General features: G+C 44.7%; 2 protein-coding genes across 3 annotated transcripts; one reads left to right on the top strand and one right to left on the bottom strand.

The window, feature by feature from the left end:
• Positions 1–1,885: 1,885 nt before the first annotated feature.
• RPRD1B (regulation of nuclear pre-mRNA domain containing 1B) lies at positions 1,886–53,067 on the bottom strand. Of its 2 annotated transcripts, none has more exons than XM_058685570.1 (7): positions 52,536–53,067; positions 47,375–47,504; positions 39,889–40,022; positions 32,013–32,122; positions 30,094–30,220; positions 23,655–23,830; positions 1,886–4,577 (listed from the first exon to the last, which is right to left on the bottom strand). In XM_058685570.1, the coding sequence occupies exons 1-7, from the start codon at positions 52,684–52,686 to the stop codon at positions 4,428–4,430; spliced, it is 978 nt and encodes a 325-aa protein (XP_058541553.1). In that variant the 5' UTR covers positions 52,687–53,067; the 3' UTR covers positions 1,886–4,427. The 2 variants fall into 2 exon arrangements, with proteins under 2 accessions (XP_058541553.1, XP_058541552.1); XM_058685569.1 differs by having other exon boundaries at positions 32,013–32,125; positions 52,536–53,066.
• A 52-nt stretch (positions 53,068–53,119) lies between these two features.
• On the top strand, positions 53,120–98,002 carry TTI1 (TELO2 interacting protein 1). Its single transcript, XM_058685568.1, has 8 exons — positions 53,120–53,228; positions 69,652–71,991; positions 76,374–76,583; positions 79,540–79,688; positions 82,292–82,432; positions 84,391–84,595; positions 84,870–84,957; positions 97,270–98,002. The coding sequence occupies exons 2-8, from the start codon at positions 69,690–69,692 to the stop codon at positions 97,451–97,453; spliced, it is 3,279 nt and encodes a 1,092-aa protein (XP_058541551.1). The 5' UTR covers positions 53,120–53,228; positions 69,652–69,689; the 3' UTR covers positions 97,454–98,002.
• Positions 98,003–104,994: the final 6,992 nt, after the last annotated feature.

The raw sequence follows: 104,994 nt of genomic DNA, 5'->3' as shown, positions 1-104,994 counted from the left end.
AAAGCAGCTGAGGCGCCTAAAGGCTGAGGGACTTGCCCAAGGTCATCACAGTGAGGGGAGGTGAGAGGTAGGCCATCGCTTGCAGTAGCTGTCTCTTATTTGTGAAAAATACTGAATCCTGATCCATACTGCTAATTTTAGTGTTTATCCAACCAGTGGCAGAAATGAAATTTCAATGCCAAATAACTATTTCAGGGTCAAAAAAATGGAACCAACTGGGCTTTCAACACTACATAAAGCTATATGAATCCCAATCTACTGTACAGGAGAATAATGGGTTCTTAATTGAATCTGTGCCTTAAAGTGGAAGAATGATTTTTAAATGAAGAACCCCATGGAGGTGGTGAGGAGAAATGAGTTTAGCCAGATGAATGATTCTAGCAAAAAGTAAGACGGCAAACCAGGCTGGAAAATAGTTTTTTTTTTTTTTTTTTTTTTTTTTTTTTTTTAAGACCTTAACTATACAAAATGCAGATTATTTGTGCCCGGTGAACAGTGTTTACTCCCATCTTCTTGGTCTTGGCACTGTTTCTCGTGTTCTGTTCCTTACAGATTCCCGGGGTTTTGTATATGCTCCTCCTTTTTTTAGAGTAACTGTATACAACACAACGGTGGTATTATTATCCTATCTAACACATATTTCCGGGAACCTAGGATTTGCCATATTCAGCATTCTCAGACTTCGGTCCTGCCTTTTTCTCCTGCAGTAAAATCACCATAAGCTTTTAGGGCTGGCAGAGAACCTAGAGATAATTTAGTCCAATACCCCATTTCAGAGATAAGAAAACTGAGGCCCGGGGAGGGAAGTACCTGGCCCAGGAAGGTCACACAGAGAGTTAATGACTCTAATCACAAAAGTTAAGCATTTTGACAGATTCATGAACTCTTGGGCAGTCCCATCTTCAGCTTTGAGGACCTCACAGCCGTATTTTGTAGCCTGGGGTGCTAATTAAACCCGAGGAATTATGGACTTACTATTTATAGGTAGGAGTGAAGGCATTAACTAGGCCATGAAACCTGGGGACACAGAAGGAGATTCTGTTCTCCTGAGATTCACGTATCACATTCACCTTTTATATTTTAGGCCTGAACTCCAGCAATGCATACGTTCAACTCCCCTGATTCTGCACTCGGCCTCGAGCTGCATTTAATCTCGAAGGACCACAGGTACTGCGGCATTCTTGTGGCTTAAAACAGCCAACCCTGCTTTTTCTGACAAAGGTTGCCTTCACCCAGTGGAAAGGGTTCAGATCAGCCTTCCAAGCCCATCAGTTACTTCAAAAGGCTGTATTTCAAACTGTTTTTCCATTATTTCAAGTTCTCATTAACAGCACTCAGCCAATAGGCTTTCATTGCATTCACAAGTGAAAACAAAGGAGAAAGGAAACGCGCAGAAATGTTTTTAAAAGACATACCACTTGGATTGACAACGATCTCACATTTTGCTCTTTTAAACGGTTCAGAGTGGCTTTCACTGGATTGCCAAACTCAAATCTCTCTCCGGAGGCCTAGCAGTGTGAACAAAAGCGCTGAAATCAAAAACTTCCAAGTTTGAATCTGTCAGAGACTGTGGTAGTGGGGAAAGAGTCATTTAACCTCTCTCCATCCGTTCCCACTTCTGTACAACGAGAATAAAACTATGGAGGTCCCTCTCCGGGGCCCTGTGTGGATTGGCTAATTAAAGCTAATTAAGCCCCTGGAAAGAACCAGAACATACTATGTAAGTGCTGAGTATTTATGGGCCGCTAACAGTAACAAAACTCCTAAGGGACAAGATTCTGTGCAGACGGCAGAATCTCTATTGGTGATTACTAATTACCCACCACTTACAAAGGAAGCACCGGGTGTTCTGTAACGAGGCAGGGGAAAGAAACATCACACAGTGTCGTTCAACAACACCATCTTTATTCAAAAATATATATCTATGAGACATTTCAGAATATACTGCTGCCGCCAATGACAGCCTATACTTCTAAATAAAGTCCTAAATTAATATACAAATTTAAGCTTTAAAAATATTCTTTAAGAAAAACAAAACAAAACAAAACAAATTAGAATGAAGACGTTCTGAGGAATATGACCTAAAGGAGAGGTCCTTTGAGGCCTACGGATGCCCTAAAGAAAGAAAACACACAAAACAAAAGCCACCCACCCCACCCCAGCCCACCCCACCGGCCCACCTGGTACAGACAAGGAGAAAGGCTCGTTTAAATTAAACAAATGAAGTGAGCACACATGGGGAGGATACAGGGAGCATGAAGATTTAAAACACAAAAGCATTTCATTAAAAAACAAAACAAACCCCAAAACTAACTTCCTCACAGGAAGTCCACTAGTAACAGGTGTTAGGAGGCCAACACATTCATTTACATAATTGCTACAGTTTCATTTCTTGCTCTTGCTGTTAAGAATCACGCACCAATTGCTGGTCAAACTCAATCAGAGAAAATACAGCGATGGGTGAAATCCATCACGCTGTAACATTGTCATCCAGCTGATCAGAGCAAACATCTAGTCTGCCCTTTTGATTTGTGGCTAGTCAAATTTTGCTTCCTTGGTAAAAGCACAGAGAATGTCCCAGATGGGTCCGTTCCACATCAAGCTCGCACGGAGGACTGAAGCAGCACACCATGTGGGGAGGGGCGTATGCGCAGAAAACAGCAACGATTAGAAGCGATCTTGCAATTTTCCTGCAATTTTCCTTAGTAAAGTCACCTACTGCCCTCTGGCCTCTGGGAGGAAAACTTTATAGTTAGAGACTCATTAATTTAATAATGACAGGACCACAGGCAGTATCAGTAAGCAAACAACATCCAGTCTATATTCAAATCCAAAGAACAGCTTCAATGCGACTATGTTCTACACAGAGTCAAACTGAACACCTGCTAGGACTTTTTTTCACTGTTCTCACTTCATGGCAGACAGAAGAGCTTCTAAAAGGAAAGCCTGCACACTGTAAAAACACAGGCTATGTTTCAACATGTTTAACATGTAAAATTACAAGTAATTGGCTTTTTGGTAATCCTGAAAATAACAACGCAAAATAATGGAGATTCTGAAGCCCCCACCGCTGAATTCCTTTTTATAGCTTATGGATTTCAGCCTCCGGGCCCTGACTCCTGTCATACTACTGGGGCAAACTGTTTTCTGCCCTTTCCAATGTCGAAAAGAAGACTGCCAAATCAGAATGATTTACAGTTAGCAGGCCTAACCTTTACTAAAAGCAAGGTAAAAATCCTTTGTAACTACATTATATAGTCATGATATCAGCTGGCATGATAATGGAATTAAAACCCAAAATTAATATCCCTGACTTCCCCCCTTCCTCTGCCTGAGATGAGCTACTTGGTAACAGCCGATCAAGTACTCCTCCTCCTCCGGGCACAAGGATGTGTGCAGTGGCGTAAACTGACAGACAGACAGACATGCACAGAGCGTCATATCTGCAGGGGAGATACTCAAGTTCACTCGCCATACCGTAGACCTGAGCCCAGTGAAGCAATGCTAGTGTGAGCCCTACTCCCCAAAAGACAGGAGTCTAAAAGCAACACCCGTGCAGAGTCCACACTCTTGGTTTTGCCTTTAGCTTTTGGGGTCCACCAGTGCCATTCCTAACAACTGCCTTCACAAGATTAGGGCCAGAAGATCACGTCTTTAGGAACGTTTTCTACGACAGCAGGAACCCTGGGAAGGTGGTCCGTGGGAACCCGAAGCACATAACTTATTTTGAACTCACGTCTGTGATCCCCGTTAGTCTTCCTTCTGAACCGTATATCCCAGGTCAGCTTTGAATCTTATTGCTAGATTCCCTAGTCTGCTTATAAAACAAATGCACTGCACCTGTAACTATACATCACTACAAGCAGGGGAAAGGAAGGATCAGAGATTTGGCAAACTCTTCACGGCAAAGCTGCTTGACAGTCGTGCCTCCAACCTTTGGGGTGGACGGTAGCCAGGAAAGTCAATGACTCCAGAGTGAGTCCTTCAGTGGAGGCCTGCACTGAACTTGAACAAACCCAGCTCCGAAAAGAGAAGCGGCTCTCATGACACAATGCTGTCGGGAGGGACAAGATTCTTCTGAAAACTTCCAGAAGTACACATGATTTTCATAACTTCTTGGGTGTAAAGAGACAGCTAAGAATGGAGAACAAACAGGGGCATGAATACATGAAGTGGGAGACTTTGTATTCTTTCCAAATATGAATCTAATTGGACTCCACTCGCCACTGTTCTGAATTGTGCTCAACAGGAGAGGACGGAGAGGAGATTCAGAGTCAGTGGTTCTTTCTTGAGGCTGCGGGACTGGGATGAAGGAGGGACAGAACCAGGGGCCACAAGTTATTTCCATCATGGTTATTTCCAACCATGACTTGCCCTCTCTCTTCTTTCTGCTGGTAGAGATGGGAATTTGGGGCACGACACCTGTCCTAGTCAGTTGAAAACAGGTCACCAGCCGAGGGCAGGGGGGCCAAGCCTCCTGTGACGTTGGGCAGCAACGAGAGGTCTGGCAAGCTCTGAATATGGGACTTCAGTTCCTTGCGGACCTGGGTTACCCGAGCGAGCTTCTGTTTATATTCCTAAGGAGACAAAGAGAAGACAACGTGGTTCAGTCTGTGTGTGCTGATGATGGTCAGGCCTCAGGAGCCAAGACAGATACTCTCAGCTTCCTGCTCTAGTTCTCTTCACCAGACAGCCCCTCCCCACTTCAGCCAGGTTCGCAAAAGGAAGAATCCTTTACATAAAAAAGGAAAGCAGAGTTCAGTACTGGCAATAGTGAATTAAATCGTATTGAACGTAGCACTTGAGATTTAGAAGTAAAAGCATGCCATTTTGTGTTTGCATTGCCTTTTATTGGTGCTTTTCTATTTCAAACACCTTATAAAATAAAAGACAGATGCTCAGGCTTTACAGTTATTTTGAGGGTGCCACCTAGACATGCCTAGAAAAATCACTATAAAGCTCCACTTTGTATTAAACTGAGAGAGTCATCCAGATCTATCACCTATGACAAACAAGCACCACAGAAGCTCAGAACACCCACGTCCGTGCCCAGGGCTTCCTCATCCCACACCCAAGTAACCGCAGCAAATCCCCGATGAGTCCTTCCGGTTGTCTCCCCTAAACACGCCAGACTTCTCTTCCGAAAGCCCAGCTTTCATCCAGTCACCTCCTTGAGAGAGTGAAGCACGGCACTGTGCTAGCTCCATGGCTGCTCAGAGCTCAAGGTCTTTTAAAATTAGCGCCTGCCCAAAAGTATCTCCCACAACTTCTCAACAACCCCCACCCCCACCCCACAACGCACAGGCCACTGCCTGCACGGGCCATTTGTTCAGGAGTCTGCTCCAGCTTCGAGGCGTATCTTCCTTCTCCTGCTCCCAGTGAAATTCTGCCTCCACTTCCCTGCCTACCAACTGAGCTCTGCCTCTTTTACGAAAACGCTTTCTCTTCCAGTCCCCACCTCCAGCCGTTCTGGAGCCCTCCTGTGCACCGAGGTGCATCCGAGCTCCTAACAGGCTGCTCTGAGGTGCTCTTTTCATACATGTTAGGCTTCTATGTTCCTCTAAAATATGACTTCCCTAATGACAGGAACTTGGTGTACTATTTTCTTTCCTCCCAACAAAAAGCGCCTTTGGTGAGTCTGTATGGAATAACAACCCTGGGCCATTTGAGGTCTGTTTATGGCCCCTCGTGGGCCTCCTAGCCTCTAGCTAGCTGTGTACCCTCCTCAGTATTTCTGCGAAGACGGGAAGTTCCTGAGGATGGATCCCTGCTGACTAAAGCCTCTCCTGCAGGAATGCAAAAGAAAGCACTGGGCTCCGAGGCAAGGACCTGAGTTAGTTTTGGCTCTGACTCCAACCTGCTATGTGACTGTGGACATGGTCCCTCTCTTCCTTCGTCCTCACCTTCCTTATCCGAAAGTGAAGGAACTGGCCTATTCGTAAGATTGTTCTTCAAATTCTAGATTCTTTCCTACCAGATACCTTAGACACACTTAGAGAGGCAGAGAGTTTGAGGGCATACGCTCGAGGACTCTTGGGAAGAGTGGTAAGACAGGAGACAGGTTAAATGAAGAACAATTAGCTCGAGTTATAAAGACAAAGTCCAAGAAAAGAGTGGGAGAAGGGATGTGGAAACGTGGGCAGGGAGGCTCTGTGCCCACATTAGCGCGGGCAGTTGCAGCTTCTGCCCAGAAGAACTGCTCACACAAGCCATCGGATGAAGACACAGGGAAGAAAGTAAGCTTTCCTGGCATCCCATCTCTTTTCTTTGTAGACTTAACACAACTAAAATAATGACTTATGTAAATTGTTAAGAATGACTCTCCTATCACACTAGTGAGCTTCAGGAGGCTAAGACGGGACCCATCTGCTTTACCCGTTATCCACCATGACCAACAGTGCCCTGTGAACAGTAGGTGTCCAACAGCTGCCCAATAAATTAACAACACATAAAACATAACATTAGGTATAAGCATACCACATTAAGCTTTCATTCTTGAAACTGAAAACAAATTTCACAGATGAGGATCTAAATTGTCAAGGTTCCCCACCCTTCCCCCTCTGCAAACATTTTTTTTTCTTTGGTTTTATATACTTCAAGGGAAATTAATAGAGAAGACTAATTCTCTATTACTGAACATGGATCCATTTAATTAGCTTCTCCTGAATTCTATGTACAAAAAGGGTATAAGAGCTCCTGAATAGTTGCCCCTTGCTCCCTGCCCAGATCCTCTGACCAAAGTAGACAGGTGAAAGCCACCGTGCCTTGGAGCCATCGCTCCTGGCATGTACCGAGCACTTCAACTCAAGGAATTCCTTAAAAACAGTCTGAAGATCACTGAGTCTCTAGTGAGTGGAGCTAGATTCAGAATCCAAAGCTCTGCACTCTTGGGTGACCCTCAGACTAATTTAGCAAGTCCACGTGAGTTTAAAAGAAGAGGTGGTTGATCTCATTAGACATCACCTTAAGTTCAAATAATCCTCTCCCAGGCAATCTTTTAAAAAAAACCCCAAAATCCCATTTGTTCCTATTTGGGGGTAAGGCGGGGTGGGGGGGGGGGTGTTGGGGGGGGGAGAGGGTATCTCATCATGTTTAGGCTGTGATTACATTTTAAATACAATCAAATAAACTTCATTTTAATTAAAGGAAATATGTTTCCCCATTAAAGTCCTCTCTTCAGGCCACTCTGAAAGCTCATGGATCCTATACACACCTCCTCATGCCATTGGGTTACTCATTCCATAGGGATTTCTACTTTAAGAGCAGGTGCATGAGCCTAGGAGGAGGGCATCACTACAGAAAGGATGAAAGTGGGACTGTCACTGAAAAAGATGAAGTACAGAGTTTGCATTAGCACCCAAAACAATGAAATACTACTTAGGTATAAATCTATAAGATCCACATGAGGAAAATTATAAAACTCTGAAACAAAGAAGAGCTAAATAAATGGGGAGATATTCCATGTTCATGAATAGGAAGGCTCAATACTGTAAAGATGTCAGTTCTTCCCAACTTGATCTACAGATTCAATGCAGTCCCAATCAAAAGCACAGCAAGTTATTTTGTGAATATAGACAAAGTGATTCTAAAGTTTATACGGAGAGGCAAAAGACTTCAAATAACCAACACAATATTGAAAGAGAGCAAATTCAGACATTATTCAACCCTAAGACTTTCGATAAAGCCACAGTAATCAAGACAATGTGATACTGCCGAAAAAATAGACAAAACAGATCAATGCAACAGAACACAGTCCAGAAACAGACCCACATAAATAAGCCAACTGACCTTTGATAAAGGAGCAAAGGCAATACAATGGAGAAAAAATAGTACTTTCAGCAAAAAAGTTGAAACAACTGGACACCCACATGCAAAACAAACAAACAAACAAACAAACAAACAAACAAACAAATCCAGACACAGGTCTTACACCCTTTACAAAAATTAACTCAAATGAATCACAGACTAAATGGAAAACACAAACTATAAAATTCCTAGAAGATAGCAAAAGTAAACCTAGATGATCTTTGGGTTGGTGACGACTTTTAGGATACAATACCAAAGGGTATTATATACATACCTATATATATATAGTATATAATCTACCAAAGGTACAATACCATGAACGAACCCATAAGGTGGATTTCATTAAAATGAAAAATTATCTGCTCTGCAAAAGCCACTGTCAACAAAATGAAAAGACAAGATACAGGCTGGGAGAGAATGTTTGCAAAAGACAACATTTGTTATCAGAGAAATGCAAATTACAACCAGAGGCCTCCACACATCTATTAGAATGACCAAAATCCAGAACGCTGACACCACCAAAAGCTGACAGGCTGTGGCGCAAGGGGAACTCTCATACATTCTGGTGGGAATGCAAAATGGTACAACTATTTTGGAAGGCAATTTGGTGGTTTCTTACAAAGCTAAACATACTTTTACCATACATTCCAGCAATCATGCTCTTTGGTAGTCATCCAAAGGAGCTGAGAACTTAACGCCACACAAAAAGCTGCACACGAACGTTTATAGCAGCATTATTCATAATTGCCAAAACTTGGAAGCAACTAAGGGGTCCTTCAGGTAAATGGATAAATGAACTTTGCTTCAACCAGACAATTATGTAGCATTAAGAAGAAGGGAGATATCAAGTCATGAAAAGACATGGGAGAAATGGGGGCGCCTGGGTGGCTCAGTCGGTTAAGCGGCCGACTTCGGCTCAGATCATGATCTCGCGGTCTGTGAGTTCGAGCCCCGCGTCGGGCTCTGTGCTGACAGCTCAGAGCCTGGAGACTGTTTCAGATTCTGTGTCTCCCTCTCTCTGACCCTCCCCTGTTCATGCTCTGTCTCTCTCTGTCTCAAAAATAAATAAACGTTAAAAAAAAAAAAAATTAAAAAAAAAAAAAAAAGACATGGGAGAAACGTTAAACGTATACTACTAAGTGAAAGGAGTCAAGTTGAGAAGGCCACATACTGTATGAGCCCAACTATGACATTCTGAAAAAGGCAAAACTATGGAGACAGGGGTTGGGGGGATGAACAGAGCACAGAGGATTTTTAGGGTAGTGAAAACACCAGAATGCTGGACACACGTCGTCATACATCTGTCCAGACCTACAGAACATACAACACCAAAAGTGAGCCCTCAGGTATGGTATGGACACTGAGCAATGAGGATATGTCAGTGTAGGGTCATCACCGATAACAGATGCACCACACTGTTGGCAGTGAAGGGAAGGCATGCAGGGGGTATATAGCAAATCTCTGTACCTTCCTCTTATTTTGCTGTGACCCGAAGAAATAAGCCAAGCGGTTTAAATGCATTGGCAAGGGTGACAAAAGTATATACTCTGAATATCCAAATACAGGTAAAGATTGCTTCGAAAATTGTTAAAACACGCACCTGGCTTAGCTGGGACAGCTGAATGACCTAGCTTAATGCTTTGAGGAGAAATGAGCAGGTAAGAATTCATGGCAAACTCTGGGGTGCCTGAAGCCTGCTTCAGACTCTGTGTTTCCCTCTCTCTCTGCCCCTCCCCCACTTGTGCTCTCTCTCAAAAATAAACGTACATTAAAAAAAAATTAAAAAAAAAAAATTCATGGCAAGCTCTGATTAGGTCAAACTGAACAGTAATACTAATTTTATAGTCCCCTAAACAGATTCAGTAGTAACAGACTCTGACCTCCAACCCTTCCTTTTTTTTTTTTTTTTTTTTTTTTCAATAGATATAGTGATCTATAAATGTCACCATGGACAAATAAAAACTTGAGATCGGATCCAAACTGAACTATGCCCACAATACAACTCCGGCTTCTCACTTGCCTTCCAGTTCTCCGGCTCCTATGCTCCCTTGGTCGGGTGATGGCATTTCCTCACTAGCTGTCTCTCCACGGTTTTTCTCTTTGGTTCTGGACAGGTAGAGGAGACAGATTACAAAACCCCACGAATCTTTCTTCTCAATCTACCAGTCCACCTTCTAACAAAAGTTGGTCCACAAGCTCTCCTGCTGCAAGGTCCCGAACCGTGTCCTCAGCAACTCCAGCCCGCAGAAGAAATCCAGCTTGTGGCGTTATCACTAAAACCAACATCAATGCAATGACACCTGGTCAAAGTCTTCTGACCCATGTAAGTGTGCTGCATCCCGCCACCTCTTCAGTACACCAAGTACTACTCAGCTAAAGAAACGATGTGGCAAAAGGTGGTCCTATGCTCCTTGTTTCCAATACCTTCCACCTGTGTGCAACAGATGACTAAGCCTTTACTCTGGCAGTCACGCTGCCCTGCCTGGAACAGGAACACGTGAGATCGGGACCTGCACAATTTACACCCGCGGGGGGCACGGCCGCAGCGCTCCTGCTTTCGGCCTTCTGCTCCCCCACCCCCGCTTCTCTTGACCATAATTCACAGTAGCTCTTTTTCGTACTCTTGTCTTCAGACACCTGCCTTTCCCCCACTACCCATCTCAAGCAAGAGACAAGGCAAATCCAAATTGTCCTGCAGCAATTCCTCTCCTGCTCATGCATGACTCGTACTGGGGTCGTGGCGGAGGCGGGGGACTGAGCTGACCCATTCCGGCACATGCACTGACCGCAGCAGACCCTACTTCACCCATGAGAGGCTGCAGGGAGCCGGGAAAAAGGTGAGAGTTCTATCAGACTTGCTGCTGCTATCCTGTTTCAGGATCCTGGAGGAGGGGGTGCGGGGGGAGAGTGGGCACCTGTGATAAACTGCCTGGGTTTATTTGACTGCCAAGAAATGTTTAAAACGTAGAGGGTGAGGCCCAGTGTGCAGTTTGGAGATAATGCCTAGGATTTATGCTTCTGGCAAAGCTCTGGAATCTTGCCTCACAGGCTCTCTGAACTTGCAGCAGAAAATGCGTCCAACACCCTCTGGTTCCTGTGGATCCAGCTGACACCGTGTGAACACGGACCATCGTGGAGCACGAACACAACTGGCTGATTGGAGCAAGGCTTCCACATTCTTTGCCTTTTTTGGTGAGAGCAGGAGGCCAGACCTGACATGCTGCAGATGAGCTCTGAGATAAGAGGGTTAGAAACGATAGGGACTGACATTGTGGTGACCTTTCTACAAGAATTTCATCTTCAAAACAAACAAAATTATAAGCTTCTCCCCTGGCAAGTCCTATAAGAAATACTGATCAAAATGTAAACATTGTCCAATCTATTTTTTTCTGGCTAGGAAGTATATACATAAGAACAACTGTGTTAGAAAGAACACCACAGGCAGGGGCTCGATTTGATGAGACAAAATTTCCAGTATTGAGACCCATGTTTTTCTTTATCTTGCCCTGTTGTGCTACAGGACATATGGTATATAAAAATCACCCACTGCTCGGCTACTCGCAATTAAGAGTCATAAAGGGTTATTATGCACAAAGCAGTTTATGAAGGGCCCTGTTTTAAAGGTGACCTACCACACTGAATTTAAGTCAAAGGACTGCTTAGCTGCATGAAGGCTGGCAGCCAGACAGAAAGGGGAAGCTGACCCTCGCCCTAAAACCATTTAACACCCCTAATCGGCCGCCTCATCTTGCCACTAAAGCTCACAGGATCTACAGCCTCTACTTACACCACAATTAATTCACTTCTCTTTCATTTTTTAGAGAAAACATACAAATCTTTGGGCTGAAAATAAGAATGCCACTTTTGCCTTTTTTTCATGACTCTACATGAGAACAAAAAAAGCCATCGCTGATCTGCACCTCTCTGCCCCAGCCAGCTCCATGGTCCCATGTGACTCAGTGGCAGCTGCAACACTTCAAAATGATACATCTTAGGATGTCACAGCAGGGCTGGAGCTGCTGAGTAAGATGCTGGGGAAGACACAAGAAAAGGAGGAAGTTGTGGCTTTGGCTCCAGCGCCCAGGACGTCCCGGCCCCATACTAAACCAATAATAAAGGTAAACACAAAGTATTTCCCAGAAGGCAAAATGACAAAATGGCTGTAATTAGAGGACTGTTCTCAGAGCGAGTCAACCATCCATTGGAGGCGCTGGATGGGAAAGGGCTTCTCAGGCTTGGAATCGTACCATGAAGTCTTTTCGGGATTTTTGTTTCTCCCCAGCAGACCTTCTACACAAAAGGTTTAAGGCAGCTTCTACTGCTGCAGCAAAAACTCCCTTCTGACAGGGATTTGCAGAAACAAGAGAAGAATAAAAAGTGTCGACACATCCATAATTAAATTAATAAAAAAAATGAAACTAACAAAAAAATAAAGTCAATTTTAGGACTGGGCAAATTTTCAAAACTTGAAATTATAAACCTAAATATTTATAATTTAACAGATGTCCATAAAATGCTTTAAAAAGAGATTTATTTAAAAAATGCACCTGGGCCCTCCAAAAATGCTTTACATTTTTGCTAGGGGTCTCTCATTATACAAAACCAGGTAAATATATGGTACTAAAGTACAAGAAGAACTATTTACTATTTATAATAAATGTGGTTTTTTTTAAGTCAAATGTCAAAAATAGAAGTTTGATGCAAGTAACAAAAGCCCCCACAAACTGGCTTCCTTAACCATTTTCGTGGAAAAGCAGGTGACTGATGTGCAAACATCAGAAATGCGGACCCTGGGGCGCCTGGGTGGCTCAGTCCGTTAAGCGTCTGACTCTTGGTTTTAGCTCAGGTCAGGATCTCCTGGTTTGTGAGGTGGGGTCCCCCATCAGGCTCTGTGCTGACAGCGTGCAGCCTGCTTGGGATTCTTCTCCCTCTCTCCCTACCCCTCCCCTGCTCGCTCGCTCTCTCAAAAATAAATAAATAAACCTTAAAAAAATTTAAAAATTTTTAAAAAAGGAAATGCAGACCTTCGAATGGTTTCTCCTTCTGAGACAAATGCTGGTCCAGTCCAGCCTTCCCGGAGGGCAGCTGAGAAGCAAAGGGTAGAAAGGAAAAGGGCAGTCTCACCCGGAATAATCGTAGGCGGTTATTTGTTACGATTCTAAGTGCCAGAAGGTCTGCCTGGGGCAAGGCAGCCTGTAGGTTACTGCACTGCATCTGGATACAGTTTTCTCTACAAGAAATAAAAAGACCGACTCCTTTCCATAAGGAAAAAAAAAAAATACATTTCCTGGCTCCTCCAAAAGGCTGAGAGGATATATCACGTCTCCCACCAGAGGGAGGCTGCTGTGATAGGAAAGCAAATACGCAGTCAGAAACTCCAAGTTCAAATGCTACTGTACCATTCGCCTATGGTGCACCCTATGACTTCACCTCTCTGGGCTCAGCATCCTTACATTGAAGACGGGAATGGAAATAATGCCTACACTATGGGGAGGTAATAGATCTGAATAAGACCAGGCACTTGCTAAACTGTTCAAGGTGAATCAGCCGAGGAGGAAGAGAACTGCCACCACTCCCATGTTTATTATTTTATAAGCAGTCCTTAGAGTTCCTGATTTACATGTTAAGAAAAGGCATAGCAGAATTGAAAAAAAGAGAAGTATTAATGGGATACAAAGATCCTTCTTGCCATAAGCCATCTGAGTATGTCCTGAAAATTTACCACATTCACTACAGTTGGTTTGAGCAAATGAAAGAGCCTCTAACCTTCAAGACCATGGAAAAAAAGTCAGATTTTTATAACTAGGTAGTACCGCAGTCTAGTCCTGTCAATCTAAAGGTCGAGAGAGGAAAAATTGGTCTACCCAGTAAGCCTAGCTCTAGCTCTTATGGTAGTGTCGTGAATGTGAAAGGAGTCCGTCCCCCGCCCGCCCCCCCCCCCCCCCCCCGCCCCATCAAAGATCCAGTCTGTCCAGCCTAGAGACGAACTGAGCTACAACCATAGCTGCCGCCTTAGATCAGGACGCTGTGTCAAGCATTAGCATAGGGTTGGGGATGAAAGAGTGACAATGCAGACAGGGTTTTATGGTCTGGCCAGGGAAATGACCAAATCATCCATAAACAGAATGACAGACTATGTGGTGCTCTGAAGGAAAAAGATCGGGAGACAGGACAGCATATATGGGGTGGGGGAGAGGGGAGAAACCTGGTTTTCTGGGGTGGAGATGGGGGTGGGGTCTCAGGAGAATGCTGTTTGACGTGGAATATAAATGATGAACCGTAATCAACGAGGTAAGGGTAACCGGTGGGAAGAAAAGGGGACAGAGTGTTTTAGGCAAGGGGAATAGCACATGTAAAGCCGGAGACAAGAAAGGCCAGCACAGACAAAACGCAATGGAACATGACAAGAGACACGGCTGATGAGCTCAACAGGGGCAGGCCATGGGGTGGAGTGTGGGGCGTGCGGTGGGAACACACGAGAATTTGGGCTTATATTCCAGGAGCAAGGAGAAGCCATTAACATGCTCATACAGGGAAACAACCTGCCCAGGGCTACGTTTTGGAAAGTATCACAGGGCTGCCACGTGCAGAATGAATTCCAGGACACAAGAACAAATGCCGATGGGTCTGCGATGAGGCCACTATGGGGGAGCAGGTGAGAGGTGATGGCGGTCTGGGCTAAGGTGGCGGAAGTGGACACAGAGAGGAGGAGGAAGGGGACAGATTCAAGAAAAACTGAGGACAGAAAAATCACAATGGCTTGCTGACTACTCCGACGGGGCAGCCAGGCAACAGGAGGCGTCCGGCAGAGGGGTGGCACAGGGCCTGAGGGAGACCGGGACAAAAAGAGGCTGAAGGAACCCACTGGGAGGCGGGACAAACAGGGAGTAACACTGGATGAACTCCGGTGTCTGGTTTTGATGAATGGCAATGGCATTCTCCAAGACAGGGAGAGAGAAGGGAAGGAAAGGTTGGAAGAAGATGGTCTGTTCGGGCCACCTGGCGCTTGAGGTGTCTGTGGAAAGAAGATACATGGATCCGAAGCACAAGGAAGCATCTGGGCTCACGATCTAGATTGAAGCCATCAGCACACCGGCGGTAGCCGAAGCCTTTCTAAACGTGTCACGCAAGGACAGGACGAGAAAAAGGCTAAAGGGATACCAACATCTACGGGGCGGGGATGGAGTCAAGCTTCGTAAAGGACACACAAGTAAGTGTAGAACAGCAGGGGTGGTGTACAGAAACCAGAGAAGAAGAACGCATACAGGGTAATTAACAGCATCAAGCGCCGTAGAGAGGGCCAAAAAAAGAAAAGGAAACAAGAGACGGGGGGCCAAGTAGCTTTTGGCTTTTGAGACTGGACCAGTGGTGGCGGATTCTGAACACAGCCACTTCAGTTGACCGTAAGATGCGCACGCCACGCCGCAGTGGGCTCAGAAGTAGAGGCAGCGAGGGAAAACAGGCTAGTTACAAGGGGACGGTGGTAGTGGTGGCGGTGGAGGTGTGCGCTCGCGTGAATGTTTTGTCTCTGTCGTTGTTTTTAATATTAGAGAGGCGAAGCGTGCCACCTGCCGAGAAGGACACCTTCGGCGACTCTCCTGGAGACTTCTTCCACAGAAAGTAAAAGAAAGTGCCGCTGAAGGCCCCGTGTGATAAGGAAAGGCAGACGCTAACAACTTCAGGTTAGACAAGTGTTAGAACCCGTTTGCCCCAGGTGAGGGTAACGGGGCTATTGTATAAGTGGAAAAACCACACCGAAGAGAAAAGGCAAGGACCACTCACCTCAATGGAGAAAGCCAGAAAAAGCCTGGAATGGGGACTGCAGATCCTCATCAATGAATCGTAACTGAGGCAAATGATACCCGTAGGAATAACGCCTAGCAAGTCTACGCCTCACGGACTAGAAACACGGAGGGCAAAATAAAAGGACCCGGAAAAGTACCAAATACATCACACCAGACATTTTGAAGAAAGACTGGACTGAGTCCATTAATCACTATCCAAACCCCAAGAATGCTCAGAAGGCTGCTGGTAAATTTTTGTGGAGTTTAAAACTGCAAAGTTGCTCTGCTTGAAGTTCTCCAAGTACCTAATGACTGCATGAAGCAAGACAGTTGTCCATCCTTTTTCCTGAATATAGAAGAACCTGAATAAAGAAGAGAACAGATGAGGAGGCAAAGTCACAATGACAGCTGGCTTCACCACTTCACGTGAAGTGCACCACACCCCCGGGAGCTCACGGACTTGTTTGCAAAGGTTTCATTCGGACTCCTATTCCGACCACGAACATCTCTACTCTAATCATAGAAAAAGACTTTCTGGGGCGCCTGCGTGGCTCAGCCGGTTGAGCGTCCGACTTCGGCTCAGGTCATGATCTCACGGTTCGTGGGTTTGAGGCCCGCGTCGGGCTCTGTGCTGACAGCTCGGAGCCTGGAGCCTGCTTCGGATACTGTCTCCCTCTCTGTGCCCCTCCCCCGCTCACACTCTCTCTAAAAAAATAAATAAACATTAAAAAAAAACCCAGACTTTAGAAGAAGACTTTCTAATTTTCAAGCCCTATATTTTATAGAGATAAAAACGAAAGTCAGAGAAGGAACTTCCAAGATTACAAAGTATGATACAATCCAGTTTTACTTTCTAAAAAATGACAACCTGAAGTGGGTGAAGGCCCACCTTAACAGGAGAACATTCATAAACACCAAAACAGACCTCTGCTCAAAATGGCATGTATCCACCGGGTCAAACACTTAGACACTAGGGCTCAGATTTCTGTAATCTGAACCTGCTCTCGAAGTGATGGTCACTCAAGTCACTGTTATAAATAAGAAGTAGCTGCTATTTTCCCACAGCAGTTTCAAATGTAAACCCAAACTTAAAGCCCAGAAGAGAGCCCCATTTGTCTAATTAAACTATTCAATGCTCTCACAATCCTTAACTCGTATACCCATGGATACATGGATTTTGTATCTTCTATCTCTAAAGCACCAGACAGCCTAAGAGCATTGCAAAGAGCAAGAACCCCTGAGGCAGGCGTGCATGCTGGTGGCAAAGACCTTGAAATGCATATAGACTTCAACATACCCAGAGACAAGCTGGCATCTACACATTCACACAGCATTCATTTTTAGAAATTTACAGGAAGGAAATAATCCAAATACTGGCAGTTAGCTCAAGGTAAAACAAAACAAAAAAATATAAATACTCAATACAAATATCGTTGATTATCCAGCCATAAGTGTTCAAGCAGCCATTTCAAGTGTTTATATAAAGTTTGTGTTAATAAGGAAAGATGATCACATACCATTAAAATAAAGTAGGACAGAAAACTGTCTACATATTATGATCATTTTAATTTTAAAATTGGAGAAAAAAATAAAAGAAACACACCAAAATGAAAACATGTTATCTCAGGGGCTCCTGGGTGGCTCAGTTGGTTAAGTGTCCAACACTTGGTTTCGGCTCAGGTCATGATCTCACAGTTCATGGGATCGAGCCCTACATCAGGTTCCTTGCTGACAGCAGGGAGCCTGCTTGGGATTCTCTCTCTCTCTCTCTCTCTCTCTCTCTCTCTCACTCTCACTCTTACTCTCTGCCCCTCCCCAGCTCCTATTCTCTCTCAAAATAAATAAATAAACATTAAAAAAGTTATCTCTGGGTAACGAGATTATAATACTTTTTTAAATACTTATTTTCCACGTTTCCTGTGGCGTATGTCTTTTATTTAATCAGAAACAAAGAAATGAAGAAAGAACTGAGTATTCGCTGAATAAGAATGAACATTCTGGCAGGGAGGAAGTGACAAGGGGCCCAGATGCTGTTTTCACTTAACACGTATATATACTTTGTGAGTATGAGAAATCAGTGCTACACACACCAGCTAACACCCAGTGGAGCGGGTTTGGAAAACAGGAGGAATCACCAGAAGTTGGATTATAAATATGGAAACAATGCTATGGCTAAAAGAACTCTCGCTGGGAGAGCTATGAAATCATGTCACTTTTCCAATGTGAAGTCTCAAATGTTGGGGAACCATGCCTTTAGGTCACCAAGTATGTGAACTACATTATGATTGTAATGTGGTATTTCCCCCTGGGATGAAAAGAGATGAACAAATACCATTTCCACGTTGTGACATGGCAAGAACACACACTAATACCTGCACACACGCACACACACGCGCGCCCTCATGGATCAAAGCTCAAGCTGCACACCCAACCAGAGCGTAAGGGTCAGCAGCAACTCAAAAGAAGGGAAGGACTTCAAGGATACAGCCCCTAAATTCCAAATGACAGAAGCACGTAATTCAAGAAAAGTCCTCATCTACTGGAGGGAAACTTTGTGGGGGGAGGCTCCGATCTCAAAACAGGGGTGAAAAGGCAGTGGGTAAGCCATCCGCGGGGTCACTGGAGCTGTGTAAGCAGACTGACCTTTCGACAATGGCTGGAACAAGCCCATGGTGCTGACCACACTGCTAGACCAGGAGGAAAGAACTCTAGGCTAAGGAAGGGCACTGAGTGTAGAAGACTGTGGGCAGGCAGGGCCTCTAAGTTCCCAGGGGAACACAGTACAGGATCACTCGAGTAGGAGTCAGTTTAGGGTTCTGGTCCTCACCGACTTCCTCTGTGTCCCTGAACCGCTCACAGAGTCTGTTCTGTTTTCTCATCTAAAATGAGGATTAGATCGCCTGCTCCCATCTGCCCGTATTGGAATGGACAATGAGATACTGGCTTTAAACATCATGGGAAAAGGAAGAATTTACTCCAAAGCTGACAAAAATGGAGCTCTCTATCTCCACCTATCGCCTATCCCATTATTGAAATAACCATCTGCACCCTCGGGGAGGGGAACGATGCTGCCAAAAACAACAGACGGCCATCAGTTTGGTTTAGTACCTCCTCGGCTACAGCCAAAGAATTTCTCAAGTTGTTATAACCAAAGTGCAAACAGAAATACGAAGAGTCACAAGGCAATGTTAGACCTGGGGCCATTTCCCCCTTCCCAGCTGTACTGTCTGAAGTAGAAGGCTCTGCTCCTGAGTACTCGTTACAGCCAAGGGGGAGATGCCAAGCTGGGGAGATACAGCAGCACCCCCAAGTTCGATGAGCCAATCGCCCTCCCCCACACCGAGCACGCCCGGTCATAGCCAGGAGGGTACTCAGAACCTCAGCGGCAGAGTCCGCTCTCTCAAACCTTAGAAAGGTCTTCTCAGAGGCCACTCTGAAAATGCTTCATGCAACTATTTTAATCCCCCTACATAAGATGGCATTTTTCTAAAACAAGGTTCTTGGGGATTGCTGAAATGATTCAACTTTGGCTACTCTTTCGTGTAGGATGTCTTCCGGCTGTTCACCTGATGGAATCAAATCTAAAATAAACAAAACAACAAGAAAGAAAGGCAAACACAAACCTGATGGTAAGTTACCAGATGTCTGCCTCAGATTCTATTCCTGGTCTGTGGCAAACTCCCTTCTCTGGGCCTGAGTTTCTTCACCAATTCGGAAGTCAGATTCCATGATGTCTAAGGTTCCATCCAGCTCAAGAATAACGTTAACGACTTTGCCCAGACATCCGGGCCTCAACGTGCCACTTCATCTTGCGTGAAAAGTGAAGCTGGCTGCCATGGCTGTGCCTCGGTGGCTTTGCTGAGCACACACACGTCTGCAAACACACCTCGTAAAGGTGGGGGACACACGCCTACCGAAAGGCAGCACACACCACAGCCCCCTCCCGGGACCCCTGATACTTATGGCACCTAAACGGGGCCTCTGTAATGTCAAATCCACCAGTAAGAGGGACTCCAGGATGCTTTTTTAAATTCCGCAGCAGATTAAAGAAGATCTAGGTAAACAGAAAGAAATCTTGTGTTCACTGATTGGAAAACCTATGATTGTTAAAATGGCAACAGTTCCCAAAGCAATCTATAGATTCAGTGCAGTCCCTATGAAAATTCCAGCGACCTTTTTTTGCAGAAATGACAATACCACGATGTGAATGAAAATAACTGATGTGTTAAGGTAGTAAAACTGCACACGTGTCCGTCCACCTTTTTGATTTTTTCCCCAGTGCTTGTACAAATAGATCTGCAATCCCTCCCTCCACCACCGCCCCCACGTGCCCTGACCCCTCGGATGGAACATACCCACGCCACGCTTTATCCAAACTGACGAGACAGGAACTCCATCCAAACCATTCAGACCATGGCTTGTGAGCTTCTTACAGCCAACCGGGGCAATGGTCACCTCTGTCTACCAGAAACAAGCCTTCCTTTTGCTCTAAGAACTGAAGTTTGGAGGCTTTTCTGGTACCTTTGGCCTTTACCTTTGGAATTAACCTTCTCTGTCCCCTCCACATTTCTGAACTTCACCTCCAGGCTGCCATTTGTGCTCCTACCCACATGCCCTTTCCCATTTCTAGATTTTCTCGTGTCCGTGACAAAAGCATTGCAGACAGATTTGAAGCAGACCCTTCTAACTCTGCCTGTAGTTTAATGGAAAGGTGGTAGGCCAATGTCAACCCTAACATCCAGAAACAGAAGCTTAAAAAACAAAAAACCAAAAAGATGTAAAAAAAAAAAAAATCATCTCAAAATGGATCATGATTCTATCTAAAGTGAAAAAAGCACAACAAATGAGAAACCCATAGGAGTTTCTATCAAAAAGTCACCTTTCTTTACCACAAATTAAATCAGATTTGTCAAACCACTTTGCCCACAACCTAAAAAAAAAAAACAAACCCTCTTATTTCTAGAAAAAGAATACACTGACTGATGAGATTTCATGCACAGAACAAATATTCACTGAGGAACCATTATGTCGCCGGCACTGACAGAGCAGCGAGAGTGTGCAGTCCAGCAGACTTCAGAAGACCTGTTGAGGGCACTGCCGTGTTCAGAAACTGCCTGTGTGTTTCATAATTCTCTCCTATTTTAAGTAAGCTTCAGACCAAATTAGTGTTATAATTAACATGTTAATTTCTTCCGGGTCTATTTCAACTGAGACACAGTGAGCTGGGATGCTCCCCTTACTCTGTCTCACATTCTGACTCCCCGTCTGCTGTTTCTCCCCCAACAGAGTGTCAGCACGTCTTGCTCATCTCTGCACATCTCCTGACGGGTACGAGACTTTGCGGACTTTCTTCACGAAGAAGCAAGCAGCTCCTTAAAGAGTACAGAGCCTCGTTCCCATTGGAGGACTCTGACGCCTCCTTCCCACACGTTCTGTCTTTCACCTTTCTTCACACACAGGTCTGCTCCAGTCTGGCTGTTTCCCGTCTATAAACATATTTCTCTTCTTCGATTGCTATTTCCTTTTACAAAAAGGCTTCACTGCCTTACAGGAAGTTTGGATTTGCCCTTAAACCACAATCAGAGTTGCCAACTGTCTCCTTAATCTACATTACGTATAATCCCCTGGTTGGGTTTTATGTTCACCTATGCTGTTTAGGCCAGAATGACTTCCTGGAGGGCAGAAACACAATCTCTTTCTGTGAGCTGTGACTGTCCCCTCCTACATCCCAGGGTGTGAAGCATCCTTGGCTCTGAATCCTCCCATTCCCTATCCCAAAGTTTAGGAGCCATCCAGAAATCTAATGTTAAGATTCTTAAGTGAATGACAAAAAGGTATGCTTATTATGTGAAGGAAGATATGAATTTAAAAAATAAAAAAAGTAAAAAAACCTCATGTGTTAACAAATCAGAACTTTGGGAAGAAAAGAGACTTTCAAGCAAAACATTACATTTCCAGAGTTCTAAGAATTCCACGTTTCTAATTAAAAGGCAATGAAAGAATTAAAAAAATAAAAGCAGATTTCATTTACATTCTGATTTGGCAATCTTAAAGCAAGGACTGGCAGTGTTAAAAAAGGGAATGTTAAAAACGTAAGTATATATTTGATACACTGTCCTCATCAACAGGAGACTCTGAGGGTTTGGAATAATCCATGCTAGTAATGCACCTTTCAAGTGGCATATACTTTACAAGGATATGGTGGAATAAGACCAGTTTGTTATGGAATGTGAGAGAAAAATCACAGTTTCCAGAGAGCAGACTATTTGCATTTTTAGCAAACATGAATAAAGAACTACAGCCATCTCTCAACATCTTACACTGTATGTAGCCATTTGATTTTTCAAACAAGCAAATTTAGCTTCATTTTTACAGTGAATGGTTTTGCTCAAGTGGCTAAGAGACATGGTTTGAAAATAGAAAGAATCTTTGGTTCAGTGGTGGGACCCTCCTGTTCGGATTCTTAAGCAATGGAATCCCAATGCCCAGATGAGCAGAGAATTTGGGCTGGAAAGCTACGGAACAGACCCAAATCTCTGATCCATCTCTTTGCTTAATGGCCTGTTATGGCACCTCACAAAACACTGGTTCTACAGAAACCTGAATGATTCCCCCAAGAAACACGGGGAGCAAAGTGCAACTGTGAGGAAGGGAAACAAACAAAGAGTTAATCCACTCTACCAACCCAATCTCCTTCTCAAAGACTCTGTCCTCTATGGTAGCTTGCCGCGTTCCACCCAACAACAGCTGCTCATGATAATCAATGTCTGACAGATCAGAGAAAGCCCTTAATGTGTCGCCAAGGGGCAGTTCAACAGATGGCATGGTGACTTACAACCAGAATCATTAATTACACTCTCTTATTAGTCCCGGGGCACAGTGCTGAAAATGCTTCCTCAGTGAAAGATGAGCATTTCAGATAAATGACCGTCTGGTACTGCCTGTGAAACTCCCTTTAGGATTTCTGGTCAGTGTCGATTTCTAAATCTAAGCCATACTATTTTCACAGCCGTTTCCCATCTTCCACTTCTAGGGTGGCTTTATGAAGCCCCCCCACCCCCGACCCCAACCCGCACCACTACCCATCTCTGATCCCATAATCACCACAAGTAAGGATATGGTCAAAAGTGCCCATCACTCATCACCTGCCTCAAGTCAGCAACTGTGTGAAAAGGCAAACATAATAATCTCAGCCCCAGAAGTAGCTCCGTTTCCCCTCCCTCTGTGCCAGAGAACATGTTTCTTGAGTGCTGCGGTGGGGAGAGGGGACTATCCCCTCCTTCCCTTATCTATTCTGGTATTTTTCTTACAATATGTGACTGCTTCTCCAACTCAAAACTGTCCTCACCCCTGAAACCACTGGCAGCTTGGGGCAAGCGAAGGTTCCCAAATGTCCATACTGCTGGCTGCATTATGCAAGGGCTGATGTTAAACCACCATGTACTGAATTAAGAAGCCAAACAAATTCGTGGTGAGGAACCAGTTCTAGAGCCTTCCCCAAGGGCATTCACGCTAATGTGAACTCAGGGTAGGAATCAGTTCCTTCTCCACAGTTTGAGAACTGGACTCCATAAACATTACTGTGAAACTGTAGAACTGATTGAAGACAGAGCTTAGAGGCAGACTTCTTATTGGCCTTAACCGTGGATATAAGTCAGAAATAAATCTCAATATAATCTAGACGACAGAAAATTCAAAGCATTTTCCAAATACCACCAAATGAACATGCTTGGGTTTTATTAACCACCTATTCTTTTTGTACCTCAATCTAGGTATATATTTTTTTAATGTGAATTCAAACTAAAGCAATATTAAGATCCTAAATGCTTTAAGACTTCATTGTTTGTTTCCTGCATTCTGGTTCGTTCCTTCTTGGACACATAAAATCGTGACTTCATTTTCAACTCGGTTCAAATAATTACACAATTATCTGATGGATATTCTCATCTCATAAATTTTTAAAAGACAAAAAAATGTGTTAATTAAAGCATAATAAAAATCTCCTAATGTGGACTATAGGCAGGGAAACTTGGAAAGTCTGGGTCCGCCTTGCAACGTACTCACTTCTAGTTTTTTCTCCTTTTCTGACAAAACGTCTTTCTGGTTCTGGGTGTACTCCACCAACATCCGAGCCAGCTGGCGCCGGTCTTCCAGTTCTGCCGCCAGACGCCCGTTATATTCTGCTAGTAACAGACATGCTTCATCTACTGTTTTTGAGAGACGTTCGGCTGCCTCTTTGTCTACATACAAATGAGACCAAAAAATAGAGACAATATAGAAATCACACAGGCATGATTGCAAACATTTCTGGGGAAGGTTAACAGTTTCTCTCAATGTACAGAGTCCAAAAATAAGCCAGAACCTGTAGACAAACAACGGACTGACTGACAGAGAAACCCAAAGGCACTCACTCCTAATAAGATAGGACATTTCTGAATTACCTGAAGTGAGGGTAATCTTACAAAGGATTTCTAAATGCCTATTCCTGCAAAAGCTCTATAAATAAACCAAGCAGAAAGAGATATCTAAGCTCATACGTGAAATAATTTTTCCTTGCCTCTGAGAATTTCCAAAGTGCTTTCATTCATATTATTTTGTTAAGTATTCTTCGCACATTCTTTTGAAATAAAGAAGCAAGCACTCGTTTCTTGGGTGTGGAAACTATGACCAAATAAAAGCTACAGGACAGGTTTGACACCAGGCGGTCAGCAGAGGAGCTGGGACTCAAAACCACGGCTCTAAAATGGACCTACAGGACTCTACCCCTTACACCGTGTAAGCCTTAAACCCGGGGATGAGCTCTTGTCTTCCATTCAGCAAAATACAGGGTCTGATAACAGACATTCTTTCAAATTCTTTAACTGCGACCCATGCTAAGAAACACACTTTATGCAAACGCAGAAAAAAGAAGTGTTTCATAAAACAATACTTATCCTTACTATGTACAAAGTGTTCCATCTTCTTTTGTTTTTGGGTTTTTTTTTTTGGTCATTACCTACCAGACTGATGTACATCCCATTAACGAGTTGCAACTCATTATTCGTGAAAAAACCGGGAAGCATCAAAGAAAGGGTATTCTTGGGAAAGAAGGTGAACAAGACTCAACATTAGGAAATGAGAAGAAGAAACGAAAGGATGATCTGTATTAGGAAACAATAGATATAATTAATTTCATGCGGGTGTGGTGAAACTGCAACTTTAATATGTGCATATCATTTAAAAAAGGCCGTTAGGGGTCAAAAGAGCGGATCAATTCTTTGAACCAAGAACACTAGGGACACCAGCAGCTCTGTGGGACCAACTGGAAGGGGATTACAGGGATACTGGTATGCTGTTCCCTGTGAATACAGGTCATCAGAAGTGAGAGACCTCAGTATTCTGGGAGGCAATGGGATTTAAGGATTCCCAACAGAGTTTCTGTTTGGCACACAGTCTGTTTGACTTTTGGATGCCTTCTTAATATGAATGTCAGGAGGTGAACTGTTGAGAGATCCCAAATTCGGTCTGATGCCAAAGATGAGGAACTTCTACACTCCTCAGGAGCAGGGACACAAAAGGATGTTCTTGGTGAGGAAGAAAGAGTGAGCCGAAGAGAACACAAAGGAAAGAGACCATCTCAATCACAGAAAATTAAAGAAGATGGTGAAACTTATTCTTCAAGATCGGTGGTAAGGTCTGAGAACAAGCTGCCGGAGTGGTGAGGTTGATTTTACCTTTGTCTTCGCTTGACTGCATCTCTTTTCCCCCCAAATAGTTAATTCTTTAAAATGTTTTGAGCGCCCATGGCAAAAACGGCAAGGAAAACACTAATTTTAAGATTAAAAAAAGGGGGGGGGGCACCTGGGTGGCTCGGTCAGTTAAGCCTCTGACTTCAGCTCAGGTCATGATCTTGCCGTTCGTGAGTTCGAGCCCCACATTGGGCTCTGTGCTGAGAGCTCGGAGCCTGAAGCCTACTTCAGATTCTGTGTCTCCTCTCTGCCCCTCCCCCACTTGCGTGCGCACGCACCCTCCCTCTCTCAAAAATAAACATTAAAAAAAAAAAAGATTACAAAAAAAAAAAATCAATTCTCACCCTCCAAGTTGTACCAAGGGAGAGAATTCCTTCACACAAATAATTACAATCCAGAAAAATAACCTGTGATTTTAGGAGTCGCAGAAAAAATGCAGTCAAAGCACAGCAGATAGACGCTTACTCCAGAGAACCTACCAACTGCGCCTATCCTCACATGCTCTGCCCTCCCAGTTCTGCAGGCCAGTGGCTGTGTGCCTCTTTTGGCCGGCCCTCCACTTTGTGCACAGGCATCCTATTCCCTCTTGCTTACTCCAACATTCTGTTTCTGCAACTGTCCCTCATGCTTCCCCAGACCTCTCGATTTCTTTACTCTTCCTCCGCAAGCAGTGCCACGGACATACAGACATGCTGCTCTACCTTCTGGCCACGTGTTCCTTTCTAGCTACTGCCCCATCTCCCGGCTTCCCTTACAGAACTCTTCAGGACAGCTGACCATATTCCTGGGACCCACCACCCTTTCTCCTACCAACGTCACTAAACCCACTCCGATCAGACTGCTATGCCCCAAACCTTCCAATTAGCTTAACAAATGCGTGGCCTGCTATTATGTGCCCAACACCATTCTAGGCCCTCAGAGCAACAGGGAACAGGAAGGACAAAAACTCTCTGCTCCAAAGAGTTTACGTTCTCAGGTAAGAAGAGAAACAATATGCTACATTTTGCATGTTTATCAACTGAAGGTAAGAATGCCGGAGAAAGAAAAGGCAGAGGAGAAAGCATGGAGCATTCAGAGGGAGGAGTGTAATTTTAAATGTACTGGTCAGGGTAGGGTTCACTGCGGTGGTACGTAAAGCAAGGCCTGGAAAAAGTGAGAGAACAAGCCATGTGACTATGTGGGAAAGATCATTTCAAGCAGAGAAAACAGCAAGTACAAAGGCCCTAGAACTGGCAAGTGCCTGGCAAGGAGCCTTTGCTCTGAGCAGAGGGAGACGTGATACAACCTCCATTCTAATAGATCACTCTGGCTACTCTGGTTATATTGAGCACAGAGCGACGGCTGGGGCGAGAAACAAGGAGGACGCACGGACGCCAAAGAGGAGACTGCGGCGGTGACCCAAGTGAAGATGGCGGTGACTCACACAGGCGGCAGCGGTGGAAGTGGTAACAATGTCAGATACTGGTTTTGGTCCTGGTCAATAGGGTTGTGAGGGGCTCATTTACTGATATGGGCAAGACCATGAGAGAAGTGAATTCTGGTGAGAGGATGAGAAGTTTGGTTTCAGACAAGTCAAGTTTGAAATGCCTTTGGAGACACCTAGCTAGCAACACTAAGCAGAAGGCCAGATGTACGGGTCTCAAGTTCAAGTGAGAGGCCAACACTAGACATGTAAATTAGGGAATTATTAGCCTAAAAATGGTTATTTAAGGCCACCGAATTGGATTAAGAGGGACAGACAGTAAAACTAACTAGAGAAGAGGGCTAAGTACTCGACATGAAGAGGGAAAAGAGGCACAAAGAAACCCCCAACGGATACTGAAGAGCCACTGCTAGAGAGAGGCGAGGAAAGCGAGGATATGGAGCCCTACTTTCCTGCTGCTGCTGTAACAAATTGACCACAAACTCCCTGGCTTAAAATAACATAAATGTACTATCTTAGTATTTACTATTAAGGGCCTCTTCTTCCATCTTCAAAATGCATCTCTCCAAAGACTGTTCCAGGGTCCTATCTCCTTCTTTGACTCTTGCCCTCCTGCCTCCTCCTTAGAAGGAGCCTGTGATTAGATTGGGTCTACTTGAATAATCCAGATTATCTCCCCACTTCAAGATTCTTAACTTCATCACATCTGTAAAGTCCCTTCTGCCACGTAAGAGTACATTCACAGATTCTGGGGATTAGGACATGCACAACAGGGTGGAGTCAGGGGTATCATTATTCTGTCTACTGCACCAAATGAGAAGAAATGACCAACTGGGCCAAAGGTTACTAAGATCAAGTTACGGTGACCACAGATAAAGATTGGGTAAAAATTCACCACTGAATTTAGCAACATGGAAGTCATCAACAACACTGATAAAAGCAGTTTCAGTAAAGTGTAGTCAGCAGAGAATGGGAAGAGGGGAAATGGTGGCAGATGAGTAAAGGCAATCTATTTAAGACGTTTTACTATAAAGAACAGAGAAATGTAGGAATATCTGGGTCAAGGAAAAAAGTCTCTTCCACGTGGGAAAAAAAGTACATGATTTTATGCCATAAAGAATGATCCAGTAGACGGAGAAAATGGAGAACTGTTGGAGCTACATCCTTGAGTAGTGAGAAGGAACAGGGCTAACAAACAAGTAGGGGGCTGGTTTAGAAAACAGCATCATCACCCACCGAAGTAGGAAGAAAAGTCAGCCTATGTGTGTTATTTGTTTTTCCCAGCCACACTCAGCTGTTCAGGTCCAGGAAAGGAACAGAGGAAAAGCTGGATTTCAGAATGGTGGTTATCAGAGGCTGAGGGAAGGAGGAAATGAGTTATTAAATGAGTATAAAGTTTCAGTTTTGCAAGATGAAGAGAGTTCTGGAAATCGGCTGTGCAATAGTGTGAATGTACTTATCAACACTTCTGAAGTGTACCCTTGAAAACGGTTAAGGTGGTAAATTTTGTTAGGTGTGTTTTACTGCGATAAAAATCAAAATAGGGGAGCCTGGGTGGCTCAGTCGGTTAAGTGTCCGACTCTTGACTTCAGCTCAGGTCACGATCTCACGGTTTGTGGGATCGAGCCCTGCGCATCTAGCTCTGCACTGACAGCATGGAGCCCGCTTGGGATTCTCCCCTGCTCTCTCTCTCTCTCTCTCTCTCTCTCTCTCTCTCTCTCAAAATAAATGAACGTTAAAAAAAAAATCAAAACTAATTTTTTATTAATTTTAAAAAGCTATGAGACATGAGACCTTTAGGTCAGTGAAAACAGATAAATAAAATCACATACATTGCTAGCTTTATGTTAAATTGCTCCCAATTTTTACAGACTTTGATTCTGATAGTACGAATAAATGAGTTGATCCTTATAGTAACAATAAAAGTTGAATTTAACCAGGAGAAAAGCTGGGGTCTGCCAGAAGACCACAGGCAAGAGGACAAAGAAAAACAGGGATTGAGGGTGTATGTAAGGGAGTGATTACAAAGACTCCATGCTAAGTGAAGAAAATAAGGGCACAGAGAAGTGGAAGCTGGAAAAAGGCAGAAGGAGCAGTAGACTGTTCAATCTAGTAGAGGGTTCAACTGCTGGAGATGGGGAAGTGGAAGCGCGAGCCGAGACGCGGCTTGTGGCATTTAGACGGCCTCCATGTTGTGTCCTCCAACTAAGCACCCTCCTAGCCTCAAGGCCTCTCCTTGGACTATACTCTCTGCTTGGGTGGCACTTCCTCCCCTCAGAGAGCCTCACGGCTTGATTCCTAATCTTGGGGGTCCTCTGATCAAAGGTCATCTCGTCAAAAAGGCTTTCCCTGGCCCCCTTTAAAAATACAGGTGTGGCTCGGGAGATATTGCAGGTTTAGTTCCAGACCGCTGCAATAAAGCAAGTATCACAATAAAGTGAGTCAAGTGAATTTTTTGGTTTCCCAACGCATGCAAACGTTACATTTACACTACGCTGTTCCCCCCAAGTGTGCAACAGCATTATGTTAAAAAAATGCACACATCATAATCAAAAAATACTTGTTGCCAAAAAATGCTATCACCTGAACTTTCAGTGAGTCCTACTCACTGATCACAGATCATAACAAATATAATGAAAAAGTCTGACATATTGCAAGAATTACCAAAAGGGGACACGGAGACATGAAGTGAGCAAATGCCATGGGGAAAACGGCACCAATAGACTTCTTGAAGGCACCTAATCTCTCAAAGCCTCAATTTCCTCTGACGCAATGTGGGGATATTCAGTGACCTCAAAAGGTTATCACCAAGAGTAAAAAAAGTATCTGGCACAGAGCATACTCTATAAACATTAGTTCATGCTTCACTCCTTCCTTTCAATTCTCCATGCATAAAGCGTTACTTGTCCCTCCCTATTGAAACGGGGGTGATCATCGTGAGGGCAAAATGACATGACTGACAATACACACCCAGCATTCCTGGCACTAAAGGCACTACCATCCACGGGGTGTGTCAGTGTGTACAAATCACACAGCACTCAACCGTAATTTTTTTTAGTAAGAGGATCACGAGTTTAATACCTTCTCTCCTGGCCCCCACATCACACACACAATCTGCCCTGTGTTTTCAACAGACCTGACTTAGGAGTGCTGCGGGTAGTGGCAGGCCTGCATTTCTGCATAGTTCCTAGAATCACTATTAAAGCTTGGACTATTTCAACAGCTTTGCTGTTTTGCAAAACTCAAACCGCACAGACGTCTGTTATCTCCAAACATAAGCATGTCCTAGGGCTTGATGCCTCAGAGGTATGTCCCTCTTCCCTCACCTTTCACCCCAACTCTACCCTCTCACCTGTTATTTTTTCCAAGAGAGAAACATCTTGCACTTCTTGGGGCAAAGAAGCAATTTTCTGCCGGACAGTAGCATCCCCCGATGCAGCATTCTCCAGGTCCTGCAAAGCTTTGATTAGTTCCTCGGTCTGTACAATGAAAACACAAACAACGCTGTCCATTAAGATGTAGGAGACTTAAAGAAAATTAGCTAGAAATAAATGAGGTGGAGGCCAATTCTAAAAATAATCATTCCTGACATTTAAAAAAACATTGTTCTTAGTACCAGAGCCTATAACTGAGGTCAATGACATGGAGTCTAAGAGAATGTACAAAGTTAATTTTTCTAAGTCAATGACAGAACATAAAGAAATTCTACATAATTCTGAAAAAAACAAAAACAAAAAAACCGCCACAACTTTTTAAAAGAGCATGGTTTCGGCAACTGAAAAAAAATGGAGTCTGGTTCATACTGCTAGGTTTCAATGTTCATTTATTTATTTTTGAGACAGAGAGTGTGAGTGGGGGAGGGGCAGAGAGCGAGGGAGACAGAGAATCTGAAGCAGGCTCTGAGCTCAGGGCTCCAACTCACAAGTTGCAAGATTGTGACCTGAGCTGAAACTAAGAGTCAGAAGCTTAACCGGCCGGGCCACCCAGGCACCCCGTTACTGCTTAGTTTCAAATAATGTACGATTTCTAATACAGAACGGTCTTGGTCGCCAGTACAGAACAAAGGCATACACACCAGATGTTGAACAATTGTCCGATGACTGATTAAATGAAATGACACCGCCGACTTTGATTCTTCCTTGGATTTGCTTTACGAAATAAATGTCACAAAGATGACAGTTTCGATTTTGGCAGCCACTCCCAAAATTAAATGTGTCAAACTCATTAATTACAAACAAAGGGGAAAAAGACACAGAAAAGAGCAAACCAAGAATGCATACTCTGTGTATCAAAAAAGAGGTTTTTAAATCATCAGAAAACAACGAACACCAACAGGTTAGCCAGTCCATAAAGACCCAGGAGACAAACTGACAATGCAGACGGCAGTCAAGTTATCCTACAAGTTGATAATTCAGGCTGTCCTCCTGGAAGTTTTTAAATGGAAAGATATGTAACACTGTTTTCACTTAACCCACCATCTAAGTCAACATTTTAACATAACACAAATCAGACATGCTTCCTATTTACATGGGTCTTGGCCAGACCCATGTATAATAAAGTAAAGCTGTTTTAGGCAAAATGAGAGGCCATGTAACTCAGTCAAGAGCATAGTCTCTGAGGTCAGTCAGACCCAGATTCAAATTAAGACAATGGGCAAGTTATTTAATCTGTCTCTTTGAGCCTCACTTTCTTTGACAGTAAGTAAAGTAAGTAAGTAAGTAAGTAAGTAAATAAACAGCAAAAATTAAAACCACACAGAGTTCATGAGCTAATTTATATGGAGGGCTAAACAGCAGATATATAATTAAAAATTCAACGGCCTGTTTTAATATTTAAATAGGTTATATTGTAGCAAATTTGCTATTGCTGCACAGACTGTCCTAGAAACTAATGAGTTATTTACTTATTAAAAAAATAACCATGCTGTTGGAGAAAAGCCATGGCAGAGGACAGTCAAATGTCTTTGTAGCATTATCTACCCTTTCACAAAAATCTACTTTTTAAGAATACTGTCAATTCCTAGGAGTGAAAAAAAGCCAAGTCCAAATACTCTATAAGACATAAACCCATCCAGGCTCATGGCATGCGAAGACAAAGGCAAGCCTGCTATCTGCCAAGTTTCCCTGGGTGGATCTTGCACCCAGAGCCCCCGGAACTGCCCTCTGGTGATTTTGTACCATTGGTCCCTAGCGCCACCTTGTGGCCATAATCTTCAACTAGAAGTCATGCCACAAAGCCGCTCTGCCCCACTCTCTGGGAGTCCAGACATACCAAGAGGGGTCCTGCAGAAGGATCTTGGGGAGAGTAGCTTCCAGGGTAGTCGTCATCCTCCTCCTCTTGGATCTGCTGAAAAGTTCGCTTCAGGGATTTCTTCTCTTCTGCTGCTAGAGGAAAGAAATAGGGCACAAACTTGGGTCACGACAGCCCGTGTAGGTAAGAGTCAAATGCTATGCACAATGGGCCACATGCAAAAAAAGGGCAAAAGGGGGTGTACATTTCCAAAGATAGCTTAACGTTAACCTATACGCTAGTTATTTTAAATTGGTGGTAGTTCCCTACATTACTGAAGAGTCAAAAATGGTCTTAGGTCTGTCATCTCACATTGACTCACTGAAGAAAATACTACCGAAAACATGCGTCTAAAAACGAGACTTCCCCAACTAACACATTTCATTAAAAAGCTTGTTTCTTAAAAATAAAAGTTAACAAGAGAAGTGAAGTGGCAAGAAACCCATGAGACAATATAACAAAGCCAGCCAATATACGGGAGGGTTTGTAGAGAATATACTGCATATTAAATGGAACACTATATGCTTCCCAGGAGGACTTCAGAAAATAAAAACAGGCATTCCCCACTTTTCTAAAGCTTGCTTTTATGAAAGACCTACAGTAACAGCATCCGTTTTCACTAACCAAAACCAATTCAGAGAGGATATTTGCTTTCGCAAAGAAAGGCAAAAAGTGAATAGTGGTCAGCATTTGTTTTGAAGGGAGCATTGACAGAGGTGGTGTGCACCCCAAGCAGCCAGAGGGGCCCGCCAAGTTCATTCCAGAAACTACACTCAGAATTTCAACATAAAGCCACCAGAGCTTTGAGCTGTATCTGTGAGCATCTGTGCTTCATCTCGATTTATTCTGTGCATCTGTTAGCAAGATGTGGCCTAAGGTATCAGAAAAGCCTAAGAGAGGTTATTTTTGGAGTCTGGGAATGCTCAAAACTTTTTCCATATAAATTAACGGTAACTGCTTCTTCATTTTATTCCAACTTGGCTTAGGAAAGGTTTCATAGATACGGTCTACTTTCGACAGCAGGAGAAGCCTGTAGTAGAGAGAAACCAACCAATAAAATTATGTCAGAAACTCTAAACACCCACGCTATGATAAGCATGACCATTTCAAAACTCTTTCCTTTTGCATCAAATTGGACAATACAAAATAAATGCCAAACATCTGTGGGACACAAGTCTAAATGACACGTTCAGGCTTGGAAAGCAAAGAAACAATGGTACACCTAACGTGTGCCAGGCGCTGCAACAGCTTCTGTACATTTAGTCCTTCCGGCAACCCTAAGATGTAGTCTCTCCGTCTTGCAGGTGAGAAAATGGAGGCCCAGAGAGGTTAAATAACTCACGTAAAGGTACGTACGACTTTCAAAAATCTGTGCTCTTTCCACTGCAGTCAAATTCCTTAGCGGCACACAATCACTCTCTCATCTGTCAAATGACAGGTCGCCATGCACCTGCCTCAGAACTCTGTGAGTTATAAACAGAAGAACGTACACTTCTTGCCTAATCACTTTCTCCTGGAAAGAAGGATGTAGCTCCTGTTTCTACCTTACACATTAACTCACCAAACTACGCTTGATGTGAAAGCCAAGTCAGTATCACGGGTTCTATTTTTTGTTAATGCTTTGCTCCTCTGTTCTACTAAATATCTGCAACACAAGCAGGCCTCACTTTGCATGATTCTATTATGATGGATTTGCTACCACAGTTTAAACAACACCAGTCCCCCAACGACACGGTCCAAATTTCAGTTACTGTGGCATATTAACTCTGAGTAATTACATAAAGAAGAACTTCACTAACTTCAGTCCACAAATCACTGCATAAATAATACAAATGCATCATGATTGGTGACCACATCACTTCTTCCAAGGTCAGTGGCTGGTCACTGCACAGCTGTTCTTTCAGTTCACACACCACCAGCAAAGCGTTTAGCTGTGTTGTCCCCCAGTGATCAAATGCACATGGCATTTTATAAAAACGATTAGTCAAAACAGGGAACTGGCTGAAAATGACAAAGATGAAAGAGCAGCCCAGAAACTAAAACTAAAGCTCATGACGGAAGCGAGGGGAACGTCATGAGAACTGGAGAAGACGTAGCTGGCGGAGGGGACACTGGTGTTGCCACACCCTTCCAGAAACTCTAGGTCCGCAGCCAGAGTCACCTGGGGAAAGCCAGCCTGTCCACAGAAATGAAGAAAGCGGTTGTGACGAAAAGGATGACCGTGCCCCAGAGGAAGCCAACGCTAACAACACTTCACGCTTCGGGAACTCTCCAACTTATCTCACGACACGGCAGGCACAAAGGCTAAGCTGCCGGAAGCTGATCCAAACTTCTAGGACGCTTGGGGCGCCTGGGTGGCGCAGTCGGTTAAGCGTCCGACTTCAGCCAGGTCACGATCTCGCGGTCTGTGAGTTCGAGCCCCGCGTCAGGCTCTGGGCTGATGGCTCGGAGCCTGGAGCCTGTTTCCGATTCTGTGTCTCCCTCTCTCTCTGCCCCTCCCCCGTTCATGCTCTGTCTCTCTCTGTCCCAAAAATAAATAAAAAACGTTGAAAAAAAAATTTAAAAAAAAAAAAACAAACTTCTAGGACGCTTGCTCCGTACCACGGATGACACAGGGAGGCAAGCTCTGCACAAACCCCTCTTGTTAAGCTCATTACAAAGAAGTAAAACACTTTAATTCTCAATGTTTCTAACGTTTTATGTGACAGCATGCTAGGCAACCATGACTGTTACTATCTTTTCTGTTTCCCTAGAGATTTGTAATGAACAGTGAGTTTTCAATTCTCTGACAAAGAATTCTTAACAGTCATAGAACGATCATAATTTTTCCCATTAAGATCATTTTGCATGGTTTCAGCTCACGTGGTCATTTTTATAGTCCTGCACTATGCAAAATAAGGACAGCTATATTTGTAGAATAATCTAATGGTATATAATTTGCATATGAAGTATCTAACAGTACTAAGCACACACTAGCTGCTAATTAATTAACATGCAGCGTAGAGTATGACCCAAGTAGACACTTGGCCCCCACAGCATCAAAGAGGCCCCTGAGTCAGGAGTCACCAATAAAAAATAAGCACGTGAGCAAAACAATTTTTTAAATATTTTTTGGTTCACTTCCAAGCACCTAGAACAGTGCTCGATTAAATAACTGTTAAATACGCTAAGAACGGTAGAAAAATTACAAAACTTGAATCTTTCAGTTTTCAAACTTCCATACAGAAGTTATTATATATAAAAGCCACACACCGTTTAGTATCTCCGGACATTCAGAATCACTGAATTTGGGCACTGGAAAGCCTTAGATAGATCTATGTCTTTGCTTTCAACCCACCTCGTTTGGGCCCTGTAGCCAAAGTCACCTGCCTCCGAAACTGGAGTGCTTTCTACCACTTCATGCTGCCACTCGCTCACGGCATTACAAGACTGAAATCAAACTAATGAAAATCACAGGCCCATTTCTGTCCTTTGTCCTCCCGGTGGAAGAGGGTGTAATAAGAAAAAACCACGTCATCCTACTTCAGTTCTCTCCTCTTTCCACTTGGAGGACCTATTGGAAATGCATTATCATGACTTCCTCCCTAAGCCTCCTCCTTTCCTGAGCTACCTACCTACTCACACTATGAACACTTCCACTGGCCCCATCTTCCAAGTACATCACCTTGGAGACCACCAAGATCTCTCCCGAAGCTCTAACTTCCAGCAGAGTCTATGCTTCTGAGAGGTACCTTACAGATCTCTCCTGTCTGTTCCTTCCCATTGCCTCTTATCAGTAATGTGGCCTTCTCCATGCCTGGTCCAGACCACTGTCCCAACTGGTCTCCCTGCATCTGGTCACTCCTTTTTCAACTCAGACTATACTCTTATGAAATGAAATCACCCACTGCACCTCTCTCTCTGCTCAAAACCCTGTAATGGCCTCTAACGATGTGACAGTAATCAATGCCTACTAGTGGTAACCGCACGAACCATCATCTCCCTCTACGTCCACAGCACTTGGCCCTTGCTACTTTGGCCACTGGCAGGCACGGGCCTTATCTCTCTGATAGAAACATTAAGCATCTTATTTCTTTACATTCCTATAATACCTAGGAAAGTGTCAACAGACCCAAGCTGGAAACCTCTTGAAAGCAGAGGCGGCACAGAGCTTGGAAGATGTTAGTGCTGTGCCAAAAAGGACTATATTGCTTCCATTTACACTAACAGGACAGCCTGCTCTGGTAACTCTGCCCTGATTCATCTGTACAAAGTCAGCAGTTACGACGCCTGGGATTCTCAAGCCAGCCAGGCAGCTATTAAAAACAGCCTAGGAAATCTGTCAGTCAACAGCATACCCTCCCACTATCAATTCAGCTTCCGACCACAGTATTTACACTTCACTTTGGACTTATTCAACCACTCTGTTGCAGGCAGGGCAAACACTACGGATGGCTCCAATCTGCCTGTCCTCATATCGTATACCGTCTATTCTATTCTATTCTATTCTATTCTATTCTATTCTCCAACCTGTCCCTGTGTCTCTAGGGGCCTTGTACTTGGCTAACATTCAAGTAATCCTGGTTACCTAAGCATTTATAATGTGTCTCTTGGAGACCTGACTGTGATAGAATTTCACACACTATAGCAGACTATGAAATTAATTTTAAGGCAAAAAGCCTGAAAGCCCCCAAATCATTTTACGAAATGCAGTCATCTACCTGTAAAGCTAGGTCTTCCAGACAATCCACCTGAAATTTTCTGGGATTAAAAAACAAGCAGAAAAAACCCCAAACCCACAGATCTTATGTTACTTTTAGAATGAAAAAGAATCAGGAAATATTGTTTACAACAGCTCCCTCATTCTTTGTTCTCTCCCTGCAAAATAAAGGCAACTTTTAAAAGAAGCATATCAAACTTTACTCACAGAAAGATCCAAAGCAAAGGTCTGCTGCTGGAGGTACCATCCTGAAAGCACTCATCAGTACCGTCTAATCGAACTAAGTGCCCAGGTCCAGACCTGAACACCTGGGGACGCTGGGCCTGGAGCTCGTGCTCTTAACCACTATGCCTTCTCGTCTTGCACAAAATCTGGGGGACTGAAAATACTAAGCCTCTTCCTGTGTTTGCCACTGGCTCATACTGAGAAACTTAGAACATTACATATTAAAACCTCAATCAAATAAAAGTCATATCGCCACTTTGTTAATAACATCTCACCTCCGTTATCTCAAATAACCCTCACCACAACACTATGGGGTATTAATACTAACAGACACATGGTACAGTGAAGAACCCAAAGCTCAAGAAGTCAAATGCTATGCACAAGGTCACAGAGGTCGGAAGTAACAGAGCTGGGATCCATACTCTGGAAGTCTGGTTTCAAATCCTTGCTCTGAAGAGCTAAATTAACTATATTAAGGTCCAGGAAAGTTGGGTGACGTACTCATAATAAACTCATATCCTAATTTAAGTCTACTGAATCCATGTGTTTTAAGAAAACAGGCTTTGGGGCGCCTGGGTGGCGCAGTCGGTTAAGCGTCCGACTTCAGCCAGGTCACGATCTCGCGGTCCGTGAGTTCGAGCCCCACGTCAGGCTCTGGGCTGATGGCTCGGAGCCTGGAGCCTGTTTCCGATTCTGTGTCTCCCTCTCTCTCTGCCCCTCCCCCGTTCATGCTCTGTCTCTCTCTGTCCCAAAAATAAATAAAAAACGTTGAAAAAAAAAATTAAAAAAAAAAAGAAAACAGGCTTTAAAGTCGTATAGACCTAAACATGAATTTTCCACTTACCAATTTCTTTTCTAAATCCTTCTACAACCGTAGGATACTGTGTGATTCATGTGTGACTTAAGTAAATGAAATTCCACGTAGTCGAGCGACAGCTTGAGTATTCCCACGAACAGAGAGACAACTTTAGAACACCTGGGGAGACGGGTATATAAACCCAAGAAACTTCCAGTTCTAAAACAAAATTCCTAAGCTCTAAACTCTAGAATTGTCTCCAGACAAAGAAATATGAATCAAAGCTGAAAATATAAAAGGACAATTTGAATTCTGAAATAAACTTCTGGAGGACTTATCAATATTTTGAAAGGACTGAGGTAAAATATTTTGGTAACTCAGGTCCAAAGACAACACAAGACCTAACACATATGTTGGAACCTTTAGCTGTGTGCTTCCATGTTTATAGCACAGAGAAAGAGAAATTACCTTCAGATCACCACTGTCCTCCACACAGAGTACTGCTTCGACCGCTGTTAACGTCTAGATGCTCAAAGAAATCAGAGACCCAAAGGAGCTGTTTTCAAATGTACCACTACCATAAACTCGCCAATTCGCCTGGCTGCTCCCTGAGCGCAAACCTATTTCTCGCTCCTCTGCTCAGTCCTACAGCATCTAGCATAGACGTTTACTCAAAGCACACGTCTGGCAAACGCTTGTTGAATTGGAACTCAACTCTTAGTTTCCAACGTTGTCTCGCAGAGCTCTCCTCCTTGCCCAAAGGTGTTCTTAAAAACTCAGCACTGCTTACCAAGGAAATTTAAGAGTAAAGAATGCTGAGTAATTCCCCAACGCTGTGCAGAACACCTCCAAAAGACACGATACAAACACTACCAGAATCCAAAGTGGAAATACCCTACTTTTCAGAAGCTTCCACCAGAGTGACCTCAAAATTATTTTCCATCACCTTTAAGTAAAACGACGACGACCTGCAGTCTGAAAGCACTTACGTCATTCTCACAAAGCCTCTAACTTGGTAGTTTTACAGGAAAGTTGTTCTACCTTGAAATGCATAGAAACTCAGACCTGGGAGAGATCATAAAAGGTATACGATAAAGGGGGGCTGAATGAATGATATTGACACGTCAACTAACCACGGTTAAAGGCCACAGCAGAGGCATGTACAAAGTACCAGAGGAACATGGAGGGAATGGTTACATGTGCCCAGACAAGGTAGGGAAGATGTCAAAATGAGAATAGCATTCTTGAAGAATGAGTTCACCACACAGTGAAAGGGACAGAGGACATTTCAGGCAGAGGTAACACCAGACGCAAAGGAAGAGGTACCAAGAGAACATCCAGAAGGGAAATGGGTATGGCCAAAGACTATGGTGTGTGTGAGGCAATGGCAGCAGAATCTGGGAAAGTAAACTAATTTTAGACTATAAAGGGTCCTAAGTATTATGTTAGCCCTTAGACTTATTCGTCCAGGCGATGAGTTCATGTACAGTCAGCTCAGGTCTGTAGCCCAGAAACATGTCGTGCCATTTCAAAGTAAACCGCAACTAACCATAAACCCAAGAACCACATAATGTTTGATCTTACTCCTCTTTAACGTAAGCTCTTAAGAGTGTGTGAGGTTCACACACTTATGTGTACACACTTCTGGAGGGTATCCTGGGTTCAGTGAAGACCAAAGTCAACTGTAGGCTGCAAACTGGCAAACATCAAAAGTATGTTTCCAAACCACACCAATATCTAATGAAGCCAAGTTCTGAGAGGGCCAAGGGACATATCAGACCCTGTAGGGGTCAGTGGCAGGGCTAGGACAAAACCTCAGTCCGGGGAGTTTCCTAGTTCCCCACAACTAAACAGCATTGTTTTCCTTTCCCTTGTGCAAGGAAAAGTCTCTGCAAGGCAGGAGAGAGCCAAGGAGGATACACGGCAAAGTTAAGGGTGTGAGATGATGAATAGCATGAATACTAGAACCAGGCTTACACGCTGCAAGCACTACATAAATTCTCACCATCATTTATGAGCATCTCTCTGAAGAATCATACAATCGCTGGTGGTTCACAGCAACCCCCACTGCAGCTTTTCATATGTGATTCGAAAGTAGGCAAAGACCAAGAGCTGTAAACATGTGGTGATGTTTCTACCTTTGGGGGGAGGGCTCTTGGAGTCCTCCATAGACAGCTTCAGCTGCTGTATGAACTCGCCGCCATACACACTTCTTTCTTGCCAGATGTTCAGCAATCTTTCTAAAGGTTTTTTACAGCCTTCATCTGCCTCTCTGCCCAGAAAAGACGAAAAGATATATATAAGCTTAAGATGTTTTGCTTTTATTAGGACAGATCTACTTTAAAAACAACAAAAACTGACTAAATGATTGGCATATTTAAAAACAGAAGGACGAGTGAGATACATATCGTGATGAACAGATACCCAAAATTTGACCAGAACTACATTCTTCCTTGGTACACAGAAAAGACAGAGGGATTATGTTATAGAAGTAATCTGTGTCCTTGACCTCCTTTTAAAGATGGGGTAAATAGGGCAACAAGCCAATAGCGGGTTTTTACAGACAATTATCAAAAATTGATCATTTCAATTGTGACCACTTGCTTTTCAGGAAGATATTAATAGAAATGTAGTGCCAGACATTCTGCTGGAAAACAAACCTAAAGGGTCAAAACCTTAAAGGATAGAGAAAAAATGATTTAAAAAAATAAAACATTTACAATGGGGAATAAATTCGCCACCACTAATCAAAGCTAACACAGCAACACCTCTATATGTATAAATAGAATCATACACACGTATATGCCAAGACCGATCTCCACTTAAATGAACTACTGCATACTTATTTTAATTCTGGGTCAGGTCATAGTCCTCATTCACACAAAGGTGTCTAATGGATAATCTTAGAACACACTGAGAATATAGCCCTCTGTAATTTATGTCTGAAAGAAGCTGCACGGTTTTTTTTTCTGATGTATTACACTCTTGAAACAGTATTTTCAAAGAGATAACTGTAACTCACACCCTGCCTGCGAGATGACTGTAACTATGTAACTAGCACTCCGCGTGCAACAGCTGCTTACCAGAAAATGTCAGACAGCAAGTGGAAGAGAATGGGAAGACTTTCTGAAAGGAAAACAAATTCCTCACCATCCACAGTGTTACTATGAATTGTTCTGGTTGGTAACGCTGTCTGGATGTCAGTGATCTTACCCTGAGTGACTTTCAACAAGAAGGGATAAGCTGACATCTTAGTTTCTAAGCCAGTGTCTTTAACATGAACTTCAAGAAGAAATCATACCGAATTCAACAGAGATGGGAACTTCATCCACCCTCAGCCCCGACAGCACTCTTCTAAAACTTACGTTAACAGTCAACATAACGTGAGGGCTCAGCTTGATCTGGTCAGAATGCATTATTTATGAAATATTAGTGGCAAATTTCACTGAATCAGGGCCAAAGTACTATATCAGGGTTCTTACAAAATTGTTTTTGCTCAAACTTTTTTTTTTAGTCAGAGGTGAAGTGAAGGGGGAAAAAAAGGAAACAATTTTCAATGATAGTTTATAAAACTTAGAGATAAGACCTAATTAGCTGATATTTGTGACAAAAACACTTTTATTCCACCTTCTGGAATGAAGTGGAATACAAATGACTTCTCACTTCTTCCTCTGCTGTCCACCTGGTCCAAGCCACTATCATCTCTTGCCAGATGACTGGTCTCCCTGCTTCCACGCTTGTCCTCCTACAAGCTCACCTCAAGCTTTAAAACTTCTAGCTCTGGCCTCAGAGAAGATTATGTCAGTCTTTTGCTCAAAACTGCCAATGGTTTTTCCCTCAGAATAAAACCGAAAGTTCTTAAAAAGCCTACAAAGCCATTCTCAGCAGAGCTTATTATTTCTCTGACCTCACCTACTCTCTCTCTCTCCTTCGCTCGCCAACAGCTACCCTGGCATTCTTGTCGCCTCAGGGCTTTTGCACTTAAAGTTCACTTTGCCTGGAACCCCATTTCCCTACATGGTGGCATGGCTCAGGTATCCTTTCCTAATCTCCCTATTTAAAGTCATGCTCCCGGAGCACCTGGGTGGCTCAGTCGGTTAAGCGTCCAACTTGGGCTCAGGTCATGATCTTACAATTCGTGGGCTGGAGCCCAGGGTCAGGCTCTGTGCTGACAGCTCAGAGCCTGGAGGCTGCTTCGGATTCTGCGTCTCCCTCTCTCTCTGCCCCTCCCCCACTCATGCTCGGTTTCTCTCTCAAAAAATGAATAAACATAAAAAGTTAAAAATAATTATTCTCCCTACTCCATTAACTTAGCTTCTGATAAGCTACAGAGCTGACTTGTTTATATTCTGTCCATTTGGATGTAACTTCCACAGGGCCAAGCGATTTGTCTTCTCAGACCCCCACTGCTACCCACCCTAGAACAGGCACAATATCTGTCTATTTGTAATCTTTTTTTTTTGAAAATTTTTAGATAGATTTCAGTAGGCCATACAAATAGTTACCTTTCAGCAGCCATTTTCCCACAACAAAGCCACCGGGTCAGACACCAGCTAAACAACTCCTCTGGGCCTTCAATGAGGTTTAGGAAACACTGTGCTTGGAATACAAAGAACAAGGCCCAGGGCCTGACCCATTGGCCCCTTCCCTTTCCAGACCCCAACGTGGGCTTCGCATTCTAGCAGCACTCAACCATACGTATCTTCTATTCAGAACTTGCTCCCTCTTGCCCACATGCCTTTGCTCATGCCATCTCCTCGAAAGCAGAACAAGGTGAAGAGGGAGAAGTTGTGGGTAATATATAAGATGACTTAAGTATATAAGAAGTACATGGAGCAGAAGAATCTGGAGGGAGAGAGTGGAATTAGATTACGAGGGCCCCGAACGTCATATTAAGTATGTGGCCTTTATCCTGAAGGCAATGAGAAATCACTGATGAGGTCAAATGTATGGTTTAGAAAATAAAATAACTAGTATAACCAAATCACAACTAATCAGAACTTAATTAACTGGTTGATAATTTTAACACACAATCTGTTCTCTGCAAATTCTCTGTTCACTTAAAGAGAAACCTATCATGACAAATTCTTATCAAGGATTTAGTTAAGGAGCCAGGGGACCACAATGCAGACTAAATATTTGGGACTCCATTTAGACTAAGAATGACTCGCGGTCCAGCTTCGACCACGACACTATATGCAATGGAAACTGATACACAAACCTGTAATAACCAAGTCATTTTTAAAAGGCTTTTACCACTAAAGGCGAAAGCCAAAAGGGGGCTCTAGTTAAACTGGTGAATGTAATTAACCAGGATAGGCTAATCCCTGAAGCAATGTAGTAAATGAAGATTTTGCCCGCTAAGTTTCAAAGCTCCAGATACAACAGTCAAGAAATCTTTTTACTCATGAGGTTTTGCCGTAAGCAGCTCAAGTGAACTGGAAATCCCGTTAGCACTTGGAATGAGGTACAACTAAAGCAATAAAGTAGTTTTATATATCAGACAGAACTATCTTTCCAGGTTGCACTAACTCCATTCTAAACTGAGAAATCTTTAAGTGAAAAAGACACCAAAAAGTCCTTGCCATTAATCAATGAATAAGTGGAAAATGATTACTAAATACATATATAACTTATGTTAAACACAAATTAGTATGCATTTCAATTCCGATTATAAATCCAATCGCTGCAAAACTGATCTGAAAAGTGCAAACTGTGCATTATACACAGAATTGTTGCTTGAAATGTCAGCTGAGGCCTTGCCAAGTCAGCTTGGGGCCTTTTCTTCTTCTGGCACTTCCTTGGTATACTCACCATAATCTGTGTGTTCCCGTCTTGTGCCAGGCACAGTAGCACTGTAATAGGCCTACTAAAGGCAGGAATTCTTTCTAAATATCCTCAGCACTTCCAACAGAGCCTCATGTGAAACTGGAGCAGAAATGTTCCGCTGCCAATAGCTCAGAAAAGAATTAGCATAGCAAGCCTGAGACCGTTACCCTTAGAAAAGGCCTGCTCACCAGGCTGGCCCTTGGCTGTCACCTGGAAACTTGGGTTTCTGGAGCGTTCTTGCAATTTCCTAACTGATAATCAGGGTAGTTTACTGTGCCTAAACTGTTTGTGCAAACAATGTAATTTATGCTGAATACCTGCTTTCTTTCTGGGAGTCTGGAATTTTGGCAGAGAGTATCTGTGGCTAACGCCAATAAAAACCCTAGGCGCTGAGTCTCTAATGAGCTTCCCAGGTACACAACACTTGACACGTGTTGTGGCAATTCAAAGATGGAGGAATTCAGTATGTTTTGTGTGACCCTGCTGTGAGAGGACTCTTGGAAGCTTATACCTGGTTTGCCCTGGACTGTGTCCCATGCACCTTTTCCTTTGCTGATTTTGCTTTGTATACTTCCAATGTAATAAATCACAGCTGTAAGCAAGACTATACGCGGAGTGCTACGAGTCCTCCTAGCAAGTCTCCAATCCTGGAGTATCCGTGGCGATCCATGACACAACAGTAAATAAATATGTATATGGTGATAACCTCAAATGTATGTCTCCAGAAGTTAATTTCCTCCTCAGCTTCAGACTATTTCATCCATCTGCCTATCTGGCATCACTCCTTGGAATATCTACTAGCCATCTCAAACTTAACGTGGCCAAAACAAACCTTCTGACTTCCTCTACCATATCTTTGCCCCTCAAAAACCTAGAAATAATCGGATTTCTCTTTTCCTTTACTACCAGCTCCCACAAATCCTATCAGTTTTTACGGGGGGGGGGGGCAGTCAAATACATCCACAAAGTAAACACTGGATAAACTAGAAGCTATTACTATCTTCTCACTGCTTCTGAGTCCTGGCCATTGTCACCTCTAGCCTGTAGTAGAGCAATATCCTTCATCCTCACATCCCTGCCCCTCCCTTGGCCTTTATAACCCATTCTCCACACCAAACCAGAGAGACCTTTTAACAATGTGATGGAATACATCATTCTCCTGCTTAAGACTCCGTCACTGACATCCCGTCAGAACAAAATCCTCTCTCCCAAGGCTTACAAGACTTACGTGACGGGAACCTGCCTGCCCCTCTGATCTTATCTGGATGCCACTTTTCCCTTTCTCAGCGCAGTTGCTCTAACCACACTGGCCCTCTTAACACGCCAAGATTACTCCTACCTTAGGTTCTTTTCAGCAGCTGTTTGCTCCTACTTCATGGATGATTACCTCAAATCCCATTTCCTTAGAGAGCTCTTCCATGAACACACTAGAAGGGATCCCACTCCAGAATGTCATTCTATCTCATTATGTCCATATCATCACTCTCTGAAAGCATCTTGTTCATTTATTTGTCCTTGCCTGCCTTGTTCACTGCAGCTTCTCTAGTGTCTGCATCGGTACTTGGCACACAGAAGGCACTCCGATACATGTTGAATGAAAAACAAAGTGCACAGCTATCTCCAAACTGAGAAGACAATAAGAAGGCCTTGTGTGGAAAAAAGTTCAAAGTCTAGCTAATTAAACTACTATTCAAATTAAATCTAACCTAGGAGCTTGGTAGCTTCCTCTGACTTGAGAGGTTTGGTTTTGAGGGTTTTTTGGGGGGCAGGGGGTGCTGAGGGGGTGGAGTGAGGAAGTAGGAAATTACCATAAAGAGATTCTTTTAATCAATTTCGGTCGATATTAATGGGTCCCCTATCTTTGTTCATCAACTGGGCAACGAAAACCAGACCGAGTACTTCTTACTACAGGTAAGGCACGTCAGGATTGAAGTGGAGAAGCTGACTCTTCTGTTCCAAAAATGGTGGAAGGGGCTTGGAAACATGGGGACCCTGAACCTAATACCCAAGAAGGACATTATACTAGAAGAATGCAAAAAAAAAAAAAAAAAAAGAAAAAAAAAAAAAAAAAGGAAAAAGGAAAGGGAAAAGAAAAAAAAAAAAAAAAAAAGGACCAGGTTTACTTTCCGCATAATGCCACAGAATCTGCCAAGACATTTTTAAATAAAAAATGTTATGTTTACTATCCTTACAGGAAATTATTTTAGTCAATTTCCTATACCCTAATTAATTCATTCAACAAAGATTTACTGAATCCTCCCTGTACCAGGGCAGACCACAATGTTGCCCAACTCCGGGACACCAATCCCATCAAGGCTACATAAATGGTATTCCCTAAAACTATGCAACCTGGCAGCTCTGTGCCAGACCGTTTACCAGGTGCCCAGGATACAGCAAATAAAAAACAAATGGTCCCTCTTGTCACATAGTTTCTGATTTAACATATACCCACGAATGAACAAAGACTGGGGACCGGGCATCAGACTACGTACTTTCGAACAGACTGGTGTACTTCAGCCCCACAACAACTTCAGCGAGACAGGTGCTGTTGGCCCTTTCTAATCAGTTAGGAAACTTGGGCTCCAAAAGCTAAGTAATACATCCCAGGTCACTCAGACAGTGCTGGAGGTAGAGCTACAGCCTAAGAAACTGAACTACGTCTCCTCAAAACAAGAAAATGCCTGGCTCCTATCTCAGATAGCTTTTCTGGCAGTCTTTTCTAAGTTTACTCTGTTACAAGGATTCAGGATTGTTTCAAGATTGTAATGCATTCTGCTTCTTCAGTGCCCATGTTCATTAAAAGAAAGAGCCAGCCAAGGAGCTGGCAAACAAAAATCTTTTTCCCACCTCTAGAAAACTAGATGTCATTTGCTTCTTTTGGATTTCTCATTTTATTCCTTCAAACCTGTCAAATCTTTCGTGAAATGCTGGAGCCATTTACACATTTAAGGCCTTTCACTTACACTTTAGATCTACAACAATTTTGTTTAACCAGTCGGTCTCCTTTTTGGTCTTCCCAATTTCCTTTCGCAAAGATTTTTTTTTATACGTCTGCTAATATTCTAGTGAAAAACAGTTTTTCTTTGCTCCTCCTGGGCACCCAACTTGGGTCTACAGGAAGCAGTTTGTTTTTAAATAACTAAAAATGATTTATAAAAGTTCTAATCAAATGTATTTTCTGTGATATTAGCTACACGTGTGCTCTATGCTCTAGTCCTCTCGTTCACAAAAAAAAACAGAAGAGATTTAATATGATATAGCCAGAGCAAATATCTACTTTTCACACTAATAATTATCTCTATTGTTATAGTAATGACTACTATTTTTAGTAAACTAGACCTCTAGACATCTAGAAGAAGGAAAGAAGGGAGGAAAAATGAAGGCATAAGCAACTAATATCTTGCTATTAAGGTTGTGTTACTGGAAAGTTTCCACAAACTCTTTAGCTTTGTTTTCTGACCATAAACTAATGAGACAACTTAGTCAAACCAAGGAAAACACCATATTCAAGAAATGAGTTCAATAAATGAATATATTTAGGGTAAAAAATGTTCTACAAGTGCTAGACTCAATCTCTTCAATGCATCAACATGTTCACATGTCTGAAATAGTTCTTAAGGGTGCAACAAAACATAAAATTATAATTTGGCCTCTGCAACACTGTAAAGCACATCCCTGTAAAATATGAAGTTGTCAATTTACAAAGGTTATCCCAGAAAAGGAAAGAACAATAAAGAGGAAAGGGTAATGCATTTAAATACCAAACAAAACAAACAAAAAAACCAGACAACATACCTGGCAACATGAGAAAAAGCATCCACAAGGACAGATTCAAATTCTCTAGTGAATTCAGGTCCTTTCCTTTTACTGTTTTGGATGACATCATTCGCTAAGTACAAAAAAGTAAGCTTTCTATTTGATTTGGCTGGAAAAAAGGAAAAAAAAAGATAATTTAACTTTCGCCAAGGAAATGCTCAATCCACAATTCTTCTGCCCTAAAATACTCCCAAAGAAACTAAGATAAGCATTACCTACCTGAGATCAGGGCTCCTTTATGTTTGAAAAAACAACTTAAGTAACTTTTTGACATCTCTAACAAAACAGGTTTGAGAATACAATTTTGAAACAAAACAAGAATGGGCCATTTTCATTTCTGTGATATTTTAACAGGAATAATTGACAGTAAAAATAAAGATAATCCAAAGAAAATTCCTACAGGAGAAGCAGTCAACATTCTCAAGAAGACATATTAAAATCAAGGTTTTCATTTATTTTATTGCAAAGATAAGCATTTCTAATTCACTATTAATTATCAAATCCTGCAGAATGAAAGACTGAGCTAGGTGAACTAGGTTTCAGTTTTAAAGCAGATTCTTGTAATTTATGTTCCTATGGTGAGAATTTCTCTTTGGACGTTCCAATAACAATAATCAGCCAATGATACCAACTTTATAATCCAGAAAAATCTCTAGGTGCGCCAATGGATATTTACCTCAAATACAAATATATTATTAATGCTACGTTATTACTGAAAACTTAAAGATGTCTGAATTCTGGATACGCAAAATTATGGCTCCCACAAAAACTGTAATTCTTCTCTCTTATACATATTAAATGTAGTATTTTCTATTACTCTATATGGTATCATATATTAAACCATAAAAACCTCATGCACTGTGTCTGAGTTACAGTTGCTTGGGGGAACATTACTGAATTTCCTGGCTTCTATGCACATAACTTCTCAACCGTAAAGTTACATCACTATCATTCTTGGTCCCAGTTTTCTTTTAAAGGAAATAAATAAGAACACAATCAGACAGTCCAAAACACTACGTTTTCTCTCATGCTAAAATACCTGAAAAACTCAAACAAGCCTTATAGAACCTTCACACACCTAAATAGCTGGTCCTTACTCTACTTGTTCTCAGAAACCACCTGTTTCTTTTGAAATGCACACAGCATGCATAAATTCTGACACAGCAGGCATAAGATGTGACATTTTAAAATATAGCTACAGAAGAATAAACAAAGTTAAAAACAATCTTTAAAGTATGTATTCATAAAATTAAATATGGATATCCTGAGTTACATTAACCTTCTGGTACTAACCTAGTTTAACATGGCTAACTGATGATAATATGTAAACCTGGAAGTATCTTTAACTATTCTAATTATTACTCAAAAGCAGATGGAAAAGTGTCAACAGTTACAATATTCTACTCTCGCTACAAAGGTATCGTTATGGCAAAGGCTGTTCTTTTTTTTTAAAAAAGCAAACCTCGTTCTGGGATGTTGCAACAAGTAAAACCACCAAGTCTAATAATGCCACGAGTTAACAGATTCAACTTCAACAAAGCAAATTGGACTATGTGAAGCTTTACAAATGCCATGTATTTTATGTTTAAAAACTCAGAATCCATTGTATAAAATGTCAGTTTGGACAATTAAGACGTGATACATTTTTCAGTACTACAAACACGATAGCCAAGAGGCCAGAGAGCCGAAGTTTTTCACTATTTACATTGCCAATGAATTTTCATCATCCTCAAACTTTGCAATGAGGATTTATTTAGCATGAAACTTTATCCCTCCACATCCAGCTTCTTGAAGCCAACATAAGTACCACGTGTGTAAAGGTGCTATGACAAAGCCCAGAGCACCTGAACACACACACCCTCCACTCTAGTCCCAGGTGACAGACAACTCACTTGTTCAGATGTCTTTCCAATATGACAAAATAGATCCTTTCACAGCCTAACTATGCCCATTCCAAATGAGCAGAACAGTTATTAAGCAAAATTTATATGGTTAACTGACGAAAAAAATGTCACGTTTAGCTGGTTTTGACATCCAAAACAGGAAAAAAAGGCCTGTTTTTCTGCACTCAAGGCAACATACAAAAACATTACTAAAAAAATATTCGTCCAAGAGCATTTTACATATAACTTCTCCATAAAGGGAAGTTCTACCTAGAATGAAGCCCAAAGGGATAAATAAGAATTATTTCTATTATTTTATCAAAATTCCTATTATTTTATCAAATTCTTATTATTTTATCAAGAATAAAAGTAGTATTTAAGCAAAACACAAAGTAATTTCTTTAAATCCTGTAATACTTTGAAGGTGACTCACAGATAGTCTGTGAATACCTCAGGGAAAATGACTTGACCATCGATTGAACTGTCCACTTCTAAAGACTCAGGGTGGGCCAGAATCTAAGAGGCTAGACGTTTTCAACATAAGGGCACAAAATCTTTTTCCACTTCAGTGTGGGGGCATGCTCAATTCATGATCCTGATGCTTGGAGGAGCATCCCCTACCTTGGCACTATCCAATATGGCAGCCACTAGCCACAGATAGCTACTGAATACTTCAATTGTAACTAGCACAATTATTTAAAACGGTAGCTCCTGGGGCACCTGGGTGGCTCAGTCGGTTAAGCGTCTGACTTCAGCTGAGGTCATGATCTCATGGTTCACGGGTTCAAGTCCCCTGCTGGGCTCTGTGCTGACACCTCAGAGCCTGGAGCCTGCTTCAGATTCAGTGTCTCCCTCTCTCTCTGCCCCTCCTCCACTCACGCTCACTCGCTCTCTCTCCCCAAAAAATGAATAAACGTTTAAAAAAATTTTTCTTAATTAAAAAAAAACACAAAAAAACTCCAGTTCCTTAGTCACACATTTCAAGTGTTCAACAGCTACATGTGGCAAGTGACCACCTTGTTGGACAGCACGGATATAAAACATCCCACAGAAAGTTGTATGAGGTAGTGCTGTTTGGATCCTTTACTCAACCATGAAAATGATGTCAGAGACCACAACTGAACTCCTAACCTATTTTTAAACTGTAACAGGCACTATGGTAAATCCTACTAGCGTGGCAAAGAAACAAGAAGGCCTAGTTTCTCCCTCAAAACACAAATCTAGTGAAAAAGCCAGAACTAGTAAGAATGAAATAAATGCTAAATTAACGTGACAGGGGGTGGGATACAGTGACTAATTCTAATAAACAAAAGTGCTATGGGTTTGGTTGGAGTCAGATGATCACCTTCACTTATTAATGGGCACCAAGGCAGTGGGTATTTGAAAGCACGAATTTTGGCATCAGAGGGCTCTAGGCTTATGCCCCAGCTATAATCTCTCAGTATCTTTACCTTCTCATCTGTAAAATGGGAGATAATAATGCTAGCCTCCTTAAAACAGTAGGCTCCATGAGATTAGGATCATATAAAATTAGGGTGAAAGGAGCTTCATAAATGAATGCACTCTGTTACTTTCCATAAGTCAAATAGGATGAGGTGGGGAATCAAGAAGGCTTCACAAAAGTGACATCTGAGATGGACTTCGACCTCTCTGAGGTCCCTGTAGAGGTGATTCACATCTCGGATGTTGGAAATAGTATCTGAATGGCACAGTGGGGTACAAAAAGGAGGATCTGGGGGGCTCCAGGTTCTAGCCCCCAAATGCCCAGAGGGGACCCCATCTCAGTACAGCACGTGATATCTGGAGGGAGGGAGGGGAGTCTCTGCTACAGGGCTAGAACTGGGTCTCCGGAAAGAATTCTGGAATTTGGTGCCTGACAGCCTGATGTAGTCTAAGCCTCCCCAGTTCTGAGGCCTTGAAAATACTTAACCACGTAGGTGGGATCTCCACCTCAGAGACAGGAGAAGCACATGTAAAGCTACTTCCTATACTATGGAGGGCCTACGACACAGAGCCTGTCCACAATTGCTCTAAGGTTCATTGCCTCAGCTTTCTGCTATGCAATTGTCAGGGTAACAGCTGTAAAGGTGCCTATCCTTCCCCATCGAGCTGTACGCACTTGAAGGCAAAGACCCTGCCTCACGCGGAGTAATTAGCAGTCCCATTTCACCATTGCTTATGAAATGCCTACACTGTGCCTGACACCAAGCCAGATGTTCATCCGCACTATCCTGTTTACTGTTTACTCCTTGCCACAGCCAGTTGTTTGAGCCTCAGTTTTTCCTCATCTGCAAAGTTCCCACTCCAGAGAACTCTGAGAGAATTTAAAAAATGGCAATGTATGTGAAGGTACCAGTACTGCACCTGGCACATAATTAAAGGCACAGCAAATATCAGTCTTCATCATACCCACTTTATAGGTAAGGAAACTGAGGGTCAGAGAAGCTAAGCTACCGGGGTCAGTGAATGGCAAAATCAGGCTTAAATTCCAGGCAGTAGGCCTTTGGAGCCAACGTGTTATCAAGCACCCGGCTCAGTGCCTGGTACATAACAGGCTGGGCTCAATGAATGAATGTCAGATCCTGAGCAGGGTCCAGAATCAATGAAAGATGCATGAGAAGAGAGGCCTAAGAGATAAGGTCTAGGTAGTGTGGCCTCTTAACCGCTCTACAATGGGGGTAACTGTACCCACTTCACAGAGCGGGTCTGAGTGCGAGGATATTAGTAAAGTTCTCAGCATAGTGACTGGCACAGAATAAAGGCTCTGTAAGTGGCAGCTATCTTTGTCCTCGTTTTACAGATGAGACAACAGAAGCACAGGGAGATGAAGACACTAGCCCAATATCATGCAACCAATAAGGGGCTAAGCCAGGACTTGATCTAGGCAGTCTTACTCCAGAATCCTCTGGCTCCTACTCCAAATGCCCAGCAAAGCGCCTGGCACACAACAGCCTTGGGCCAGTACCTTCTACAAGGGTGTCGAGATAATAATAGTCACAAGTGGCAGGAGGAGCCGAAGGGGAAACGGGCCGGATGAACTGGGAGTCTGGGAACCTCAGACAAGTACCTTAAACCTTCCCGGGCCTCAGTTTCCTTCTCCGAGAAATGGGAATAACACTGTCTCCAACCTCAGAAGTGCAATCAGAGGCCGGGGCTTGGAAAGCAAGCCTCCACTAAGAAGCTAGAGGGGCCTCGGCAGTGAGCCGAGGAGAGGACAATCCAGGGGAGTCCCAAGGGGCTACAGAGGGGGTGTTTACCTTTGCGGAGCTCGCGGTGCCACACGGAGACGATGGGTCCCGCATGCTTGCGGTGGTGTATGAGCCACAGGGACAGGGTTTGCACGCTCTGTTGAGAGTTGCTCAGCTCCGAGAGCTTCTTCTCCAACGCCGACTCGGAGAAGGAGGACATGGTGGCGGCAGAGAGGCCCTGCAGGGAGCGGCCTGGGCCGCCCAGTGCGGCGGGAAGAGCAACGGCGCGAGGCCGGGGTCTCACCTGACGGCTTACGGGGCTCTTTACTGACTGACAGACGGCCAGAGGGGTAAGGAGGGGGGAGGGGATGGGTCTCCGCAGTAACAGCCACCCGCGCCGCCGCCACAAGATGGCCACCGACCTCTCACCCCGCCGTGAGAGCAGGGTCAAAGGGCAAGGGCCGGAGTAGCTGCGCACCGAGAGGTGTCGGGGCTACAGAAAAACGCCCTTTCAGTGGCGGCGGCCTCTCTGAAGTTCGCTTAGGGCACTTCGAAAGGAACAGACGAGGAGAGAGGCGCAGTTCTACGGCCTCCGGAAGGCGCTTTGACCGCTCGCAGCCGCACGCAGGCGCAGTGAATCTCACCGGAACCCTTTCTCCCGCTCCCGCAGAACCTTTCTGGCGCTGTACGGCGCGCTAGTTAGAACGTCACTTCCGGCGGGGCCGAGGAGGCGGGAGAGTGAGGGAAAGGCTGGAAGACGAGGTAAGGGAAGAGTGGCGGGAGCTAGAGGGAACTCAGCAACCGGGAGCCCTCGGAGGGGGATTCCGAGGGAGCACTCCTGCTGAGTGAGCAGGACCAGGTACGGGAGCGGGGGGGGGGGGGGGGGGGCGGGGGCGGCTTTCTCCCTAACCTGGCGGGCCCCAGGCCGCGCTCTTCTCCGTATACGTTCCGCTGTCTGGCTGTCCCCCCCCCCCCAAATCTTCCTTTTGGTTCTGCCAAGCCACCCACGTGCACTTTTCAAGGCTTGGCTCTTGCTGTTCTTTCTTCAAGGGTGACGCCCCTTTTCTCACCTGGGGTGCTCCCACTCAGCCTCCAGGACTACCCTTTAATGTCCAGTTCTGACGTTCAGTCTGTGACAGCACCACCATAAAACACCGTCGTGCCCTTAATTTGTTGGCTTCGTTCGGGAAATTACATGCTGCCCTGGCCCTGTGGGGGGGTCCTTTCGATTGTTTCTCAAATTTAAGTAACATGTTAACTTTTTTGAGGGTGGGGGCAGGGAAGTCAGTGGTTTCATTGACCTCCTTTAGAGCACTATTTGAGTCTCTGACCCCTTTACCTATTTTTTAAAAGTTTTAAAGTCCAGTTATCAAATCCGTGAAGAAATTTGTCTTTCTCACTGCTATGGGGGTGGTGGTAGGGAGTCAGGTTATTGTAGACATAACCGAGTTTCACATTTTACTGATTAGTGTGGAATTAACCAGTAATGGGCAAACTCCAGTTAAGAAACATTCTTCTAGTTGGTGACTGTTTTTTCTGTCACTGCACCGTATTGTAGTTCTTTGTTCAGATGCTTTGACTCTCTTCTAGACTAGAATCATCATAATTGTAGCCAACGTAGTGAGCAGTTGCTAGGGGCTAGACACTTCACACGGTAACTCATTTAATCCTCATGGCAAAGCTATAAGGTAGTTATTATGTTATTCTCATTTGGCAAATGAGGAAACAGACAGACGTTAGGTGGCCTACCCAAGATTACATAACTAAGATTGGAGGGAAAGGACTGCTTCTTAACCTATTTTCTCATCCCACCACTTTATTTAAAGCTGATTGAGGAAATTAATATAAAAAAGGTGAATAGCCTAAAATCATACAGTTAATATCTAGTCATAATTGTAACCAAGGGCCTTTGAGTCCAAATGTAGACCATGTTTCTATATTGAATAGCACTGTCATATACTGAACCCTTTTATACCAAGTCACTTTGTATTAAGCACATTACATACTTGGTTTTATTTAATTCTTAACAACAGTTCTGTGGGATGAGGATTATTACCACTATTTCAAAGATGAGAAAACATGAAACAGGGGTGAGTAATCTGTCCAATATCACTTGGACATGGAAAATGACAGAGCTAGGAGTCAAATCGAGGTTATCTGATGTCCAATCCCGAAGTCTTCACTCCTGAGCCAGTGATTCATTCTTCCAACAAATATCTTTCAACAAATAATTGTTGAGCACCTATGTCTGAAGCACTATTTTAAGCAAACAGGATCTGTGTCCCAGGAAGCTTACCTTCTACAAGGGAAGATAGATGGAAAAAACATGCGAATATAAAATAAGTCAGAAAGCGATATCTACCTTGAATGAAAATCAAGGAGGGCGAGGAATGGATTTGTGGGAGGATAGGAGTCTGTTTTATATGCGGGTCAGAGAAGTCCTCCCTGATAGGATGACATTTGATCAGAGCCTTGAAAGAAATGAGAGAACAAGCCATATACTGTATGTGGAATGTTGTTCCACGCAGAGGGAAAACCAAGTACAATTGTTAGACCGCTGTTGGCATTTTTGAGGAACAGCAAGGAGGATGGTAAGGCCGGAGTGATAATGAACCAGAAGGCTAGAAATGAGCTCAAAAAAGCAGCCATAGACCACATGACATGGACCACATCATGTGGGAACTTGTAAGCAATAGTAAGAAATTTGGATAATACTCTGAATTACATCAGAGTTCACTGAACACTTTTGAACAAAAGAAGAACGTTGTGGCTGTTGAGTAGAAAATAGCAAGGGTGCACGGGCCGAAGCGGGAAGACCAATTCAGCAGCTGTTGTGATAACCTAGGTGAAAGGTGAAGACCAGGTGGTGAGAGAGGGTCAGATTCTGGAGATAGGAATCTGGGGATTTTGTCTTTTAGAGGAAGACTGGGACTTGCTGACAAATTAGATAAGCGATCTAAAACAAAAATGAGTTTATGTGGTGCCAAAGGTTTTCTCCTAAGCAGCCGTAAAAATGGGAGATTGCGTTTACTGAATTGCAGAAAGAGATGGTTTGAGCAGTGAAAGCAGGAGTTTAGGTTTGTACGTGTCCAGGTGGAAATGCCTCCCCAAGTAGAAGTGTCTCCATAGGCAGCGGGGTTTATAGGTCTGGAGTTTAAGGGAGAGATCTGATGGAGATGGAGATATATGTGGGAGTCATAAGGGGGAATAAGTGGAGAAAGAAACAGGCCCAGTGACTGAGTCCTAGAACACTTCAACACTTAGAAGTGAACGACGAGGGGGATATAATCATGTGATTTTTTTTTTCTTTAGCCCATTAATGCCAACTGCACTGATTGATTTTCAAATATTGAGTCAGCCTTCCATCTCTAGAATAAAACCTACTTTGTCATAGTATATAATTGTTTTTACATGCTGCTGAGTTGTATTTTCTAATACTTTGTTTAGGATTTTTGCATCTGTGTTCATGGAGGAAATTTGCAGGCTTTTTATTTATGTATTGTCTTTGTTGGGTTTTGGTATCAGGGTGACAGTGGCTTCATAAAATAGCTGAGAAGATTTCCTCCTCTTCATTTTCTAGAAGATTGTGTATAATTGGTGTTAATTCCTTAAATGGTTGGTGGAAGTTTCCAATGAAACCGTCTGGGCCTGAGGATTTCTTTTCTTTTTCTTTGGTATCTGTCTTTCCCTCTCATCAGTCTTGCTAGAAGTTTGTTGATTTTATTGATCTTTTCAAAGAACCAGTTGTTTCATTGATTTTTCTCTATTTTCTGTTCTCAATTTCATTTATTTCTGCTCTACTCTTTATTATTTTCTTCTGCTTTCTTTGGTTTTATTTTGCTCCTCTTTTTCAAGGTTCTTAAGGTGGAAGTTTAGATTATTGATTTGGGACCTTTTCCCTTTTCTAATATATGTATTTACTGTACATGTAATGTAAATTTCCCTCTCAGCATGGCTATAGCTGTGGCCCACAAATTTTGAGACATTGTATTTTTACTTTCATTTCTTTCTTTCTTTTTTTTTTTTTTTAAGTTTGCTTTGAGAAAGAGAAAGAGAGAAAACGAGCAGGGAAGGGCAGAGAGAGCGGAAGAGGGAGAATCCCAAACAGACTCTGCACTGAGCCTGATGCCGAGCTGGATCTCACAGCCCCGAGATTGTGACCTGAGCTGAAATCAAGAGTTGATTGCTTAACCAACTGAGTCACATAGGCGTCCCTTACTTTCATTCATTTTTATGTATCTTTTTAAAATTTCCCTTGAGATTTCCTCTTTGATCCATGAATTAATTAGAAATGTGTTGCTTAGTTTCCAGGTATTTGGAGATTTTCCTGTTATCTCTGTTACTGAGATTTCTAGTTTAATTCCATTGTGGTTGGGGATCATACTGTATTCTCTGTTTCGTGGTGCAAGATACGATCCATCTTGGTATCTGTTCTATGGTCACTTGAAAGTGTATTCTCCTGTTGTGGGTTGTAGTGTTCTTTAAATGTTGCTTAGATCCTGTTGGTTGAGGTGTTCTTGAGTTCTGTTATCCTTGCTGATTTCCTACGTGTTTTATCAGTCTTTGAGAAGTCACCACCTATGCTTGTGGTGACCACCCATAGTTCTCCTTTCAGTTTTATTCTATTTTTGCTTCACACATTTTGTGGTTGTTTTGTATTTAGCATTTATGTCTTGACAGAATCCGTTGAAGATTGCTGTTTTCTCTATTGGTTTCCCCTTTAATGGTTATAGAATGTCCCTCCCTATCTCTGGTAATTTTCTTTTTTCTGAAGTCTATCTGATGTTGAGATAACCACTCTTGCTTGCTTTTGATTAATGTTTGCATGATAATATCCCTTTTCGTCTGTCCTTTTACTTGCAACCTACCTATATTCTATTTGAAGAGAGTTTCTTGTAGACAGCATAGACATAGGTCATATTTTGTAATCTACTCTGACATTCTCTATTTATTTTTTCATTGGTATATTTAGACCTTTTATATTTAATATAATTATTATGATAGAGCTTAATCTTCCATTTTGTTTTTTGTTTTCTGTTCTGGTTTTTGTTTCTTTATTTTCTTTTTCTAGCTTTCTTATAGGTTACTTGAACATTCTTTGGAATTCCATTTTATTATCACAGCATTTCTGAATGTATCTCTTTGGAACCATTTTAATGGTTCTTCTAGGTATTACATTGTACGTAATTTATCTTTACCAGCACTAGTGAAGGATAGCAGCCTTACTTCCCTTTATGTCTCCTTACCCTCCCCCATTTATAATATAATTGTTGTAAATATTTCCTCTACACGTACATTTAGATGCAAATCAGACAGGGTTACAATTTTTGCTTCAACTATCAAACACAATTTAGAAAACTCAAAAGAATAAGGAAAGCCTATTATATTTATACATATCTTCACATACCATGTTCTTTCTTCCTCCTTGACACAAGTATTCCTTTTTTTTTTTTTTTAATTTAATGTTTATTTATTTTTGAGAGAGAGAGAGGGAGACATAGAATCTGAAGCAGGCTCCAGGCTTTGAGCTGTCAGCAGAGTCCCATATGGGGCTCGAATTCATGAACTGTGAGATCATGACCTGAGCTGAAGTCAGATGCTTAACCAGCTGAGCCACCCAGGCACCCCTAGTATTCCTTTTTTTAATGTGTCCTTTCTGTTGAAAGAATTTCCTTTAGCTATGTTTTTTTTTTTTAATTTTTTTTTTTTCAACGTTTTTTATTTATTTTTGGGACAGAGAGAGACAGAGCATGAACGGGGGAGGGGCAGAGAGAGAGGGAGACACAGAATCGGAAACAGGCTCCAGGCTCCGAGCCATCAGCCCAGAGCCTGACGCGGGGCTCGAACTCACAGACCGCGAGATCGTGACCTGGCTGAAGTCGGACGCTTAACCGACTGCACCACCCAGGCGCCCCTAGCTATGTTTTTTTTAGAGCAAGCCTGATGGTGATAAATTCTTTTAGTTTTCTTTCATCTGAGAATGTCTCAATTTACACTGCACTCCTGATGGGCATTTTGGCTCAGTATACGATTCTGTCTCGATAGTTCTTTTTTTTTTTTTTTTCTTTTTTTTCTCCCAGCACCTGAAAGTTATTGTGCCACTTCTTTCTGGCTTACATGGTTTCTGATGAGAACTCCATTGTCATTCCAATTATTTTTTCTCTATAGGCAAGGTATCATTTTTCTGACTGCTTTCATTATTTCTTTTGTCATTCCTTTTCAGAATTAAATTATGATGTAATTATGATCAGTGTAAATTTCTTTGGATTTATCCTATTTGGGATTCACTAAGCTTCCTGAGTATATAGATGTATGTTTCTTGCCAAATTTGAGGGAGTTGTCAGCCATTATTTCTTTTTTTTTTTTTTTTTTTTTCAGCCATTATTTCTTTGAGTGGTTTCTCAGCTGTGCCCTTTTTCACCTCCTCTTCTGGAACTCTTAGATCTTTTGTTATGGTCCATGGGTCCCTGAGGCTCTTTTCAGTCTATTTTCTTTCAGTTGTTCAGATTAGGTAATTTCTGTTATTCATTTTTACAGCTCATAGGTTCTTTCCTGTGCCCCCTCCATTCTGCTGTTGAACTTGTCTGCTGACCTTTTCATTTGTTATCGAATTTTTCAGTTCTAAAATTGCTATTTATTTTTTTCTTTATATCTTCTATTTCTTTGCTGAGGCTTTCTATTCTTTCGTTTGCTCAGGCAAGTTCAGAATTGCTCATTGAAGCATTTCAATCATGGCTGCTGTAATAACTTTGTCAGATAATTCTCACATCTGTCATCTCAGTGTTGAATGTATTAATTGTCTTTATTCTTTCAGTTTGAGATCTTCCTGGTTCTTAGTATGATGAATGATTTTTGATTGGACATTTTTGCATTATGTTCTGAGTGACACTCTGGATCTTATTTAAGTCTTCTGTTTTAGCTGGCTTTTTCTGACACCACTCTGGCAGAAGAAAAGGGCACCCCTCCCCCCCTTACTGCCAAGTGCCAGTAGAAGTCCAGATTCCTCACTTGGCCTCCTTTGACACCCAAGGGGAAGAGCTCCTCACTACTGTCCAGTAGAAGTAAGAATTCCACTCCCCACTTGGTAACCAGTGCACTGCACTAGGGGGTGGCTTCATTTTCACAGGACTGTAGTGAAAATCATAACTATCCACTAGGCCTCCTCTGACACTACCCCAATGATGAAAGAAAAGAGCATATATTCTTGATGTACACCCTTTTCTAAGCTAAGAGCCACTTTTCTAGAATATACTGCCTACCAAAGAACTTCTTGTCTAGTAGAAGGTATAGGCACATAGTGTTAGTGTAATACAAGGCACTGTTTCACAAGTATTCTGTAGAGGACAGCTGTAAACAAAATGAGCCTAAAGTAATTTCTAGAAGGATTTGTGGGAGGTCTCCTTGATTCCCCTCCTCTACCTTCTATTTTGTATATGCCTTAGGGTTCTATTATATACTCCTCCCTTGCAGGGCTAGACCCTCCAGTTAACTTTGTATCTCCCTTTCCTTGTCAAGAACTTAGCACAGTGAGTGGCACATAGTATATGCTAAGGAAACATTTCTGGGTAGGAAGAAGTAGGAAGCTACAAAATATCACGGTATGCTGGAGGTTTTGTGTTTATCCAGCTTTTTTTACTCATTTTTAAAAAATGTTTATTTATTTTTAGAGAGAGAGAGAGAGAGTGCACATGACCCGGGGAGGGGCAGAGAGAGGGGAGACAGAGAATCCCAAGCAGGCTCCACGCTGTAAGCACAGACCCTGACGCAGGGCCTGACCCCATGAACTGGGAGATCATGACCTGAGCCAGTCAAGATTTGGACACTTAACTGACTGAGCCACCAGGCACCCCTCTTTTACTCATTTATTAAACAAACAGTGAGTGGGACCTGCTTGGCAGACACTGTATCAGATGCTAGGAAAATCACAAGTAACTAAAAAAGTGTACTGTTCAGTTGGAGAGACGCACGAATAAACCAGTCATTTTAACCCATAGCAGTGGTCCCCCAGTGTACTTTGCACACTACTGCCAGATGGATACTGAGCACGTACCCCTTCACCACCTGGTTCTTATTCTTCAGAAGATAGAGTTTGTGTAGAATGTATACAATGCGGGATTCCCATGCCTGGCTGGTCATCAGACTGACCTTGAAAACTTTTAAAATAGTTTCAGAAGATACCTGCCATCTCCTCCACCCCAATATAGATTCTGATTCAGTAGCTCTGGTGTGGGGCCCGGGAATCTGTACTTACATCGCTCCCCCTTGATTCTGATAAGCAGACTGGGGGAACCTCTTGTATGGTAGAAAGTGTGCGTGCAGGCTTGTCACACAGGCTTGTGTCACACAGGCTTGAGGTGAATTCCATGTCTGACATTGCTTGCTGTGTGCCCATGGCATCACTTAACCTCTCTGAGCCTTGTGGTATAGTCAGCTTCTGGATGAGGAACTTTTATGCACATAAAATACCTAGAACATGCCGGGCATTTGGTGAGTTTTGTTCAACAAATATTAATTCTCTTCCGTCTGTCCAGGAACTCGTATTGGCAATTCTCAGGTCTGAACTCCTGTCTCTGGAATCTAAACCCAGTCTTTCTATCCATATGCTTGTTATTCAAAGTTAGAACTTTTGGAGATCATCTTATCTACCAAGTGTATGTTAGGCTGAAAAAACTGAAATTCATGGAAGTCACACAGCCAAGAGTAGAGCCAGGACTAGAATCCAGATAGTCAGATTTGTGTTCTTATTGTGGCCCTGTCCTCGAAACAGCCTATAAGTGGCCTAGCCAAAATCTAGAGCTATGATTGCCTCTTAAGAATGAACCTAGCAAGATCTTCCCATAAAGGATGATGTCATCTACCTGTAGGAATTACCCCAAGAGAAGAAGAATATGGCAGTTTTAACCCAGAATCCAGTTGAGGCGTAGCTGATATTAAAGCTCTACCAATGAGAGAATCAGACCTTAGAATGTGGCTGTTGACTCAGCAGGCATTTATCGAATACCTGCTCTGTGCCAGAAGCAATAAGCAAACATGTCAAGTTATCACTCTTCTAGAGCCTATATTCTAGTGAGAGGAGAGAAACAGTAAACAAATAAATAGTAGATAATCTTGTTTGACGGATGGTGCTAAGTGCTATTGAAGAAAACTAAGTCAGGGAAAGAAGATAGGGAGTGCCAGGGTGGGGAGGAGTGAGGATGGGTTGCAGTTTTCCATAGGAGTGATCAGAGAAGGCGTCACTCAGGATTCACGTTTGAGCAAAGCCCTAAAAGAGATGAGAGAGCAAATCGGGAGGATATATGGCAGAGCAGCAAGTGCAAAGGCCCAGGTGATCAGAATGTCAGTCCTGAATGGTGTGTGGCTCACCTGCTCTGATGGCATCTCTATCTTGTCTTTGCATTTACTAGATGCTTTCACTCTTCTTCCTCCAGGCCTTTGCTTGTAACAGGCATTTTACCTCGAGCAGCCTTCATGCATAGCCCCAAACGTGTAGTCCCTGAATTCCAACACAAATCCTCCTCCCTCCATGAACACTTCACTGTTGGTGTTCATTTTTTTTTCCCCAAATTTCTTTTGTGCTTCCTTCTTTCTCCCTTTTTCACTTCTTGATTGTATGATATAGTAAGTACTCTGTCTACTGTCTTATCCTTGAAGTGTCTGTAAGGCATAGCACTTTGTCCTGTACAGATCGCTCCCATTTGTCTTCACCTGTATGCCATGGCCCAGGGATGGTCCCTGACCCATCCCCATGACAAGGCAGAGAGAGAGGAGAGAACCAGGAGAGGCCGTGGTGGGGAACAGGTTCGCCCATGCACTATAATTGCAGATGTCTTCCCTTGCCTCTTTAGTGACTGCTTTCCACAACCACAGTCTGGGCACACTGAGCTAGGAAGGTAGAGTTGGCCGTCAGCAATCGAGAATTGGTTATTCAGGCTTATGTTTTTTCAGTCCCAGTCTGCCACAGTTGAACTCTGGGTGGTATTCTCTACTCAGCCAGAGAATCCAAAGGCCTCATCCCAGTATCACTTTGGGCCAGAATGCCCCTGGTGCCGTCAGTTACAGCAACAACAAACCTCGCAGTGCCACTTTAAATAATCAGGGTTGCATTTTATAGGAAAAGAATCTGGAACTCCTGAGTCTCTAAGTCTCTAAACAATTCTTTCTGTAATTGACATATTGTCACACAAGTGTGATTTCACGGCCCTCCCATAAAGGTATATGATTGCCTTTTATAGTCGTGTCAAAGTAGCAATTTGGTATACTCTCTTCCTTACAGAAAGCTGGTTTATCTCTTTCTGAGTCTATAGCCCATTCTTTTGAAGCTCTCCAATTGTGATAAATCTTTATCTGTAGAGTACTCCATTAACAGAATGTACCGAAATCTACCCATTCTACTAGAGAAGGGCATTTGAGCGCTTTCTGTTCAGGGGCAATTGTGGATAGTATAATCCAGAATGCATCTTTTGGTATGTTTGTGTACGCATTTCTGTTGGGTGTTTAGCAAAAAGTGAAATTACTAGATCATAGAGCATACGCATGTTCACCTATAGAATGATGCTGCCAAAGAGTTTTGCAAAGTAGTTGTGCTCCTACCAGTACTAAATGAGAGTTCTAGTTGCTTCATTTCCTCGCCAACACCTAGTGTTTTCTTTTTCTTTTCCTTTTCCTTTTCCTTTTCCTTTCTCTTTTTCTTTTTCTTTTCTTTTTTTTTTTCCACCTTAGCCCTTCTGGTAGGTATGCAATATTTCAGTGACGTTTTAAATCGTATTTTCCTGACTAATGATGTTGAGTGTCTTTTTATATGTTGATTAGCCATTTGGACATCCTCTTTTTTGATATGTCTATTCAAGTCCTTTTCCATGTTTCTTCTGGGTTGTCTTTTTCTTAATGACTTATGAAAAATCTTATATTATCAACATGAGTGTTTTGTCAGATATATAGCAAATATCTCCTCACTCTGTGGGTTGTCTTTTCACTTTCTCTCTCTCTCTCTCTCTCTCTTTTTTTTAATGTTTATTTATTCTTGAGACATACACACACACACACACACACACAGTGTAAGCAGAGGAGGGGCAGAAAGACACAGAATCTGAAGCAGGCTCCAGGCTCCAAGCTGTCAGCCCAGACCCTGATGCAGGGCTCAAAACCACAAACCGTGAGAACATGACCTGACCCGAAGTCTGACGCTCAACCAACTGAGCCACCCAGGCGCCCCGGTCTTTTCATTCTCTTAATGATGTCTTTTGATGAACAGAAGTTGTTTAATGTAATCCAGTCTATCAATTTTTTTTATGGTTAGCCCTTTTCTGTATCCTGTTTAAGAAATCTTTGCCTGCCCCAAGATCACAGAGATGCTCTTCTCTGTTTTCTTACAGTTTCTTTACATTTCACATTTGAATCCAGTGTCTGATGGAATCAAGACATATATATTTTTTCACATGGATAGGCAAATGACACAGCACCTTCCATTAAAAAGACTGTTCTTTCCACCAGGTCATTTCAGCATTGCCCTTGTCCAGTATGCAGATCTGTTGTACACGAGGGGGCTATTCTGTTCTGTTAGTCTGTTTGTCATTCTTTATGCTAATAACACACTGACTTTAATTATTATACCTTTACAGTAAACCTTAAAATCAAATAGCGTAAGAAACCACAACTTGCCAGTGTAACTTCTCCTCTTCAAGATTGTCTGTGCCATCAATTTTAGAGCATTATTGTTGCTTTCTACAAAAGTCCTGTTGGCATTTTGATTGGGATTATGATGACTCTAAGCTGGTGGTTCTCATCCAAGGGCCATTTTTACCCTCCGTGGGACATTTGGCAGTTTCTGAGGACATTTTTTGCTGTCACAGCTGGAGTGATGCTACTGACATCTGGGGGACAGAGGCCAAAGATACTAGTAAATATCTTACAATGCATAGGACAGCTTTCGACTCCCAAATAATTATCAAACCCAAAATGTCAATGGTGCTACTGTTGAGAAAGTCGGATTTAATATAATCATTGTTTCAGTTAGGCTTCTGTCTACCCTCTTATTGTTTTGTGTTTGACCCACTGGGTTTGCTTCTCTTTTTTCATTTTTTACCTTTTGCGGGGGGGGGGGGGTAAATCACAAGTATTTATTCTACTTTTACCACTGTCTGAACATATTAAGTATGTATTCTTTTACAGTTCTTTTGGCGCTTTCAGATTTCAACATGCATTCTTGATATGTTACAGTCTGATATAAATTATCTTATCACCTCCTGATACTCCTAGACTCTTAGTGCACATAACTCTTTTTACATCCCCTCCTTTGTAGCTTTTGTGCATTATTGTCGTGCATTTTGGTTTTATATATGTATATATATATATATATATACACTTAAACTGCAACAAACATAAATATTGTTTTGTACAGTTAGTATTATTTTATATCGGTGTGTTCCATTGTTCTTAATTGCCTCCTACATACCCATGTTTCTCTCTAGATTCATTTTCTCCCTTCATTTTTTCCGTTAGTGCAGACCTGATAGCCATGTTTTTACTTGGTTTTTATCTAAACACAGCTTTATTTTACCTTCAGTTTTGAAAGATGGTTTCATAGGGTATAAAATGCAAGATTGGTAGTTATTTTCTCTCCGCACTTTAAAGATGTCATTCTACTGTCTTTCATCATTTCTGTTAAGAAGTATCTATCAGGGCATCTGGGTGGTTCAGTCGGTTAAGCGTCCTACTTCAGCTCAGGTCATGTTCTCGCAGTTTGTGAGTTCGAGCCCCACATCCGGCTCTGTGCTAACGGCTCAGAGCCTGGAGCCTGCTTCTGATTCTGTGTCTCCCTCTCTCTCTGCCCCTCCCTCGCTCACACTCTGTCTCTCTCTCTCTCTCTCTCTCTCTCTCTCTCAAAACTAAATAAAACATTTTAAAAAATTGAAAAAGAAAAAAGAAGTATGTGTCTGTCTTACTGCTCCATTAGTTTTAAGATTTTCCTCTTTATTTTTGGTTTACAGCAGTTTGACTATGATATGTCTGTCTGTGTTCTTCTTTGTACTGCCAACCTGGATTTATTGAGCTTCTTGAACCTGTGGGTTGATCTCTTCCCATGTGCTTGGACATTTCTCAGTTAGTTGTCCCCCAGAAGCAGCCTTCTCTCAGAAGCCATGTATTTTGAGATCTCTGAAAACTGCAGTTTTACCCCCTCAACCTCACATAAACCACATTAAATGCATTATGGTTTCTCTTTCCTCAGTGACAGCCCTCGGCCTGGGCCACACTGTAATCCTGAGCTCATGTTCAGGGTCAACAAATGCAGCAAGGGTAAAAAATAAAAAACAAAAGAAACAGCTATTGACTATTGGCTCACTGAACATTCATCCCTCGCTAGAGTATTCATCCATCTAGTCCCTGTTGTATCCATGACTAGTTATGCTTTAAAAAGTATTTTTGTAGTTTATCTGTTTTTTTCTAGTTGTCAGCAGAAGTTTGGCCTGCCATGCCCTACCACATCCAACTTCAAAGCAGAACGGGCACAATGTTTTTGAGTGCTTGTCATGTGCCAGATGCCCTTCTAGGTTTGAGATATATGATTGCCCAGTGTAAAGTTGCAATGACAGGGGCACCTGGGTGGCTCAGTTGGTTAAGCATCTGACTTCGGCTTAGGTCATGATCTCGTGGTCTGTGGGTTCAAGCCCCACATCAGGTTCTGTGCTGACAGCTCCAGGCCTGGAGCCTGCTTCAGATTCTGTGTCTCCCTCTCTCAGCCCCTCCCCTGCTTCTGCTCTGTCTCTCAAAAATAAATATTTTTAAAAAATAAATAAAGTTGTGAAGACAGACGTATGCATACAAGATAATACAGGGTACTAAACACCATAGTGGCGGTATGCACAGCAGTGACCGTGAAGTAGGAAGGAGGAGGAGAATGTGAAATAGCGCCACCTGTTCAGGAATAGCAAGTTTTGTCATTTTACATGGCTGCAGTTTCACGTGGAAGGGGTGAAGCCCTGAGAGATGAGGTTGCTAAGATAGGTGGGAGCCTGATGGCGAAGGGCCACGTGTGCCTCGGTGATTAGGCACGCTAGGCACGCAGTTGAAGAATTTTAAGCAGAGAAGAGTGATCGGATTTTTGTTGTGCAAAGATTACTTACATGTCAGGGTGAAATGTGGATCCAGGAAGGGCAAGCACATGAGGCCAGGGGCCAGCGAGGAAACAGTCAGTCCAGCATTAAATAGATGGTTATCGTCACCAACAGATTGGAAAGATATTGAAGGGGTAGAATAGATGAAATTGAAGAGAATGGTGGAATTAAGAGGGAGGTGGAAGAAAGACTAAGGTTTCTAGCTCAAGGTGAGGGCTATAAATCCCAAAGGAAGCACAGGAGAGTGGGCAGAGAAGTTTAGTTTGGGATATATTGCGCGTTCCCACTTCGTTAGCTCTATTGCAGTTTGTGTCATATAATCTGAGAACAAAATTCTGCGGGCCCCGGGTTATTTTCTTGAAACTCCTGAGACGAATAAGAGAGATGCAGAGCCCCAGCCCATCACCTTTACTCCATCTTCAGCCAGACCCTCTGATTTTATCTACCTTGTATGCTGGGCTTCCACTTAAACATTGTATTTGAAGAAAGTTTTCCACACTAAAAAAAAAGTTACCAACAAACAGTGTTTCCTTTTTCATTCATCTTCCCATTTTTAGGTCTCTGTTTCCCGTTGTTTGATGGAGCCCTTTCTCAAGTACTGGATCTTCCTTGGGAGGGTATATGGGTAATGCCCTCTCTGAATCCTTGCTTTTGTTCTTGCAGTCTGACAGGTGACTATCTTGGCGGTATATAGGGTTTGGGGGCCACAGTCCTTAATTTGCAGTCAGCAGATACTATTCCGTTGTCTTCTAGTGTCCCTTGTTGCAAATGAGAAAGCCAAAGCAAGTCTTCTAAGTTGTTTGGTGTCTCTTCCTGAAAGCATACCTGATTTTTCTGTCTTTTAGTGTACACGAATTTTACCAGAGTGTTACTAGGTGTGTATCCTTCTGTCTTTTCACTCTCCAGATAAATCTTTCTGCAACTCAGGAAAATGCTTCCGTTATTTATTTGTTTCAGCTCCTCCACCTGGTCCTTTTTCTCCTTCCAGAATTCCCAGCCATTTACACACTGGTTCTCCCAGGTCTGTTCTCCCAGTCTCACGAGTTCCATCTCTTTGTCCTTCTGCTCTGAGTTTTAGAGTAGCTCTACTTCATCTTCCAGGCCACTGATGGAATATCAGTCATTAACCATCTTCTTTTTTTAAAAAATTCCACCAACTGAGCTTTTTTGGTGTGGCAAGTCATGTGCTAAAAATTCTAAGGGATGTCATTCACCTTGTGATCAAGCTTTTTATTGCTTTTATTATTTTTCAAATTAACACAACCCCTTCTGTTAATCTAAGACTTACCACCTCAGAGAGTGCTGTGCCAGCTTTTCCTGCCTCTTGACTCCTGGGTCCCATTAAGTGGTTATCTTCCTTTCCTTCTGTTCCAACTACAGTACCAGAGGGGATGGCCCAGCAGCCTCTGGGTCATCAGCGTGTGGGCCGGTGCCAGTGGGGTGTCAGCAGTCCCAGGCTGAGCCTTCCGGCATCAGTGACCTGAGATAAGGAAGATTTGAGCTTCCTCCCTTCCTTAGCTTCTCGGGGGGGGTCACAGCAACCAGGAGATATCTCCCCCAGTGAGCCTCACAGAGACCAGCTTTGCCCTTTCTTGCGGAAGACCATGGAACTCTGTGGACCAGACTCTTTCTAGGGTTTTAGAGCCTGATTGTTGCCCTGAGCCCTCTCCTGACCCAGGAGGAAAATCTGGCCCTGGCTCGCTCTCTCTGGGCTGAGTAGGTCTTGCTCACACGCTCACCAGGCTCCAATTGCCTGCTAGCCTTGTAGTCAGTGGGGCTCAGGAGGGTTGATTGGATTGGGGACAGGGAGAGGCATCATGTCTCCAGAAGCCCCCAGCAAGTTGAGCCAAAAGAGAGGGAGAGATTGTGAGAGACAGACTGACAGACCCCACCAAACTAGACAATCTCTAAGCCTCCTTCCAGTGCCAGCATTTTACAGTTGTACACATTTATGGTCTCCAGCTTCAGCTCAGTCCTCAGTACCCTTGGGCCACACTTTTATGTCTTCCCAGCATGCTCTGCTTCCCCAGAGGGAACGTTTGAGACTTTTATTTCTCTTCTCAAGCCCTCTGTTTACCTCACTTCTTGTTCACTGCCAGCCCATGACTTTGAATTTCTTCTCACAGAGAAAAGAGATTTTCTGGTATTAAGTTGTTCACTTCCTTCAGCCACCTATAGACCTATCTCCTTTCACTGCCTGCCTGCCTGCCTGCCCTCCATCTTTCCCTCCTGTTGGGCTCTCTTCACCCGTGATTTCTGTAATAGCGCGTGCGCCTGGTTTTCCCGTTTCTTTGGCTACTGCCTTCCGTTTTGTTCTGCCCTTGGTCTCACCCAGCTCTGACTCTTCTCCTATATCACTGGCTGCCGGGGCATCTTCTCAGTGCATAAAGTTGATCATATCAACTTCGGCTTAAAACCTCTCCATGACAAGAACAGACAAAATTAATCCGTGGGGATAGGAGTCAGAATAGAGGTTACCACTGGGCAGGGGAAATAGGAATTGACTGTAAAAGGCCTTGAGGGAGCCTTCTAGGGTGCTGGAAGTATTCTCTATCTTGTTTTGGATAGTGGTTACGTAGATCTCTATATACACAAAAATCCACTGAGCTGTACGTTAAGACTAGTGCGTTTTACTCTGTAAGTGTCCTACCTCGACTTAAAAAAAGATAAAACCTTCCGTGGCTCTCCGTTACTACCACAGCTTAAGATCCAAACTCCCTAGAACAGCCCACAGTCTTATTTATTCCTCCCTCCGGTCTGGCTCAAGCATCTGCCTCCTGTGAAACCCACCCCGGCTTCCCCAGGGTTCGGACATTCAGGGCTTCCACAGTCAGGGTCGTGAGCACGGGCCTGTCCTAACTCTCTGACCGCGTGGTAGCTGTCCGTCTGCTTCCCTCACCGGACCGGGGCCCCCTAAGAAGAGCGGCCGTCTCTCTTCAGTTCCCTCGCCCCCCTCATGCCTTGTGCAGTGCCTGGCACGTAGGCCCCCGCGAAATGTCTGTTGATCGACTGAATGCAGGTGCCCTTTGCATTTGCTTTGAGCTTGACCTTTACTGGGGGTTTTCTTCCTCCAGCCTGCAGGATGCGTCCTCAGTGAGAAGGCCGCTGCGCAATGGCAGTTTTTGACACTCCTGAGGAGGCCTTTGGTGTTTTACGTCCGGTCTGTGTTCAGCTCGCAAAGACACAGACGGTGGAGAACGTGGAGCGTCTGCAGGCACGGCTGCGAGCCGTGAGTGACTCTGCCCTTCAGGAGCTCCAGCAGTATGTCCTCTTCCCTTTGCGATTCACCCTGAAGACCCCGGCTCCCAAAAGAGAGCGGTTGGTCCAGAGCGTGGTGGAGTGCCTCACGTTTGTCCTCTCTTCAACATGTGTGAAGGAGCAAGAACTTCTCCGGGAGCTCTTTTCGGAACTCTCCGCTTGTCTGTATTCGCCCAGCTCCCAAAAACCCGCAGCTGTGTCCGAGGAGTTGAAATTGGCGGTGATCCGGGGCCTCAGCACATTAATGCACTCGGCTTATGGGGACATCATTCTGGCTTTTTACGAGCCCTCCATTCTGCCTCGTTTAGGATTTGCTGTATCTTTACTGTTGGACCTAGCAGAACGGGAGAAATCAAAGCAGATTAAAATTGCCGCCTTAAAATGTTTACAGGTTTTACTCTTTCAGTGCGATTGTCAAGACCATCCGAGGTCCTTGGATGAGCTTGAGCAAAAGCAGCTGGGGGACTTGTTTGCCTGCTTTTTACCTGGAATCTCAATGGCACTGACCAGGGTCATCACAGGAGACTTCAAACAGGGGCACGGCATTGTCGCGTCTTCTCTAAAGATCTTTTACGACACAGTGAGTTTCGTTATGGCTGATGAACAGCTCGAAAGAATCCCACAGGTTCAACCGAAGCCTGCAGTGGAGCACAGAGTAGCAGAGCTGGTGGTTCACAGGGAGGCCAAGTGGGTAAAAAATACCAGCGACAAATTGACCCTCCTTATTAAAAAGATAATCGAGTGTGTTTCAGTCCACCCACACCGGAAGGTGAGGCTGGCACTGATAGAACTCGTCGAAGCCCTTCTTCTGAAGTGCAGCCAGTCACTGGTCGGATCGGCTGGACCCCTTCTGAAGGCTTTGGTGGGTCTAGTGAATGACGAGAGTCCTGAAGTCCAAGCCCAGTGCAGTAGAGTTCTGAGACATTTTGCGGACCGGAAGGTAGTGGTAGGCAACAGAGCCTTCGCCGACATCCTGTCAGAGAACCTGCACTCCCTTGCCACATCTCTCCCCCGCCTAATGAACTCCCAGGACGATCAGGGCAAATTCTCGACGCTCTCCGCGTTACTCGGTTATCTGAAACTCTTGGGCCCCAAAGTGAACTTCGTCCTCAACTCCGCGGCCCATCTTCAGCGCCTTTCCAAAGCGCTTGTCCAAGTTCTAGAACTAGACGTGACTGACATCAAAATCGTTGAAGCGCGGCGCTGGAATTCTGATCAGCTGAGTGCTTCTCCGGAGACCGCGGCCGCGCAGCCATGGAGTCAGATGCAGAAGAGGTACTTCCGCTTCTTCACCGACGAGAGGCTCTTCCTGCTCTTGCAGCAGGTGTGTCGGCTTCTCGGCTTTTACGGGGACCTCTATTTGCTCGTAGATCACTTTATGGAGCTGTACCACGAATCTGTGGTTTACCGGAAGCAAGCTGCCATGATCCTGAATGAAGTGGTTGCGGGGGCTGCTGGGCTGGAGGTGGAGAATCTTCATGAAAAACATATAAAAACAAGCCCAGACGAACTGAGAGAGATCGTGACATCTATACTTGAAGAATACACAAGCCAAGAAAACTGGTATTTGATCACTTGTATCGAATCTGAAGAAGCGGGAGAGGAGCTAACAGTGAAGCAGTCAGGCCTCCGGGCCATCACCTCTGGTGCACACACCTGCCAAGTTCCATCTTTTCCAGCCTTCTCAAAGCCAAGTGCCACTATTTGCTCCATGAACGGCAACATCTGGCAAATATGCATCCAGTTGGAAGGGATTGGGCGCTTTGCGTGTGCCCTAGGAGAAGACTTTCGTTTGCTCTTGATGTCAGCCCTCTATCCGGTACTGGAGAAGGCTGGAGACCAAACCCTGCTCGTCAGTCAGGCAGCTACCAGTGCCATGATGGACATTTGCCGTGCTTGTGGCTACGACTCTCTGCAGCACCTGATCAATCAAAATTCGGACTATTTGGTGAATGGAATCTCTTTAAATCTGCGTCATCTGTCTCTGCACCCCCATACCCCAAAGGTCTTGGAAGTCATGCTGTGGAACTCAGATGCTAGCCTGCTCCCTTTGGTGGCAGATGTGGTTCAGGATGTCTTGGCCACTTTGGACCAGTTTTATGATAAGAGAGCTACTTCCTTTGTCAGCGTCCTGCATGCCCTGCTGGCAGCATTAGGTACATCATTCAGAACCCTTTTTAATGCTGATTTGGGGGAAGGACCAGTATCCTTGTTTTTTGTCCGTGTGTGGTTATGTAATGGAGAACATAATTTGTTTTTTTTTTTTTTTTTTTTTTTTTTTTTTTTTTAATTTTTATTTTTGGGACAGAGAGAGGCAGAGCATGAACGAGGGAGGGGCAGAGAGAGAGGGAGACACAGAATCGGAAACAGGCTCCAGGCTCCGAGCCATCAGCCCAGAGCCTGACGCGGGGCTCGAACTCACGGACCGCGAGATCGTGACCTGGCTGAAGTCGGACGCTTAACCGACTGCGCCACCCAGGCGCCCCAAGAACATAATTTGAATAGTTGTCGGTCCAGTCCCACATGTTACGAGAGCGGTCCACTGCCCTTTTTTTTTTTAATGTTTATTTTTGAGAGACATAGCGTGAGCAGGGGAGGGGCAGAGAGAGGGCGAGGCACAGAATCTGAAGCAGGCTCCGGGCTCTGAGCTGTCAGCACAGAGCCCCATGCGGGGCTCGAACCCACAAACTATGAGACCATGGCCTAGGCCCAAGTCAGCCGCTTAACCAACTGAGCCATCCAGGCGCCCCACTTTTTTTATATACTTCTAATAATCTCTACCATATATTGAGTTCCTGCTCTGTGCAACAGACATAAACCCTGTAGACTAAATGTAAACATCATTTTTATTTTACAGAAAAGAAGAACTAAGGCTCAGTGAGATCCTACTTAGCCAGGGTCACACAGGAAATAAGGAGTAAAGTCAGGATTTATGACAGTTTTGTTCTTTTCAATATACCAAACTGCTTCTGACAATACTTGGAGTTAGTGGTATTTGTGCTGGTGGGGAATAGGAATAGCAGGAATTACTCAGTCCACAGATCAGCTAGAATATTACTGTCCAGTGGAACTTTCTGTGATGATGGAAACAGTTTGTGTATGTTCTATTACAGTAGCCACTAGGCAACATGTGGCTAGTGTAACGGAGGTAGGAATTCTTTCTTTTAATTTAAATAGCCACATGTAGCTAGTGACTACCATAGTAGAGGTCTAGAAACTTTCTTTTAACCTTTTAATTGTATGAGGTGGTTTGAGTTTCTCTCCTTTCTTTTGGTCCTGTTGGGTGTCTACTGGAGGTATTAGTAACCATTAAAATGGCGAAGTTTTGGACTACGAGAAAAAGAACCTCTCAACTAGATAGTCCGTCTTCAAACGAAAAAAACATAGTGAGTTATATACTTGAGTCCCTTTTATCCGAAGACCCTATCTCTAGTATTTATTTCAGTACGAGTAGCCTCCAAAGTAGGTGGGAATGTCGCTGGCCTCATTTTGTCAGCCGAGAAAGCCAAAGCCACGTAAGAAAGTTTGTCACAGCAAGGCAGGCGACTGGAACAGAGACAGCCGTCTGCCCTGTACCTGATGCCATTTCCACTGTTCATTCATTCATTCGTTCATTCACGAACGTTCACATGCCGTCTAAATGTCCTTTTATTCATTCATTCAGTGAAGAGTGCCTGCCATAATGTCAGACACTGCTAAGTAACCAGGATATAGCCGTGAACAAGACAGATAAACTCATGGAATTTTCTTGCTACTGCAAAAGAAATGAAAGACAAGTAAATCATTGAACAAGTTCCCTTTGGATTCTAATGAGCACTGTGAGGAAAATAGGTAACTTGCTGCAAGGGAGCGACAGGGCCAGGTAACTTTAAGTAGAGCAGTCAGGGAGGGCTTCTCTAAGAAAGCAACACTAAAGCTGAGACCCGAAGGCTGAGAAGGGTCCCTCAGTACATACGGAGCTGTCGTATCCTTTTTATGGTTTTTAAGAACATTCAGGCAAAGGGAACTGGTGCAAAGATCTGGAGGGAAGAAAGGGCTTGAGGCCCTCAGAGACTGGAAGAGAGGCCGCTGTGGAGAGAGTGATGCAAGACAAAGCTGGAAGGGTGGGCGAGGGTAAACCCTGCACAGCCTTGGAGACCGAGGGAAGGAGTTTGGATTTTATTTTGCAACCACTCGTAAGTCTGTGTACCGGACTAGCTGCTGGGACGTCACTGTTGACTGGGAAGAACCGGGCCCCTGCCCTCGTGGCAGGCTGGCTGACTGCTTACACATTTGAGACTGTGACTTGCTTCCGCAGTCCGAATGTAGCACAGACTTCCACCTTTAGTACTTCAGGGAACTATACTGTGTGTCCGTCTGAGATTTTAAAAATATATTGAGGGAAGGCCTATTAAATATATCCTCTCAGGAGATATCTCAGTGTGGGCCTTGAAAACTGAATTCCCTTGGATTGCTGATATCTTTGGTCATCGCTAAAGGAGAAACCCTGTGTAGCACTTTTTCTTTTTTTAATGTTTATTTTTGAGAGAGAGAAGGTGGGGAGGAGCAGAGAGAGGGAGGGAGACAGAGGATCCAAAGGCGGGCTGGGCTGTGTGCCGTCAGCGCCCCTATGTGCTGTTGAGCCGCAGTGTGGGGCTCGAACTCACGAACCGTGAGATCATGACCTGACCTGAAGTCGGTGGGAGTGCAGGTGTGGTCTCACAGAACCTCCAAAAGGTCTGCAAAGAACCCCGCACACGTTTTGGGAAATGAAAGTATATCAGGAGGGTTAATTCCTTGGGAGAACTGACTTCGAGGGCAGTACATTTAATCTGGTTGTTGTTTTTTAAGTAATCTATATACCCAACGTGGGGCTCGAACTCACAACCCTGAGGTCAAGAGTCGCACACTCCACTGACTGAGCCAGCCAGGCGCCCCACATTTATGTTTTGGATGGAGAGTTTCAACCTGCTCTCCGAAGAGGTTGCCCCAATTTAAACCCCTATCAGCAAGTGCTGATTTTGGAGAGTGCTAATTTTGCCACGCCCTCGTCCACACTATATTCCGGAGCTTTTTGCTAATCCTTGCTTATCCGATAGGAGAAGAATAGCGCCTTATTATAGTTTAATTTACGTTCAGAGGGAGGTTGAGCTTCTTTTCCTATGTTTAAAAGCCATTTGTGAGCCAAGACTTTAATGTCTGGCACTAGCCGAATGTAGAAATAATCTTCGCAGCACGTCCACTCTGAGTACCGTAAATGCTGGGTCCTGGTTTTAACTTGTTGGGAATTCGATCCCTTAGAGGATACTAGGGCCTGACACCTCTGGGGATGGGGCATTGAAGAAATGGCATGGTTGATCCCTACACATGGGGATCTCTAGATCCTGGATTGAAGGCTCTTACCCAGCATTATCTCTCTGCCGCTCCCACTAGCCTGGCCCTGCCATCTCCCCTGTGTTTTTGCTCCTACTCTGTGCACATGCTCCTTGATGGAAAGGAAATTAGCAGGTGCTAAAGGTTATCGGAGGCATTTTTCCTGCTGTCTGTAAAAAGAGGGTGAAAATTCACACTGGGGTTTTCTTGTTTCTTTAAGTGTTAGAGCCTTTTTTGAAATGAAGCCCAGGGGAACCCCAGGGTACAAGAAGAGTTGAAATCAGAGCTGCTGGGTTAGAGAAGGGTTAGAAGTCCTGAGTCCACCCCCTTTAGCATGCTGTCTTCTGGGGCCCTCCCTGTTGTGGCCCCAGGACATTTCTGCAGAGCCCTAGGGCTCCAGTTTGAAAACCGCTGGCTCAGTTGATGTTTAAGGCTTATTCTGTGGTGACACATCAGAAGTATTGGAGCATCACTGAAGAAGGGAAAGCTTTGGGGAGAAAATGCCAGCCTTTTATATCAGAAATACAGATGTGAGGGGCTGTGTCCTTTCTAAGTCCCTGTAGAGCCTGTCTTCTGCTACTGAGCAGTGCATCTTGTACTCAGAATTTTGTCACTTGCATGTATTCTCCAGTCTAGCATGTTTTTTCATCCAGTATATATTTTGAGCACCTACTCCATGCTGGGCATATTGGATTCCAGTGGCGCTCCATGGAGCATGGAATCTAGTGGGAGATTCAGACCCTAAACAGTAACTCAAGATAAATGTAATTGCAAATCACGGTGAGTTGATGTGAAAGGAAAGAAGATGGTGCTATATAGGAGCCCGTGAGGGACCTAAATTGGATTGGGAAGTCAAGGGATGGCTTTGCTGGGCAAGTCCTCTGTGTATTGAGATGTGAAAGGTGAGTTGGAATTAGCCAGAAGTGACATAGTGGGGAAAGTATTCCAGACAGCGAGAACAGCATCTGCAAAACATTCTAGGGCAGGAAAATACCTGCCACATTGGAGGAATGGGAAGGTGCCCAGTTAACAGGCAACTGGGAGTGGCTGGAAGATGAGGTTGGAGAGACAGAGGGACTAGATCACGTGGGGCCACACAGGCCATGGCAAAGAGTTTATTCTGCTTATAGAGTACCGATGCCTGTTGTCCCTGACTATGGTGATCGTTGTAACACTTTGCTCACAGCCCAGTGGTTCCCAGACACAGGTGATCTTGGGCAACTCCAAGAGCAAAGTGCAGGGGAGGAGGGAAGTCATTGGAGCCAGAGACCGGCAACTCCTGAGAAAGGACTCGAGAATACCACCACAGCGGAAGACATTGAACAATTTTTGCTGAGCTACCTCAGAGAAAAGGATGTGGCGGATGGAAATGTCTCAGATTTGGATAATGAAGAAGGTAACTATTTATTTTGACTTAGCCGTTTTTTTTTTTTTCTTTTTGAAGCAGATTATTATAAGAATGAAATATCATTACAGAAAGTTTGGTACTCAGAAAAGTCTACCAAACCTCTAGATCCTGGATCAACCTCACCATGCTAAACATAAGCATCCTCTTTTGTGTGTGTGTGTGTGTGTGTGCGCGCGCAATCTTATCCCGTTCCTTTTTGTTGCAAACCTATTTTTATATGGTGGTGGCCACAGTTTCAATGCATTATACCCTTTTTGCACTTAGTTATATAATCAGCAACTCTCCACGTTGCTATAGAGTTTTCATGATTAATGTTTTAATAGCTGCTACTAAGTATCCATTCCCCTGTGGCCAGTTCGGGTTGCTTCCAGCTTTTCTCTATAATAAACAGCGCTGCAGTGGTTGGTTCTGTGCACGTGACCTTTTCCCTTTTTTTGCATATTTCTTTATAAATCCCAGAAGTGGGATTTCTGGGTCAAGGATATGAACATTATTTTATGCTTGCCAAATTGCCTTCCAGAAAGGTTGTGTCAATTTATACCTTCCGTTCAGTGGTGCAGGATTAACACTGGTTGTACCACAACCTTGCCAACATTGGCCATTACTCGTTTCACTTCTTGCTAAATTAAGAGGTGAAAAATGTTTCTTACTATTTTGCTTGGCATTTCTTTGATTACAGGTAGGGTTGAACATCTTCCTATATGCTTTTTTTTCCTAACAGTTTTTTTCTTCTGCCCATTGTCTGTTCATATGCTTTGTCTATTTACTTATTAGTGGGAGGAGACTTCAGTGTTTTTCTTACCTATTTATACGAAAAAGGAGAAGAGAGTTCAGGCTAGTTGAAGCTGTGGCCTGTTGTTTTATTCACAAGCTCAATCTGGAGCTTCAGGTCACGGAAGGATTAATAAATTGTTAGAATCTCCTCTGCAAATATAAAATGCCAAGTCATAATGAGCTTGGTGGTCTCAGAACTATCCTAAATCGAACTGAGTCCCAAATTAGTTTGTTAGGTTGGAATTGAGCAGATTTCTTTTTCTTTTTTGGTGATCTCTACTCTGAGACTCTGGTGAACTGAAGCCAGTACTTCCAGGATAACAGGAAATCATAGTTCAATGCAACTAACTACAGCAAGTTCCTTCTAAATAGCAGAGAAGCATCACAGGCCCCAGATAGTGATTTATGCAGAATTGAGTCATTGCCTTCCCTGAGGACAGTTTCCCAATCTGAAGTCTATTATCAGGCCTTTTCTTCTTGGTTTTATTTCTGAAGCCAACCCAGTCTTTGTTCTCCCGACCTGCACCCCATACCCAAACCCAGAAACCCAGAAGGAGAGGCATCATGATCCTTCGTAATCCAGATTTGCCATTCTTGCTGGAAATTCTAGCATTGTCCGTGAATCCATTCTCTCATGATTAGGATCTTCTGGTTCTAGTTGATGTTGGCTAGGAGCAGACTGAATGAATCAACCTTTCTCCCAGTAACGGAAAAATCCACATCCCTCAAATAACATTCTGCAGTAGGTGAATTTCAAACAACATATCCTCCTCTGGGAAGAAAAGCACAGCCTTATCATTCTTATAATTATCATTCATCAAGAACACACCAAACACTTGGCATTATAAAGAATGTCTGGCGTGATGTTGGTTTGACATGTGTTTTTTGTTTTAACCACAATGAAAGCACCTCGCGTACCTGAGGTCCCTTTCTCCAAGAAATCCAAGCACTCTACAGATGCCTTTTCATTTATCTTTGCAGCATCTGGTAGAGATAGTGTGGCCTGTGCTATAAGATTCTGTTTTTTCCAGCAGAAAAAACTGAAACACGAAAGAGTGAAGGGAACGATGTTCAGCTCGGTGGAAATGGGCACAGCTAGTAATGGGGGCTTGGGCAGGGGGAGCTGGGGGCTGTAAGTAGACAGAGGAAACATTTTCCGGATAGGGATTTTGGCCTGGGTTTCATGCAACTCCCACGTCTTTGTTGTTGTTTTAATTTACAAACTTACGCCTATCACATGCGACACAGCACTCTAGGCAATGAAAGAATAATAGCTGGTGACATTCATCGTCTTTAACTCTCTCAACACGCAAATGAGGTGGGCATGCTTTGTACCTTTTTTCCAGATGAAGTAATGCAGGATGAGAGGGTTGCTAATAGGTGTGTAGGCAGGACTTGAACTGACCTCCTTTGACCAGACCCCCTCCCCGTGCATTACATTAAGCTGCCCTGCTATTATCTCTCGTGCAGCATCAGTAAGGTCTGATCTTGGCCGTCAAAAGGTCTTACAGGCTGGTGGAAGACACACGAGTCCTTTAGTCAAAGAATGAACCAAGAGGAAAGAAAGAGTAAAGGACGGAGCAAGGCCAGCCCGGGAGCTGTCCAGCGTCAGAGCTCCAGATTAGAATGTTGCCCTCTTATGTTTTTATCTTAAATATTTATTAATGGAAATTTAGAAAAGAGCAAAAAACTTTGGAAAAAAATTTTTTGGAGAAAATTTGAAATGCTGTATGATCTCATGACCCCATCTCTCTTAGTATTTCATTGTACCTCCTGCTATGCAAAAATGTATATAATAATGCTCCCACTGTGCATGCAATTTTATATGCTGCTTTTCTCTTTTTAACACAATATTCTTTCAAAAACATATTCCCTGGTTGTTAAAGCCCTTGGCAAACACAAATTTGGGGGCCCTCGTGATATGTCATTGTACGGATGTAACCTCCTTGAGCGGCCATGGAGGGGTTTTCCCCCCAGTTTTTAGCAATTATAGTTAATTCTGTGGTGAATATCTTGACTCGTAGCTTGACCCAAATCTTACATGGTTTCCTTAGGGTCGTTTCCTAGACACTTTCCCTTGTGAATGCTGTTCCCATGCCTGAGGTTGGGAGAGTAAGTCAAAGTGGGCATCCCTCATAAAACACTGTCCCCGGTTATGCTTTCTTTCCAGAGGAGCAGTCAGACCCTCCCAAAGGGGACGAGCGTGACACCGGTCCTGATGTAGAGCCACCACTGCCAGTGCAGGTCCAAATAGCCGCAGATGTGATGGAACGCTGCATCCATTTGTTGTCAGATAAACATCTGAAAATCCGATTGAAGGTCAGTGTGCAGCCCTTTCCCTGCGTTTGTGGCAGCAGGACTCGGGTTTGGTCCGGTTGGCAGTGACTGCACGGATGAGCAAGCAGCCGCCCTTATCTCCTGGTCCATGTGTGGTGGCCAAGAGAAGACCTCAGGAAGAATTTATCTGTGGGATGGCAGCCTCACGTCCTTCTGTATCGGCTCAGATGTCAAAAGGGAGCCAAGTCCCCTTTCTGGAATTAAAAACCGCACAGTGCCGTTGGACATTCGTTGAGTCTCCAAGGGAAAGGAAATCATACGCTTTGGCAGGGATATCATTTTCTGAAGCGACTTAATGCGGGATGCAGGTTTTAATCCTTGGGAGTGGTCGTTCTTCCAAACATGACTCTGGCCTCTATCTGTTTCTGTTTCCATTTCACACTTCTTAGTCTTGTATCCTCGTTTGCTGGCAGTTTCCCGAGCAGCATCCCTGTCCCTTAAGTCCCTTAAGCAAGGACTTAAATTGTGCAATAGTGAAACAGGATGGTGGGGTGTGTGGGGGTGGGGACAGGGCTTTCAGAATCACCTGGAAGAAGATCACACAGCCAAGGGAAGACAACGCAGCCTGGCCCGTCCCTTCCCCATTCCCAGGCAGGCCTGAGAAACACAGCTGCTTCAGTGAGTTCCTGTTAGTGATGAGAGCGCATTGCCCTGCTTGGAGTGATGGGCTAGGAAACCCCGATCCAGGATTATCTCACATTTGTTTAGTTCCCCCAGAGACACTTCTTAGCACTCATCTCTTGTTCCATTCAGCAGGTACTCTTTGAGTGCCTACTGTATGCAAGGCTTTATTGTAGATGTCTGGGTGATGCATTAGCAAAGTGTCTTCCCTTTCATAGAGGCTTTGTAGCAGCTATAGCCACACCACAGTTATTGAAATCATCAGCGTTGGAATCAGACCTCCATACTTGAGTTCACATCCCGGCTCTGCCTGTGCAACCTTGGAAAAGTTAATTCACCATTTTAAGCCTCCATTTCTTCTGTAAAATGGATGTGATGGTACCTACCTCACTGAGTTGTTGAGTATAAATATGAAACAGCTTCACACACACGTTCATTCACTTAATGTTTATTGAGGACCGCTACAGGTCAGGCAGAGGGTGTCTAGAAGGATATGAAGCCAGCATTCCTGTCTTCATGGAACTTCCTGTCTCTTGTGGAGAAAGGCAATATACAAACACACACCTATAAGGTATGGAAATCTCTGACGGTAATAAGCAGGTTCTAGGATAGAAAATAGTAATTCACCCATCCAGTGAACTTGCATCAGGAGCCTACTCTGTACCGAACCCTGTTGAATAAGACAGAGCTTATACCCTGTTTTTGACCAAGTCATTGGGGAAGGCCTTTCCTGAGGTGGTGATATTTGAGCCAAGACTTAAAGGCTGAGAAGAAGCCAACTTTCCAAGGGGCAAAGGCGGGGAGATGAACATTCCAGGCAGAAGGAGGAAATGTATATCTTGGAATCAATGACGCCCAACCTAATTTGCCCAGTTAGTGACAGAACTCACACTCAGCCAGTGATGGCAGTGCCGTTTCTGCTGGGCTACTCTGCTCTCCGCTATACGCCAAGGTTTCTCTTATTCTGCCTGCCTGTTCCCTCCGAGGAGCAGGCCCACTTCTGTTCTTTGTTCCTATTCCGGTGTCAGTGTGACCAGCATATAATAGGCACCAGCAGGATTCACCACTCCCATGTTGGCAGACCTCGCTCTGTCTTATTCAGATGTGCTCCTTCCCCTGTGCTGTGAAGGCTGGCCGTCTCGAGGAGGAAGGCCTACAGTGGTCATCATCGTGACCCCTGCCGGCGACACAGAGGCAGGCCAGTGGTCTTCAGTGTGCTCTGAGCTGTGGGAGATCAGGAAACATTTTCAGGGAGGGTGACAAACCCAGTTTGCATTAGGCTACCCCGAGCCTCTCTTCTGAAAGTGGACTTGTATCTCGGCTGCCTACTTGGCCTCTCCATTTAGAAGAAAGAGCATGTGACCTCACCCAACATCTCAGCCTCCTCCCTTCCACCGCTCCTGCCTCATCCAGAGGCGCCTGCACCTGTTCAGTTGCTGAGCCTGACCCCAGGCAGCCCCTTTGGATAGATTCCTCTCTTTATTGCCCCAGTATGGAGTCTATCAGCAGGTGAAGCCATCCCAGGACAGACCTCAAAGCCTTTCACCCCTTGGCCACCACCCTGTGCCTGCATGCCCTCCTCTCAGGGGCACAGTGCCAGCTCCCTGAGGGGCCTACTGGCCTCTCTCTCCCGCTGCAGGTCCCTCTCCCCACTCAGTAGCCAGAATGACCTTTTTAAGACACGAATTGTATCCTGGCACTTTCCTGCTTAAACCATTCTGATGGCTCCCTACTGCACTTAGTACAAAATAAGAAATTCCTAACATGACACCTTCACGGTCCCCCTCTTACCCCTCCTCTGTCATGCCGCACACGGCCCTGCCTTAGTTTCCTAAGCCCTGCAAGCCCTCCCTCCTCGGGGTCTTCCCCGTTGGCTGTTCCCACCTTTAGGAACTTCTAGGAATGCTCTTCCACTCCTCCCGTGACTAACTCCTACTCTGCCAAAATCACATCCTCTCTTTCAGGTCTTGGATGTGCTGGATTTGTGTGTAGTTGTTCTGCAATCCCACAAGAACCAGCTCCTTCCCTTGGCTCACCGGGCCTGGCCCCCACTCGTGCACCGACTCACAAATGACGACCCCCTGGCAGTGCTCAGAGCCTTCAAGGTACGGTGCTGCTGCCCCACCACTGTCAGTCATGGGGGTGGGGGGTGGTCAGCACAGAGCACAGCGGTGTCTTTGGGGATGGTTCTTTTTATCAGGTTGCAACATCACGTACTTTGAAGAAAGTATAGCAAAACAAGAAAGGCACAGAAAAGAAAGTAAAAGTCTCTTATTTTGAATTTGAAGCAGAAGGAACTAGGAGATGAAAAGGGCTGCCGGTATTTATGGAGCACCCACTGTGTGCCTGGCACATCCTCACATACGAACTCCTCTCCTTACAACAACCTGGCAAGGTAGCTACTATTCCCCCCCGTTCTTGACAGAGGAGGAAACAAGCCCAGAGAAGTTAAGGGATTTTCTCAAGATCACACAGCTAGTACGTGATAGAACCCAAATCTGTGAGTTTGTGCCCATGTTCTTCGCACTGCACAGGAGTCCAGGGGAAGGGGCCGAGATTCTAGCAGTGGGCATCCTCCGCCCATCCAGTGACTTGGGGCAAAGCCCAGGACCACTCAGAGTCACGTTGGCCTTAGGACCATGTGTTCTACCTTCCTCATGGTATTGTTGTCAAGGGTAAAATGGGACTATTTGGTGAAATACTTTGGAAAGTTAAAAACCATATATATATGTGTCAGGTATTATTCTCTTGACTTTGTCTTATATCAGCACGTGTATTTTGGCTTATTTATTTATATCCTTCCTTATTCTGGAACGCACGTAAGGCAACCTACAGAAATATATTTATCAGGGCAAGCTAACATAAATTAGGAGTATGTGAGGAAGATAAGGCAAGGAAAAAGGATCCGTAGGGACATAAAATGAAGCCAGAAATGCAACTAGTGTACTTGGAGCAAGTGTTTTGGTTTTCTGTATGATTCTTCAGCATAACCTAGACCAAAATATAAGCTTACGTTTAAAACATATAAAATTGTCAACGTTGTTAATATTTTTTTGTAAAGCAAAATATGCAAAATCACACACACAGAAAGGGGAGGAGGGAGGTTTGGGGGGAGGGGGAAGGAGGGAGGTCTTGCTAAATCTTATTCAGATGTGCTGCTTTCCTTTGTAGAAACTAATAGGTAATCTGAAATAACGGCAAGTGTAGAAAAAGGAAAAGATATAAAGATGTGTGTGCTCTGAGGCTGCTTTCCCACTCCCAGACACGTCGATGACATCTGAGGTCTGTAACGCCTTGTGCAGGCCAGCCGAGGGACCTGAAATAAGGGCCTTATTCTCTGCAAAGTCGGCAAACATTCTCTGCTGGTTATGCTTTGCTTACCAATTTTTAAAGAAGTTCCTATTATCCTGTATATTCAGCCTTGGGCAGCAGGGCAAAACGTTTCAATATGTTCTGCTAGAGAAAGTTTAAAACGAGACGTGCAAAGAAACCGCCTGTTGTGGAAGATGGGACAAGGGTAATGTACAAAGGAGATGGTGTGATGGGACGGGAAAGGCCCCGACATGGCCCTGACCACTGGGTCCATGCCCCGACTCAGCCGAGGGGCCTCAGCCAACCACTGCCCTCCCAGTGCCTGCGTAGCAGCAGCTGGGCCTCACTGTTTGTGTTTGTTCAGCTAGCTAGGGTTCAAAGCACAAGCCTTTTTTCGAGGGATGTTAGGAAGAGTCAAGAGATGATCTATGTGAACTGCTTTAAGCTTTTTTTTTTTTCCTAACCAAAAAAGGGAGGAAAATCAAGGTATTAATCATATTATTCATCCAACCCAAGATTCCTTTGACTTATTCCCCGTGTAATCTGTATTTATGGATAGAAGCAGCCATGCCTTGGGAGCAGAGACCTCCGAATTCATAACTGTCAGAATCACAAACCACGGGCAAGGAATTAACAGCAGTAATTCTATTTTTTTTTTTTTTTTCCAAGAAGAAATTGAATTACCAGGCATTCCTTAGCTCTCTGCTGCCGTGGCGACACGCATTCACCACATTGGGGGCTGTTTCTGCAGGTCTTGCAGACCCTGGGAGGCAAGTGTGGCGACTTCCTACGGAGCCGTTTCTGCAAAGATGTCCTGCCGAAGCTGGCTGGCTCCTTAGTCACCCAGGCTCCTGTCAGTGCTCGGGCTGGGCCGGTTTATTCCCACACACTGGCCTTCAAGCTGCAGCTGGCCGTGCTGCAGGGCCTGGGCCCCCTCTGCGAGAGACTGGACCTAGGTAGGTACCAGCCTCTCGCCCCTGGCGACACACACCCCGCGTGGTCTCGCCGCCACTCTTGCGCTCCGTGCCCGGTTGTGCTCCTCCCTCTCCTTCAGTCTCCCTCTGGCCTCATTTTTCCACCTATCTTGATGTGTTTTCTGATATGCGGGATGGAGTAAAGAGCCCAGGGCATCTCCCCTAGCTGTTCCAGTTTCAGCGGACAGCAGTGGGTTACTGCTTGTCCCAAATGAAGTCTGAGGGCCGATGCTTGTTTTGTTTTTCCTCTTCGCAGGTGAGGGTGACCTGAATAGAGTGGCTGATGCCTGCTTGATTTACCTCAGCGCCAAACAGCCCGTGAAATTACAAGAGGCTGCCAGGAGGTACGTCTGCTTGATCACCCGCATCTCTTTACGTTTGCTCTCAATTATCGATGATTTGCTAATGGCGAGCAGAGTCAAGCCACGTCTGTGCTCTTCTCTCCTCGCTCTTCTTGCCAGGTTACGATGGTTTCTTTAACTGGGCCAACTCTAGAGGTGGTATTTTTACTGGACGCGTTTCTCTTTGCAAGTAACCTTTTCCTCTGCTGCAGTGTCAGCAGCAATGCCAAAGGGGCAAAAAGCAGAAAGACGGTGTGCTGAGGGGGACAAAGCACTCTCCTGGCCGGAGAGAGAGCTGCTCCTAGGCCCTACTCTAGTGACCAGGTGACCCTGGCACCTCTCCGGACCTCAGCTCCTTTGTGTGCAAAGCAAAAGCCTTAGGTTACTGATCTGGCAGTAAGATGGCAGAAGTGGCTTCACTCCACGGGGCATCTTAACGGCTGTCAGGTGCTCTAAACCCTTGCAGAGTGTGCACAAAATTGGGTGTGTACAAGCAGACACGTAGGTTCCTTTTTCTCGGTAGCGTCCACAACATGCATCGGATTGTGGAGAACTAATAGTTCTCCCAATAACCAAGAAACTCCATGGACTAATAGTTTAAAAGGCCTTTTCTGGCTCCGAAATTATGTGATTATAATTTCCAAGAGTTGTGCTTGTTCGAGAATAGCTGCGACACCTCCAGTGGAAGAACTCGCTTTCCTTGAGTCCCAAAGGGCTTTTCTCAAAAGCTAAAACCAAGCACATCATCAGTCCCCAGACTTGAGACCAAAAATGTACTGTGGCCCTCTTTCCCCAGCTCTCCATCTGTCAGGAGAAAGGGGACCAGAGTGGACCTGCTATCTCCTGGGTGTCTGCAGTTAAAACAAAAGTTGGCCTCTCTGGCCTGGCTCTGTGTATTACCCTGGGCCCTGCAGCTCTGGCTCAGAGCAAATAAACAGTCCCTCCCACTTCTTGGGCTTCTAGAAACGTGTCCCTGAGCTTCCTTGGTGGGGTAGGAGTCATCCCATTCCCTGAAGGGCTGCAAGGCTGCTCAGACTGTGAAATGAGGAAGGCTGCTTGCTCCCTTATAAACCTTGCAGTCTCTGGGAGTGATGGAAATATCTTTTCGAATTGATTTATTGTCCTTTGCAATTTTTTGCTCTCGATTTCCCCAGTTCCCTTTTTTCTTTCTGTCACTTCCCCGTCACTTCCCCTAGGCCCAGAATCAGTCATGGTTTCTGGAGCACAGGGGCGCATCCCAACCAGCTTCTTATCCTCAGACATTCTTGTTCCTTAAAGAACCAACTTAGGGTGAAAAGAGTCTCCCCACCCCCCCAACACACACACCCCTGGCAGTGTTCCTAAAGCTAATGGTGCTGATTTCAGGTACAACCCAAGAATGTAGTAAATTCATCCTGAAGCTTCTGTGTGCCTATTATAACCAAGAGTCACAACGATCTGACTTTCACATTCTCTGCCCCATTCTACTTTTTCTGCATCCACCCCGTACCTATCCTTCAAGTTGAGAACCATCAAACAGGCTAATATTCGCAATTCATTATCTTTTCATTTCTAATTTTCTTTGGTGCCGCTAAAAGCAATTAAACCTGGAATTGGACCTTGCTGAATTTTGAGTTGGTATTCAAGGTGCCTCTGGAGGAGGAAAACGCAGCCAGACCACTTGACTGCAGTGCCTTTGTTTGCTCTACCGCATTCCATTCGGGGTTGAGTCAGATGACCTCCCTCTTGCCAGGCTGGGAGGGGAGGAAGGGCAAGGTTGATTGGTTCACAGACACATCATCCGCAAACTTATTTTGAAGTCAAGGGAAAAAAACCAGTGTTGTTCTTGATCAGGAGCTGATTTGGCATCTCGATTCAGAAACTAATAAGCTCTCTAAATGGGAAAAGAAGCCCGAGACAATGGGAAACCTGGTCTCTTTGTGAGCCTCCTTACTGCAGGAAGAGAGGCGGGTGGCTGGGTACTGAGACACTCATGCCTGCAGGGACTGATGAATCAGGTCCCCTAGCTCAGCAAGTGGCCCCATCTTCCATTCAGTTGTCTGTCCTTCATTTTTCTCTTCCCTCACACCCTACATCCGTTCCAGAAGGGAAGCCTGTCCACCTACCTTGCAGAATTTCTCTTCAGACTGTCTACGTCTCTTCACTTCCAAGCCACCAGGCTAGGCCACCCTCACCTCTTACCTGAACAATTGCAGAAGCCTCCTCGCCGCACCCCCTCCCCCACCCCGTGCCCACTCCTGCCCCTCTGTATTCCCCACACAGCAAGCACTGACACCCGCCGCCCACTCATGGGAGAAGGGAAGGCTGTTGTGTTTGTTGCCAGGGCCCAAGGGGGAACCCTATAGCCAGAGGGTAACAGAAACGCAGTAAAAACCAGAGCTGTCCACAGATGCCCCAATGCCCCGGCTTCCTTGGAGCTGGTGAGTTTCCGACGCGGGGTAGATGACCAGCTTCATTTGGAAGTGGCCCCTCTGTCTGACACGGCTGGTGAGGAAACAAGTGAGGGCCGGTGGCTGCTCTGAAAGGAGGTAGGTGAGCAGCTGTGTTAGGGGGGATAAGAATTTTCCTTCTGCTGTACCCTTCTAGGTTCTTTGGCTGGTCTAATAATTGATACAGGACAGATTAGTGGGAGATAAACACTTTTTTTTTTAATTTCATATATAAGGGAGCCTTATAAAAATATGAGACCCAGGGTCACATGGGGCAGTTGAAGCTTCCTTGCCATCCTGAGGAATGGTCTAGGGGCCGGGGCTTCACAAGGGGAGGGAGCAGGGTGATCCACAGGACCTAAGATCAGGTGTTTGGTAATTAGATGTTTGCCCTGCCATACACCTAGGTTATTCTTATGAAAAGTTATCTCTGGTAATAGTTCTTTTTCTGGGCCAGGCTCTCTATTCGAATTTTTTTAGGTAGTTAATGGAGAAGTAAAAGTTTTTCTTGAAACTGCTGGGTCTTGATTCCCTTCAATCTCAAGTCCGTTCACACACCAAAGTGGCACATTTTGGGGCAGCCTTCTCTGTTCCCCTTCACATGTCTGTGAGTCCAGCAGGTCGGGGCTGGGGCCTCTGAGGGGCGGCCTCCCTAGCGTTGGCATGGAGACAAACTCAGCAGTTCCATGAAAGTTCCTCTTTGTGTGCATTACGGTTGGCTTTTTCCTCCCTCCTGTTTGCTTTTCCTGGCTCCAAAGGATGACCAAGCCTGTGTTTGCTTTTTTAATTTGTCATATTAAATAGAGCCTTTGTGGCAGGCTTTTACATCCAGGCTGTAAACTCTAGAAATGGAAATTGATCAGGGGGTGGTTGATATAACCAAGGCTGTAAATGCTAAGAACAGAAACGCCATTCCAGTTTAATGCTTTTATCTAGCGAATGTGCCTTGTAAGGAGGGGCATAAATCTTGCAACTTGGGGGAGGGGCGGGGGGAGGGGTACGGTAGAACCTCACTGTATATTACCACTAGGTGTCACTGTTAACTGGCTATGCAAGAGAAATGCCAGCTCCCCCCAGTCCATTTGGTTAAATAACTTCAATGGGTAACAACAAGTGAGCAAATCCTATTTGGGGTGTCGGAGAAGGGGTCAGCCTACCCACAGTTGTAAACAGGGCAGTGTCCCTGAGGGTAAGTGTTCGATTACAGATAACAGGTCTGTGTCAGCCATGCCCCCGCCTCCACCATGGCAGAGGCAGACTCAACTGATTTAAATTCTCCAGTAGCCCCAGAAGCCTCTGAGATCTCTCCCGGCATGCAGTGGGCCTCCACAGTTCTGTGCCTCCCTGACCATGGAGCTTTTCCTTCCCATACATGAAAGGAATCTGAGATGAGAGCACATACCCCAAATTTCTGTGTTTTTCCTTAAAGCCTGTACATGCTGTCAGCCTGATTCAACTCAACTCCGTTAAAACCACACTCTTTGGGCCTCTCTCTCAGCGTCCTCTGAGGCTCCCTGTCTTTTGCGGGGAGGACTCAAATCATCCAATAAGCCTTCCACCCTGGGGCTAAAAGGAACAATACCTGTTCTGAAAAAGATGAAGAACAGAGCTTTTAGGCCACTTGGTCTCCACCCCCAGTCCTGCCTCTGCCTGCCAAGCGCAGGACCCGGGTGGGGATGCAGGGGGCCAGCAGGTAGTGACTGGAGGGTGCACCCTGTGGTTGTACAGGAACTGAATGCTGCGGTCCTCGGTGTGGTGGTGGTCGGGGAGGGGGAACTGTGGGTGGGGGTCCCCTCCCAGCTTCCTCTGCATAGCCATTGTATATAAGGGCATGGGGCACCAGCCTTGGAGGTGGACAAACGTAGGTTCAGATCTTACTGACTCTGTGACTTTGAGCGAATGACTTCGTTTCCTTGTGCCTCATTTCCCTCCCCTGTAAACTAAGGGTGGTGATAACACCTTCCTCCCAGAGTCATTGTGCACACGAGTTACATTTATACGTGAGGGAGACCACTCAGCCAGTTCAGTCATTCCACTGACCAGCTGAGGATCTGTTGCGTGCCAGGCAGTGTTCTAGGCACTGATAATAGAGGAGAGCATGAGAGAGGAGGCCTCTGCTCTCACAGGGCTTGTGTTCTGGAGGTATACTCATGTGTATATACACACCTATGTGGGATATATATAAATACGTTAGATGTATGATGCTTTACATGAGTTCCTGTACATTTGGGCATGGCATTTCTTATAAGTCTGCTTCGTCTTTACTGAACTCTGAAGAGAGTTTTTCACCCCAGAATGATCTTTTCATGTTAATTGTGCCACGTCCCCCTACCACCCTCTGTGTGAGAAGTCAGGACCAGGTTTCAAGGTTCATTTACTGGCTGACTTCCCTGCTTTCTTTCTAGCAGTAGGATCCCAGCCCATCAAAGAACCAGCCGGTGCCTTCAAACCCTGGACGAACACAGACTAGCACAGGCTCGTTCATTTCATCCCCGTCAGAGCCCAGCTCCTCTCTTTACCCACACTTGGGCCTATTATATTTGAACAGATCAGGAGCCACCGAGGTGATCCGTTAGTTCAGCTGAGCTTGAAATTAGCAGCTCATCCCCTTAAATGTTGTGGGCAGTTTGTTTGAGCTTGGGCTACAGAGCTGTTGTCCCCTTGGGTTGCACCCAGCATGGAAATGAGGGCATTCCTGATATTTTTTCTTTTGACACTTGATTAATAGTTGACAAATCCAGACCCAAGTAGTTAGCTTTCCTGTTATCCATCTTTTGACAGGCATTGCTGCGTTTCTTTTCCAGGCTCATTGTTCTAAAAATACACTCAGATCTGAAGCTGTTCACTGTGCATATATAGGCATGATTTCCTGGTGTCAAAGATAAGAGACATCTGCCATGCAGATTATAAACAAAGTGGGTTGCTGGGTTTCAGATCTGAAGGTGGGGACCTCCGTGCTACTTAAATCAAGTGCTGCGAATCCTTTCCCTGCTTCCTTGGTGTTGTCATGTGATTGATAATTTACCAGGGTCAACCATTTTACAACCCGGTGGGAAAGGCAAGTATGGGGTGTGCCTGCACGTGTGCACGCCAATCCTACTGGGTTGGGAGCCAGGATCACCTGCACAGAGTAGATTTCACATATCAGACTGCCTGGCAAACCGGAGGGTAGCCATTTCCTCACTTTGCAGCGTCCGTGGTCTGTCCCGAGCACCTAAGAGGCTGGCGTGAATGTCATGATCTCAGTCTTGAGTAAAGTAGCCAGGAAGATGGCCTTGGTTATCTTATTATATGTGTGTTTATTCACAAGATTTTTTTTTTTTTTTATTAACGAGCCAAGTGTACCGTGTTGAAAGTTGAAAGATTGCAAAGGTGAATGCCGAGTTGGAGGGAGCCTCGTGTTGCTGCTCGGTAGCAGTGGCACCGTGGACGAGTCACTTTACTTCTCCGAGCCTCTGCTCCCTCACCTGCGAGACTCGAGCAGGCATATCTGTTACCTTCCACCCAGTCACATTATTGCCAGGATTCAGTAAACTCGTGCATATTATATTCTTTAGCAGAGAATATCAGCTCATGGGAAAAACTAAGTAGTGGTTGTTAGCATTATTTAAACTTCTTCCTGATTCCAAAAAAGACTTAGGGTATCTTATCAATTAAGTGTATGCAACGACAACAAAAAATAATAAAAGGAAAAACCCAACGTGCCGCCGGGGCCGAGGTTAACATAGAAAGCGCACACCTAGAGCTCAACACCCTTGCTGGAGATGGGCCTTAAATGTGGCTCTCCTGTCCCTAACAGACAGCAAAGAGGGCAATGTATATGTTGTGCAACTTCCAGGCATCCCTGAAATAAGAAAAGAGGGAGAAGAGGGCTTTGTAGAAAAAAGCACAGCTTTCCTTGGTCCTGAACCCTAAGAAAATTTCTCCATGGGTCATCTTAGAAGAACACTGAGTACTGTTGTGACTAATATCTCTAACGCCCTTGCGGTGAATACACAAGTATACTTCCTAGAGCTGTTTCTTCCCCGCATCCATCAGCAGAGCCTGCTGGCTTAGCGCCAAAGCGTAGGTTCCAGGAAAACAGTCTGGGCGGGGGAAGGGGGTGGGGGGGACAAAATAGGTAGGCTGCTACAAGATAGCTTCATCTTTCAGGGTTTGCACCTTTGTGGTGGGGGGTGGAGGGGGAGTGCTGAGGAGCAGGGAACACCGCATGTGGCCTGAGTCAGCCCCCTTGGCGCTCTGGCACAGGGCCGCTTTGAAATCTGCGCACCTAGCAGCGGCTTCGAAGCCAGGGGGATCCAGGCCTGCAGGGGGCCTGGAGGCAGGAGAGGCAGCCAGATGGAAGGGGCTGCTTTTAAATCCTGCCCCAGTGGGATTTAAACCCTTCTAGGTTCTGGCTTATTTTTGAATTGTCTGTAACAGATTGGTCCTCTCAGTGCCATATCTTTTTAAATATGCACAAAGCAATGGAGTCATTCCACTGCATTTATGATACTTTGTCTTGTGGTACTTTAGGGGTACGATTAGCATTGTAAGCTTCTACTGGTGTTTATGGTTTTAAATCCCGTCCCCATTGCATTTAAATATTTTTATTATCGGTCTCTGTGTGAGTATGCGAGATGGAGTTAGATCGATAGATGAATGGTTTTGAACAGGTAAATATAGTTAAGTCTAACGAGTACATATAGCTGCAAAGGTAATTGGTAGTATTTATTTGGAGAGTAAATCGTTGCTCCAAGTCATAATCCTCCATTTCCAACATTTAGAAACAAAAAACGACCTCCTCGCAGGAGAAGATAGCTAAATTGAATAGCAAGAAAGGACAGGCTTGAAATACTGGTTAACCAATGAACCGAGACCCATTAGAGTAAATTACCGAGATAGAAACATCACCCCACTGCTTGCTGGCTAGGACACGTCGACACCCTGAGCATCCATTTGTTTAAAAGGAAACACACACAGCCTCATTTGTAGCATCAGCATGTACTGAGTCGTGGGAGAAGAGATGGCCAGAGAAGAAAAGAGTGTGGAGGTTCTGCCAGCGAGGGAATAGCAGGGAAGCTAGAATAACTTTGTGGGTGTGCCCACTTTCCGACGAGTGAGTTTATTTTCTGATTGCATTTAGTCATGGCTGTGTAGCGACAGCCTGTATCATGTTCCTAAGGAGACATCCCTGAATAACTTCTTTAGAAGCCCAAAATAAATAAATAAACAGATCACAAAGCCACAAGTTCTTTACCACTGGCACTTATGCAGACAGCTCATGAGAGCATTTTATAAATCCAGAAGGAGACAAGGAGCAGCAGATCCCTCAAGCAAGTAATTGACAGAGAAAGAATAGCCTGTCACCCAGGAGGGCTGGAAGCTCTGCATTTCAGTTACGGTTTATTTAGCTCTACTGAGCCTCGATTGGCTGGCGGTTTTCTAGAGGGTCTTTAGAGCAGACGTCGTCTAGACCGAGGGGACACCCTGTAATGTTTGCATCCGCAGCAGAGGGCTTTCTTTGGGGTTTTGCCACTGACCCATTGCCCATGCTTGAGGGCCACTGTGGACTGCTGGGGCTGGAAGGGGTCGTAGAACCGATGTTACTTAGAGAAGCAGCTTGCCGTGCCCTCCTCGAGTCCTTCCCCAGCCCCACCCCACATGGGACGCCTAGTGTGGTCCTCTCCACAGTACACTACGGGCCTCTGTGATTAGTCCGTTCTCCCCACCCACATGGGGAGCCCCGAGGCCAGAGCCTTTGTCCATCTATCATTGTATCCCAAGCACCCAGCCCGGAGCCTGGGCTGGAGCAGGTGCTAGGAAACATTTGGCAAACCACAAGGAGATGGTCCCCAGCCCCTGCTGACCGGATTCTGGTAGCACATTGCTTATGTCCCCAGGCCACCTCGCCCCTGCTTTGTCACCGGGAGTGGTCCGCTATTGATCATAAAGGAATGAGCCGCTTCTGTGGGTTTTGGTGTCTGGAGTTTATTAGGTACTTGCTGATGCCCGTCAATTGTAGATAGGGCTGGAGTGCGGGGAAATGGCTGCCTGCATGAAGCGAAATTCAATAAAACCGCATTTTAAGTGAAAAATCAGTATAAACACCAGGCTTCTTTGCCATGGAAACAGAGGTTGCTTAGAAACTGCCTAACGGCAAGTTCTAAATTTTTTAAAGTCAAGTTATCATTTAAGCTACACGGCCCTACAGGTTATTGAGAGATAATCACTCGCCTCAGGACACTCGGAGGCATGAGGCACAGCTGAGTGCCTCCCGAAACTCTGGGGACCAGATAATCTCTTGATAACTGTGCTCCCTGGAGCCACTGATTTGGGCCTAGGGGAAGGAGAAGGAAATTTTTGTTCAGGACTTAAATGGTGTACATATATTTTTTTTTTAAGTGTTTCTCTTTGGGTTTGAGAAAACGTGGAGCTGGCCATTTGGCATGTTCAACAGCCATCTCTGCCACGTCTCACGATGTATTAGGAACATTTTCCAGGCAGTTGCCCCAATCTCGTCAAAGCAGAGGTCCTGTCTTTGTCTTCTGGCTTTGGATGACACACAAGGGCTTTTAAGGTCTTCAGCTTTGGGCTCTTCACTTTCTGGGAGCCCCTGTCCCCAGCTAAGGATGGGCAGGAACCAGCCCCAGGACAAGCTGGTACCAGAGTTTGGAGCAAAGCTGGGCCACTGAGCTCTCAGACAAGACCTACTGGATCTCCGCTCGGCTCCCAGGGCCTTAAAGTGAACAAGGTCCAGGTTCAGAATGTGTGTCGGTGTTTAGAGTTCAGCAGGCTGCATGTCTTTGGCCGAGCAAGCGCACAGCTACACCTGCCAGCACCTGGTTGCACAGTGTGGCATTCACTCCCAACCTCAGGCGCACAGAGGGCAAAGAATACTGCATTCGCTTCTTCCTGAAAATAACGGGCAAAATTAGAACACCATCGGCTGAGAACTGGGACCCCCACCAAGTCAGTAGGAAGGAAATTATGAGTGAAACAAAAGACAAATGTTTTGCCCTTTTCAGAGTGTCTGAGAAGGTTCTGTGGTGTGGCGGTGCTGCTGAGGTTGGTAGTGATAATTATTCCTTAGACACACACATACTCTCGGGAAGGAACAGTGTTTTCATTGTATACCTCAAAGTGTTTTCCTGCACCTCATCTCCCTTAGAGCCTCTCAACAAACCTGTGAGGAGGGTGGGCGTGGGGGCTGTGATCATCTTCTTTGGAGAAAGAGGAAACTAACTTGCTCCAAGCCGCAGAGGCAGGAGAGGGAACTTGTGTTGCTGCCTGCCATTCTGGGGAGTCCACCCATTTAATAGCTAAGGAAAGAGACTCAAAATAATTCTCCCACGAATTTGGCTTTTACTCAGTAAAAGAAAGTGAACTTCATATGCATGTTTTCTTTGCCTCCCTGTTAGTATCTTATTTACGAGTTCTCACAGGGTTGGGTTAAGCATCTGACTTTGGCTCAGGTCATGATCTCATGGTTTGTGAGTTCGAGCCCCGTGTCAGGCTCTCTGCTGTCAATGCAGAACCCACTTCGGATCCTGTGTCCCCATCTCTGTCTCTGCCCCTGCCCCACTCGTTCTCTTTCTCTCTCTCTCTCCAAATAAATAAATAAACTTAAAAAAAAAAAAAAAAAAAGGTGTTTTGACAGGGCAAAGAGAGTGGCTTCTTTCCTTTTCCTTTCCCGCCAGAGAATACAACATCCACATTTAGCATGTCAAAAAGGACTCAAAAAGAACATTGCAACGCTTTCATGCCATGTAAGTCAGAGCTCGGCTCTGACTGACGTGGGCTGGGCTGGGGCACCACTTCGCTGGGTACTGCCTGGATCAGAATACTCCTTCGTGTGCCATGCTGTAGCTTGAGAAATTGTTCTAGTCCTAGAAGGAGAAAAAAAATCACACGAAACCATTTGCATTCTGACAGTCTTTGGCACCAGGGAAACCTGTCAACTGTGTCACGTGTAAATAGAAATCAGCTTCCCATTTTTGGTGTGTCTTTTCATAATTTCCCTTGCCACTCTAATTATCAAAGATATTTTTGTTTTTAAACAAAAATTGTCTCCCACGCAGGCCCCATCTCCTTTCTGCGGTGAAGTGGAAACAGTGAATTAGAATATTCTAACCACTTCTCCAGCAACCACTGCTGAGATTATAAGCTCAAGATTATCCTAAGTAAAGGAAACTTAAATTGTCTAGGCACAGACCAGGCCAAAAACATGTTCAGAGGGTCCCCTCCCACCTGCCTACCTTGCCTCCTTCGCAGGTGTCTGTTAAACCCAAGGAAGAAAGCAAAACTGGCTTCCCCAAAGTAAAAGCCAAATCCCCTGAGGGCACGGTTTTTCAGATTAACAAAATTAAAAACAGGATTTAGCTCCATTTAAGTTCCCATTTGATGCCCAACAGTATGGGAAAGGCTCCTAGGGATGGTCATCAAGAATAACATGTGATCCATCCAATAGATACTATCTACCCTATGACTGGGTAGATAGGGATCGCATGGGCTAAACGCTGTGTAGGTCTGGATCTGTGTCTTCTCATTTAAACCTCAGCAAAACCCTGAGTGAAGTACATCCCCAATTTTTAGAAACAAGGCATTTTTAGAGACTGAGAGCAAGAGTTGTTGAAAAATCTCCCACGGCCACATAGCAGTGATGCCTACGACAACATGAATCCTATTGGTAATGTTCCCTAGTCCTTCCTTGGTGGTGAGCAGCTGGCCCCTCCTTTAGATCCTTTTATAGAATGTAATTTTCCAGAGAGATCTGTCATCTTAAGTCATTAGTGTGCAGTGTAATAAACCACTTAGCTAAATACAAGAACCTGTCGGGTGAAGTACTTGTTGAGAGCTTACCATGTGCCATCCCAGGTGCCCAGGGTATAGCGGTGAACCCAACAGACATGGTCGTTGCCCTCAGGGGCTGTATTGTGAGGAAGGAAGATGGACAGTAAGTGCTGGGAAGGGTGTCCCGAAAGAAAAGGAGGGGGCAGCCACCTAAACAAAATGGTCCAGGAAGGTCATCTTCTCTGAGCATGTACCCTGTGGACTGAGATGGGGAGGATGGCTCATGGAGCTGCCCAACTGAGGAGGACCTTCTCCTCCCTGAGGTTGAAAAGCCAGAACCTGAACCACTGCGTCAGCCAGGGCGATGAAATTTATACTTGGACTGCCCAGTGCGGTGGCCCTGGGCACCTGGTTGGTCATTCAGAAATGGGATATGAGGAGATAAGAGGCAAGGGTGTGGCCCCAGAGTTCAGCGCAAGTTGAAAAGCCTCACCCTTCGTGGGCATAGGGTGTTAGGTGGCCCCGGCTCCTTCAGCTCTGTCCCTGTCATGTGGAGGACACCAGTGCTCTGCCTCTAGACTGGCCTGGCTCTGTCCGTTCCTGCCTCAGGCAAATAACTGGGTCTGATCCCTTTATGAACATGTCCAGACTACCAAGAATCCTTGGCTCTTGGTGGCCAGAAGAGGCCAGCTACCCAGTTCAGCAGCAAGCTGGGGGGCCAAGGATGAGGACCCGGAGACTCCGGAGTGTGGGCCTGCCCTGGGAGCCTGAAGTGAGGGGTGGGCCCTGTCAGTTTTCTTTGAAAACGTCTGCTTGACACCCCAGAACTTAACTGGATTCTTTGCCAAGAGCTTGTTTGATGTCAATATTGTTCTGCTCAGACTAATTACTTCTCTGTGTCAATGGATATGAAACTATACACTTTGGGACCATCCTAATGGCCCTGTCTTATGAACTAAAGTGGGTTTGCTGTGCTATTCGAAGGGATTTGATGTTATTACCAGTTTCATCTCCAATAGCCCAATAAGCAGCCTCTTCCGTAGAACACCAGCCTCTGTCCCTTCTCTCCCCTCCCTCGTGACCTCAGCCCACCATCCCTTCTGTCTCTCCACAGAGTTTTCCTCCACCTGATGAAGGTGGACCCGGACTCCACCTGGTTTCTCCTGAACGAACTTTACTGCCCGGAGCAGTTCACACCTCCCCACCCCAGCCTCCACCCTGTGCAGCTGCGGGAGACCACAGGACAGGGCAACCCCTATGCGGCCAATGTGCTCCGCCTGCTCCAGGAGCTTCAGTGACCCCACACACATACACCTGGATACAGCAGCATCCCCTGTCCCCGCATGCGGGGCCGACCCCACCCTGGCCCGAGGCGGTGGCACGGCAGCAGAGAAGACTCCGAAGGTGGATTAGACAGCCAATCGATTTATAAATTGATCGATCACACAACTGCTTAGAAATTGGATTGAAGGAAAGTAGCTGACTGTTATTTATATTTCATACCTGGTGTTTTCAAATGACATTGTCTGGCAGCTCTAAGGGCTTAACTCCTTCGCTTACCATCTCCGAGGCCCCAGCTGCCTCCTGGGCCGTGCCCGCCACATCCTCCCACATCGGAGAGCCTGAGGACAGGTGGCGGGGAGGGCCTCTGCTGCGCACCGAGTGTGTCCCCCCGGGCATCTGACGACCATGTGGAAGTACCACGCATCCAAGACTCTTCAGAGCACAGCCCTGCATCACAGACGCGTGCACGTCCTCTCCTCAAACAATGAGCTGGAGCCAGCTCATCGTACCTAACCTGTTATTTGGAAGAAGATGAAATAAAGGCACCTCTTGGACGAACAGTATGATCAAGAGCTCACTTTAAAGTTTGTTATTTAAATTGGGTGATTTTTAAGAAATGCGTTTAAGTTCTTAAATGGATAAGGCAGAGCCCTGGTATAAAATCCGAGCAGCACAAAACAGAAACAGTGAAAAGTCAGTCTCCCCTCCTTATTCGCCAGACATCTGGTTTCCCTCTCCAAAGACAAACACTCTTGACAATTTTTTGGATACCTGTTCAAGAAGAGATTGATTATTTTTTACTGTTTATTATGGATAATAGTATACAGCAAGCCCTGTGTACCCATAACCCTGTTGGACCAGTCACCAGCACACGGCCAGCCTTCTTTCATTGCTACCCTCACCCATTTACCTCCCCAGCCCATCCAGTCCCTGGAGTATTTTGAAGCACATCCCAGATGTCCTATCCAAACCTTTTTTTTTTTTTTTAAGTTATTTTTTTTTTTAATTTTTTTTAACGTTTATTTTACTTTTGAGACAGAGACAGAGCATGAACGGGGGAGGGTCAGAGAGAGAGGGAGACACAGAATCGGAAGCAGGCTCCAGGCTCTGAGCCATCAGCCCAGAGCCCGACGCGGGGCTCGAACTCACAGACCGTGAGATCGTGACCTGGGCTGAAGTCGGACGCTTAACCGACTGAGCCACCCAGGCGCCCCTTTTAAGTTATTTTTGAGACAGAGACAGAGTGTAAACAGGGGAGGGGCAGTGAGATGGGGAGAGAGAAAGGATCCCAACCAAGCAGGGTCTACACTATCAGTGGACAGAGCCCGACGCCGGACACAAACTCACCAACCCTGAGATCATGACCTGAGCTGAAATCAAGAGTCGGATGCTTAACTCTCTGAGCCAGTTAGGCACCCCCAAACTTTTTTTTAAAACATAAACCCCAATAGCATCATCACACCTAAACGAATCGGCAGTGACCCTTTCACGTTGTATGCAATTAGATGTTTACGTTTCCCCAGTGCGTTGAATCAGGATCCAAATAAGGTATATACATTCCTGTTATCTGTATGTCCCTTCATAAATCCCTTTTAATTTATAGATCCCTTCTCCACCTCTCTTTTCTTTTCCCGCTGAGTTTCTGTTGAGGAAATAAGGTCATTTATCCTACAGCATTTCCCACAGTCTGGATTTACTGATTACATCCCCGTGGGGGTCATTTCACAGGCTTCTCCTGTCACCTGTATTTCCTGTAAATGGGAAGGCAGAACAGGAGGCGTGATCCGGTTTGATTGTTTTCATTTTTGTTTTTGGCAACACTCCTCCATAAGTGGGATTATTTACTTCCATCAGGAGGTGTATAATATCTGATCTCTTATGAGATTGGCAGTCACTGGTGATCCTCGCCTGGATCCACTCACTCGTTAGGGAATGCACAGTAGTGTTGTTCGGTCCCACCACACCAGCTTGCTTTTAGCTAGAGTACTTGTGTAAAGGGAACCTTCCCTTCATCAACCATGCAGTAATCTTGAGGGAGTTTATGTAGAAAGGCAGGATAAATACTCAATTTTTTTTTTTAGCTGAGGGATTTAAAACACAGATTATGTAAATTTAGGTACACAGCCACAGACACACACATACACACACACACACACACACACACACACACACACACACACACACAAATGTGCTGAAGGATCCTACAAATGATGAATGCATCCTTACCAGATGCATGGTGAGGCACCATCTAGATAACTTCTCCAGTGATGCAGATAATCCCCAAGATCTATAAAACCCAGAAGGCAGTTGGCATGGAGACATATTGGAGCAAGGACTCCCAGCCAGTCTGGAGAGGCCCCTCATTTCTTTTTAGGGTCTTTCTCTGCAAGGGAAAAGGATGTCCAGCTTGGGTCTAGGTGGCAGCAGCCTGACTTCTGGTCTGGGTCATCAGGGGCCCTCCCTCTCTTTGGGCCTCAGCAATCCCGCCTGCAGAGTGGAGAGAATGGACCAGAGAGAGAGAGCTTAATTTGGGGGATTCTGGGTCCCTCCAGGGGAATCTGATGACAGGACCCGCTCTTCCCGCATCACCCCCAGGCACTGCGTCCTCCAAGACCAGCCAGGCACCGTCTCATTGCTTACAGCGTCTGCCTAGCTGACCTCACAAATTCTAGGTACAATTCTAGAGACTTCACCTATGACCCCGTGGGGATCCCAAGTGAAGAACCCCTGAAAGAGAGAATTGCTTAACTCTATTCCACTTTAAAATTCTGGGATGATTTCCTTTGGGAAGGGGGGGGAAATGCCCTCTAATTGAGAGTACTGTAAAAAGATTCACAGCATTGTTCCTAATTCCACCGGGGACGCAAAGTGAGAGGCTAATTCAATCTCTAGGTCCTGACAAATGAGAAAACAGGTCAGAGAGGTGGTGTGACTTGTCGTGTATTTCCAGGCTTCCAGTGCGATTAAAGTAGCCTGCCTTCCCAGGGCGCCTGGGCAGGGCAGGCCATAATGGTGTGCCAAGAGGGGCGGGGGGAACACGCACACACGTCCTGTGCCGTGATAACACGTGGGCTCTCGGGAGGCTGTCCAGGAGATAATCCGCGTGGGAGGACTTGCCATGGTGTTCCAAAACCCATCTCCTCCTCAAAGAGTAAAGACATCCTGAGTTGCTTTCGTATTCCTGCAGGCAGATTGTTGCACTTGATTAAAAAAAGACAAAACAAAACCTTATTAGAGTGCCTCTCCGGTTATTATTCTGCCCAAGCAACTTTAATTTGAACCCGTCCAGCTGACTCATTCCAGTCCTTGTTTACGTGGGCTTCTCAAAGCGATCGTTGCCCCCTGTTAAACCCGGCTGGTGCAGTGACGGTTTTTCTTTCATTCAGGGTTTCTGAGTGTTGGTTTGGCTGGAGTTAAGGGTAGGCCCCGAAAGGCCTCTGAGTGTCAGGTGGAGACTTTGAGCTCTGATCTGTAGGCAGTGGGCACCTCCTGGGGGATGCAGGAAAGCACAGACATGGATCCAGGGATCCTCCAGAGGGGTTGAGTGTGGTCCTCAGGAGACTCGTGTTGGAGAAAGAGCATGGATGACCCGGTGCTCATCAGCGCTGGGGCTGGTTTCAGACTCTACCTCTTAGTGCCTGTGTGACCTTGGGTGAGTCACTTCCCTTTATTTTCCCGTCTCTAAAACGGAGTTACTGCTTCTGCCTCTTTGAATGGCTGCAGCAGGAAGGGTAAGTGCTGTCATGTTTCCAAATGTTTAGCATAGTGCCTGGGGCGTGGACACTGCATCCTTTCCCTTCCGTCCACCCGACCCTTTCGCTCACAGCTTTGTTAGGATGCGATACGTACTCCCCTGGGCAATTACAGCTGACGAAGTAGATGGTTAAATCTCAGAATAAACCACCCAGGAACTAAGGAGAACCCCAGCAGAGGAGGGTAAGACCCTGGTAGGACGAGGAGACTTTTGGCAGGAAGAGAGGATAAAGGGCATTCCAGACGCAGAAAATGACGTGCCGGAAGGCAGACGGGGATACTTGCCAATATCTGCTTATCTCATCATAACTCCTTCCACTGCCACTGACAGGAAGACCCAACTCAGACTGGCTTGAGCGGAAAGAAACATCTTGGCTCACGTAACCAGCGGGCTCTCCTGGCTCCAGATCCCAAAGCCAGGCTCCGCATTTTGATTCTGTTTTCCCCGTCCTTCTCTAGCAGCCTCTCTCTATCAAGTGTCCAGGATGGCCAATAGTTCCAGGCTTCTTTCTCTGAGTTTTAATAAGCCTAGGAGCGTGTGCACCTCCTCCTGGCAGTTCCAAACTCAAGTCCTAGGCTTAGCTCCTCTCGGCTCAGCCCATCCTTTGCCCCACCCCAAACCAAGCATTGTGCATCCAAGCAGGTCTTGGCAAACTTTCTCTGTGCAGAGCCAAATGGTGAATATTTTAGGCTTTGCAGGCCATAGGATCTGTGTGGCATTTTCTTTGATTTTTTTTTTTTTTTACAACCTTTTAAATGTGTAAAATCCTTACAAAATAAGCCGTGAGCCATTATTCTGCCTGTGGACCATAGTTCGCTGCCTCGTATATGGCATTCTCATGGCAGGCCTGGAGACAGATGCTCAGGTCAGCTCCCCCAAACCAAATGGAGGCAGAGCTGGGGTGGAGTGGTTTCCCCTAAAGGGAAGGACCGCACTTGGTTACCAGGAAGAGATGCGGAGTGGGCAGTGGGCACCAGTGACAGCTACCACCCCGTGTCTGTGGCAGGTGACCATTATGGCCCGGCGGTCTGGGAGGGTATATGTTAGCAGGTGTGGCTGCTGAGGCCACATTTATGAAGGGCCTTGAAGGCCAACCTAGGGATTCCAGCCGTACGAGATCAAGAAGTGGCCTTAGAAGGTTTTTGAACAGGTGAGTAATGTATGGAAAGCAGCATTTTAGGAATATTCATCTCGTGGCAGCATCCAGGAGCAATTGGAAGGGAGAGAGACTGGCGATGAAATTGTGTTCCCGAAAGTCCCAGGACGAGAAAATGCACCTCTTCCATCAACCCCAAACTGTTTGACGTGCCGTGGTTCATGGGCAACTTGAGGCACATAAATATGTGCTTTAAAGTTTAAAAGTAAGAAGTGAGATGAATGGAGCCTCTGATGAGGCTTCCTCCAGCTCGTGCCGGAGAGTTGAGAAGCCCTAGAAATGATTTTCCGCAGCTCCAGCCGTGATGAACAGTGCGGGGGCCCCTCTCCCTTTGTGTGACTTACCCCAGCTTCTGTGTCGGGCTTGATTGGAAGCAAAGTGCCCACACTGCCTTTCCTCCAGAGTACGGAATAGAGGCCAAATTTCGGAAAATAATTCTGAGTGATGGCTGACTCTGTCGAAGCGTTGATTGCTTTATAAATGGCATTCTCCTCTCTGCGCCCCCCCACCCCCTGCCACCACTGAAGTTTGGAGGCAGCGGCTTTTCAAATTACGCTTGAAAAGCAGCCTGATTTCCCCCAGGAATCATCTCCTAGATTAGGAGCTGTTCTACCTTTTCCGACAGTTTCACCCAGAGTACAAAGCCTGTCTGCAAAGGGCGAGGAGGGAGTGGTGCTGTCCTCCCTTCAAAGCCTTCAGCACAAACCATTTTTGAAAATGTCTCTCACTGCAGCCATCCCTCCCAGCGTCCGGGGCTGCCTGCTTTTGCAACAGGAAAGGGTTAAAAAGCACTGATGAATGGCTGCCTCCAGCCCCCACCCTTCCGCTTTCCCTCCTTATATAATTTGCCATTCTTTTTGCACAACAGCTCCTGGGTCTCAACCTGCTCTCTCAATCAGTACCCTCACGTCCTCAGCTTCCTCCCACACAAGCGGGCTCAGAAGTAAGGAAAGCACCTTTCAGAATCTCTGAGGCCGTTTCCAAGGGAGAAGACGTTGGTGGGGGGAGAGGTGGAGAGAAGTAGTAGAGAAGAGTCAGAAGTTTCTTCATGAAATAAAAATATTGCCTTCCCTAAGGCAGGGTGGGGAGTAGACAGACCTCAGTGCACCCCCTTCCCCTTCGCCCCATCTTTGTGTCCTTTCTCACCTCATGGAGCCCATCCAGTACTCTCACACATTCCACCCAGGACACTGCCCAGTTCCCTAGGAGAGGCCAGAGATTCTAATTGAACTGCGCTCCAGCTCACAGGTGACCTTGGGCACACCCTCCCCCCTCCCTGGGCCTCAGTGTCCCTGTCTGCTCCCTAAAGGGTTTGAACCAATCAGCCTCCAAGCATTGTTCCACCCCCTAAAACATCTGTGACTTGATAATAAAGTGTTGGCAAGTATGTGGGGAAACGGATATGTAAGGTGGCACAAGCTTTTTGGAGGTCAAAATTGGCAGTGTTAGCAAATCTGAATGTGTGCACCTTTCGACCGGCAATTCTGCTTCTAAGAATTTAATGCCCACACGTGTGCACAAAGATGTACATGCATAGGCAATTCACTGCAACATTGTGATTTACAGGAACTTGCAATACTGAATGTCCAGTATGTGCCAGGCATTATGCCTAATGCTTTACATTAATATCTCAAGAGACTGGGTGCAAAAGATAGGAAATAACCTAATCATAGAACATAAACATCCATCCAAAAGAGGCCAAAACATCCCGTGTACCTCCCCCCTCACAACACAGAAATTCTAGTGAACCATTGTACTGAAGAATGGTGCCTCCAAAGTGAAATGTTACTGTTAACTATTTTGTAAAAGCAAATATTAGACATTGAAAAGAAGGTAGGAGAAGAGCTTGGGGAGGGAGGGACTGGTTAAATAAACTAGGGTACATCCCTGTAACAAAATGAATAAAACAGCAACAGCTATCAGAATTTAAAATGCACACACCCTTTGACTCAGCAGTCCTGCTCTTAGGAATTTCCTTGTCCATGTGCAAAAAGGATGAACAAAGTGTTCGTTGAAGCATTGTTTGCATAAATAAAAGGTTGGAAACAACCTGAAGGTCCATCCAGAGAAGCCCAGCTAAATAAGTTCCTTACCCACACTTGCCATGTGGTCTTTAAGAAGAAAGAGCTAGTTCTCTGTGTATATCTCCAAGGTACGTTATTAAAGAAAATGGCACGCAGAACAATGAAACTATTTGTGGGGGATGGGGGCACTTTATGTGTGGGATTTCTCTTAAAGAACACCCAAGTGGCAGCCTCCAGGAAGGATAACAGGATCAGTGCTGAAGATATCTTTTCACATTATGCCCTTTATACTCTTCACATTTTTAAACCATATACCTGTGTAACTTACTCACTCACAAAAATTTTTATTATTAAAATGTAAGACATTTGTGAGTCTACAGTTCTATGGTAAACTCACATTGTGGTGATAGGAGCCTAATGTCGTCGGGGTCTCCTCTTCTGTGCTTTGCATTTCCCAAGTGGAACCAGGGCTGGAGTTGGGAGGGGGCATTGCTTAATCCAAAAATGCAAAGGGATCTTGGAGAGGATCTCTTCAGGAGATGGCTGTGCACTGTGCAGGCAGCACCCCTGCCCCACCGTGGCTCCCGTGTGCATACAGGAAAACCATTTCCCATCTATGCC

Source organism: Neofelis nebulosa, chromosome 9 (assembly GCF_028018385.1).
Source record: "Neofelis nebulosa isolate mNeoNeb1 chromosome 9, mNeoNeb1.pri, whole genome shotgun sequence".
NCBI lineage: Eukaryota > Metazoa > Chordata > Mammalia > Carnivora > Felidae > Neofelis > Neofelis nebulosa.
This window is presented reverse-complemented; position numbering and strand designations above follow the sequence as displayed.

Excerpts from the sequence above, each read along its gene's own strand:
- TTI1 (XM_058685568.1), top strand. The coding sequence starts at position 69,690 with ATGGCAGTTTTTGACACTCCTGAGGAGGCCTTTGGTGTTTTACGTCCG. Across the intron at positions 82,433-84,390 it reads CAGTGCTCAGAGCCTTCAAG|GTCTTGCAGACCCTGGGAGG; the intron begins GTACGGTGCTGC and ends CTGTTTCTGCAG. Across the intron at positions 84,958-97,269 it reads TTACAAGAGGCTGCCAGGAG|AGTTTTCCTCCACCTGATGA; the intron begins GTACGTCTGCTT and ends GTCTCTCCACAG.
- RPRD1B (XM_058685569.1), bottom strand. The coding sequence starts at position 52,686 with ATGTCCTCCTTCTCCGAGTCGGCGTTGGAGAAGAAGCTCTCGGAGCTG. Across the intron at positions 40,023-47,374 it reads GCTTTTTCTCATGTTGCCAG|AGAGGCAGATGAAGGCTGTA; the intron begins GTATGTTGTCTG and ends TTTTCTGGGCAG. Across the intron at positions 4,578-23,654 it reads AAAAGGAGAAAAAACTAGAA|GAATATAAACAGAAGCTCGC; the intron begins GTGAGTACGTTG and ends TTGTCTCCTTAG.